Raw genomic sequence first — 142,060 nt, 5'->3', positions numbered from 1 at the left:
GGCGTGTGGAGACAGGCACCAGGGACACACCCTGCAGCCAGCGGTCCTCCAGCACTATTGACTAGAGCAGCAGCACCTCCAGCACGCCTCCTTTGTCCTGATAAGCATTCTTTAGTTCAGCACCAGACTGGGCTGGCCCCTGCTCTTGCTGCCGGCCCCACCAAAGGTTTCCTTGTCTACTTGTTTTGTTGACCAGGTCGACCCTGCTCAAGAGGTGCATGTTACCTGGTTATCCAGTGCCGTCTTCCTGTTGTTCTTCATTATTTATAGTTATTAGATATATATGGGAAAGTTGGTTTAGGTCGTCTTTATAATGTTTTTTTTTTTTTAATAAATTTCCCTTTTCTCCAAACACTCATACTCACACTCACACACATACTGATTCACTCATACTCATACTTATACACATACTCACACTCACACATACACTCATACTCATACTTATACAAATACTGACACTCATACACTCATACTTATATGCACACACTCTGCAGTTCGGCGCTGTCCTCGTGTCACAACCGAGTGTACCAGAGTCTGGCCAACCTCATCCGCTGGTCCGACCAGGTGATGCTGGACGGCATCGACCTGGAGGACAAGGAGAACGTGGTGGCCGTCACCACCGTCATCAAGGCGGTGCTGGACGGAGTCAAGGTGAGTCCCCTCCCATCATCTAACCCGCTGCCCACACCCTACCTGCTCATCAAAGAAATGTACTGGCTCAAAACAACCCTACGTCCTCCGCCAATGAGAAATGTTTCATTTCACGCACCTGTGATTGGCTCGGGAATCCAGTCAACTTTGAAGTCACCTTGATAAAAGTGTCTAGGATCGCTGAATCAAAAAAATGATTTACATATCCTCACATGACCGTTGTATGTGTGCATATGTCGTGTGATCAGGAGCTGGTCAAACTGACCATCGAGAAACAGGAGCAGCCCTCGCCCACCACCCCCAATAAACCCGTCCCCCCCGCGCCCACGGCAGAGAGGTGAGTCCACGCCGGGGCCCTTTACAACGCACTGGTGTGCCCCAGACATCCGCACACATTCAGACAGACGTGTCTGTTCATCCTTCGGTCTGTTTATCCTTCCGTCCGTCCCTCCAGCAGCGCGTCATCCGAGGTGTCCCTGACGGACCAGGAGCCTGAGGTCACCATCCAGTCCCCCGCCCAGGAGACGCCTTCAGAGGCTGCGTCTGACGCCCCCGACGACGACGTGGCCCCGCCCAAACCCCCCCTCCCTGAGGCCAAGATGGCAGAGCTGAGGTGAGAAGCATGTGCAACTGTAGCCAGGAGGAATGTGGGGATTAATACACTCTAATCCTGTTGTTCTTTAGATGTTTTTATAGGTTTGTGTTCAATGAAATTATTGCAACATGGTTAATAATGGTTGGTTTGTTTGTTTTTCGGGTAGGTGTGGGGATAAAAGTGTTGACTCATATGTTACTGAATCATATAAGCTAAGATCAACAGGCTCTTTTCCGTTCAAAGTCCTTTTATATATTTTTCATAATTTCCTTCCATTCAGGAGTAATATTTTGTAACCTTGATTGAATTGTGGCTAGTGGCTACAAAATATAAACAAAACCATGATGACGTTTATGACTATTGTTTGAGTATCAGGTGGATTCAATGATCTGTGTCTGATCCAGTTAAGTAAGAAAAGGTGGTCATGCAGGGTGTAACAGTCAGCGTTCTCTCCCCACCTGAGTGTGCCAGCGCTCACTAACGGCGTGTTTCCACCAGCGGGTGCGCTTCGGCCCAGCACTCCTTGGCCCAGTAGTGAAGGTGCGGTTTGGCCCAGCTCGCGTTTCCACCACTGACAGTACCCATATGGTAGGGCAGGGTCAGCCGGATGGCGATAGCCGCGGCAGCTAACTCATAGCAGCCCGACACAGTGTAGCCTGCTAATAAATCCAAGGAAAAAGAAGAACGTGCACAATGAACAAAGAGCAACAATGTAGGACGTCCAAGAAGGACGGCAAACTTTTGTGATAAATAAACAAGGCTTTCGCTGTCGTCCAGAAATACCTTGCGGGCAATGTGTTTGTTTGTTATTATCCCCCTGTCGCACGGAAGTGACGATGTTGTTGACCAATCAACGGACGGCGTGTGTAGCTCAAATTAGTTGGCCCCATTTCAGACGTCTCAGAGATAAGTTCGGCTAATCACGGCTAAGTCCGAACCCCGCCCACTTTTGGCTGTGGAAACGCGAACCGTGCCACACCTATTCATACCGAACCGCCCTTGCCGATGGAAACGCGCCATTACAGTTCCAGGTTGTCTAATTGATATGCTATATCTTTCTGGTCTGAATTGTGATCAAACAATATGTGCATGCAATCTCGGCATCTTAAAATTCCTGATCTCTATTCCATCTCCCTGTTTGCTCTCTGTGGTCATCTGCTGGCTTTTCATAGCCTACCATACAGAATTCACACATGATGATAAAATCATGCGTGAAGATTATTAGTAGTGTTTTCCTGCGTTCCAGCCTGATCAAGTGGTCTGTGCTCCTCTCTTCCTCCCTCTGCTCTGTCTGTGTCTGGGGTTGTTGTCTGTGTCTGGGGTTGTTGTCTGTGTCTGGGGTTGTTCTGTGTCTGACCACAGAGCTCAGCTGAGTGCTGACGCTGGCCAGAGGAGGTCCACACAGAAGGAGAAGTATGTGGGCCAATGGGATCACACCTTTCCATCATGACCAGTCATACTGCCCTCATCAAAAAGTCCTGCTCCCCCCCCCCCCACCCCAACCCCCCCGGACAAATCCAGCCTTTTGATTTGATGAGCGTGCTTTGACATGCATGTTTGATTGGCCCCCCCAATGTGATGCCTTACCTCATCCAATCAGAAGAGAAGACCAGTCCAGTGCATGAGTGTGTTCTTTGTTTCCCCGACTGATCTTTATGTCATGGCAACCGCTGTTACGCCCAATGAACTTGACTGGAGAAGTTTGATACGCAAGAAACGTTTTTTTTTAATCTTTTTTGTCTGACGCTAACACAGGCCATACACATCCCGTCGTAACCCGTGTCCAAGAGATGTTATGCGTGTGTGTGTGCGTGTCAATGTGCAAGTGTGCACACGTGTGTGGTTTGTTTGGGCCTGAGTTGCGTCCCGCGGGACTGTGAGGATGCTGGTGTTGTAAGGCTTCCAGGCCTGATGTTATGTGACGGCTCTCTCTCCCCAGTCCCCCGCCGGCCCTGCCTCCTAAGAAGCGTCAGTCGGCCCCCTCGCCCACCAGGGTGGCGGTGGTGGCTCCCATGAGCCGCGGCTCCAGCCTTCCCTGTAGTGTACACAGACAGGTAACACATACGCATCCACTCCAGGTCATGTGGTAGGAGGATATTGTATTCCTGAAGAAGAACATTTATTTTGGGTCAGCTGAATGAACATTCATTTCATTTTATTTTTTTATTATTATACAGGAATGTACTAAAGGTAACAAAGTTACAATTTGAAACTGGCCTGATTCAGTATAAAGCTTATTTCCAGCAGGTTCCATTCATGGCAACGTTGTAATGAGAGGCATATGTCCTTGATGTAATCTTGAGAAAGCGTTGCATAATGTCGTTTTGCTGGAATGTGAGTGCAATCCTGGAGCACGGTTGCCTTCTCAGTGTGTTCAAAAGGGTTTTCAGCCACCCAATTCAGCCTTACCCCCATATTCATTAAATTGGTGAAGCATTCCCCATCTGTTTCACCATTCTTTAATTTGAGCCAATCCATGCGTGGCCTGAGAACAGTTACTGAGACTTCTTGCTCATGAGCAAAGCGACCAGCACTGCACCTATCCCTTTCCCTCATTGGAATACAATGTCTTTGATGGCTTATATGGGTTCTTTTTTGGTATATTTTCAATCTATGACCTATGGGAATGATAATGCACAGGCTAAGGTGGTCAACTCTTTTGTGACTGTCCTCAACCTCTCAGTAGGCATCTAAAACGCCCTGTTGGTCATGTTGAAATGTCAACTCGGATGAAAGCATCTACTAAAGGGCCGTGGCTCAATGAGAACGGGTGCTGAAAGGTGTTGCCGTGGACCAGACGTGTGTGCTGGGACAGTGTTGTGACCTTCCTCCTGTTCCCGTACAGCCGCACGACTACGAGCAGGAGTTCCTCCAGAGGCGCTTCTCGGGGGGCAGCCAGTCGTACGGCGGCGAGTCCCCACGCCTCTCGCCCTGCAGCAGCATGGGCAAGCTCAGCAAGTCGGAGGAGCAGCTGTCCTCCCTGGAGCAGGACAGCGGGCAGTGCTCCCGCAACACCAGCTGTGAGACGCTCGGTAGGACACGCCCCCCGGACGATGAGTGGACCGGCTGGTCCCTGAGTACACTCAAAAGTATAATCACAACAACATCGGAAATAGGCCCTGTGCAATACCCTGTCTGTCACTGTTAATGGACAATGTGGCTTTAATGTGCGCTAAAGTTGGACTCTGATAGGACAAGGGGGGAAATGTCTTGTGAATTTCTAATTAAGTAGTTGAGAGTAATAATAACTTTGCTTAATTTTTGGCCTTGATTATTTGCAAACAGTGTTTGGCAATGTTACTGACGATATGAATAATAAAATGAACGTTGGCATTGTGCCATCCCGACGCTTGAGTTGAATCAGTTTGATGATCCCATGAGTTCAGTGTTTTTCAGTGGCTGTTCATTGTCCCCCCTCTCCCTCCCAGACAACACGGAGACCTACGACCCGGACTACGACTTCCTCCACCAGGACCTGTCGGCCGGGGACCCCCTGCCCCAGGTCCCGGCCGGCGGCTGCCTCAGCCCCCTCCCCGAGTCCCACAACGAGTCCTCCTCCTCCTCCCCCGTCCCGGGACAGCACCCCACGCACCCCCGCTTCAGTGCCCCGCCCCCGCAGCACACGCCCGAGTACTGGACCCCGCAGCCCACCAAGAACAACCCCCTGGCCCGCATCAGCGCGCCGCCCGCCCTGCCCCAGAAAAAGCGGCGCAGCGCCCAGGCCTCGCCCTACCCCGACGGGATGGGGGCGCGGCTGCTGTACGAACGCTACCCCTCGCAGTACGACAACCTGTCGGAGGAGGAGCTGAACCCCACGCCGCCCTTCCCGCTCTTCTCGCCCATCTCGCCCATGCCCCAGAGCAACGGAGGGGCCTTCGTGGCGCAGTACCTGGCCAGCGAGCACGGCGACCGGCCCTCCAGCCCCCCGCCGCTGCCCGAGAAGAAGAGCAAACACAGTGAGTCGGAGGAGGAGGACTGAATGAAGAGCACTAGTGTGGGAAGTGTAAAAGGGTGAATGGCACCATTTCAACAGAGTGAGCCATTGCCAACACATTGCTGGTCATTTTGAGCATTTAATGTTCATTAAAGGGCAGCTCACTCTGTGAATAGAAGCAGGAAGTGAACCCCCGGATGTTCTACAATGGGCTCTCTAGGCCCGGGCAGAGGGCACCGTGAGCTCACTTCCTGTCCACGCCCGGATCACATTATTGCCTCTGCTTGCGTACATGTCATCTCATTCACTTGCCAAAAATAGAAGGTGGTTCCCCTGCTATGATCTCATCCCATTAGTTGCATTTGAATACATTTTTTTTTTATCTTTAGTTCTATTTTGCGTAGTGTAGAACCGACATGGGGCGATCCGAGCCAGAGACCTCATTGCAAACGGTGATGTCATGGGAGCCCATGAGCCCAGCTGAAGCTCATTCCTCCTCCACCCTTCCTCCCTCCCTCCAGTCCTCCAGTACATGCAGTTTGTGGAGGACTACTCGGAGCCGCAGCCCTCCGTCTTCTACAAGATGCCGCAGAGCGAGAGCATCTACGAGCAGCGCAACAAGCGCTTCCAGGAGGTGTGCGGCTTCAACGACTCGTTCAGCAGCACCGACTCGGTGCACGAGCCCGTGCTGCCCCCCGCCCTGCCCCCCAAGCAGAGGCAGCTGGTAAGAGCTCACACGCACAGGGACACCCCCAGACCTCGTATGGAGACGCTCTTCAGTACAAAAGATGCATGAGATGTATCCATGAAAGGGCTGGTTTCGGTCAACCTAATGACGGGGTTCATCACGGATGTGACGCGTGACCTGTTCTAGTGTCAATTAAATACCAGTAAGTGTATTTTGTTCCTGGCGCATCGATTCTGTGAGTTAAAGTGGAAGCCTACGGATCAGGTTTTTTTTCTTTCATTCTGGGGGAGAGAGAGAAAGACAGATGGTGTGTTTGAGATGGCCTCGTACACCACCCGCACAAGTTGCTCTTGTGACGTAATTTGCTGGCATGTAGCACCTATGGCGTTCCCGTTTGTCTTTGTGGGCATCAATACACAACGAGTCGGTCATCGCCGCGGTCAGAATCCTGAGATATGACGACCAAAGGGGGCGTGCCTCGGTGAATGACGCAAGAAAGCTGGGAGATTTCCTACTGCAACTCCTTGGTACGCTTAATTTACTCCCAAGTAAGGAAGAACGGAAAATATCGATTTAATGGCTTGCAAAACTGCAATTCCACTAGTATCCCTAGTGCAATTCCACTAGTTAAACAAAATTCTTCACTCCTTCTCTCTTATGGTGTTATTTATCTCCCCCTTGTTTAATCTCTCACATCTGTCCGTCGTGTGTTGATAATCAGCTGTCGTCTAGGGCGATAGGGCTGGCTCTTTTCGGGCCCCCGCATGGTGGTCAGATGGTGTTCAGGCTGATTCAGTGGTCCCAGAGGTGGGAGAGGTGAACACACATACATCCACAGAGGGAGAGATGAACACACACATCCACAGAGGGGGAGAGATGAACACACATCCACAGAGGGAGAGATGAACACACACACACACATCCACAGTGGGAGAGATGAACACACACATCCACAGTGGGATAGATGAACACACACATCCACAGTGGGAGAGATGAACGCACACACATCCACAGTGGGAGAGATGAACACACGCACACACATCCACAGTGGGAGAGATGAACACACGCACACACATCCACAGTGGGAGAGATGAACACACACACATCCACAGTTGGATAGATGGGGGACGTTTGGCTTTTTAACCGGTAACGTGCAGTGACATTGACATTATTGCCATGGACGGACGAGCCAAGAAAACATATTTATAGTGTTGTCCCCAAGTCCTGGAGAGGAGACGGATGAAGCCTGGTCATGAAGCCCCCTCTGCCATCCCGGCTGTGGACGCACAGGGCTACTGTCACTTTTGATCCTCAGCCAGTGTATATATACAGTTTATATATGTATATTTAAAAATCTGTTGCCGCTGTAAGCCTAATCTGGCCTCATGTTTGGAGCCTGATGAGCTGGTGGGCCCAGCAGAATAAGCCTGTTTGCCTCCTCCTTAAATCCATGTACCAGGCTTACACGCTTTGGCAACTTTATACAGGGCTGTCCTCCCTCAAAGTAATTTCAGCTGCTGGTGTGTGTGTGTGTGTGTGTGTGTGTGTGTGTGTGTGTGTGTGTGTGTGTGTGTGTGTGTGTGTGTGTGTGTGTGTGTGTGTGTGTGTGTGTGTGTGTGTGTGTGTGTGTGTGTGTGTGTGTGTGCTCAGTTTGATCTTAAGTTGGCCTCGTTTCTATAATGACTCAGAGTTGTAAGAGGGCTTAGAGGAGAGACCGCCACATCAAATAAATATGACCTGTGGAGATCACTTGATTTGGGGTGATTGTGTCGCTCCAGGAACAGAGTGCTTCTTAACAGAATAACACTTTTATTCACACTGTGAACCACTTCAACAACAACAGTCGTTTAATGGAGTCTTTTACTGCTGCCTCTTTCAGCTTTTCTCCAACACACCTTTCTAACCCTATTTGCTACTGAACTTTTGATCAAATGGACTCAGTTAGCTTCCTTTATGCTGGCATTATCTAGCTATCTTGAGTGTCTTCATGTCTGAACTCCAGACAACGTCCAGAGTATCAGGTCAGGACAGCGGGCCCGGGGAGAGAGGGCCCGGAGAGAGAGAGGGCCCAGAGAGAGAGAGGCCCGGAGAGAGAGAGAGAGGACCCGGAGAGAGAGAGAGAGGACCCGGAGAGAGAGAGAGAGGGCCCGGAGAGAGAGAGAGAGGGCCCGGAGAGAGAGAGAGAGGGCCCGGAGAGAGAGAGAGAGGACCCGGAGAGAGAGAGAGAGGGCCCGGAGAGAGAGAGAGAGGGCCCGGAGAGAGAGAGAGAGGGCCCAGAGAGAGAGAGAGAGAGAGAGAGAGAGAGAGAGAGAGAGAGAGAGAGAGAGAGAGAGAGAGAGAGAGAGAGAGAGAGAGGGAGAGAGAGAGAGAGAGAGAGAGAGAGAGAGAGAGAGAGAGAGAGAGGAGAGAGGCCGAGAGAGAGAGAGAGGAGAGAGCGGCCGAGAGAGAGAGAGCGGGCCGAGAGAGAGAGAGCGGGCCGAGAGAGAGAGAGCGGGCCGAGAGAGAGAGAGCGGCCGAGAGAGAGAGAGAGGGCCGAGAGAGAGGGCCGAGAGAGAGGGCCGAGAGAGAGGGCGAGAGAGAGGGCCGAGAGGGGAGGGAGGGAGGGGGAGAGAGAGAGGGGGAGGGAGGGGAGAGAGAGAGGGAGAGAGAGAGGGGGGCGGGACATGTACCTGCCAAATGGTATTAATCCGGTTCCTCGCCAGTCTCTCGATGGAAACGTCCTCAATGCTCACTGTGGATTTCTCTTCTTCTTTAGATTCACCTCCACCCCCGGTAGATCTGGGAACTCTCCAGACCATGACCTGATCTTTGCACACACGGGTTCAATCAGACATTACACACACACTTTACTTTGTTCTAGGGAGGTTTTCCTTTTTTCCTCTGTCCTTTTAAAAGCAAACATTCAGCTTCTGCTTCCTTAACCTGGTTTTGTCCCTTTCTCTTTTCTCTCTTTTCTGCTGTTTTTTCTTTCTCCTCGCCCTTTTCTGTCTCTTCTCTTCCGCTTTCCCCCATCTTATTAGGCTTCCCACTCTTCCTCTCCTTCCTCCTCTTCCTCCTCCTCCCTCTCCTGCCACCTCCAGCCGTCGCTGGTGGCCATGGAGGAGGCGGGCACTGGGCTGGGCCTCAGCATGTCTGTCTCTAACTCCTACCTGATTGGCCAGGCTGCCTTGACCACACCAACGGTGAGTGCCATCCTCTCTGGCCAATCCCTGGGCCCCTGTGGGTTCTGGTTCCTGGCCTGTTAACCCAAGGGCTGCTTGAGCCTTGTGCGTGCTGTTGTGCTTGCCTAGTAAGATGTGGAGTGCATAGCCCTTACCCTAGGGGGGATCAATGGTGTCCAGTTCATTGTTTTGTGTGGTTCCCTCCTCTGTTCGCGTTGGTTTGACTGTGTGAGGTTTATTTGAACTCCTTTGCCCTTGTGCTATGCTTATTGCTGGAAGAATTGGTGAGCTATGTACGTGTTTGGCCATTTGCTCGCTTCTGAGATGCGTTGTTGGCATATGCGTGTCCATGTGGTGTTTATTTTGTAAGGTAACGGTTTGCTAACCTACACCTATACTCATAGGGAAAGGATGGTGGACGGAGAGTGAGAATGGGTCAGTTGGGTTGGTTAGACAAAGGAAAGCATTATAATAAACACACGTAGTCCATTAAATATCATTTAAAAAGACCCAGAAAGTTTCAGGACATCTTTGAGTCTGGCTGCTTCAAAACTCATTGGCTTTGCAGGGTTTAATGAACTCACAGGGCTTTGGGCCGACACACGGACGGTTGTGTGCTGCTCCTTGGTGGAGTGGTAGCTCTGTCTATAGGCTGGAGGCGCTTAGCCCCGGCTCTGGGAGGTTGACCCCGCTGACCCCAGGCTGTGTGGGATCACGGCTACCAGTGGCGTGCGTCGCTCCCTTAAGGATCATGGTTGGGGGGACGGAATGTGGCAACAGATGGAAGCTGATGGGAAACACACATTCCTGATTCTGCTGCCCTTCCTCCTCCTCCTCCTCCAGTCTTCTTCTCTTCCTTCTGATCTTCTTCACCATCCAATGTGTCTGTGTGTCACTGCCCATACCACATATTGTTGCCCCATCCCTGCCAACTTCCCCACCCCAAGCCTTCTGCCACCCCACCCTAGCATTCCCTGTCCCACGTCTGTCCCCCGACCCGCTGTCGGACAGATCCTCTGTAAGGTTAGCGTTCCCAACACCCCCCATGGCATGCTAGGTGGGGGTTCCAAGAGAACAAATGACTATCTGGAATGGATGAATTATGGTAGGATCTAGTCCGGCACGAGTGTTTGCATGTCTGGTTGAACACGCACATCAAATCGTCTTGTCTATTGTTTTGATGTTATGTGACTGACACTGTCTCTAAACTAGATTAGCGCTAACATCCCCAAACGCCAGTTACAACAGACCAGTGTTTATCAGTGATCTGTGTGATGTATGCACAGCTACGGGCCGCTAAGCTCGAGTCAGAGCTGGTATTTACAACGCGTTGCAGCACGTTTCAGAGGGCCTTTCTCCTGGCAGGCATCTCTATGAACACGCACGCACGCACACGCACAAGCTCATACACGGTACGCACACACGCATAAACACACACACACACACACACACACACGTGTAAACATATACACATGCACAAATGCGCACACATGCATAAACACACACATGTACACACACACAAACACACACACACGTACACATACATACACACATACACACTTTTGAATCAAGACCTGGCCTGTGCATAACCTTGTGTGCGCTGACACTTTTGAACAGGGCAAAAATCTCTACCACCTGGCATATATTGTCTGGCAAAGAGTAAGATTTGGGGTGGTAGGTGCGTCGAGTCCATTTCTACTGAGGGCTATAGCTACTACAGACTGGTTGTGAGTCAGGAGATGTTGAAGGAGGAGATCTACATTGTTTTCTAGGTAATATTTTCGAACTTTTTTTCCAATCTGCTCCTCTCTCCCCTGCTGTCTTTGTTTAACACTTTTGATTCTAATACCTCCAGAACTATAATTTTTTTCCTGCTTTCATTCTCTTAACCAATCACAGAGTTTGGACCGGGTGGCCTTGACCAATGCCACCGTTCTGGATGGCAGCGGGGGCGGGCCCAACGGTTCACTGGCCGGCTCATTGGGCTCTGTGGCTGTCTGTCTTCCTTCCGAGTCCTCTCTCACTGACTCTCTCCACACCTCAGCGGTGAGATCATAGTACAGATAAATCACACCAGGCACGACCAAGGCAGCGAGGAGAACGAGAAACCATGTGTCAGGAAAGAGAAGGAGAAAGAAAAGAAGCAACTACCCCTTTATGAATGTTTAACAATTTGGGTTGCATATGTTTATGCTAGTATTGCAACTTTTAATATTTTAGACCTTTTAACCTCTAGCTATTGCTTAGTTTGAAGCCTTGTCTGATGTTGACTTGAAAACATAGTGACTCATCGGCTTACAGGCATCTTGTTGTCATAATCATCGCCATCACACCACTGCTCCCTGATTACCGCCTCTTGAAGAACCCTAGCCTTACGTCTTTAACTACATGTGTTGTTTGTTTCTCCCCCGCCTTTCAGTTACAACTAGCATTACTTTGTATGCACCCTGTTGGGTAGTTAAATCCTAATAAAGATGGCCCCCTTGCCGTAGCAGTAGGCTACTGCTATCCTTTGCCACACACATTCCCCGCCCGCCCGCTGCCATCCCAGCCTCGCCCGCTGCCCCCCCCCCTCACGCTGGTGGTGTGTGTGTCCCTCCTGTGTCCCCGTAGAGCGAGGGCGGGTGTGACGAGGGCGGGGAGGGGGATTACGTCAGCCTGTACTCCTCCAGCCAGGCCAATGGGGAGCTCCCGCTCTCCCTCAGAGTAAGTAGCTGTGATGAGACCGGCGAGAACGTCATGTCTTATCTTAAGGGTCCGCCTCCACTCAAACCCCCCCCCCTTCATCATCTCAGGCTGTGTGACGTCATATAAAATACTGAGGAAAACAAGATGTAAGTCATGGACGCTCGGGACACCCATGTGTTTACATCTTGAACCCGCTCCCGGAGCATGCCTTGGGGTCCAGGGTGTCGGTGCTTTGGGTGTTTCCTGGTGTGGCTCGCGTTCACAAGTCCACCCGTGTGTCGTTGTTTCTGATTGGCCGGTGGTCTCCATTACCCTCTCCCGACCGGGCTACAAACGGGCTGTTTGAACGTTGTCGTCATATATCCCTCCTCCATGCATTACTCCTCCTCATGGGGTCAGTGGGTTGATCAGTCTTCAAATAACATTTCCCCAAACAGCCGTTGTGCCCGTGTGCGTGTGTGAGTGTGTGTTGGCGTCAAATACCCTCGTGCAAGAAACCTGAATGCTTGATGGATTTGGTGTGCGTGCGTGCGTGCGTGCGTGCGTGCGTGCGTGCGTGCGTGCGTGTGTGTGTGTGTGTGTGTTGCTCTGTTCCTTTGACCTTTTTGACTCTCATCCTGGTGACATACTGAAGGCCGCCAGCCCTTCTATCCCCCGCGTGGGACCATGGGGGTTCAGTGGTTATGCTCCTCATTCAGCCCCTGCATGGCATCCCATCCCATCTTCAAATGTCCCTGATTTGAACCCCTCATTCACGCCAAACCTTCCCCTCCCGCACAGGAGCCAATCCAAGCCGACGATGTGCTGACAGATCCCGCCCCTGAGATGTCCCCCTCCAATAGCAAAGAGGCCATCGAAAAAGAAAGGTAAGGACTCCATAAAGAATGTGATGCCAGACTAAGCACTCTAACGAGCCTTGGTCAGGATGCTAACGTGTGTGTGTGTGTGTGTGTGTGTGTGTGTGTGTGTGTGTGTGTGTGTGTGTGTGTGTGTGTGTGTGTGTGTGTGTGTGTGTGTGTGTGTGTGTGTGTGTAGGCGGCTGAAGTCCACGTCGTCAGCAGGCAGTGATGATGAGGAGGTGGATGAGCTGTCCCTCATCGACCACAAGGAGATCATGAGCAGGATAACACTAAAGCAGGAGGTAGGAGTCATGGATGTTAAGGCCGCAGAGTGACACTGTTCAGGCTGTGGATGTACAGACGCACTACACTGTAGCCATTGCTGCCCTCTGCAGTCGGCCTTTTGAAACTGTATCACAAGCAATTACTATGCCCAACCCCATAACGCCTCTCTTCTCTCCCCCTGCTGGTGCAGTCTGATGGACGTGCTTGTGTGCCAGGCTGATTATGTACAGAAAAAGCTGCTTTTTTTTAGTTTTCTTCCAGAGGACATGTACAGCGAAAAGAGATGCAGATGGGGTAGAAAGTGGTAGTGTGTAAAGAGAGGGATGTGTCGGCATGCTGTAGCTCACAAAGAGCCTCATAAGTGAGGTAGACTCTGCCTCCGTCATCCTCTGAGCTGGTGCAGGACAGGGGAGGGGTGGGGAGGAGGGGAGGGGGCAGTCAGAGTGGGGGGCGGCCGAGGGGAGGGAGGGAGGAGAACAGCAAATGGGGAAAGAGCTGCATGTGCAGCTCCACTGCAGCGCTGCTAACTGTAATCTCCTGTTTAACGATGTACCTTTGCTTGTGTCTCCGGCTCTACGCATATTGTTTATGAATGGTTGGTCCTCTCCTCCGCCGCCGCCGCTGCCTTCCCCTCCAGAGTGACGACGGCCCTGATGTCCGCGCTGGGTCTGGGGACATCCTGCTAGTCCACGCCACGGAGACGGACCGCAAAGGTACACTGGTCAAGTCTGAGTGTGTAGATGTGTGTTACAAGTCCAGTCTGTGTGTGTGGATGTGTGTTAATGGTCCAGTCTGTGTGTGTTACTGGTCCAGTGGATGTGTGTCACTGGTACAGTCCGTGTGTGGATGTGTTACTGGTCTAGTGGATGTGTGTGGATGTGTGTTACTGGTCCAGTCTGTGTGTGTGTAGATGTGTGTTACTGGACAAGTTGATGTGTGTAACTGGTCCAGTGGATGTGTGTGTGGATGTGTGTTACTGGCCCAGTGGATCTGTGTGGATCTGTGTTACTGGTCCAGTCTGTGTGTGGATGTGTTACTGGTCCAGTCTGTGGATTTGTGTTACTGATACAGTTGATATGTGTGTTACTGGTCCTGTTGATGTGTGTAACTGGTCCGGTGGATGTGTGTTGATGTGTGTTACTGGTCCAATCTCTGTGTGTGGATGTGTTACTGGTCCAGTCTGTGAGGATCTGTGTTACTGGTCCAGTGGATGTGTTGATGTGTGTTACTGGTCCAGTGGATGTGTGTTACTGGTCCTGTTGATGTGTGTGGATGTGTGTTACTGGTCCAGTGGATGTGTTTTACTGGTCCTGTTGATGTGTATGGATGTGTGTTACTGGTCCAGTGGATGTGTGTTACTGGTCCAGTGGATGTGAGTGTATGTGTGTTACTGGTCCAGTAGATGTGTGTGTGGATGTGTTTTACTGGTCCAGTAGATATGTGTGTTACTGGTCCAGTAGATGTGTGTGTGGATGTGTTTTACTGGTCCAGTAGATGTGTGTGTGGATGTGTTTTACTGGTCCAGTAGATGTGTGTGTGGATGTGTTTTACTGGTCCAGTAGATATGTGTGTTACTGGTCCAGTAGATGTGTGTGTGTGGATGTGTGTTACTGGTCCAGTAGATGTGTGTGTGGATGTGTGTTTCTGGGCTTCTGGGTCAGGCTTTGATCGGCTTTCCAGGCTGAACTTGAGGAACCCTCCAGGGAGCCCAGCTTGACTCTGTTCTGCTCCCTCTCTGGCGTGTAGATCTGGTGTTGTACTGTGAGGCCTTCCTGACCACATACAGGACCTTCATCAGCCCAGAGGACCTCATCAAGAAGCTACACTACAGATATCCTTCAAGAAATCCACCTTATTACTAATTCATAGACGGAGGGCCTGGGTAGGCATCAGTGGTACAGTAGTATGTGTGTCTCCCTCCGTCCAGTTGTGTTGAATCTATACTGTACTGTTTTTTAAGAGAATCCCATATATGGGCGGTGCAGTGCTCCCGGTCTCTGTGGTTGGTTGGTGCTGTGTGTTTCAAAAGGAGCCTGATTGGAATGAGATTAGGGAGGGGTATCCTGTGTAATGATACATAGAGATTTCTGAGATTCGGCATTCTCTAGTAATTCGGTAATAATTACCTTTTGAAATCTGTCTTGTTGTTTTGTCTTGCCGTTACTTAACCGAAAGACAATGCACCATGGTAACTCTGTCTGAACAGGAGTGTGTTCACACACACGCAACGTGTCTTATCGTGTGCGTCCTTAACCACGAAGCACATATACCAAGTTCTGCCACAGTCCGGACACTTTCAAGAAGAGGGTCAGCAAGAACACCTTCTTCGTCCTGGTGCGGGTGGTGGACGAGCTGTGGTGAGGAGCGGCTACTGCCCTCTTTTGGTTCTGCATTTCGAGTTATTCATACTTTGTCACATTATCAATTGTAATATCCCGTTCAACCTCTGTTTCTTTATCTTTCACAACTACAATGCTGATATTACAATACTTAAATGAACCTCCGACCCAAAGCGAGTTCCATTTAATTGAGAGCCATGTTGTTAAGGAGTAGGTCAGGCTTATTCTCTTCTCATCCACTCATCTCTCCCCCAGCCTGGTGGAGCTGACGGAGGACATCCTGAAGCAGCTAATGGAGCTGGTGTTCCGTCTGGTGTGTAACGGCGAGCTCAGCCTGGCCCGCGTGCTCCGCAAGAACATCCTGGACAAGGTGGAGCAGAAGAAGCAGCTGCGCTACACCAACTCCCTCAAGCCCCTGGCGGCCCGCGGCGTCTCTGCCAGGTACAGACCCGCTTAGGAGCGTTTGTTAGCGGACGAGGTCATGCCACTGTTAGGCTTTGGATGTAGGCGACGCCTAGGAGTGAGCATATGAGGATCCTGTCGGGTCCTCGGCCAGCCAGCCAACATGCAGTTCAGTGTTTTTCCTTTTATCAAACAGTCAGCCCTTGGCATTTGTATTCCGTTGGTTATGGAACATCAAACAATGGCGTCATCTGATGCGCTTCGAGAGGTCAGTGCCGAAGTAAAGAATGTTTGAATTCTGACCATAGCGTCAAATTTGAGAATCTGAGCGGACCGCTAGGCCCAGGTGGCACCAATGCTAGGTAGCATCATTGCTAAGTCGGGCTTCAACACTCCGTAGGAATACATTGTACCCACAGATGCTGAGAGCTGTGTGGACCACGTCAATGTGTCTAGAGGTTTATGTGTGTTCCTATGCATTTCTATTTTAGGAGCGACCGTGTGACACATTAACAAGTGCAAGTCCCTTATCCCTGGTTTTCAACATGCACATCAGTATGAAAAAGATATCACAACTACTGTCACTAACTATCAGGATGTGCAATAGATAACTTTTTAATGTCGCAAAAAGATGAAGGCATAACACCTTTTTCTGTAAGGGTGCAGTTTTGCAGCAGTGTGGTTTGGGAGACAATAGGACAATGTGGATTTGGCTATGAGCTAAAGGGCTTGTACATCACAATGCAATATGGGATTTTTTGTTGATACTAAATAAACCAACATTTACCATAAGCTAATCATTACTTTATTGCAACGTCTTGCATGACAAACGCTGTTGCAGTTTAATAAACATCTCCCCTCATGATTACAAAAAAATGTAAGATGACCAAAACACAATTACTACCAATAACGTTCCTATACTTCCCACATGGAGGTGCTCATTGCTGTGTGGCGTCATAATATACAAGTCCTATAGAAGGGAAAATACAAGGAGGACACAATTATGTGGTTAAACGGTTTACTTTTGTGCATAGTTGGTCATAAATAATCTTAGCATTTTCTAAATACATAATTTTCTAATTCCTGGTCAGATAAACGACTATGATCAATTTAATTATTCTATACTAAACTTTAAGGCCTGCGTCGCTGTCTAGTGAAGCAGCTATCACAAAGCTACCAGATCATAATATAATTGATGTTCCTTGTGATTCCAGGCCAGGAACTCTCCATGACTTCCGCAGTCATGAGATCGCAGATCAACTCACTCTCCTAGATGCAGAACTCTTCTACAAGATCGAGGTATGGAGGCTACTAGAGAATGGGTTGTGAGTTGTTTTTCATACTGAAGGAATTCCCCTGCATTGCGGTGAGATTTACCTCTTGCTGCGCCTGTTGTAACTTGTCTGTTTTGTCCTCCTTCACCACAGATTCCTGAGGTGCTGCTCTGGGCCAAGGAGCAGAATGAGGAGAAGAGTCCCAACCTCACCCAGTTCACCGAGCACTTTAACAACATGAGCTACTGGTGCGACACATTCACATTTATTTAGCTGTTAGGTCATTCGGCAGATGCATTTATCCAAATCGACTTGCAGCAAGTTCTTAGTTTTCTTTGATAGATGTCCTTAAAGGGGACAGTTTATACCACCAGGTGTGAGTGTGATTAGCCTTACCACTTACAAGCCCTTTCGATAAATCTGCCGCAAGCGCAGTGTGCGCTCCTACCACTAGGGGGTGGTTAATTTTTTTCCATGGGCCCCCCCTCTGCCTTGGGCCCCCCAACAACTGTCCACCTCCTACCCGAAGTCCGACGGCCCTGGACATCACTAGGGGGCTTGTCCACCTAGATCTGTACTGGATAGATGAGCAACGTTTACTTCGGTCCACTGGGTAGGCTGGTAGACCGATCTATCCAGCACAGATCTAGGTGGACACGCCCACTAGTGATGTCATATGGGGCAGAAACGGCTTGTAAGGCTAATCACACTCACACCATATGTCCCCTTTAAGGAGCAGGGAGATGGGAACGGGCCTTGCTCAGTTATGTAAGGCGTCTGAGATGTGAAATGAAAAGGGCCCATTTCATGTCATTAAGGAAGCCTACCGGTACACTCCCGGCATTGGGCCCCCCAGAACCGTCTGGCTGGGAATCTAAAGGCAGAAACACCAGACTGCCCTGTTATACTGGAGCCAACCATCACATCTTTTTCAGGACTATTCTTTCACATAGACGAACATCAACGACTCACACGCATCGTTGTACGTAACTGTTATCGTCCCTCTGTGTTGTCAGGGTGCGCTCGTTGATCATTCAGCAGGAGAAAGCCCAGGACCGCGAAAAGCTGCTTCTCAAGTTCATCAAAATAATGAAGGTAGAACTTGACTGTGAAAAGACCCATAAACACACCATGTAGCGACCTTGTTATACTTGGCTAATCATCGCCCCTCACATTTGTCCTGGCTTTTCACAGCACTTACGAAAGTTAAACAACTTCAACTCCTACCTGGCCATCCTCTCAGCACTGGACTCTGCTCCTATCCGCAGACTGGAATGGCAGAAACAGACCTCAGAGGTAATTCACTAATTAGCAGACCAATTAAAGATAAACCAATTGCCTGATTAAAGATTAACTACTTGATGATGCACATGATGTGTGGTGCTGCGGGCCTCTCATGCTCCTCCTTTCTCCTCAGGGATTGGAGGAATACTGCACGTTGATCGACAGCTCCTCCTCGTTCAGGGCCTACAGGGCTGCCCTGGCTGAGGTGGAGCCTCCTTGCATCCCGTACCTGTAGGTCTCCCCGCCTGGCTGCTCCCTGTGTGCTGATGTGTGAATGAGATGTGACGCCAGGGACCTTACCATATGATGATACTGATATGTTGGAGTGCCGATACGATGTGCATTGGGACTCTGTAAATATTACACCTTGGGGGTTTTGATTCTACAGGTCTCTCTGTGTCCACCATTGTTTTTAAAGGGGACATACCCCCAGGTGTGAGTGTGATTAGCCTTACAAGCCGTTTCTAGGTGGACACGCCCACTAGTGATGTCATGGGGAAGATTTTCGAAACGGCTAATCACACTCACACTTGGTGGTATGATAATGTCCCCTTTAAATTAATGTGGCTGAAAAGAATAAAGCGAATTGACTATAGCGCCTTCTGTAGGACGGTTCCATAATTAAGTTTTGACCAGGATAACGTTTTAAATTATTATATATATAATAATCATTCTTGAGTCAATCTGAAGATACGTGTTGCAGAAGCAAAGCATCCCGTTAAGGTCTGACCTCGCATGATCTCTCTCTCTCTGTCCGTTCAAACCTTCTAGGGGACTCATTCTCCAGGACCTGACCTTTGTCCACCTGGGCAACCCTGACCTCATCGACGGCAAGGTGAACTTCTCCAAACGCTGGCAGCAGTTCAACATCCTGGACAGCATGCGGCGCTTCCAGCAAGTGTGAGTACAAGGTTTAAAAGGTGGACGATTACCTCAAATGATTAACCAACAGTCAGTGATATTTAGGAAGGATTCGAAACGTTCAGTGGTGTCCTATACTGATAGTGAAAAATAAAATCAATTCTGTGCATTGTATGTCTGTACTAATTCAATACATCCAACACTGTAATCACTTCAGGCATTATGAGCTGAAGCGGAACGACGACATTGTGTGCTTCTTCAACGACTTCAGCGACCACCTGGCGGAGGAGGCGCTCTGGGAGCTCTCGCTGAAGATCAAGCCCAGGAACATCACCCGGCGCCGGACGGAGCGCGAGGAGAAGACCTAAGACTCTGCCCCCTGCTGGGCCTTTGACCTCCAACTGTGCTTCATGATAACACTAACTCCACTTTACTACACACACACACACGCAGAGAGACAGAGCCAACGGGAGACTCAGAATGGGGACTTAGGAACAAAAGCATCAGACTTAAGATACGAGTCCAGCCAAGGTTTCTACCCCGTGGATCTATTTCTTTGGGAGATTATATTATGGGATACTGTGGGAGCAGTTCTGTGACCCGGACGCTGCGTGCCAAGAGAGGCAGAAGACTGAATGACTCAGAGCGGACAGGGAGACCTTATGGAACTATAGCTCTTCTCCTCTCCCTGTCCTCTGTGTACTAAAGACACGGGACTTGCAATGTATGCCAGATTGAGGTGAATGGTCCATAAATTCCCCCCCACCCTCTCCAAGTGTTCCTTTTTCCATGCCCTTATGTATGTGCCATTTGTTGGTCATCTTTGACACTTCCCGCCAAGAAGCTTAAGTTTGGCTAACCAAGTATATTCTTCCCAGTGTTTGAGGGCAGCCGGCCATGAATTGTGACGCCAGAACGAAGACTACATTACGAAACGGGGAGGAGGGACGAGATCACATAAGGGACTGGAACCTATGATATATACGTTTGTTAAGAAAACATTGTGTGTCAGAATCATGTATGGTTATATGTATTATATACAGTGCTCCTTTTGTTCTTAAAAAGGATGTTTATGCTTGTGAGAAGAGCTTCGCTTCTCCCAAGTGCCGTTTATATGCGCACTTACAAAAAAGCAAGTTAAAAAAACTCATAATTACTAAAGATGCTGTGATCTATGTACATCATACTGAATCATCGTGTGCCATTTTTCGACTAGTCAAAAACCACCAGGCAATCAAGGAAATCATTTAGTGGTCAGGCGTCGATTGAGAGGCTGCGCGTGACTGAAGTCCTCATGACTCGTGTGTTGGTCCTTCCATCGTATGCTGTTGTAGATCCACTTGGATCGCCCCTTTGGGATCAAGGTCCACCAACACATCACATTGTCCTCTATTCAATAAACAAACAGCTCAGTTTCTATACATATTGGATGTGCCTGTGATGTCACCTTCTTGGGAAACACTTACCCTACATACTTGCATATGTTATGTAAGTATACTTTTATGTAGAGTAAGCAGCACAATGATCAGAACATCTACAGTGAAGCATGACTTTTTTTTTCACAGAATTCTGCCAGGAAAAGTTTACAATTTAGCCATAAACTGTTTAACATATTAGGCTTAACACTGACAAATAAGCAGCATAGGCATATATATTCATATCTTATTAAATAAGCTTATATGAAAATAAAATGGATCGCATCAAGCTAATGTATTACTGGTGTCTAAATATAGGCTCATTTATGTTTCAAAAAACAAATCAATATGTACAATCATTAAAAGGCTGTACAACAACAAAATGTATATGAAACATTCACCTGAACACCACCCTAGTCTCAACCTCCATTTAAGAAAATATTTTAAAACCACACCTCCACAGGTAAAAAGGGAAGACAGTATTCATTTTAAGTACTACGTGTGAAGTGTCAATCATAAAACATTCTAAATAACCACTTGGCGACCAGTTAAAAATAATAAAAAGTGGGGATCCAGTCTCTGCCCATGGTAAAAACCTTGACCAGTAGGCTCTGGGATCTCTCTCCCGGCCTCCTGTCAGTGCGGGCGGCTGCTGGGCTCCAGCAGCATCCTCTTCCCCGTCAGGTCGGCCTGCTCCGAGATGGCGCGCTTCAGGCCCCGTGCGTGGCTGTTGGGCGACCCGCGCTGCCACCTGCAGAGGTCTCCGTTGAGGATGTCCTGAATGTGTTGCACGATCAGGTTGATGGCCACTAGCAGGGGAAGGAACAGAACACCATGCAGAACGTGTGTTAAACTTGGAGGACTATTGACATTCCCTGAACGAGAAAAGGAACCCAACGTACCCATGTTATCCACTCCTCTTGGAATGATGACATCTGCGTACTTCTTAGTCTGAAGGGCACAAAAGCAAACATGAAGCATGTTGAATTTGTCGGGTGAAGGGTATAATTGAGGCCAAAACAAGAGGTTGCAGGCGAGTACAGTAACATACGGGCAAACAGAACTCCTCGAAGGCTGGTTTGACAAACGTTGTGTACTGGGAAAGGATCTGCTCCAGTTCTCTGCCTCTGTTCATATCACGGAGAACTACAGACAACAAAAACAGAACAGTGAAACAATGTCTTCACTACTGGTCATTTAGCACAATCTTCTCATCCAGAGTGACTTGCATTACTTTTTTTGGAGAGTACTTTTTTGGATATCAATAAGAGGATAGGGGTCGTCTTTCCCAGGATAGCTGGATACTTGGGAGTTTGAACCAGGAACTTATCAGCTGGGAGTCAAATGCCCTAACCACTACCAAGCCCCCTTTTTTAATATCAATACCTCTGCGAGACAGCCTAACATCGGAGTCCGTGTCCACAAAGAGCTTCATGTGGAACATGTCACGCACTTCCTGTGTGTAGAAGACCAGGATCCCCTCAAACAGCACCACATCTGCCGGGTACACCGTGATCTTGTTCTCCAGTCTGAGAGGAACAAACGGTTTCAATCTACAAATGGCACCACAACCTTAGAGTGCACTCAGAGTATGATTGGATGTGAACTATCAGATCAGGTCTAACCTAGAATGAGTCACAAAGTCGTATGTCGGCACCTCCACCACCCTGCCCTCCACAATGTCCTTGAGGGTTTTGTACATCAGCTGGTTGTCAAATGCATCTTCAACCAAAACAAATACAATGTTTAATACAACGGCACATGTACATTTAGCCAAATGGACTTCACGGAGGTGATAAGAAAATGTACCATGATGTTTTAATTTTGATCGAATAATGGCAGTTCCGTTTTGATAAGGGTGTAAAGAACGGAATTGAGCTACTGATCAATGGCCGAATTATGATTTGATAAGTCGCCTACCTGGATGGTCAAAGTTGTATTGGCCCTTCACTGCCTTTGCTTTCTGGTCTGGGGTCAGGACCGCATAGAAGCTGTCCTGGCTGACAATGGCCACCTTCCTCTGGCGGTGGTCCACCTTGTTCTGACCGAGCAGCTCCATGATCTTGCCGCATACTGTCGACTGTTTAAGGAATGAAACGAAAGAATATATAGATTTATCCTGCTTATGTTGTTTTCATTGCATCTGTATTTATTTTTATACAAAGCAAGCCAATGAAGAGTAGTTAGAGGAAGGAAGGAGGGGGCGTGTTGTTACCATGGTTACAACCAAACAACAGCCCTCGGTGATACTTCAGCAGCCTCTTTGTTTGAGTTTTACAGAGCCACACACCATGGCTTCAGACTAAACGTGGCGAGAAGCATCATTATCGCTCGGACCCCGCCATCAACGACCGGCGGAGCTCCAGCTCTAACACACACACACACACGTCCCGCGGGCGGAACGTCACAGAGTGACGTAATACCAAAGACGTCACGAAAATAACGCACCCTGTAACGGGGACGTTCACACACTGGCTGGCAAACACATATGAATGTAGGCCTGTTGTATGTGTAGACGGTATAACTCAAGTACCACTTTCTTAGACAACAATATATATATCGATATATATAACACCATATCAGACACATCCACCGGGTTCACTTCCCTTTAAGTCCTTTTAAAAGTATGCTGTTAGCAACACATCGCACGCGTTGGCTGAATGCTAATGCACTTATTAGTATAGAACGTTAATGGCATATTACTCCTAGCCAATTACTGTGCATTTCTGTAATAACAGTGATTGCCAACCGAGGGGCGTGTTTTAACGCCTGACAGTAGCAGCTTCATGCTAAGCTAAGCTAGGTCTGACCTACGGTGCAGTAGTCCTACTCAACAACGGCTCTCTGAGTTTAACGTTCACCTTTCCGCTGGCTGTTCCCCCGCTCACTCCGATAAGAAACGGACTGTGGCGTGGCCTTTCCACCTCAAACGGTGTTCCCAGAACCTCCATCTCCAGATAGGGTAAAAGTATGTTTGCAAGGCAGCCCAACAACAAGTCAGCTGGTGGCTTCACAACACTGAGCTGTTCTCGCAATACTTGGGCGCGTCTATCGCGAGATGAGCCTGGTCGCCGCAGAAATCTCCTTGCAGAACTTTTGGTTTCGATTCCCAGGTATCCAAACTTAAACTGAGATCCTACCCGTTGTTTTGTTTTCCGGCTTACCACTCCTATATGATAACCATCTGCAACTAAACCCTGAATGGGTTTAGTTCAACGAAGCAGAATAATAAAAATGCATTTTATAAGTTAATTATAATTATTTAAGCAATAGATCCCGCCAGGCTGTGGTATGTGCTCATTATACCACTGTTAAGGGGCGTTGTCCGGCCCCGACGCGCAGCGGAGGGCCGGCGACCCCCTTCACAGTGGTATAATGTGAGCACATACCACTGACTGAAGTGATCTATTGCTTTTATACAATGGTTACTGTTATGGCGAAACGAAAGTCATAGACACACTACATTTAAAAAGAAACAAAGAAAGTCAAAGTAGCCGTTTTGTTAAAGAATACAAAAAAGTAGTCCCTCCTGGCTGCCGCTATGCATCGACGGTCGCTATGCAACACACTTTAGCGTCCCTCCGAGAGAAGGCTCCGATAGAGCGGTTCGCCGGCAATTTATCCTATGGAGCAGTTCACTCGCCAATTTTAGACTTCAGTGAACTGTGCTATTGCTTTTATACAACTGTTAAAATTATGGCAAAATGACTTCACACACACACTAGTAAAAATACGACCTCCTCCATGGTCAAGCTAAATCTCCGTGTGATAAAGTTTCTTACGATACTTTGTAACGGTTTCCTCTTCAAGGCGCGGAGTGATACTTTCACAAAATGATCGGGCGTCATAGCAGTTATGTATACGCTCTTTATACAACAGTTGGGAACCAATCAGATCGTTGGATTTAGGTCCCCCATTGTATAATTTGTATTATACAATGGGGGACCTAAATCCAGCGATCTGATTGGTCGCTGGGGACCTAAATCGCTGGATTTAGGTCCCCCATTGTATAATTTGTATTATACAATGGGGGACCTAAATCCAGCGATCTGATTGGTTCCCAACTGTTGTATAAAGAGCGTATACATAACTGCTATGACGCCCGATCATTTTGTGAAAGTATCACTCCGCGCCTTGAAGAGGAAACCGTTACAAAGTATCGTAAGAAACTTTATCACACGGAGATTTAGCTTGACCATGGAGGAGGTCGTATTTTTACTAGTGTGTGTGTGTGTGAAGTCATTTTGCCATAATTTTAACAGTTGTATAAAAGCAATAGCACAGTTCACTGAAGTCTAAAATTGGCGAGTGAACTGCTCCATAGGATAAATTGCCGGCGAACCGCTCTATCGGAGCCTTCTCTCGGAGGGACGCTAAAGTGTGTTGCATAGCGACCGTCGATGCATAGCGGCAGCCAGGAGGGACTACTTTTTTGTATTCTTTAACAAAACGGCTACTTTGACTTTCTTTGTTTCTTTTTAAATGTAGTGTGTCTATGACTTTCGTTTCGCCATAACAGTAACCATTGTATAAAAGCAATAGATCACTTCAGTCAGTGGTATGTGCTCACATTATACCACTGTGAAGGGGGTAATGAGGGGGGGGTAATGAGCACATACCACAGCCTGGCGGGATCTATTGCTTAAATGTAACATGGACATATACAACAGCAGGGATACTTGCATCTGGAAATACATTTAAACATTGGTATTTTATTATCTAAATCCACAACAGCAAATATTATTTATGTAAATCTTCTGTGTCCTTGTCTTGATCTTGCTGTGAGATGTCTTGACTCGTCTCATCTACCAGTATCTCTAAAGCAGACTCTCCTTCTACTCGTTTAACCATCTCTCCTTTTGCAGCAAGTATTTCCTCAATGTTTCTGAAAGAAATTAGTAAAAAGCAAATGATTAGATAGTTCTACAGATCTTTCTCATTAATAATGTATAATATAATAATATCTTCTGTTGACTACTTGTTATGTGGTATACACATTAATAAGGGAGGACTGGACACACACACACACACACACACACACACACACACACACACACACACTTTTCTGTTGTGTCTTTGCTAGTCTCCGTAGGTCTGGTAGTGGCATTTGTTGCAACCGAAGCGGCAGCAGTAGATTTTGGGCCAGGCTTATAACTAACTAAAACACTGAAATCGTCTAGTTTGCTTTTCATATTGTAATGTTGAATGTATTTGTAGCATGTAGCCTGGGACTATTTTAAGTGTTTGTGTTGTGTTTTTTTATCGTTGTAACCAGTTGTTCTATTTCATGTAGGCTACGCCGTCTAGGCTTCGCCTTATGCACCAATCAGCGTGGGCACCGCCCACATTTCCCACGGGATCGTGTCTATATAAGGCGGTGTATACCGTCGCTCATCCTCTTCTTTTCTTTCTGCACTTGTGCTTATCAGCGGAAAATCGAGAATACATTAAGATGACTTCGACAAAACGGATCTCCCAAGCCGGTGGCAGCGGCTCGGGCGAGGCCGCGGACAAACGACCCTCTTCAGGGCCACCTGAGAGCGCTCCTGGAGCTAGGTCCTTTTCAGGACCCCTATGCGCCTCCTGTCCCACCTCCCTGGCACCGGGTGACGGGCACTTGGCGTGCTTCCGGTGCCTCGGCGCCAACCACGCCGCGGCTGCTATGGCGGCCCCCGCCTCCTGTGTCGCCTGCCGGAGCTGCCTGAAGAGGGGATCCTCTCCAGGCATCTCTTCTTTTCTCCTGCGGTGGACCTCGCTTGACGCCATCGACCTGTTCAGGGCCGGCCCTGATCTGGACGACGACAACATCGACGCCGACGACGACGCCTCCATGGACGACGTCTTCGGTGACTCGGCGTCCGATGTTTCCCGCTCCCGGGTTACAACCGCCACCGTCGTCCAACGTGGGAAACCGCGCCGGATAGCCGATCTCTTCTGGAGATCATGGGTGAGGCGGCGGCCATCAAGGGGATTCCCATGCCGGCCCCGCCTCTCGTCCCCGTATCTGATGATATGCAGGGCGAGTGCTTTCGCACCCCATCTTCTTCCCGGCGGGCTACCCAGTGCCCCCTGTTCCCGCCTGTGCAGCACCTGTTCACTGCTGCCGGTGTGGACCCTTCGACCCTGAAGGCCCCGGTGAAAATCCTTCACGGATTTCACCAACGTGGAGGGGTGGGCCGATACTCAGGCGAGGGGGATCCCTCGCCTGGAGCCTCCCCTGGCAGCGCTTCTCTGTCCGGGCACCGGATGGCGCCCTAACGAAAAGCCGCTGCCCCCCGACCGCCTCCAGAGACAGATTGTCGGCGGTGCGTTCTACCATCGTGGTTGTACACCACGTTGAGATGGGGCCATCCCATACAGTTAAAGCGTCGTCCCCCACCCTTTATGGGGTTGGTGGAGACCACGCTACGGGACCCGGCTGCGAGCACGGCTCTGGCAGCAGAGGTGGCACGTCCCTTGGTAAAGGGGGCCATCACTGTCGTTCCCCCCCACGAGTCTCACCTAGGGTTTTATTCCCGCTACTTCCTGGTTTCCAAGAAGTCAGGGGAAAAGAGACCTATTCTGGATCTTCGCGTGTTCAACAGATTCGTTGCCACGAGGAAGTTCAGAATGCTCACTGTAGGAGCGTTGTTCCGGTGTGTGAGAGAGGGCGATTGGTTCACATCCCCGGATCTCAAGAATGCTTACTTCTACGTCCCTGTTCGGCAGGCGCACAGGAAGTTTCTCCGCTTTGCCTTTATGGGGATGGCGTACGAGTACCAGTGTCTGCCGTTCGGCTACTCCCGGGCTCCGCGCACCTTCTCAAAGTGTGTGGAGACGGCGTTGGAACCGCTCAGGCGTCAGGGAAAGAGAATTCTCTTCTACCTAGACGACCTGCTTATTCTGAGCAACTCAGAGGATACCGCGAGAAGGGACACCATGTTGGTGATAAACCATCTCTCCTTCCTGGGTTTTGCCATCAACTGGGAGAAGAGCTCCCCGCTCCCCAGCCGGCAGACAGTCTACTCGGGGCTTTGCCTAGACTCAGCCACCATGACTGCGATGTTTTCGCCTCCTCGGCGAGACGCCATCCTGTCGGCGCTCTCCCGTTTTCGCGTTCGCAGAAACGTGACCGCACTGTCCACCATGCGCCTGTTAGGGCTGATGGCAGCTGCCCAGCCCGTGGTCCCCCTGGGTCTGCTTTTTATGCGCAGACTCCAGCGGTGGTTTGCTCGCCAATGGTTGGACCCCAGGCGACACAAGCTCAGGGTGCTCCTCGTTCCCCGTTCGGTGTCGCCAGACCTTGAATATTGGAAAAGACCCTCCGCCCTTCTCAGGGGTGTTCCCCTGGGCAGGGTGGCGTCCTACGTTGTGGTCTTCACGGACGCCTCGTGGACGGGTTGGGGAGGAACGTGCCTCTCACTCGGTCGGAGACGAGTGGTGCACGCCCCCTCCAACACATAAATGTGTTGGAGCTCGACGCTGTGAGGAAAGTGCTGTTGCATTTCTTTCACCTGGTGCGCGGCCGCCACGTTCTGATCAGGACAGACAGCGTGTCGGCGGCGGCGTACATCAACAGACAGGGGGGAGTCCCCTCCCCTGCTCTCCACCGAAAGGCGGTCGAGCTCTGGCTTTAGGCTCATCAGTATCTCCTCAGTCTGAGAGCCCTGCATATCGCGGGCGCCCAGAACTCTGGGGCGGACCTCATGTCTCGAGGCGGTCCCCGCTGAGACGAGTGGTGGTTACATCCCGATATTGTCAGACTGATCTGGCAGAGGTTCGGGACGGCGCAGGTGGACCTCTTCGCGTCCAGGGAGAACACGCACTGCAGGTGGTGGTTCTCCCTCAGCCCTCGGGATCTCTTCCCGTTGGGGGTAGATGCGTTGGCACACACACCTTGGCCGCGGGCTCTCTTGTATGCGTTTCCCCCGCTCCAGCTGATCCTTCCTCTTCTGGAACGGGTCAGACAGGAGAGACTGTCCCTGATATTAGTGGCCCCGGAGAACCGATCAGATCTGTGGTTTCCAGAGCTGGCCGCGCTCTCGCGGTCGGCGCCGTGGCCGGTACCGTTCAGGCCAGATGCGTTTTCACAGGCCCACGGGACGATGTACCACCCGCCCGATGTCTCGGGACGGCTGTTGGTTTGGCTCCTGAGAGGTTGATCCTGCAGGGCAAAGGTTTGCCTGAGACGGTTATCAACACTATTCAGAGTGCTCGTGCGCCTTCTACTTCTTCCCTCTATGCGGCGAAGTGGTGCGCCTTCTCTAATTGGTGTGAGAGGAACCACGCTGTCCCATCTCAATGCTAAGTGGGAAGCGTGCTTTCCTTTCTGCAAAACTTATTGGAGGAAGGTTTGGCCTTCTCCACTATCAAGGTCTATGAGGCAGCCGTTTCGTCTGGCCATGCAGGCTGTGATGGTGGACCGATCTTCAGCCATCCACTGGTCAAGAGATTCTTGCGTGGGGCTAGACAGGTTAGGCCTGTTTCACACGTGCTTACACCACGCTGGGATCTCCCCACCGTGTTGCGGATTGGCCAGGAATCCTTTCGAGCCTCTTTCTCAGGCCCCTTTGGATGCCCTGTCCTTTAAGACGGCGCTCTTGTTGGCATTGGTTTCTGCCAAGCGGGCCGGTGAGCTAACCGCTCTGTCTGTCAGCCCGAGTTGCTTGTTGCTAAACAAGGACAGCCCCTTCGCGTTGCTCAGACCTAATCATGCGTTCCTCCCGAAGAACATTAATAGTTATTTTCGGTCGAGGGATATTGTGCTTAATGCTTTTCACCCCCCGCCTCATTCTAGTGAGGCGGAGGCGGAGTTGCATCTCCTGTGCCCGGTTCGGGCATTGGCTATGTACGTGAATCGCTCGCCGCGTTCCGCTCCACACAACAGTTATTTGTGTGTTATAGCGACGCTAGTAGGGGCCGCGCTCTCTCTAAGCAGCGGTTTTATCGCTGGATATGTGAGGGTGTTTGCTTAGCCTACTCTCGGCAGGGCTTGGCGCCACCTTTGGGCGTTAAAGCTCACTCCACACGGAGCGTGGCAGCTTCAACGGCTCTACTCAAGGGCGATTCGGTGGAAGACATCTGCGCGGCTGCGTCTTGGTCTTCCCCCGGCCCCTTTGTCCGTTTTTACATGTTAGACATGTCCAGGGGTTCACTCGGCAACTCTGTGCTGGAGTCCGGGACCCCTTTTACGGCTTAAGAATATAGACATCTTCTTTAAAGCGGCGTGGTTGGATTTCCTCTCGCCGGCTGGCGAGTTGGACTTGACTACCAGTCTTACTCTCCCACCTTTTTTCAAATGAAAAACAGGCTAGGAGTTTTTCTATTGGCCCGCCAATTGTCAGGTGGTTTTGTTTGCCAGTATGGCACTCCAATAAGAAACGGCCGAGAGAGACCCCTTATTGGAGAGCCGGATTCCGTAGCTCCGCCCCCGGTGGTAGCGGACCTAATGGAAACCGTGTTGCTCTGGTTTTTCTTTTCCTTTTCATGGGTTCCATGAAGCACGGATTAGAGCCGGAGTCTTTACAGACTCACTTTTTTCTCTCTTGATCATTGCCTTGCTTGATCTAGGAGGAATTAGTTTTTTATTAAGCTGTTGTGTTTTACACTTCCTTGGCTTTTTGAGTTTTAATGTGCTCTGGTGACTTAAGTCGTTTTGACTGGGGTCCAGCAGGAGTACATTTATCGGGCTCCGCTCGCAGCTTCACCTTAGCCCATAAGGCGAAGCCTAGACGGCGTAGCCTACATGAAATAGAACGATAGTTATGTTATTATAACTCTAGTTCTATGATTGTAGGCGTAGCCGTCTAGTTTCCCACCTGCTGTACCCTCCAAATGCTGAAAGAAAAGCGTGGAGGATGAGCGACGGTATACACCGCCTTATATAGACAATACCGTGGGAAATGTGGGCGGTGCCCACGCTGATTGGTGCATAGTTTGAAATTTTCACGGGACAAGCCCATAAGGCGAAGCCTAGACGGCTACGCCTACAATCATAGAACTTTGAGTTATAATAACATAACTATCGTTTTAACTGTTAACTTTAAATCTTTGTGGTTGGCCAATCACAGCGCGAGAGGGAGGGGCTTGGCCCGCCATATAACATGCAGAGATGCAGGGGGCAGCTTCGCAACAGAGACAGGGCAGAGTGCGAGCACGCAGCGGGCATTTTATGAATGCTGAATGTAGGAGATAACTTCCCCTGCTAAAAGTAGTTTATTGCAGTTATACCCAACCGGTATTTGCGAAAAATAAACACTGAATTAAAAGTTCTGTCAGAAAACGATTGATGCGTATCCGTGCACATTTTTAAGTGGGTATACGGAAATCCTGGAGCGTTAGTGGGTAGGCCTATACGGCGTATACCTGCGTATCACGTAGACTACGCCGTTCCTAGTCTGGCTGAACGGAAGTGGACAGCATCTATTTCCTAGCGTCGGATTTCACCGCTACTCCTCCCCTTCCGGTTGCTCTTCCGGTTCAAAATAATTTCCCCCCGGCACTATTTTGGTCTGGCTTTGCGAGACTACACCGTTCCTGACTGCAGTCACCGCGTGTCGCGTGATAACGTTGCTTGTTTTTAATACATGTGAATTCAATCTTATATTCCAGTAACGTATTCATTATGCATTCCTAGCTTTTATACTCCAAAATTACTAAAAGGCACTGCTAGTGCTATATCATATATTTTCTTCTTTTTTTTTATATATATATATATATATATATCAACATAATTTTCAACACGTAAGATAAGATAAGATAGTCCTTTATTAATCCCCCTTGGGAGAAATTCACAGGTGACCAGCAGTACAGTGGGAAAAGAGAAGAGCGAAAAAACAGTATATATACAATACATTTACTAATTGAAAATAAAATTATAGTACAAAACTATTTTAATAAGATAAAGTTAAGATAAAACAAACATACTATATACATGTAACTCTCCGTTTGTAGGTGACCTGTGTGTTAAGTAAATAAATAAGTACGATGAAATATGAGGTATAATATAAATATAAGTATAAATATAAATATAAATGTGCCAAATGTGCAGGGACCCTGAAGTAATCGAAAAATTTAGTAAATAAATAACAAATAACAAGGTTAACAATAGGTGCAGTCCTTAGGTGTGCGGTTTAGACCTTAAACAGGTCTGGATAAAGGAGCTGTTGGGACTTTGGGGACGTTGGGAGCGGGGGGTTGAGGTGTTATAAAGTCTGATAGCTGATGGGATGAAAGAGCCCCCCAAGCGCTTTGAGGCACGTGGCTGAGAGAGTCTGTGGCTGAATGTGCTCCTGAGTTGCCTCAGCTCAGCGTAGAGAGGGTGAGAGGGATTGTCCATGATCGCCTGCAGCTTCCCCCTCATCCTCCTCTCTTGTCACAGCCTCCACACAGTCCAGCTTCATCCCCACCACAGAGCTCGCCTTCCTCACCAGCTTATTCATCTTGCTGGCACCACCGCTCCCGATGCCTCCTCCCCAGCACACTACAGCAAAGAAGGTGGCACTGGCTACCACAGACTGGTAGAACATCTGTAGTAGCCTAGTGCACACCTTGAAAGACCTGAGCCTCCTCAGGAAGAACAGCCTACTCTGTCCCTTCCTGTAGAGGGCCTCAGTGTTGTCTGACCAGTCTAATTTATTGTTCAGGAGCACCCCAAGGAACTTGTAGGTGTCCACCATCTCCACCTCCTCCCCGTTTATGGAAACAGGTATTGGGGTGCTCTTTCTGCGCCGGAAGTCCACCACCAGCTCCTTGGTTTTCCCGGTGTTGAGCTGAAGGTGGTTCCCGTCACACCATCCCACAAAGTTCTCAACTAGTTCCCTATACTCTTCCTCCCTATTGTCTGTGATGCATCCAACAATGGAGGAGTCATCAGAGAACTTCTGCAGATGGCATGCTCGGGAGTTGTAGCAGAAATCCGAGGTGTAGAGGGAGAACAAAAACGGTGAAAGTACAGTTCCCTGGGGTGTGCCGGTGTTGCTGGTCACCACGTCTGACAAGCAGTGTCGCAGCCTGACATACTGCGGCCTGTCCGTGAGGTAGTTTGAAATCCATGCCACCATGTCAGGATCCACCTTCATCACTTGGAGCTTCTCCACCAGCCGGACTGGCTGGACGGTGTCGAAAGCACTGGAGAAGTCGAAGAACATGATCCTAACCATGCTCTGCGGCCTCTCCAAGTGTGTGTAAGCTCTGTGAAGCAGGCAGATGATGGCGTCCTCCACGCCGATGTCGGTCTGGTACGCAAACTGCAGTGGGTCCAGGCAGTCACGCACCAAGGGCCTGAGGTGCTCCAGGACCATCCTCTCGAAGATTTTCATGACGTGTGACGTTAGAGCCACAGGTCTGAAGTCTTTTGGAGCGCTGGGTCGTCCCTTCTTCGGGACAGGGACTACGCAGGATGTCTTCCAGAGTGTTGGCACCTTTTTCAACCTCAGGGAGAGGCCGAAAAGATGCGTGAACACTCCTGCCAGCTGCTCTGCACAAATCTTGAGCACCCTCGGGCTGATGTCGTCCGGTCCTCTGGCCTTGTATGTCCTGATCCTGGTGAGCTGCCGTCTCACGTAGCTGGTGTAGATGATGGGGTTTGTTGTTGCTGGGGTCACTGGGATAGTTGGGGGTGTGATGAGGGAATGACTGATCCCTGGGCTTGACATTGGTCCAGCCACCTTAGAATTGTGGAAAGGGAGAGAGAGAGAGGGTGGTGCTGGGAGGGGAGGTGCAAAAGCTGCCATCCCCGGGTCTTGTGGTATAGCAGAGAGATGAGTAGTGCAGGAGGGGGAGGGGGGTGTTGGTCTGGCCCCAGTTGGTGAGTCAAATCTGTTAAAAAACAGGTTTAGCTCGTCGGCCCGTTCCTTTGTCCCTTCCTGTGATCCTCCAGCATTTTTCATGCCAGTGATGGTTCTCAACCCCGCCCACACCTCTCGGGGGTTGTTCTGCTGCAGCTTCCCCTCTATTCTGTTCTTGTAGCAGTCTTTAGCCCTCCTCAGTTCCCTCCTCAGCTCTCTCTGTATTTCCCTCTGTGTGTCCTTATTGTCTCCTGCCATGAAGGCTCTCCTCTTCCGGTTCAACAGGACTTTGATGTCCCTGTTGATCCAGGGTTTGCTGTTGGGGAAGCAGCGAACCTTCTTGGTGGGGACAACACTCTCCTCACAGAACTTTATATAGTCTGTGACGCATTGAGTGAGACCCTCAATATCGTCGCCGTAGTCTTCCTGAAACATCTCCCAGTCTGTTGTCCTGTAGCACTCCATCAGGGCCTCCTCAGCCTCCACAGACCACTGCTGTACAGTCCTGGTGGTGATTGGCTGTCTCCTCACAAGAGGTTTGTATATAGGAGACAGTTGTATCAAGCAGTGGTCTGATTTGCCCAGGGGGGGAGAGCTGTTGCACTATATGCCTCCTTAACATTGGCATACAGTAAGTCCAATGTCTTATCCCCTCTGGTGCTGCAGGTCACATACTGAGTGAAGTCAGTCAGTGTCTTTGAGATGTTAACATGGTTGAAGTCTCCATTCACTATAATGAGAGCGTTGGGATGCCGAGTTTGCAGGTCTGCGACGGTGGAGTGAATGACGTCACAAGCCCGCCCCGCAACAGCTGATGGAGTGTAAACAACAACAATAATGACAGCCGAGAACTCACGGGGCAGATAGTAAGGTCTCAGTCCCACAGCCAACAGCTCAACATCAGGCGAGCACGTGATTTCCTTCGTAGTAACATGTCCAGGGTTGCACCATTTGGAGTTAACAAAGACGGCCAGTCCACCACCCGACTTCTTACCGCTCTGTTTGTCTCTGTCCGCCCGAACTAGCGTGAAGCCGGCTAGTTCCACAGAGCAATCTGGTATCTTCCCGTTCAGCCATGTCTCCGTCAGGCACAACACACTGCATTCCCGGTATTCGCGCTGTCCGGTAATGAGGGCTGATAGTTTGTCCGTCTTGTTGGGCAGTGAGCGTACATTCCCCATGACGACCGAGGGAAGACGGGGCTTGTATCTCCACCTCCTCTCCGACTTCTTGTTCCTCACCATGGCTCCTGCTCTGGTCCCACGCCGCCTTAACTTCAACTCCCTCGGGATCCCCTTCGGGCACACCACTGGTTGATCCCGGTGCTGGAGGAGCTTGTCTCGGGAATAGACGTTGGCCCTGTGTTGTTGTTGTTTGGTGGTCGCGGTGGTCGCGGTGATCGTCACATTGTTGCACATTGTTGTTGTTGCACAACCGTTTAAGAGCCCTATTGATTTATAATTTATCTCAAGAATTAAACCTACGTATTAACAAAGCCTAGAGTTGAAGTTCTAAAAAGTATATCTAGATAATAATTTTTTAAATAAAAAGGAAATAGGAAAAGGGGGTCGGGAGCTGCTGTATCGGGCTGCCACTCGCTGCGGCGCCATGGTAACGATACGTAGAGCTCATTTCCTCTACAGCTTTTACAACAACTCTCCAACTTTCCATTATTTTAAATCCTTGTTGCTGCGGTAAGCGAACGAGTTCAGTAGCCGCCGTAGCATTCATCCACGGCTTGACTTTTGCGGGCGCAATCGTTTCCTGGCAACAGCGGGCTCCACCAACCAAAGACCGAACAGATCGTGTTATACTTTAGGATTATGGGTAGTGTAGTGGTTTCAAGACATCGCAAAAAAACGTGTTTTTCTAAAACCTTGATGTTAACTTCTTTAACTTGTAGCTCCTGCAGGAGCATATACTATCGTTTAACAATATACCGGCGCGTGGTAAGTAAACTTTGGATTACGACATCATTGCTTTTAATCAAAACCTCTATGGTGAAATTAATGGGATTATTACCTCCGGTACCACACTGTTGCCCTCTATTGCGATTAGCTGGGAGCTGGGACATCTGCACTTCAGCATCACACACACCACAGTCTGACTTCACACTGTGACGGATGTAAAGTTTGCGCGCAAGCAAGCTGTTTCACGCACTTATTGAGGGGCGTTCTCGGTGGGCTTGAATATTCCCCCTGGCTTCGACTCCGATTTTTCTAGTATACCAGACGTAAACATGTAGACATATGTCATATTGCAGACTAAAGGAAAAGATGGAAAAGCATGGTTTCACCGCTTTAATGGCCCATATCTGTATTCATTGTAACGATTTGGATTAACGTGTCAACATGCCAGTCGAGCAAAAATGGATCCACTCCAAATGCATCTTTTCCGTTCTAAATGCACACTGACAATAAAGTCATGCATGTTAGTTTATTTAATATGATCTAGTTTAGCTATAGAATGCATTCAAAATGATCATCTTGCCCATCTTCAACTAACCTTTTTCCTTCGAGATCAGAGAACCAGCCGAGGTTATCAGCGATGATGTGGTTCTTCTCGCACCCTGAACACTTCACTATAACCACTCCTTTGTGGTAGGAGTGTTTAGAGATCCGTTTGGTGGATCTTGTGGAACAAACCTGCAATCATTCAAAATGGATCGAGCAAAGCAACATGATTGAATGGGTTAGCAAACAGAGGAGACAAACAGAGTATCCAGTGGACATAACAATAACAGAGACATGTTACCTTGCATGTGTAAACTAGATGATAATGCGTTGACTCAACCTTTCCCACAATGTCGCTGTTAATAAACGACGTGGTGGAAAAAGCAACCTTTCCCTGAACATGGCCATCTCTGGTAGGGGTTACCACTGAACAAGCTGGACTGGTATGGACTGAACACCTCCTTAATCTGACTGGTGTAACCATTGGTCCTCGTGTCATTCCAACATTAAATAAAGTACCTATGGTTAAACGAACATTCCTTAATATCCGACCTGTAGAAGCCATGGTGAAGAAGCTATGAATTAATATCCGACCAGTAGAAGCAGAACCAATGCTCGCTCACAGCTTCGCAGCTCTCTCGGTGTCGCGGTGTTATGACGTCATTATTTTGCTCCCGGGAGCTAATGGGATGGTAGGTCCCGCCCACTGTGACACTGCAGATGCACACTGCAGATGTACACACACGTCTGGTCAATGTGATTATACAGTAAGGACTGACACATTACATAATAGACCTAACCAACAATATCACATGTCAAATATTGTATAAGATATTTTTAAAAATCCAACATTTCAAAGCTACAATTTACCCTACATTCGAAAACATATTGTGTGTGTTTGTCTAGAACTCATTAATTCGATTATATATATTAGGAAATAAATGTAATATGTATTCACTATATATAGTGTATTTAGTTTAATAATTCGTAATTACAATTCTAAAGGAACTTACAAAATAGCCTAACTAAACACATGCTCCGGAGCTTAAGAGGTCAAAAAATACTTTTTGCTTCATACCATAACCAGGGGGCGACGTATGTGATGAGATGAGCTCAAGGCCCCCTGAGGATTCCTCAGGAGCCCTAGGGGTTCACCAGGACCCCTTCAGCAGGACCCCTGGGGGTTCACCAGGAGAAAACTAGTGGAATGGCCCCATGATATTCTTCTTGCCAGAAGTGCTCATGGGAACAGGCCACTGGTCCACGGTGGATTACTGAACCCTTTGTCCAGAGATCCTACCGACTGCGTTGTCATCTGTCACTCAACCCTCAAAACCCTCAAATTACTTTAAACAATCAAAAACACTTAATGTAAAAACACTATATTTCACAACACAGTGTGGTGTGTTGTAAAATATTGGCGTTGTGTAAATAAAAGTGTATAAAGCAATACATAAGTCTAATTGTAAATGACGGCCCATCTGTAGCCTGTGAGGGTTCAGGGCAGTGGTGTCGCCGGGCTGTTAAATAAAAATCAACTTTATTTTTTCTTTTTCTTTTCTTTGCTTGCTTTACACTAGAAATAAACCTGGGGATTCCTGGGGCATCTCATAATAGCCTAGTTCTTCTAGATAGTCCTTCTGGCAAGAGAATAAACGATTTAAAGGTCCCATGACATGAAAACCTCACTTTATGAGGTTTTCTAACATAAATATGAGTTCCCCTAGCCTGCCTATGGTCCCCCAGTGGCTAAAACTTGCGTTTGGTGTAAAACGAGCACTAGCTGTTCTGCTCGCCTTTAAAAAAACGGAGGCTCAAGCGCGCTGATTTGGAATGTCTTTATTAATGTCGTCATAAAGCATCTAAGCTCCTCCCCTTACTCTGCCTGGCCCGCCCAGAGAAGTTGGCCCGCCAATGAGACACGACCGTGCTAGCGCCACATGTGTGCGTGTAAATACACACACTGTAACGCAAGTGTTTCTTGTCGGTTCTTTGACGTCTCTTGTATTTCCACAACGAGACAGTGGGGGTTATCTGAGCCATGGTTGAGAAGGAATTGGGGGAAAGGAACTTTGGCTTTCACTCGCTGAAGTACATGAACTGCGACATGCCGCCGGTTGCCGCGAGGCACCATCGCCCGGCAGCAGGCAGCCGGGAGCAGGCAGCGGGCGGTTCAGCCTACTTCAGATTGATGTGAAAGTGGAAGAACCAGAGACGTCACAGAACCCGACAAAGTCGTTTGTAATTCATAATATTGTCTGGAGGCGCACACAGCTTTTGGCCGTGATAATATGTATTATGTGATATAGATATCTATGTATTATATGATATTATTTAGATATAGAGCTCCAGGACTGTAACGCAAGTGTTGTACACTTCCTTGTTATTTGGATAACTGTTCTGCTTTTGGTGTTATGGCGCATAACACGTCGGACTCTCGTCTCTGGTATTTCTACAATGAGACTCGTAGTGGGGGTTATCTCAGCCAAGGTTGAGAATGGATTGGGGGGAAGGAACTTTGGATTTGACTCCCTCAAGAACATGAACCACGACATGGAGGAGAAAGGGATTGTTGGCGGCGAATGTCTCCCGCTTGAGCCCCGCTGAGGGAACACCGCCGGAGGCGGAGGTGCCTAAGCGCTGCCCGGCAACAATCCCTTTCTCCTCCTTGTCGCGGTTCAGTCTACTTCACATTGATGTGGACGTGGAAGAACCAGGAACGTCAGAGAACCCAACGCGGTCGTTTGAGATTCATAATATCGGCTCACACAGCTTTTGGCCGTGATAATATATATTATATGATATAGATATCTATGTAGGTTATATGATAATATTTAGGTATAGAGCTACAGGACTCCTGTGTGTTCTAGAATATTTACAGAACACGGCTAAAGTCTGTGTGCGCCTCGCCATTGCAATACATCCACTGTAAACAGCGCATGGTACCGTGGCTGCAAGCTGCTCAGGGCCACACCCCCACCCCCCTCCTTGACCCACCTCGCTCCTCCTCATTTGCATTATAGCTACAGACACCAAAACAGCGCATTTAGGGGAAGCTCAATGTGCGACTGGCTCGGAGTGGCTGTAACTCTGCACCACGGCTGAATTTCGGGAACGTCTTTGAATACTGTGTTAGTTGCCCACTAATACCTATATTAAAGAATACATAAAATAACATGTCATGGGTCCTTTAAAAACATAACCAGACTGCAGTTTACCACCTCAAGTGAATTAACCTATCCTATCTCCAGTCATATATATATATATATATATATATATATATATGCTTTTTGGCAATAAATCTTATCTTAAAGAACATGCATTTGTGGAATGAGCAGCAGCGCTGAGTATGTGGGTTGCGCCCATGAAAAATTTGCCGTTGCCAAACAGGTTATTTTGCCGTTGCTATTGACACTTGTTTTGAGCTTCTGGTACCCCCAGGTGCTGCCAATCAGGTGCCTGATTGGCACCTGATTGGGCAACTTCAGGCTGGTGTTACGCAAAAACCAAGTTGCGGCATTATTTGGAGTGAGCCCTGGTACCCTCTCCAAACTGAAGGCCAAGTTCCATATAACGGGGGATGTCAATGACAGGCCGCGAAGTGGGCGTCCCAAGAAGACGACACCCAAAGAAGACCGTTTCATCACCCTGTCAGCACTTAGGTGCCGTAGGCTGTCTTCTACAGATTTGCAGTCAAGGTTTGCAGGACGATATGGCCGTCGGCTCTCTGCCCAGACAATCCGGAACAGACTACACGCAGCCAATCTCCGGTCTCATAGGGCTGCCAGGAGTCCTGCCATGACTGCCCTTCACCGTCAGGCCCGTTTGCACTGGTGTCGGCAACACGTGCACTGGAACCTGAACATGTGGAGGAACGTTATGTTCAGTGATGAGTCCAGATTCTGCCTACGGCAGTTGGATCGTAGGGTCAAAGTGTGGAGAAGACACGGAGAACGCAATGCTGATTGCAACGATTGACTAACATCTTTTGGTGGAGGCAGTGTGATGGTGTGGGGTGGCATCTCCCTCACTGGAAAAACGAGGCTTGTCATCATTGGAGGCAATCTCAATGCAGAGAGATATAGAGATTCTGCAACCAGTGGCAATCCCAAATCTCGACAGTCTGGGACCGAACTCTATCCTCCAAGATGACAACGCTCGCCCCCACAGGGCGGGGTTTATCAGAGACTTCCCCCAGAATGTGGGAGTGGAGAGGATGGAATGGCCTGCTAGCAGTCCTGACCTCAACCCCATTGAAAACTTGTGGGATCAGCTTGGGCGTGCTGTTCGTGCCAGAGTGACCAACACAACCATGTTGGCTGACTTGCAACAAATGCTGGTTGAAGAATGGGATGCCATCCCACAGCAGTGTGTGACCAGGCTGGTGACCAGCATGAGGAGGAGGTGCCAGGCTGTTGTGGCTGTGTATGGTTCTTCGACATGCTACTGAGGCTCCTGTTTGTGAAATAAATAAATTGCTTAATTGCCAATATGTCTTGTTTCTTTAAACTTAAATCATCCAATCCACCAAACACCAAATGACTCAATGGCAGAATAAGCTGCTTGGCATTGGCAAAGAAGATTTTTCGTGGGCGCAACCCTCATACTCAACTCTGCTGCTCATCCCACAAGTGCATATTCCATACAAATGGGGCAACATTTGAGAGGGTACAGGCTTTCCAACGGTATAAGATTTATTGCCAAAAAGCATTGTTATGTTACCACAGAGAAATAATCAACCAAACACAAAGTTTATAAATGTAAGGTCGGTCTTACTTGTATTCATTTTACTCTGAAATAACTTGAATGGAACTTTAGATGTCTGGAGATAAGCAGCACAGCAGTCAGGAAGCTATTTAAAGCTATAATAAACTGCGTATTTTGTAGATTTATGTAAAGCATTATGAAAAATATGCGCAATAAAGCATACCATTTTTGTTGCCGCATTTTCCCTTTTCTTCTGGGCTAAGCCCCGGATATTTCAGAAACGAAACGCCCCTGGTTCAGGGTAAACTGATTATCTCATAGTCGGCCCCAAACATCTGCAAAAGTTCTTCCAGAAATCTGGGGGATTTTGAAGATTTTAGCAAAATCTCCAAGCATCCTCTTCGGTGTTGAAATAACCCTAACCCTTCTTTGAACCAAAGGTACCCCAATTTATGTTGTGAATGTTTTTCTACCAGCGACATATTTATCATACATTTACTCATGCTTAATGACATATTGGAAACCCAAGTGAATGTCAAAGAATAATTCGCCCTTTGTACATTATAGTATGGCGATGTACAAATCTGGTACAATGTGTACCTTTACTTTGAAAATACGAGTGAAAATGCTTCAGCTCACGTTGTCCGCGTCTGCGTACCGCTGGAGTGGGCAATGTTGCCAGATTGGGCGGGAGCTCTAACCCAATCTGGCAACACTGGGAGTGAAGCTCATGCTTCTGGTCGGGAAGGAGAGTGTCAGTGAGCGATGGGTTCAATCCAGACATGTATTCATCATATTGGAAAGAGGTGAAAGACATCCCAGGCTTCAGTACACCAGGTAGGGGTTCGAGTCCCTCTAGGGAACCAGGTAGGGGTTCGAGTCCCCCCGGGGGTCCCGGGGACAAGGCTTCTCTATCCAAGCATGAAGAATGCAGTGGGACAGGAGGGCTGTTGTTGATCCAACCAGGCAGCATAACATGAACCAGTGGGTAGTGGGGACTAAAGCTGTGTTTCCATTCCTCTATGGTAGCTGGGTGTACATGTTGAGATGTTTCGGGTGGAGGGACACTCCGAGGCCATGCCAGGGGTGGATTGTAATTGTACAGATCAGAAAAAGATTTGGGGCGATTTATTGCAGTCTCTATTGTTTGATTGGCTTTGATGATGGGCAGGTATGGTTGCTCATTCTTTAATACCTCCTGTTATGTACCGCCGCTTTGGAATAACATCAAAACTAAGACGTTTAAAAGAACAACGCATTTCATTTTCCATTGTGTCGACAGTGGTGGAACTGGGAGCACTGTTTTTAGGAATAAACCAGTTTGCTCCAGTGAGAACTGAAACTGCAAACGCCTTCCTTTTTTATTCATCGAAGTGTGTCACTGGGTGACATTGTCTCTGGTTGTGGTTATCTGGGGTGAGACCTCTAATTAATTTTCAATGGCAATATCCAATCCATCAAAGGAATAGTTTAATAGCTTTTGTAATACTAGACTTTTGACGTTACATTACGTTGTAATGCATTGTTTCGTTACATGATTTTATAATTTTCTATGCACTCAAGTGTCCTTAAGTAGCCTACCTAGAAAAGTGCAATATAAACAAATTATTGCAAAATTATTATGATTATTACTACATTATGTTTTTTTTCCATCTATGTATGCTGAACGATTTCAATGATTCCTTTTCTTGACTTAATTTCTCTATTCAGTATTAATATCTCATTGGATATTATGTAACGTATGATATATCAAATTGAAGGCCTGTAGGTATTGTCTGTTGTTTCTAAATCATGACCACACTTCTCCTATATCAAGTGACGATAGCAGGTGATTGTATGGTCGACTATCCACACAGTGCTATTATTACAGTCCTGGCATTTGCAACGCTATGTTGGCATATTGAATGTCCACTTGCCCTCATTAAAACGGACACAGTATCCTGTAACTAAAGATAGACATGGGACATTTAAATGAAATTAAAACATAAAAACATCTAAGTGGAATCAAATGTTTAATTTTCCCTATGCTACAGTTGTACAATCCAAGCTGAACAACCTTTGCTCACCTTGCTCTTTGGAAGAGTTGGTGATTAACTCGTTCATTGAATTATATAAAAAATGATAAAGATATAAAACACAATATAGAATAAGCTCATTATTGTTGCAGCTCTGTGTTATATTAGGGCTACCTGGATTAGAACTCTGCCTTGACAAAAGCACCTCTGTTCAGAGAGTGGGTAGGAGGAGGTAGGATTCTACAGGAGGAGGGCTACGACAAGACGGCTTTGAACTGTGCTGGCAGATCGAGTAATTGCTGCTGTTCTTTTTCTTCATATTGGAGACACTCAAAATGTCCTCCCCTCCTCTTGGTGAAAACCCAGCAGGTTGCACCAGTTCACCTCTAGACAAATGATTAGGTACATTTGGAGCTTGTGTTTTAATGGTTTGTGGAAAGGGAAGCGTTTTAAGGAGTAAATTCATTTATTCAGTGTTTACAAACCTGTCATTGTTATCACTTGAGGGATTTTGTGATAGCATAGAGTTGTAAATAGCCCTTCTATTTAGACTCAGGTGGAAGATTGATTCATTTACTGATCTCTGAGTGATCTCAACATTTTCCACGAATAATGACTAAACAATCCACCAAAGATCTATGAACACTATCATTCTAATCCCCTTATGCTTCTCATTGCAGTGTGACGTTGCCAAGTACAAGCCCTGTTGGCTGACATTGGTCCATCATTGACTGCACTCTTCATGTCTTCATTAATTATTAATTTATAATCCTCACAAACACCAATTTCTTGCAATTCATACCTGTAATATGTATGTATGTATGTATGTATGTATGTATGTATGTATGTATGTATGTATGTATGTATGTATGTATGTATGTATGTACAGTATGTATGTATGTATGTATGTATGTATGTATGTATGTATGTATGTATGTATGTATGTATGTATGTATGTATGTATGTATGTATGTATGTATGTATGTATGCATGCATGTACGTTACATTATTTCAATCTTCTAAAATACAATGACCCTAACCCTAACCCTAAACATACATTTAAATTGGTAGTTGTTTCCCAGTGTCTATCTTTTTAACGCATCTGGCAAACTCATCTGGCAAAAAGCTACGAGGAAGTGTCTGAAAGAAGTGAGGCTGTGGTGTCCACAATTGAGTCTGTCTTAGTGTGAGCAAGTTGTACCGCAGGAGCTGAAGAGACAAGCAAGTCGGAAACTGGTTGACTGATGCCTTATGCCGGAGATGATAAAACCTGTTAACACCAGACTATTGCCCCTCAATGACTTGTGCATAAAGAACTATTTGGTTTGATTTTATCAAACCAGATCTCCTCTGAGAGAGACTTGTAGTCCTGGGGCCTGTATCTCTGCATTCTTTCACTGACCGCTTTGGCACACACAGAATGCCAACAGTGTATCCTATGGGAAGCCAACCCAAGGATGGTAATGTAATCTTGAAAAGCAGAACAAATGTTAGGAATGGACATATACAAAATATGTACATTTTATCTCACCTACGGGATTTAACTTTGGAACCGTAACCAAAGTTTAAGTCCATGTTGTTTTGCTCTATTATAAAATGCATTGGATTTCAATGTGTCCTTATCATGGATAGTTTGTGATGAAATATTCAGAAAGTCCACTCAACTTTACGCTTATTGGGTTGATGGCTTGAAAATAAATACATTTCAATCCCGATTTTCCATTATGGGTAATTAATACTATGCACTTTTATGTGACAATTCAACATAAAGCCATGAAAGTTAACTTGGTACATGAATGATGTTTTTCCTTTCCTTCAAAACAAACTAATATCTGGTTCTATTTTTCTTTGAAGGTAAACCATCATGATTCCTATCACAGAGCTGCGGTACTTTGCTGACACCCAGCCTGCATACCGCATCCTGAAGCCATGGTGGGACGTGTTCACCGACTACATCTCCATCGTCATGTTGATGATCGCCGTCTTTGGCGGCACACTACAGGTCACGCAGGACAAGATGATTTGTCTCCCTTGCAAGTGGATTGTGAACAAGACTTGTGAGACCATCCCCCTTCCCAACCTCACCATCCCCTACGCCCCCGAACCTAAAGGCATCAAGTATGACCTTGACCGGCACCAGTATAACTACGTCGACGCGGTCTGCTACGAGAATAAACTCCATTGGTTTGCCAAGTACTTCCCCTATCTGGTGCTGCTGCACACCCTCATCTTTTTGGCCTGCAGCAATTTCTGGTTCAAGTTCCCCCGGACAAGCTCTAAACTGGAGCACTTTGTCTCTATCCTCCTCAAGTGCTTTGACTCTCCGTGGACTACGAGGGCTCTGTCAGAGACCGTAGTGGAGGAGAGCGACCCCAAGCCCCCAGGGAAAATGAATGGCTCCATGGACAAAAAAGCATCTTCTGTGAGCGAGGATGTGGAGGCGAGCATTCCCATGCTGCAAAGGACTAAGAGAATTGAACAAGGAATAGTCGATCGCTCCGAGACGGGGGTTCTAGATAAGAAGGAAGGGGAGCAGGCCAAGGCCCTTTTTGAAAAGGTCAAGAAGTTTAGGATCCATGTGGAGGAAGGCGACATAGTCTACCGTCTCTATATACGTCAGACCATCATCAAAGTCATTAAGTTTGTGTTGATCATTTGTTACACGGCCTACTACGTGCGTTGTATCCAGTTCAGTGTGGTGTGCACGGTGGACATTGAAAGGCTGACAGGCTACAGAATGTACCACTGCGCACACCCCTTGGCCACACTTTTCAAGATCCTAGCCTGTTTCTACATCAGTTTGGTGGGGGTCTACGGTCTCATTTGCATGTACACGCTCTTCTGGATGCTAAGCCGCTCCCTAAAACGCTACTCCTTCGAGTCAATCCGCGAGGAGAGCAGTTACAGCGACATCCCCGATGTAAAGAATGACTTTGCCTTCATGCTGCACATGATAGATCAGTACGACCCTCTTTACTCAAAGCGTTTTGCTGTCTTCCTCTCCGAGGTGAGTGAGAACAAGCTGAGGCAGCTGAACCTGAACAACGAGTGGACACTAGAAAAGCTGAGACAGCGCATCACCAAGAACTCCCAGGAGAAGCTGGAGCTGCATCTGTTCATGCTCAGCGGCATCCCGGACACGGTGTTCGACCTGCTGGAGGTCGAGGTGCTCAAGCTGGAGCTCATCCCCGACATCACCATCCCGCCTATCATCGCCCAGCTCGCCAACCTGAGGGAGATGTGGCTGTACCATACCCCCGCCAAAATAGAGGCCCCCGCTCTGGCCTTCCTGCGGGAAAACCTCAAGTCCCTCCACATTAAATTCACTGACATCAAGGAGATCCCGCTTTGGATTTACAGCCTGAAAAACCTCAGCGAGCTGCACCTCACAGGCAACCTGAGCGCCGACAACAACCGCTTCATCGTCATCGACGGCCTGCGCGAGCTCAAGAGGCTCAAGGTGCTGCGGCTGAAGAGCAACCTCACCAAGCTGCCTCAGGTGGTGACTGACGTGGGCGTCCACCTTCAGAAGCTCTCCGTCAACAACGAGGGCACCAAGCTCATGGTGCTCAACAGCCTGAAGAAGATGGTGAACCTCACGGAGCTGGAGCTGGTGCGCTGTGACCTGGAGCGCATCCCGCACTCCATCTTCAGCCTGCACAACCTGCAGGAGATCGACCTGAAGGACAACAACCTGAAGACCATCGAGGAGATCATCAGCTTCCAGCACCTGCACCGGCTGGTGTGCCTGAAGCTTTGGTACAACCAGATCTCCTACATCCCCATGCAGATTGGCACCCTGACCAATCTGGAGAGGCTCTATCTGAACAGGAACAAGATCGAAAAGATCCCCAGCCAGCTATTCTTCTGCCGCAAGCTGCGCTTCCTGGACCTGAGTCACAACAACCTCACCAGCATCCACGCCGACGTGGACCGCCTGCAGAACCTTCAGTACTTTGCTGTGACGTCAAACCGGGTAGGTGTGGGATGGACAGACAGTCCCCAACTTTACTGAACCTTTTCAGTGCAGTGTTTTACACTTAATCAGCAAGGCACAAGTGGAAAGATCTGAAAAGAGTCAATCTAAATTTGTGTAGGAACTCCTTTGAGGAGAGGCAGAGAGAGTAAAATGCAATTAATAACCCAGAGAGCCACAAGGCAAGTGACGCCAACCGGCTGTCCAATTGGACTTTGTGGAGCTCGTGGATACATTTGATTCGGTTTTTATCAACTTTATCTTATCAACTGCAAATCACTGAAAACTGCGCAGATTATTTAGAATTATTTTTGTCTGCAAAACAAGACTTTAAGCTGCCCCGGAAAATAAGCGGCAGTGGCCGATTTGGATCGTAAAATCTGGATACAAACCAAGCCTGTATTTTCAAAAAATGCGGTTATCACAGTAGTCTTTAAACTAGAGGGAGCTATTCCCCAAGACGATGAAATGTTCATGACGTTAAGCATAGCAAGTCAGTTCACCATTGGGAGTTAGAACCTTTTGTAGTGAGAGGATCCAGCATGCAGGTCGGTTGGTCAGGGCTAGACTTGGACCAAAAACGAGTCAGTTGGGCCTCGACCGGCCCACCCCTATCTTTAGCCACATGCACATGTTTTTTGTGCACTCGCAAAGACCGCCCTGCTGGGGATCCTGTCTGCCGGAACCAGAAAGGCCCTGTAAAGTCCCTCTACACCTGTGGCCTACTTTGCTGCAGGTCCTGCAGCCAATATATCAGTTGTCAGTTTGGCCGCATCTGTCTGAAAGGCAGGCCTCCTTTTGGCCAGCAATTATCTGTGCCTCCCCAACGTTTGGTCTTATGGTGGTCTGCCTTATTTACATCACGTCCAAAGTGACTGTGGGCCAATCAGAAATCTAGCAGGGCTTAAACTCAGGGTGCTACAGCAGGCCACCGCTGCTACGGTGAGGCCAGGCCAAGCTCTGAGCTCTGAGAGTCAGCTCAGAGCAGAGCAGAGCTGTGTCTTCGTACCACCGTTAGACTGCAAAACCTTCTGCCAGTACTCCCTTGGGCCGCGATCCTACATTTATATACTAGGTTGTATCAAACAAAAACAAATCCTACGACCTATACACTAGGTTATATTATACAAAGAAACATCCTACGATTATACTCCAGTTTATGTTATACAAAGAAACATCCTATGCTTATACACTAGGTTATATTATACAAAGAAACATCCTACGATTATACTCTAGGTTATATTATACAGAGAAACCTCCTACGATTATTAACTAGGTTATATTGTACAAAAGAACAAAACAACATGATATTATCCACCGTCCAGCCTGTCAGGGGTTTACATGCCCATGTTAGTTTTGCAAGTTAAGCTGAACTGCAGAGAGGACACAGTGTAGTGCTCATGGTGCCCCTCTTAAGAGGTTCAATATGAAGAGTAGGGGAAGCATCCCGTTTTTATTGATTCAGTTTTGTGTTTGAAGAATAACACAGAGCTGCTCTCCGAGAGGGAAGGGCCCACTTTTGGGGTGGGTTTTGCGTCCGATTTTTTACAGTGTCAAGAAGAAACTTAAGGTTGGTTTGTCACTGGAAAAGGCTGTGTTTCTAGAAGTAGGGAACGTGGTTTTGTGGCTGAGCAAGCTGTCATGAAGATGATAGGCTTCAAGTTGAGTTGAATGCCATTTGTTCGAGTGTTCTGCAGCTTCGTGGGTGAGAGTTCTCTTCACTGAACCACGTCGTTTGGCTTTTGTAGTGTTTAACCATGAGCGGTTCAGCGGAGCATAGGTTAGAAAGAGGTGCAGGTGAAGGGGGTCACTGATCTGCCTTGGCTGTGATAGTAAGGGGGGGTGAAATGATGGCAGCTGTCAGTAATCTTATCAGACAGTGTTAACGGGCCTGGGATACCACCACCGGGTAATTAAGCTGAGGTAAAGGGGGAGACCTCCAGGTCTGAACCTCAAACTCTGCGGGTCAAGGTCCAGCTTGTTTCAACCATGGCTGGTAGGTTACTGGGCGAGCTGGTTCCCCTGTGTCTGGCGTATCATCAGAGAACTCATCCACCAAGAGTGAGCACACGGCCGGGGGGCGGGGAACTAGGAAGAACTAACTTCAATGTTTTGTTTGTTCAAAAGTTTTCGAATTGGAGATAAGGGACATTCCTACACATCTTTAGGATTCTAGAGATATTTGTGAGCTGAGCTTACATAGTTTGCGGGGTTAGCTTCGTTAGGTTGGTTATTAATAGGTTTGGTTTTAACCATATTTCTCATTACTCCCAGGAAAAATATCTTATTTTTATAATTGATCATCATTTTAATGATCAATTATAGTATTATATAATCTGATATTCATGAATCCTTTTTTGAGTTCTTCTGATTCTTCCCTAACCCTTACCCTAACCCTAAAATAAGGGGGCGGGGGGTTAATCAGCCCTCAGTTATGAGGAAGAGGAAGCTGAGAATAATGACAAGGATTTCTTATGCAAATGCATATTTGCGGTTGCCTTGGCCTGCAGTTTTTACACCTGGAGATGGCACGGTGCCACAATACTAATAGGTGTAGGTGTACTATAAACCACCAAGTGGCAGTCGCTAATGTGACCAGTGTTAACACAAGGAGGCGCGTCTGTCAATATTATGTGCTCCATTACCCAGGCTTATTAACCTGGTCTATAGAGGTGTTACCACTCTTCAAATCAACGCCTTCAGAACTCGATTTTGGCACGGTTCAGACCGCGTTTTGATTTGAAAAAAATATTCTTTGAGGGGTCCTAGGCCCAGGGCCCTAAACCTTGCTCTAGACTAACCCTCCCACCAACGGTTTAAGGACATTTATCTACGATAAGGCTCATTACACCTGCAGTGTTGCCAGATTGAGACTGATTTCCCAACCAATCTGGCAACACTGTATTCCTGACAGGTAGATACAAAATGGAATAGGCTAGCCTTGTGTGTGGGCCAGAGATTGGGGACTCGAGTAACATGACCTGACTCGAGTCAAATTTAAGTCACCAAATTCAGGACTTCAGACTTGCTTGGATAACAGTGATAAAATACTTGACTTGACTTTGACTTGCTATTCATGACTTGAGACTTGTAGCTTAATCGTCGTCCTGCAATACTGTTGGACATGTTACATTTCATAAGCTTACATAAGGTCTACTGTTAAATGGAACAGGATAGGCCCAGAGAGCTCAGTTCATTCATATTTCCGGTTTGATACGCCCTAAGAATGAGACTAGTCATGGGTAAATCAAATTAATGAGATAGATATTTTGGTATGGCAAAATTAATCTTTAGATTTTAGTTGTAAGATTTAGTCGACTAATCTGAAAAAATAATCGGCCCTAGCTTTGACATTGGTTTAATATCAGTTCTGTCTAGATTTTAAACTTTGACGTTTCATTTGTTTTCGTAAGACTGCGGCCGCCTATGTCTTATTATTTAATTTCGGAACTCAGATAAGTCTTAAATAAGGGATAATGTATAGAATGCTGGTCATTATCGGGAAAATAATTGTTATGACTTGACTTGTAACTTGTTTGACCCAAGCTATGACTTGGCTTGACTTGCTTGACTCTTACAAAAATTACTCGGGACCTGAAGGTAAAGACATGAGACTTGCTTGAGACCTGCACATGTGTGACTTACTCCCACCTCTGTTGTGGGCCTCATTTCCTTACTGATTTGGCACAGATGTTTGGGCTGGTGAGCCTTCCTCCACAGTAAAACTATTGTCAATGTAACCCATAACCCTCTCTGCATGTCATCTGCCCCCCAGATCGAGGTGTTGCCCCCGGAGCTGTTCCAGTGCAAGAAGCTGCGGACGCTCAACCTGGGCAGCAACTGCCTGCAGGCGCTGCCGTCACGCTTCGGGGAGCTCACGGGCCTCACCCAGCTGGAGCTAAGGGGCAACCGGCTGGAGGTCCTGCCCGTGGAGCTCGGCGAGTGCCGGCTGCTGAAGAAGAGCTGCCTGGTGGTGGAGGAGGACCTGTTCAACACGCTGCCCCCCGAGGTCAAGGAGCAGCTGTGGAGGGCCGACCAAGCTTGAGTCTTGCTGCTTTTTGTGCCTTTAAGGAAAAGGACATTGGACAGAGACAAGACATTGAGTTGAAGAAGGGCGGGAACGACATGCAGCACAGGACCAGCGATGGGAATCGAACCCGGGTCGCTATTTGCCTATGGTTTGCACACTAGCAGTTGAGCCACCAAGACGCCCTGATTTTTTTCTATTTAAAAGCCAGCGGAAGAAAGTATGGATGTTGGACCCACCCTTCCTGTTGAGATAAGGACTGAGGGGGAGCTGTATGGATGATTGATGAGGGGTTGAGATAAGTAGGGTTGGGGATAAGGTGTATACTGTACAGCCCTTCTGACTATGTGACTGTGGGTCAAGCCCTGATCAGTCAAAAGCATGTGTCCAACCTGTACCATAATGATAATTCAATCATTTATCTTGATCTTAAATGCAAAAGTCATACACATTCACGTGTATATATATATATATATATATATATATAGAATAATTATTCCTTGATACAAATCATTAACACACACCCTACACAGGAGGGACACTATTATTATATTAATATATTATTTACCCCCAAAATCCCCCGAAAATGTGGATTTGTTTCGTATTTTGTGTGTGCAGATTCAATAATAGGTCTTGCCAGAAAGATTTGACAGCATTGAATCCTCTGCTGTATCATGTCCTCCACAATGCCGATCAACAGGGTATCCCAGCTGCCTGAATAACACTCGGCATGGGACAAGGCCTGTGGTTTAAAGGATTATTCTTGATTTTTTCTTGGTTTTGCCAAGCAACAGGACAGGGACTTGGTGAACTTGTTTAAGCGAAAAACAGAAGAAGTCTATGACACCCTTAGGACACTTTGAACAGAGTGAGTAGGAGAAGAATAACACTGTTGTTTCATGGGAGTATAAGAGTTACAGAGACACACCAGTCTTGAGCTGGCTATCTCCTAGCCACTAACATGTCTATATATACAATTAAATTCATCTTTATTGCAAATAGAAATGGTCATGCACAGAAAGTATTACAAAGCGGATATATTTGCTATTTATTCACTTCACTTGGTTTAATTGCAGGTGCAAATCCTGAAAGTTCCTGACCAGAGTTTAATCCTAATTTATTTGGGCACTGAATGATGTGTATAATTGAACCACTAGGTAAAGTTCCCTAAAGTTGAGTGGGGAGCCTCTTTGGATTTGCTTCCAACTTAGTTTTCATCCCCAGTAGAGAGAAATGTTGTGTTTGTGCCTTGTCTGCCTGAAACTTTGTGTGCTTTTTATTTTGATGTGTTTATATTTTATTTGTCTTCCATTTACCTCGGATAAATCTGCAATTGGCTTTGCCAGAATGCTTAAAATAAGGGATTATTACCACGTCCAAAGATGGTATTTGTGGTTGTTCTAAAGGGAAACAAGTGGTTTTGTCTGCTTGAATAGCTTCGGAAGATGTGTGTACTACAGCCAGGTTCTACTTTTTGTTATTTACTACTAATGCCTTACTTTTTATATCTCTTCATGACTTGGTATTTTCAGGTGTGCGGGTACAGGTTGACTTTGGGTAATATGATCTTCATGTTGCTGTTCAATGCATACAGATTGTATGAAATGTGGCATTGTTCATTACATCTGGATTAAGTTGTTTTTTTAGGAGTCTGGCAGTTGTAATAACATGAGACAAATGCACTTTTTGTTGAAATTGTTGTTTTTTACGACAAAATTTGAGTCAAGTTCCTTTTGCTTTACAAATCAATGTCCTTTTTCTGTCCTGGTTGTGTTAGTATTATTGTGTTTTGGGAGAGGCTGGATATGCTCCACTCCTGTAAGAAGCTGGAGCCATCGTCACTATTCTCGGAACAGAGCCACTGCAATGGAAACATTGGGTATTGGTTTAGACGAATATGTAGGTATTTGTAGGTACCAAACGCACACTGAAACACAAAGTGATGAGACAAGCCCTCCAAACGTATATGATCTGAAATCGAGTATGCAGGGATTTTTCTGCCAGACCGTTATGTTTATGCAGCCACAACCCCCTATATTTAGGATGTTTAGTCACCAGGCAAACATGAAAGATGTTGGAATCCGGCAAACCACATGCCCACAGTTGATGTGGACTTATGAGTGTCAAATATAGGCCTATGTTAATCATTTGTTCTGGACAAACTTTGGCCTTATCTCGCTGGTCGAGTTTTCTGTGGTTTGAATGCTTTGCCTCGTAGACAGCTCATGCCTCGTAGACAGTTCAAATTAAATTGAACTGACTTACTTGAGAGTGCCGTAGAAGTGAACTACAGGGAATCACGCATTCATTAACCCATTCCTCCATTCATTTCATTCACTCATTTAGTTTAAGGCAGAAGATTGTGGAAAGATGTGGCCAAACCATCTTTTTTTTTTTTTCAACTGAGTCATTGTGCACTGATCACACATCTGTCATTTCTATACGTCGTACCTTTTCTTGGTGCTCCTGTTTAAATGTCTCATAACCCTGCTTTACATTTCCCCCTGAAACTAAGAACTTCTATCCATGGGAATGTTTGGAGCTAGTCAGTTCAACATGACATCCCTTTTTTTTTGTATATTCATACGCAAGTCTTAACCACACATCTTGCTGCATGTCAGCATTTCTGAATGAGGTCAGACAGCTTTTTCAAGCATTGACTAACAAAATGACCCCTAAATTAGTTGAAGTTAACTCTGTACTATGTAACCCAATGCCAGCAGTAGACAGTGTTAAAAAATAAACACTACTCACATCTATGTAAAGTATAATATAATTTGTCAGCAACAGGTGATTAAGAGTCATCATTCAAGTCCTATTAAATATAGACTTGATGAAACGTTACAATTTGGATTAAATGCTGTTGCTTCACACATCAAAACGTGCAGACCTATAATTTATTGTTTGAATAATTGAATGTGTTTGTTAAAAACCTTTCGAAGACATTGCTGGGTTCAGTTGTAGTATCATGCAATATGGAATTTCCCTCATGACCCTGACAATTAACGTACCAAATGAGACGTTCTAACAGGATGGAATCATGTTATTGTCCTTAACAAAAGGACTTAATATATATATTATGGGCAATTATATGATAAATATGGCCAGAAAGTTTTCTATCGCCCTGACTATTATAATAAAGTTGTCTCTTAACACTAAATTGGGGGTTGTCTTGTATCTATATCACAAAGAAACACTACGGCCTTATATTCAACTTAAAGGAAATAAAGGGAAACCCCTGTTACTGTCTCCCTTGGCTTCACAAAAACATGAAAAATCGAAATCACCATGTTGTGCCTATAATGCCTAAGAGCATTTTTGCGTGAACACGCCTGCCATAAAGGTTAACAAACTAGTTATCCTTGGGTCTTTCTGATTAGACATTTTGTAAAGTGCTTGTATTGCGATTTACTATTTGTATTTGTCCACAAACTCCTTTCTGATACGATGCACATTGATTTTCTGAATCAATGGAGTTCAATGATTGAAGTGCTATATACATTGTGATTTGACATCTCAATGACTGCTGCCATGCTGGGAACATAGGACCATAAGTAATGATAGTTTTAATGTTGGTATTAATGTTTTTGTCATTGTTTGGTAATTAATCGTGAAAATTTTTTTCATTATGGGAATACATTGTTGTGTTTTAAAACTGTCACAGCGCTATTCATTGGAAATGTGGCAAATTAAAGTTTACTTCTAGGTTACAGTATATTTACACTGATTACATTTTCTGTACTGCTTCAAGGCTGCATCCATGTGTACTACTTACTACAGTGTGTACTACGCACTACAGTGTGTACTGTATTCTGCTGTACTATTGGTAAAACAGCCCAAAGTATTAAACATTTTGGAAATACTAGTGTCGAGGAATTCAAGCTGTCCAAACAGTATAATGTTTATGTATATGTTTATGGGGTAGCGATAGTTGCTGATTGTTACACATTTACTTGTGTGATGTAAGAGTATGTGTTTGACTTCAGTTGTTGAGTTGCTTTTTTGCCTTTTAACCTGTTAATATGAGGGCAATAAACCAGTACGGAGAGGCTAAACTATGAGTTGATTATTTCAGGAAATTTCTCTCTCTGTACCAAAAACCTCAAAAACACACCCCAGTGGATTTTCATGTCATTCATTAAAGTCAGTAATCAATCAGTTTGATAGCTTTCTTTTGGCCTTCTGCCATGGCTCCAATGAGATTTTCTTAGCGTTAGCAAATACTGTATGACTGGTGAGAATCAGAGCAAGGACAGAGGATTTCTCTTTTAATACAGCTTGAGTGTTTCAGATGGGATGCTGTACAATATCAGGGCTGAAACACACAGGCATGTTATTATGCATTAAAAAGTCATAATAATACTTGTACTTGGATTCACCAGTTACTGGGGGGCCTGCCCCATCCATAGGCCTCCAAGACAAATTGTACTCAAGGACCAATTGGCCAAATCGTCAAGGTCAGTGAGGTGTCAGTGTTAGACCCTTAGTCATTGTTAGACCCTTGGCCAGCCTGAGTTCTGGTTTCAAGGAAAGTTAGCCATTTCTGGTTCTGTGTGACTCACAAGGACTTTATACCCACATTCTGTTCACGAGGCGTTCGATAGATTGCAGGGTTGCGTGGCTCCCTGGACCATCGTAGCAGGTAATACCCTGTAATGCCATTCGGCCTGGGCAATGCACCCGCCACTTTTGACCGGATTATGGAAAGGGTACTGATGGGAGTCCCTAAGACGGCCTGTGCTATTGTATCTCCACAAAGGGCTTTACCATGCAAACGATTTTGATACGGGACTGCCCAACCTCCAGACCTTTTCCCAGAGCCTGCAAGCTAGTCAAATTGAGGTATAACCAGATAAAGTGTACTACTACATGATGGCAGGTTTGTAGGGAACATTGTGGGTAAGGATTGGGTAGCTACCGATCCTGAGAGGATTCTGGGTCTGCAGGATTGGAAGGTACCCGGTCTCAAACCGGCGTAGGCAGTTTTTTTGTTCTAGCATCCTTTGTTCCTCACCTCTCTGGTTTAGCGGGCCCGTAGCACAGGTTGGCGGAGAAGGGGATGCCGTTTGATTAGGAAAACCAGTGCGGAGAGGCTTTTCACAGGTTGTGGCAGGCTATCCTGATGGTACCAGTCATAGCCATCCCAGTCCCAGATCAGGAGTTTGTTTTAGACACAGATGCGAGTAACATGGTTAGGCGCGGGGTCATCCCTATGTTCCCCGGGTCCTATGTTCCCCGTTTTTCCCAAAAAGGGTCCTATGTTCCCCTGTAGCCATACATACATAGCCTATGCTCCCCGGTATGTATACCGGGGAGCATAGGACCCTTTTTGGGAAAAGCGGGCAACATAGGAACCTTTTCTGGGAAAAAGGTCCTATGTTCCCCGCAATCTATCAATCTTTGCTGTTACACATGCTATCTACTTCAGGCCTTACCTGTATGGCATGCAGATACAGTTAAAACAGGCAGTGCATCTCTGAAACGGTTTAGTCATTGAAGAAAATAGAGGGCCAAGTGGCTCGCTGGCTCCAGGTCTTACAGGGGTACGACTTTGACATAGGACCCAGACCGGGGACACAGCCTGGTAACGTCACAGTGCCTTTGCAAGGCCAAAAGCTTGTTGCTATGGTGAAAAGCTGGATGGCCATGAGCCGGGGATGGGGGTCCCAGAGACTGTTCATATACTGAGAGTGGGAATGGGTACATTTGTTGGGTGACCCGGCGTCTTGATGGTGGAGTTGGCCTCGGTGGAGGCAGGAGGAGGATCCGGAGCTGGCTCCAGCAATAGAAGCACTCCGGCTTGGGGAGAGACCCCCCCAAGTCACATGAACTCCTCCCACACCTGCTCTGGGCGTAGGACGCGCTGCGGCTGAAGGATGGCGTCTTGTTTAGGGAGTGGCCAGCGGGGCTGGACAAGAAGAAGTTGATCCACATTATCAAAGAAACTGATGTTATTGCGAAGCCAGGAGAGACTTTTATGATGGTTTATCACAGACCATCATGTTTGTGGTATTATTGCACTTTGGTTCATAATAATAATAACGTGATAGCAACCTATGTCTTGGGAGAAGGTTTAGCCGGATGCACGGGAAGTGTTGATCACGTTATACTCGGGATGCTGCTATTCATTCAATAAAGTGGTAGCCAGTTAACAGTGAACTCGCGTGTATTATTATTCAGTAAACACGACAATGTTCTCTAAACCTGATAGTGAATACGTTTCTAATTTAGTTAGTTTCTGAAGAATTTAGCACCCACCAATAGGCTTAGTGATGTAGGCCTACAAGTCAAGTCACTATAGGAGTTACTAATTAAATACAGGTTTACTAGCCTAGAGACCATCCAAGTTTTCCTTAGCTCCTATGACAATCCTAGGGCATACTAAAGTCCTCGATAACTTACATATTATGTTTACACGTGCTGCACGCGGATTGCACAAAAGGGTTCAAAATCCGACTAACGGGTCTAGGTCAGAGAGGCTGAGCAGCTCCTCTGTCATCACATGTCGTTGACTCGTTGAGGACCCGGATCACGGCCCGGGCATCCGAGTGCTTTTTTCAAAGTGAGATGGATTTTATGGCGGATCATTACGCGCAGAAGGTGAGCATTATAATACTGTTATATAGGTGCATTGGGAATGACAGGCGTACCGATTTATTACATATATACTTGACTTAGTGTAGATGCAACGAGTCTATGCACACGTCTTACGTAAAGCGGGTAAAAGTTAGCAGCAGGTTGGATATTCGCTGGATATTCAGTTTTGCAATCGGATTCATCCCGCAATCGGCTTAATCAACACAATTGCACTATATTACGGGTGTAGCATGTTGAGGACAGTATAGGACAGCGTATTGACAAAAAATCACACCGAAAAAAGTTGTTGCTATCGATATCTGTGCAAGAACAGCGCTGTAATCTACGGTCCGGCTGCAATCTGTTTTAGGGACCGTCCACAAATTACACCCCACAGACTGGTGACATAGACGTTGCCATGGAATTGTTTCAGGAAATAAATCACCATTAATCAATAAAAACACATATTCTCATTCTGATTGCTGTAGTACTTGCCAATGGTGGGCTTTTATTTGCTACAGGTCATTATTTGTTGATATTTTACATAATAGTGAAACAGGATGCAATTAATAGTTCAAAATATTAACCAAAAATCAATAAAACTAAATTTTCTCATTCTGATTGCTGTAGTACTTGCCAATGGTGGGCTTTTACCTACTACGGGTCATTATTTGTTGACCTGAAAAACTGCATCATGATGCGTCCCAAATACAGATGTATTTTAATCTTTCTATTGAAATTCCCATGACTAATTGTTTTGAATCATTACATTTGGTGAATATTTCAAACTATTAATTGCATCCTAATTTGCTATAATGCAAAATGTCAACAAATAATGACCCATTTGTAGGTAAAAGCCACCATTAGCAAGTACTACAGCAATCAGAAGGAGAAAATGTAGTTTTATTGACTTTTAGTGAATATTTTAACTATTAATTTCATCCTGTTTCACTATTATGCAAAATGTCAACAAATAATGACCCGTAGAAGGTAAAAGCCCACCATTGGCAAGTACTACAGCAATCAGAATGAAAAATTGTAGTTTTATTGATTTTTGGTGAATATTTTAGCTATTAATTTCATCTTGTTTCATTATTATTCAAAATATCAACCAATAATGACCCGTAGTAGGTAGAAGCCCACCATTGGCAAGTACTACAGCAATCACAATGAGAAAATATAGTTTTATTGATTTTTAGTGAATATTTTAGCTATTAATTTCATCCTGTTTCACTATTATGCAAAATGTCAACAAATAATGACCCGTAGTAGGTAAAAGCCCACCATTGGCAAGTACTACAGCAATCAGAATGAGAAAATGTACTTTAATTGATTTTTGGTGAATATTTTAGCTATTCATTTCATCCTGTTTCACTATTATGCAAAAATATAAGCAAGCACAGCACACCAAGGCCTAGCTCCCAAGATTACAACAAAGCATAGGCCTATACAGTCAGTGTGACACCATCTAGGAACTGGTTCTCTATGAACAAAGTAGGCTACCATTCCATGATCCTCCAAACTGCGACCATTCAGTAATATTTGCATATATTGTCACTGTGTTCTAGTACCAAGAGGATGGCTATGTTGTCCTGGACGGGCTCCTGACAGCAGAGGAGTGTGATCAGCTCAGATGCAGGATGGCAGAGATAGTGGATGGGATGGATGTCCCGGAACATTGCCGTATCACCTTCTCTACCGATAACGACCAGCTGAAAGACCAGGTATAGCCTACAGAACCCGATGGGAAGGCAACACTTACTGTACGTTCGCCATTCAAGTGTCCCTTTATCATGAGTTTGGCTGCCTTAAACCATATCCTGAACCACTTTGCTCATATGCTTGTGTTGTGCGGTGAAAGAGGCAGGTAAATACCCTTTCAGTTCGCTTTCCTTGTTTTTTCATGTACCCCTATATATATATTGACTGTCGGCTGTAGCCAGCGTAGCCAGTGTTGCCATCTATCAACCCTGTCTTCTGAGACTTATGGGCCCCTGACCCAGTGTTCCTGTCCTAGGGGAATGCTGATTATTTCCTCACCAGCGGGGACAAGATACGTTTCTTCTTTGAGAAAGGCGTTTTTGATGACAACGGTAGGCCTATACAAGTAATGACAATATGAATTTGTACATTTTATATATATATATATATATATATATATATTCAAATGAAATAGGCTTGCCCAATTTATATTTATGCTCAATTTACAGGTGAATTTACAGTTCCACGAGAACGTTCTTTGAACAAAGTCGGTCATGGTAAGGAGGATACCAGATGTATGCGCATCTCTTTGAGAGTACCAATGTTTTTGCTTCAGATGAACATTATTCATTCTGATCCCCTACAGCCCTCCATGCTCATGAGCCTTCGTACAAAAAGATGACACACTCGCCCCAGGTCCAGGTTAGGGGAACTACTACTTTAACTCAATTATCACAAATCTGTGAAGAAAATACCCTTGTTCGTATCAACAGTGTGTATTAAATGTGTCTATCCTCCACAGGGAATTGCTAAGAAGCTCGGTCTTCAAAGCCCTGTGATTCTACAAAGCATGTACATTTTTAAGGTAGGAAACACTCATAATTGTCATCTTTACTAGAGCATTTGCATCATGGATTCTGCGTAGTGTACTTATTACCTATTGTTGAATGAATTATTGAATTACACCATTTTCTGCCTCATCTCCCATCAAGCAACCAGGGATTGGTGGAGAGGGTAAGCATTGTTCATGTCAAACTTATTGAAATTAAGAAGTGAAGTCAAGGACAAACGTTGATGTAGTTCTTCCCTTCAACAGTGCACTATAAGGTTTAAGGGTCATACAAGAATCCAATAGATAAAGACCCTATAGACTAAAGACAAGGACCAATAGAAAGCTAACAAAAGAAAACAAATAATTGATATGGAGCAACAGACTGTAATTTCATCCATATCATTGGTCATTGTCTTCACAATTTTGGCGTTGATGGGGCTCAGTGGATTAGACGTTATGTTAAACTTTTTCTACTAGTATCTAACTTCAACCATCTATCCCAATAGAGCAAGTTACCAGTGTATATTTTACATTCTGAACTATTGAAATATATAGTATTAATATATGCATTATAAGTAGAACAGGGTTTCATTTGTCAGGAATAATTATATCTCACACACATCCTAATTAACACCATGAAGTGGACCAGAACACCATAACAGAGGTTTACAAAACTTGTATACAATTTAGATACAACTTTGAATGAGTGCCTAGTGACTGTGTGGTTGTGTGTGTGACTCCCCAGTGACTCCTCATCAAGACGCTACGTTCCTGCACACCACCCCGCTGGGCAGGGTGATGGGCCTTTGGGTCGCCCTGGAGGACGCCACCGAGGACAATGGCTGCCTCTGGTTCATCCCTGGGACGCACAACAGTACGTTCTCCTTCTACTCTTTTATCTCGTATTAACATCACACATATTGTAGCAAAAGAAATCTTCACACACATGCATATACACTGGGTCACCTAGCCTGAGAAGAAGGACAAATATGGAGGGAGACACTACAGGCCAGGGATGGGGTGTCCGTCTATCTGGCCATTCGTCCTGTTTTGGGAATTCGGGAACCACATCAATCATAATTGTCTAAACTGGGTAGAATAAAAGGTCATCCGAACTTATAACAATAATTGTCATATTTGGGCAATAACGGTACAATAAACTAACAATTATCCATAAAACAAACAATGATCCGAGGCCTCAGATGAGAGTTCCGCTTGCGTCTCTCCAAGAGCTCCGCAAGGACCCCTGCATGGGAAATCAACCTGCATGGGAAATCACCCTGTGCCCCTCCAAGAGGTGCACAAGCTGAAGTCTGATGCATTGACTAAAATGAGGAGTTCTTATACCCTTTCTGTCAGGATTCTGAGGGCAGCTGTGCCCCCTAATAAAACTAAAGCATTTGTTAACCAGATGGTAATGTATCGATTGTTCCTCAATGATGGTGATAAAAAGGGGTTGTGGCCTTGCCCCATCAGTTGAATCCCTGGCCTGTCCCTTCATCCCCCGTGGGGGTCAGGAAAACAGCCTCTAAACACATCCCCCGAAGGGGTTCACTGAAAACAGGCACATTCCAACAAATATAGAGACACAGAATGTGAAAATAGATTTTTCCCGTCATAGTCCACAGTTCCAGTCCGTGGTTGTTGTGCGTAAGCAGTTGTCAAACTAGTACCAAGTCTACTTATTTTCTTTGTCTACTTCTGTTCTTCCTTTCTTACCACACTGTTGGCGATTCAGTTTGCCGACCGTGCAACCAATTCCTCTCTACCGGCAGTTTATTTGGTTCTGGTATATAAGCCTCCAGGCTTCATTAGCCAGATTATCCCCAGGTGTGCTACCTCTAGGTTTGGTAGGGTTGGCCTGGGAGGAATCTGTCCTCCCACAATCCTCCTCTCCTAGGTCCTTATGAGAGTGGCCTATGTTCCACAACCAGGACAACAGATCCCGCACCCACACTCACTCACACACACACGCATACATACATGCATACAAACACACATACATACATACATCTTACATACATAATATACACGTATACACATATGACTGCACCAACACCCATCCTTCAAATACTGTGATCAAATTTGCAGATGACACCACTGTGGTAGGACAAATCACCCATGAAAATGAAAGTGCCTATAGAGACGAAGTTGACAGACTGACAGAATGGTGTCAAAAAAACAACCTGACCCTGAATGTCAGAAAGACAAAAGAAATCATAGTCGACTTCAGGCGGCAAAAGGCGAACCCTCAACCCCTCATCATCAATGGTGAGGAAGTAGAGAGGACCTCCTGCTTTAAGTTCCTGGGGATTATGCTCTCAGAGGACCTGAAATGGGTGATGAACACAACTGCCACAGTAAGGAAAGCACAACAGCGGCTCTACTTCTTGAGAATATTGAGGAAAAACAACCTGTCTCCCGAGCTGCTTAAGACTTTTTACCACTGCTGCATTGAAAGTGTGATCACTTACTGTATCACTGCATGGTACGTCAACTGCACAGAAAAGGACAGGAAATCCCTCAGTCGGGTCATAAGGTCTGCTGAGAGAATAGTTGGACTTCCACTGCCTCCCCTGGATGACATCTTTAGGACGCGCTGCCTCCGCCGAGCATGTGGCATTTTAAAGGATGAGACTCACCCCGCAAACCATCTCTTCACCCTGCTACCCTCTGGCAGGCGCTACCGGGCCACTACAGCCCGCACCTCCAGACTGCAGAACAGTTTCATCCCCAGGGCCATCACAGAACTTAATAATCACACTACACTCCTACCCTCCACCCAGCACAACTGCACTTTTGTTAGTGGTTGCACAAACAAATGTCGTTGTGTATCCAATGCACAATGACAAATAAAGTCTATTCTATTCTATAAGACCTGAACAATCTAATCCTTATTTTTCTTTCTATTCACTGAGGTGGTATTTCTCGTCGTATGGTGCGGACCCAAGAAGGCTACCCGTTGACAAATTTTGTTGGCCAAGAACAGGCCTACGATGACGATAAATTCGTTCCCGCCCCAGTGAAGAAAGGTACTCTTTAGACCGCTTTCTTGTTCGTTCTAAGGATGCAGTATTTTGTAGGCGGGTTAGCCGGGGACATAAAGTGCAGCTTCTGGACAGGCTGTCTCTGTAGCGGTGGGAGTTAAATACTAATCTGTGCACAAATAGCTTCTTTAGATAAGAAACTTGAAACATTAAACCTTATTAAAGATCTTTCAAATGCCTAAATTTAGGTTTTGAGATTGATTATGGTTATGACGTGAATCCCCTCTGAGGCTGTCCGTTCCTCCTCATCATGAGTGGAGCAGTGGTGTTTTCTCAGTGGGTTTTAACAGCCCTGGTTGGTTCAGGTGGGGTGGTCCTGATCCACGGGCAGGTGGTGCACCGCAGTGCGCCCAACACCTCCGACAACTCCCGCCATGTTTACACGTTCCACCTGATGGAGACCGAGGAGACTCGCTGGAGCCCTGAGAACTGGTGAGATACCATCCAAGAGGGAGACATTTAAACCAGGTCTCACAAGGCATGGAGGTCTTTAAAGAGCCTCGTGGACCATCCTGATCTCGCAAGTTCACATTCTGACTGTGCCTAATGTTGCTCTGTCCCTTTAAGGCTCCAGCCCACAGAAGAGCTCCCTTTCCCCGCACTCTACACCACATGAAGGATCAGAATATGGTTTTCTTCTCCTTGTGTCATCACGCTTCCCAGTGGTCTGAGAAAGCGCCAACTTGCCCGAACATTATGTTGTCACGTTATTACATGGTCAGGTTTAAGTCCAATCAGTCAGTCTACTGGGAAATATATCCTTTATGTCTATCCTTATTCAACTGTTACTAACAACTACACATTGCATTCTACGCGTCGGCGTTGTGATACACTTACATCTTCAGAAGAGAGGAAAAAAAGTCTTACCGGTGTACTTTCTAAGCTAAGATTCACCAATTATATGTTCGATTGTAATGGACACTGAAGACCTTTTGTACCATATACTACTAATAATTGTTACAATTAATATTGTACTTTTTTTTGTGATTATTATATATATATATATTTTGGTTTATTGAATCCAAACAAACCGCCTGTTTTGGAAGGAACACCTGATATGTACAACACACTATTTTCTCAGCTTGGATATTTCATCTATTTTCTTAACTTGTCCACCCGAATGTCCACCCCTTTTTTGCTATTGGAGTGCAAAACAATCAATCTTGTTGAAATAAAACGGCGCAATCTTGATTTAGGTGGGCAGCAAATTTTTTTCCTGAAATATATTTGGATGTTTCATGCATTCTGACATGAGTCTTTGCGTCCATTAATAAGATGGATGTTATCCAACTATTTAGAATCAGATGAAATTTCAAAAAGAAAAAAATATTTCAGCATTATCTTTAATGATGCAATGTACATGCAATACTAGCTTTAAGAAAACGAAATGTAAAGATGAAAGAATTAAATCTACCATACTGATAATGTTTTACCGTAGAGTTGAGAAAATACAAACAATTTAGAGGTAAAAAATTAAATAAAACAAATCACATCTTGCTGGTAAGAACCATCATGTCAGCCTTACAGAATATTGCAAAATAAACCTGGGAGAAGAGGCCATATGACAAAACAGATCAAAAATAAATAAATCAGGAAAAATTATTGGTGAAACAGGCCATTGTTTGTGCATATGTGGGACCCGTCAGCTCAGAACAGCATTGAGTTTAAGGAATTGTCTCCACATGAAAATTTAACATTAGGCTCATAGAAAATGCTCAACAAAATTTACAGTAGGCTTGTTCTGTATTTAAGTTTCATACAGAATTTCACATCTTGGTGTCATGCAAGAGCAGAATTTGTCACCATGTGCCAACAACTCACATTCTTACAGTTGCTGGACGGCTTCTTGACAAACTTGCCATGCTTTTCAATTACCGCCTCAACAGCACTTTATATGGTGCAGAAAGCAGTGTCCATAAGGCTAACCTCCACCATCTCTACGTTCATCACCAGAGGCAAAACTATCATATCTTCTAGAACGGTTCATCGTAGAAAGACATTTCTAGAAGCTTGATTTTAAATAATGTTCTTCAAAGGCTATACAAAAGCATGTATCCATTTGCAAAAAATTACATTACAAGAGAAAACAAAGACGGTCAAAATGTTTGACTTAGAGACCGTCCCATCCATCTGCCCATGGTTGCATACGTGAATACTATGTTATTTTGTTCAAACCTCGCTTACAAGTCAACATTTGTTTGTGTTGGTGTCTCTTATAATAATAGGAACCAAAGTGACCAAAGATATGAATATCACAGACCCAATAATGAACAAAGAGAATGATCATGTTCAACATCCTTTCTTGAAACGAACATCTCCATCCGTGGCAAGTGATTTGAAATGGATTTTGATCTAGGCAAAAATGGACATGCTGATGAAACATCTGCAGCTTTACCAAATGAAAAGGCAGAGGTGTGGTTCTTAGTCTTACTAATTAAGCAGGATTACCATGTTATCATTACCATTTGTCCGCACAGGTAATCCCAATACTTTTGCGATTGATCTGCCCTACCCTCCCTATCCCAGTTAAAGGGAACCATTATTGTTTGATCAATACCAATTTCCAATTGTTTACTCCCCTTCGATATATTGAAAAGTAACACATCCTATTATAGAGGTCAGAAATCAAAGATGTCAAAAATCCCATTAGTCATTATTCAGCCATATTATTATTAGTATCATTTAGCCCCCGACGGTCCCTGTTCAGAGCAGCAGCAGGATGAAGAGGTAGAGGGGCAGGAAGAGGTTGTCTATTTGGGTGGTGTACGCCTCCAACATGGCCACCAGTGTGATTGAGCCCACGATCCACGAGTAGGTGGAGTTCAGATTGATGCTCCCATCAAAGATGAGGAACACGGCCACTGCGATGATCTGGGCGAACACGGACGTGGCGGTGCCCTCCATGGTCTTCTTGGTGCCAGGCCATCGGAACTCTCCCATGGTGCTGCCAAAAACGGACGCCACCGTGTCTCCAACTCCTACGGCCAGCACCCCAGCATATGGCACCAGTCCTCCAGCGCCCGGTAATATCCCTTTAGGGGCACATGGGCCAGGGTACAGCCATATGGGTAAGGACATGCCCAGGAGCAGGTAGACGTGTGTGAGGATCAGAGGCCCAGAGTCCCGCTCGTCCAGGAACAAGGTGAGAAGCTGCCTCAGGAGCTGCCCCATGGGTCGGATGCGGAAGTACCGCACGTACTCCATCACCAAGAACAAGGCCAGGCACCCCACTGAGGCCACGTGGAGGAGCTGCCGGTCGTACAGCAGCCCTGGCACATAGGTGGCCACAATGATGAGGTGGAAGTACTTCCTGACGATGGTGGAGGCCTGGTGCTTCTTGGAACCTGACTGGCGCTTGTAGTTCTGGTGCAGCACCACACAGGTGGCTATGCTGGCCAGCAGCAGCCAGTAGCCCAGGAGGCACATCCTCTTCTCGTTTAAAGTCACAAAGTCCACCAGCCACATGATGGGGTGGCGGCCGATGAACAGCGCCAGCCACGGCATGAGGATCCCCAGCGCCAAGACGGCGGTCATCATGTGGAAAAACAGCGATGACACCCATGTTTCGGACTCCATGAAGCAGAAGAGCAGGGCGAAGAAGACCCCCAGCAGCAGTGAGCCCACCACCACCACCGGAAGGAAGTAGTTGATGGGGTCGCCCTTGGCCTCGGACAGGCTCAGGGAGCGCTTGATCAGCTGGTTCACGATGAAGCTGATGCCGCCCACGATGAGCAGCGCCTCCCCAGGGGTGAAGCAGCGCGGCAGCAGGTACAGCACGATCAGGCAGAGGTACACGAAGATCAGCAGCACCTCCAGGACCTCGATCACCTCCGACACCGTCAGGGTCTGCTTGGTGGAGTACATGATGGCGGCCCCTGCCATACCTGCTATCACACACGTGTTGGTGGGCACCGGCCTCGTAACGCCCAGAGCGATGAGGGACAGGAACAGAGCCAGCATCATGCCGGTCACCGTGACCACCATGGAGAACCGCTCAAAGTAGACATACCCGGAGGCGGAGCATTTCTCCTTCAGCACCAGGCCAAGAAGGGGCATCACCATGGAGGCCGGGACAATGCCGCTGTTTGCCGTCAGTCGAAACTGGAACACGGCGCCGCCAGAGCGGAGCAGGCGGTCCCATTTGTGTTGAACGTAGAACGCCTGGATGACCAGCGCTATGCAGCACCAGGAGTGCTGGTTCCAGACCGACATGTGGACACACAGTACCATGGCCATGACCACAGAGGACTCCACCAACACCGGGTTGACCTCCATGTTGGCAGAGTGGATACGCACACAGGAACTGAAAGAGAGAGGGAGAAAGGGAAAGAGACTAGACGGACGTTCTCGAAAACGGAATGGTCATTAGCAGATGGCTCCTCTAGCGTGCATCCTTCATGTGTTGGTCTCTTCATTTACTGCAGATCACCTGTTAAAGACAAGTGTTACTCTCGTGGAAAAACGGCTTAAATCAAACGGCATTTACAAGATTTAGAATAATGCTTACTTCAGCATTCTCCTCTTTACTGACAAACTGACAACGTGCGAGTTATATGATCTGCGGGTCCATGAGTCATCTTACCGAAGGATCAGTGAACTTTACACCTCTTATCTCCTTCTCTGACATCAAATCAAACGATAAGATCAAACTCTCTTTTCAAACGAACATTAAAAATGATACATTTAGTATAAAAGAGAGCGACGTTTTCTTTCTTCTTTTCTGTGTGATAGCTGCAACCTTTGTTCTTGCAAATAATAAAATGTGGGTAAGCTGTGTGCATTGTGCGACATTAAATATTGACAACGAGATCCACTGTCGTACACCCTGCAAGGCGAAAACGCACTGGTACTTAGTAACGTTAAAGCTCGATATTTTGCAAATCGATTTAGCCAAGCTAGCTTTTTTTCTGCTGAAGTGGGGGATACTGCCCTGTCTAGGATGGTGCGACCCACGCCAGCATCAAGCTTACGTCCACATCAAACGAGGAACCTTTACAAAATACAACCATTTTCGATGCGTTGCACGGGTTTGAATTCCATATGCATTAATATATAAAATACTTACAGCATGTGTGGACTGGTACAAACGGCGATCTGACAGAAAGCGGTAGCAGCTTCTTGTTTGATCGCCAATGTGGTGTCAGCTGGCGGTCCTCACACAGTGTTGCCAGATTTCCCACCCAATCTGGACACTCTGGTTGCAGGCAGCGCTCTGAAGCCAGGGATGGGAAATCTGGCCCAATCTGGCAACACTGTCCTCACAACCAGCAGGAGGGGGGTGTGTTTAACAGCCAGGTCACGTGGGGGACGCGTCACAAGAGGAGGGACCACAATGGTTTAAAATACCTTATCTTAATTAAATGTACCTATGTATTTGCATATAACACTTTTACATTAACCGTTTCAGAATACATTAAACCTTAGCTGGAAAACTACAATGCATAACATTTTTTGAAAATCTTCTGAAAACTGTATTTTTCCGAAAAGGACAATCCGTTATTCCTGCTTATTGAATTATATTTTTGTATTTCACCCCATTCATTCATTGTGAATTCATTATTTATTTATCGTTGTTTTATATTTTTGTGTACATCACCTAACATAATAAATTAAATCGTCAATGGAATATAATTGATAGAAGGGATATACAAGGTAGAGACTTTCATGTCTACATATGTCTAAAGTTTATGTTGAGTTTTAGATCAAAACGTGTGAATATATATTCTAACACCTATAAATAGCCATAATGAGTATCATTATTTTATAGTACCCAGATAGTGAGCATAAGAGGAAAAGGAAACAGACAAAGACACAGAGCAGAGGCACGCGGCGGAAACAGGAGGCCGACGCTCAGCCAATCACACGGTGAGAACAGGAAACCGGAATCCGACGCTCAGCCAATCACACGGCGGGACCCAAGATGGCGGAGGCGGCCTTGTGTGTCAGGTAACAGTCCATATACTTAAAGTTTACCCTGGCCTTCTGTCAAATAACTTAACAAAGGGAAACTCAACTGTAAAGAATGCCTGATGTTCACAACCTCAAACTCGGGGTCTCCTTTTTATTAAAGTAACCGAGCGCTCCGTAGAGACCTCCCGGTCACCAGCAACACGCTGACGTTATGGTACCTTAGCTTAGCCCCAGCTCGCTGTTTGAATGGTTTCAGCGCGACTCAAAGCGTCACAACCACTGCATGGCATCGCTCACAACTCGGCTAAGAAACACTGCTAACTGTCTCTATATAAGTATTGAAAACTTTACTAAAAACTTTACATTTGAATGTATTCAGATGGAATAAAGTGGCCGATATTTCCGACCCACCGAGAGTAGCCGTGGTTGAGCTGTCCACAAACTGAACAAGATCCCTGAAACTTTAATCTAATTTTCCTTGAACACATGTTATAGAATATAATATAGTACGGCCTGCACTATAACGTCTAATTTTAAAATATGGAATTCATTAAGAACTTTATCCCAGTAGAATAGAGTCCGACGTGGTGCAGACAGGATATGTACAGTCATCTACTTCGGTATAGCAAGAGGACTTGTTTCTAAATGCTTGAAGTAACCGAGCCTCACCATTGTTGATCATCACTGAAGGACCCAATTATTAAGTGATTGCTTGCATCTCAGACTCCATGAACTACGTTTCAGGGAGATATGAAAACAAAATACATTTCAGTAAATAAGATTCAGCCCATAGGTATGTGTAGAACAACCGAATATACAATCTCTCCCAGGACACCGTATTTTTGATAACCACATAATTACAGGAAATGGTCTTCCCTCATTATCCAACCCTATGTTTTCTCACAGGAGTAGTCGGGAGCTATGGACAATTCTTCTGGGTCGGTCAGCATTGAGAGAACCGGTATGTGCTTTATCGATTTTTCTTACTATTATTTTTAACCGACAATCCAGGCCGTCTTGAATTGGTTCAATTGTCGCAATTTATTCATGTGTTAGTCTGTTTGGTGACCCACCAACCACACCTATGGATTAAAACACACGATGAAACAACTTGATTTTCCTTGATTTTTAATTAGAAACATTGACATTGACATTGATCAAATAAATAAATAAATAAATATGTATATACACACACACACACATAGTTTATAATATATTTATTTGCATTGCTGATCGCAGAGGTTTAGTTATACTGGTTGCGCCTGCATTGGAAACAACAATGTTTGGAGTCTTTTACGAAACTTCAAAATGCCACATTGGTCATCCTTGTTAAATGTGAACTGACATCTTTCTTTCTGTTCATGCTGCTGTCTCTCTCTGACCTACATCCTCAATAATATAGGCGCAGATAGAGGCAGAGCTTGACAGGCACTGGGAAAAGCTACATCAAGGGCTTACCTACTACAAACCAGCCAGGTATAAGTCTTAAAGAATGTGTTGTCCACAAACAGTTAGAAAAGATACCAATGTTTAAATGTTGTATTTTCCATCCCTTTTCGATACAGTTCATCAGCTGTGGCCAGGCTGAAGGCAAACAAGGAGGCTGCCAAGCCACTGAAGGACTTCTCACTTAGGATAAGCAAATTGCTGGTGAGTTTGGGATGCTTGTCCTATTTAACTTTCTGTATTGTCTAGGTATTTTATCATTACACTTTTATAGAGTTATACTTTACTTTCATAAATTTTTCACTAATGTGTGTGTATATATATTCTTAAATGGGTTCAATATGAATATATGCATAGTTTATTACACAGGTGCATCTCAATAAATAAGAATATTAAACATTTTCAATCAATCATTTAAAAAAGTGAAATTTGTATGTTATACATATTTATTACACCCAACGTGAAATATGTCAAGCCTTTATTCATTTTCAGAAAATGTGAATATTGTTTAAAAGTTCCATGTTGTAGACCCAAGGTAGCAGCCTCAAAAGTTCATCTCTAAAGAAGCTGGCTGTTCACAGAGCTGTATCCAAGCATGTTCATAGATGGAGTGCAAGTAAAAAGTGTGGCAGAAAAAGGTGCAGAAGCAACACAGATAACCGTTAATGTGTGGGAGCTTCACAACGAATGGACTGAGGCAGGAGTCAGTGCATCAAATGACGCCATGCACAGACGTATCAAGGACATTCCACGTCAAGCCACTCCTGACCCAGAAACGACGTCAGGGGCCGTCTACCAGGACATGTTGGAGTGCTTCATGCTTCCTTCTGCTGATAAGCTTTCTGGAGATGCCGGTTTCATTTTCCAGCAGGACTTGGCCCAACCACACTGCCAAAAGTACCAATTCCTGGTTTAATGACCATGGGATTATGGTGCTTGATTGTCCAGCAATCGTGCCTGAGCTGAACCCCCTGAAGAGGACGATGAGAGAGACATGAGACCCAACAATGCAGACGAGCTGTAGGCCGTTATCGAAACAACCTAGGCTTCCATAACACCTCAGCATGGCCACAGGCCGATCGGCTCCGTGCCACTCCGCATTGATGCTGTAATTCATGCAAAAGGAGCCCAACCAAATACTGACTGCATGTACAAGAACATACTTGTATCATTTTTTTATTTACTGGTCTTATGTAATTTTACAGTTTTCTGAGCTACTGATATTTGGGTTTTCATGAGCTGGAAGCCATAATCATCAATATTAAAACCAATAAAGGCTTGTAATATTACACTTTCGATGTAATGAATCTACATCATATCTTTGTCCTTTTTAAACTTAATTCTTTAAATGTTAAACAATAATTTATTGAGATGAACCGGTGTATATTTATTTTCAGGGTCTTGATGAGGAAAAGAGTTTGCAGATTTTACAGTGCTACCTACAAGAGGACTACAGAGGAACGCGTAATTCATTAAAGGTACACATAATCCCTTGGATTTCCTTCTATGGGTGAATTTTGTTTTAATCAGGTTGGATGATATTTTTTTATAATTATAATAACTTATAAGCTTTTTCCTTCACAGTCTGTTCTCCAGGATGAGAGACAAAGCCAGGCATTACTGCTCAAGGTCAGTGTACATGGTTAACGCCATTCACACATTCTTTATGCTCGATCATCAAATTGATTGTGATATGCATGTACAATTATGTTTACCTGAACTTTATTATTGAAATGTTCTGGCTTTCATTTCACAACTTGATGTCATAAAAATTTAATTTATGGCATTGCATAAAATCTAGTTAAGAATCGTCTTCTTGGTAGTCTTATTTTAATCCTTGTAGTCTGATGCTATTTTTCCATTTCTTATGAAATTGTAAACAGGTGTTATAATAACATGATATAGACTAATCATCTTGTCATAAATGGCAACAAATATATATTTTTCTTAGTCTATGAATTTTTAAGTGGAAATTTATGTCCATAAATAAAGTCTGAAAATAAATAAATAAAATAATGTCAAACAATTTTTTCGTCTCAACAACGTTTTTCGTATCGCGATATTTCGTGGTACAAAGTATCGTCACACCCCTAGACTAGACCCATGTTGTACATTGGTTTTAGTTTTGTACTTATTAGTTGTGTACTTGATCGTATTACTTACTTAATTTTTTTCACATGTCAATGGCGTCACATGCCCTCTTCCCAAACCTTGTGAGAAAACACGCTAATCCAGTGGAGGCCTAATTTGTTGATATATTCCATTAGTGTTCCATCTTACTACGATGCTTTGGTCCTTTATCAAGTGGCTCAGGACATGTGAGGAGGATGCTATCCATAGTATCGCCCATACATTGACGTTTTTTATTAAATGGGTAAAAATTTGATTGTAGGTCTTTGAGTAACTCATTGATTCTCACCTCACACTGACAAAAGAAAGTCCCCTTTTCTCCATGCAAACTCTGAATCATTGCAGGAAATATCCACCAGGCGAAGGTTCCTTAGAGAGGAGTGCTGCTGCCCCACCGCCTCCTCAGCAGGTTTACACCGCTAAACCCGCGGGAATCTTAGGGACGCGCTATTATGTATACAGTAACATTATGAAGCTACAGCAATGTTCAATATGCCCATAAAGTCTTATGATTATCTGGGGCAATGGTGGGGAACTCCCGCGGTATCCCCCGTTCCTTCAAACGTCCTTTGTTAGTGTTCATTGAGCGCACGTGTCTGCAGAAATTACCACCTTTAACCATGAATATGTTTCTTGTGTCCACAGATTGCAGACTTTTACTTTGAGGAGCGTGTGTGTCTCCTGCGATGCGTCCTACTCCTATTGACATACTTTCAGGATGAGAGACATCCCTACAAAGTAAGATATTTCATGAATACACGAGGCAGCTTAGCATAACTTCAGCCGTAACACCATTTACCATCTTAAGTTTGGTATGAATTTAATGATTATTTTTTTTTCATTCTCTGTCTTTTGAAGGCAGAGTATGCTAGCTGTGTGAATAAACTGGAGAAGGACCTAGTGGCCAACTACAAGTCACAGTTTGAGAACTTGTTCAAAGCAGAGGCTCCAACATGGGAGACCCATGGCAATCTAATGGTGAGAACTGTGCACAAAAAACCAAGTCGAGATGGACCCTACTTGCATTGATTACATGATTCATAATAAATGCACTTTTTTTAGTATTAACTTGTTTGACAAAGTGGACACAGTAGAGCTGAACTGGCATTGCCCATATGCTAGCGAGGAAAACTACTAAAAAGTAATTAAATGAATAAATTGCATGTAATGAACTATGTACAAATAAATACAACCCACTATCCAAATGTTTGTTTCAGACGGAGAGGCAGATCTCGCGGTGGTTCCGCCAGTGTCTTCGAGAACAGTCTCTGCTGCTGGAGATCCTGTTCCTGTACTACGCCTACTTTGAGATGAGTCCGACCGACCTGCTGAGCTTCACCAAGCTGTTCAAGGAGCAAGGCTTTGGCCTCAGGCAGACCAACAGACACCTGGTGGACAAGAGCATGGACCCCCTGGTCGACCGCATCGGGTAAGACTGCTCTTTGTTTTTTATGTTTTTCAAAGCTATAACAGTTGTACATTCATTTGAACACTATATTTTCATCATCATCTATCTGAAGTAGCCAATGTTTTTGTGTTTGCTGCCCGCAGGTACTTCAGCTCTCTTATCCTGGTAGAAGGGATGGACATTGACTTCCTTCACAAGTGTGCACTGGAGGACTGCACGGATCAGCACCAATTTTACAGCACACCTGAGGTCACCAAGGTGGGCGCTACGTCTGTCGTTTTTGACCATAGTTCTGTCGTTAATCCTCCACCCATAGCAGACTCGATCCATCCTAGGAATAGTTGGGTTTCCATGCTCAAAAAGTCATTGTTCTGGTCTGACTCAAATTCTGTCAAACAAATGTAGGTTTAAAAATCAAATCAATGCATGTGCTTTATAATAACCAAATTAAACAGGTTATAGATGTTACTTTAGGCAAGATTGGAGAGTTGGAAAGAGCTCAGAAGAGGGCAAGGTTTTGAAATTAAACATCCTAAGTAAACTAGAATTTGTCACACACCAATACCTGATGGATGTCTTCTCTATTTTTAACGTTTACACTTGCATGGTAGCTCTTGGATTATGCTATAGATCTGGGCCACAATACATTCTAATAGGTCGACCTTGATTGCATTATTAACTGTTATCTAGTGATGCAACAACCTGCAGATTTCTGCAAGGGGATGTGTCTCAAAAACTAGTGTGCACAAGGCACGGTGTCATTGGGTTCATTCACTGAGAAAATAACGTCATAAACAAAAAATATTTCTGATATGAATGTTGTCATTCTGTGGGCAGAACCTTTCAAAATCACATATTATTCGCGTTAAAATTAGATTGCGTTAACGCGCTATTAACGTGCTCATTTTGACAGCCCTTATAAAAATACAAAGTACCTATAAAAAGAAAAAATAGACGCTAAAGTAAAGACAAACAGGGCAGACAAAACAGACGGTATAAACAATATCAATTATAAAGTGGCCCAGTACCAGTACATCGCAGTATATTAAAGTGAATAAATGCAAAGGTAAACAGAAGAGAGTGGCCCCTGTTTAGCAGTGTTGGGCTGCTAAACAGGCTGCTAAACGGTGTGTTGCAATTCTCCAGGAGATGGACCAGCTGCTGCTGACGCTGGGAGACATCCCCCACCACGGGCCGGTGCTACTGTCCTGGGTGCTGCTGAGGCACACGCTGAAGCCCAACGAGTCTAGCCCCGTCGTCAGGAAGATCGGCAACACCGCCCTGCAGCTGGGGGTCTTCAAGTACCTGTCCACCATGCTGCAGGGCCTGGGGGTCTCGGGCAACAACGTAAGGCAGTGCTTATTGAGTGGCGTCTTTACAGTGGTTCTCATTTGTAGCATTGGAACATAATGTATTGGCAAGGTGTGTATTTAGTTAAGTATGGATTGATTATTTTCAGATGCCACATGCATACTATTTCCTGTGTATCAGTTAACGGTTGCATTTAAATATGCTTTGTACCTGCCCTATGTAATACTGAACTAGAAAGATTTCACAAGTCAATCCATCCAGGGAATCTTTCTCCTAGTTCCTGCTAGGGATGGGAATCGAGAACCGGTTCTTGTTCAGAACCGGTTCCGAGTCAACCGATTCCTTGGAATCGTTAGCAAGCCTGCTTAACGATTCCGCTTATCGGTTCCGGTCGCGGCAAATGCGTCGTGACGTCACACACACGCTGCTTTGATTTGGTTCAGAACGCAGCAAACATGTCGCCGCTGAGGAAGAATCGCATTGTGCGTTCAAACCAAACGCGACGGGGCGAGATCCCATACAAGATCCCATACAAAGTGAACGTAGAGACGCGTATAAGGGCGAGTTTGTCGCGGGAGAAAACCGGCGACAAGTTTTTGTCGTGATGACAGCCAATCAGCGTTCAACAGCGTGATAACTGAGTGACATGTGTAACGTAACAGCCAATCAGCGTTCAGCCGTCAAACTCAGTGCAGTGCAGTCCGGGTGAACCGCGGAATGGAGGAGAAAGTGATTGTTGCAGTTTGCGACTCCCGGATCTCTATATATAATAGTATATAATATATTATATACTATATTATAATTGTATATATAATATCACGGCCAACAGCTCTGTCGCCTCCGGATGGCCGTAGCGTGGGGAGCTCTCATAGGGATTGGGCTTTTCGGGGTTTGTTTACCGGCATTGCTATGGTTTCCGGTCTTGTGTGTTCCAACGGTTTATTAGGTAGGCCCATCTAATAAATCTCTGTCTAATCAATGCTTCATTTTGTTTATGTCAGTTTAATTTTGTTACAAGTTGAATGCAAATGAGCACTGTTAGAATTCCAAAAGGCACAAGCTCTTACTTGGCTGTTTTCAGTCTGTGTTTTTAGTTGTATGGCACATAATGATGGCATTTGGGCTTAAAAAGCGATATATTTTTTCGTCTAGACCAATTGATTTGAAAATGTACAATTTCCTAATACTAGAAGCACTTCTGATCAGATATTAAAGAGATGTAATGCAAACAAACACATTTATACTTATTTTCTCACCCAATGAGAATCGATAAGAGAATCGATAAGGAATCGGATCGATAAGCGGAATCGGAATCGTGAAATTCTTATCAATTCCCATCCCTAGTTCCTGCCCACCGTTAGAAAATCGAATAATACTGTATTGACTTATAAAGTAGGCTGAACTGTATGTAGCTATAACTACAACTCAAGCCACCAGATTGCTAATAAATAAATAGATGAATAGTGCAGGTTTATCAATCTTTAAATGTTTCTTTATTTTCCTATCGCCCTACAGTGTACAGCCAGCACTGCCAAGATGTGTATCTATGGCCTCCTCTCCTTCGTCATCACCTCCTTTGAAGAGGAGACCCTGGGCAGCCCACAGGTACGATCTGCAGGAGTAGGGACTGAACAACTATCCATGAGTGTTTATGATGATTGTTTTGCTGGGCAGGACTCCAACCCATCCATAGCTATCCAAGGAAATGGGCCAACAAACCGACTGTCCACATTTGTTCATTAAAGGGGACATATTATACCACCAGGTGTTAGTGTGATGAGCCGTCAGAGGTACTTCAACTCTTTCACTTAGGGTTCAAACCCAGCGTAGGCAATCGATCGGTTTCCTGTTGAGACTCATGGCCTCAGAAGATCTAGTGTGTGTGTGTGTGTGTCCGCCCGCCCGCCCGCCCGCCTGCCCGCCTGCCCCAGGAGGACCATCCTACTCGACTCTGAGTCATCGATCGCTGATGAAGTGTGTGTTGATTCTCCTTGCTGACCAAAGCCTTAATTTGCTCCTGCAGCATCTGATCGACGCTGCATGCGAGGTGCTCTCTGCTCCGAGTCTTGCCGAGCTCTTCTGGGAAATGGTGAGTCCCACAGTGAATCTATAAAGAAATGACCACCACATGTCAATGGTATTATTCACTGCGTGGTCTTCTGGTTTGTCCATGCAGAGACCCAACATGGGCCTGGGCATGATCCTGGACAGCGCTGTGGGGATGTTTCCTCACAAGACCGGCCCGCTGCTACAGCTCCTCACCGCTCTTCTGTCAAACAAGTCCACCGTAAAGAAGGTGCTCAAACTCCACACACACTGCCACTTGTAGCACACACAGCTGTTTAGGACATGGGTTTCGTTCTAAACAAATGTACAATGTTGAACAATATATTTTTTTCCTTTTATGTGGGGGCAGGTTTACACTTTTCTGGACAAGATGTCTTTCTACACGGAGGTGTACAAGCAGAAGCCCAACGAAATCATCTCCAAGGACGACGAGACACTCTGGAGGAGACAGATCCCCAAACTCCTCTACCCTCTTGGTAAGAAAAGGCCTTTACATCCATGGGCGGTGCAGTCTAGCTCCACGGTGGCCCTGTCTAGATCAGTGACTGTAGGTCAATGGTCATCCTCTGGGTTTGGGCCCTGAGGCTGCGGTACCGTTTCTCTAAACAGCATAACTATTACAGAATGCCAAACATAGTGGCCTCCGTTCCAGTACGCACTGGAATGACTCCAGGCTGGTGGAGGAGGTGGTTCACTCTCACTGATCCCTGGTCTGTCGCTGCCCCCAGGCTCCGGGCAGACCAACCTGCGGATGCCCCAGGGCGTTCTGGGCCAGGTGGTGATGGCGGGGGAGCAGGGCTACGTGGTGCGCTGGGACTACTCCTACAGCGCCTGGACCCTGTTCACCTGCGAGGTGGAGATGCTGCTGCACGTGGTGTCCACCGCAGGTACTGCTCGCATTCACACTTAATGGAAGATTTAATACCGTCTTTGAAGACTGAAAGGAGTCGTTCTGTTTTTTTACATACATTATACATGGACGTGTGAATTCTATCACTTTTGTGGCATTTTATAGGTCCCATGGCATGAAAATCATGGAGGAGGAAGGGATTGTTGCCCGCGATTGTGTATAATATGATATTATTTAGATATAGAGCTCCAGGTCTCCTGCCGGAGCACCCGGAGTGTTCTAGAACATTTACAGAACACGGCCAAAGGCTGTGTGCGCCTCGCCATTGCGATACATCCACTGTAACCAGAGCGCAGGGTACCTTGGCCACAAGCTGCTCAGGGCCATACCCCCACCCTCCTCCTTGACCCGCCTCTCTCCTCCTCATTTGCATTGAAGCAACAGACACCGAAACGGCGTTTTTGGGGAAAGCTCAATGTGCGACTGGCTCGTAGTGGATGTAATTCTGCACCACAGCTGAATTTCGGGAACGTCTTTAAATAATGTGTTAGGGGCCCACTAATATCTATATTAAAGCCTCCATAAAGTAAGATGCCATGGGACCTTTATGTAGTGATGAGCAACATGTATTGATGAGCAACATGCATAGACTGTTGATGATCCTCTCTTGACCAAGTAATGTATTGCTTTGTTTATAAAATCGTAGGGATCCTGGGGTCAAAAGTACCCCCACTGATGGGTCACAGGTCTGCCTGTATCTTCAACCTTAACTTGTTTATCTTTGCTTGTTGAAAATAGATATACAAGGATTGCCTTTGAGAAAATGAGGGCCATGGTTTTCTTTGTGTCCATGCTAGATGTTATCGCCCACTGTGAGCGGGTGAAGCCCATCCTGGATCTGGTCCATAAGATCATCAGCACGGACTGGACCGTGTCGGACTGTCTACTACCTCTGACCTCTCGCATTTACATGTTGCTGCAGAGGTGAGCCTGCTAGTCCATGTCTCATGACCCTGCATGCAGCAGGAGTACCTCCTTGGTGCTCTCCGGGAAATGGTTGGCTGCTGAAAGGATTTTACCTTTGTTGTTTTTCCATATATGGCTTTCAGGTTAACATCGGTTATTAACCCTCCGGTGGCCGTGATCGCTTCCTGTGTCAACTGCCTTATCGTGTTGGCTGCCAGGAACCCTGGGAAGGTGGGTGCTATGTGACACATGACAGCCGGTGCGGGGCTCTGAACTCAGCGTTGTACTGGATAGCACTAGTGCTTCCAACACAGTGAGGAACACGAACAATGTATTGTTTTTATTACCACAATAGTAAGAGAGGTGTGATTTAAAAAAAAACAAACAGTATATTAAATAAATTGACCATATAATAAAACTTGTATAACAGAATATTTTACTTAAATGTATGGAAATAATATTTAAATCACAAGTTCAGTGATTACAATGTAATTCTGCACATTATTTAAAGTATGATTGGTTAGTGAGACATGTGAAAGCTAGGGCTGGCCCGAATTATTCGAATATTCGAATACTCGTTCGGAAAATTAGTATTCGAAGCTTAAATCAGTATTCGGAGCTTCGTTTTTTTTTTTTTTTCACGTGATGTTACCAACGGCAAAGCGTCAGCGACACCAAGCAGAGAAGCGAGAGAGGTGGAGGAAGAATAGATATCTTGTTTCCCTTTACTTTATAACACGACATTAGCGGGATCTCTGGAGGAAAAGTAATACTTAAACCTTAGCTTAGTTGTTTGTTTACGTTCGCTGTACAGCGCCGCGCCAATCAACTGTGACTGGCTTGCTGCAGAGCGTGAGCGTCTTGGGAATACCCAGTCAATATAATGGATATAATATGGACACATAAGACGATCAATATTCTGTATTTGTTATGGATTTATTGTACAAATTCCCTGAAAAGATGCACGTTCCAGGATGAATTGAAAAGCTCCCGTAAGGGCTGAGATGGCAGAGAACAGCTGATTTGGAACGGAGCAACAGCTATTCGCTTTCACGGGGAAAAACTAAGGAACTTCAACCTACTTAGGCCTACTAATTAACGTTCAAAAGCTATTAAATCTTCAACAAAATATGCATGTACTGTCAAAATCGGTTCCAGGGAGTATATAGGGATTATTAATGTTGTTTTTGATGGTGTTTTTTTCTGGAACGAGTATTCGAATATTCGCTCGGAAAAACCAACGAGTATTCGAAGCTTGTAAAATGGCATTCGGGCCAGCCCTAGTGAAAGCAGCTCTGTGCTCCTGTCCTCCAGGTGTGGTCCAGTCTGCACCACACAGGCTTCCTGCCCTTCGCCTCCAGCCCGCTCACCAGCATGGCCCAGTCTATCAGGTACTGCTCGTGATGTCTGCTACTTGGCTCCTCTTGAAATGCTTGCTGCAGTATAACGGCTGTCATTTAACTGTAATAACAATAACTCCCTAAGTAATGTTTTCAGGTATTTAGTTATTTACGTTGGGTGATGTTTCTACTTCCACTGTTCTCTACTGTGGGCGGTGGTGTACATGTTTGTATGTGTGAAGTCTGTACTAAAATATACCCATATTTCCCCCCTCCCCAGTGCTGAGGGCATGAAGGCGGGTAACTATGGCAACCTGCTGGTGCAGATCGAGCAGCCCAGGGGAGAATACGCCGTCACCATCGCCTTCCTCCGTCTCATCACCACCCTGGTGAAGGTACTGCTGCTGCTTTTAAAATGACCCAGCAGTCCGTATACTGATACCTGGACACTTAATTCCAAATAAAATCAGGAATGATTATTTTTCATACTTTTTTAAATTTATTTTACCAGCAGTTAGTAAATAGTATCACAAGTGGAGGGTCCACCCAGGTGTATGATGGATGGATGGATGGATAGAGCTGCTTCTTTCTTTCACCTCTCTAGTGGACTGTACCAACTACTAGGTCTGTCTATCCACCACCATACGGGTGGACACTCCCACTTGTGACGTCAGAAGTGCATAGGTTAACATTACAACAAGGCACGCTTTTTTAAGAAATATCAAATCTCACTGCAATAACTTGTTAATGAAATTTTTATATATATATTTACATTTGGAATGAATAAATAATTTTTGTCTGCCCTCTGATTCAGGGTCAGCTGGGCAGCACCCAGAACAAGGGTCTCATCCCCTGCGTCCTGCTGGTGCTGAAGGAGATGCTTCCCACCTACCACAAGTGGCGCTACAACACATACGGCGTCCGGGAGAGGATAGGTGAGGGGCGACTGTTAAACCAACACCACTAAGTGGCTGATGTAGAGTTAAGGTGTAATACAGCCTAAAACACTTTGCCATTATTACAAAACATTGCTAAACCACGTACCCTGTTCCCTGTTCTCAGATTAATGTCCAGTTCCACTTTTCTTTTTTCACTGAATCCCTGCAGTCAGAGCACATTGTTGTAGCGATAAAAAACCTTCCGATAGTATGAATGTCTTAACATGTGTGCTACTGATCCAGGTGCACAAGCTAAAGAAGGAACAGCATAACTGTTTAACTACATGATATATTCTCTCAGTAGTCCTACTAAACCGGCTATTTTGGGATATTTTCTTATTGAATTAAATTATTGTACAACACGCATGGCCCATTAAGAAAAAGTCAGCGAGCCCCTTTTGGGTCCCGACCCTTCAGTTATGATCCAACGGTCTAAAGAAACTGAGTTTTTCGATGGCAAAGGGAAATAATACAAGTAACAGTATAATATGACCTGGGGTGCAAATCAGCAATAGAAGTCTTATTACACTGTTGACTGCTTTGATGTTGACATTCTGATGTATTGCGTTTGGTCCAGGGTGTCTTATCCTGGAGCTGGTCCATGCCATTCTGAATCTGAGTCCTGAAGGGGAGGACGCTGGCAGGTACATTGAGACCTGCTCAGGGACCTGCTTTGTTTCTAACTGATGCTCCATGTAGCGTTGACATTAGTTTGTGGTTCATTGGGGACATTTTACTGTTGGAAAATGTGTGTCTACAGCGATCTCTGAATTGATGTTCACACCTTTCCCTTCCTGCAGCACTCCCACTCTGCAGTCCCTGTGCATCTACAGCCTGGCCAACACGGAGGCGGGCCAGGCCGTGGTCAACATCATGGGCGTGGGGGTGGACACCATAGACATGGTCCTGGCTGCCCAGCCCAGCAGGTGAGGCCCGCCGACGGCTCCTAACCGGAGCATCCCGTCTCCATCCCTAAATGAAATTATACATGCCTTTTTATGTATCATATACGCATTTATCTTAATATATCACCAGTTTTATTGTCATTGAACAATCTTTTGCTCATGTTCTAAGTCTACATCCTATCTAGTGGAATGAATGAATGAATCCCGTCTCCATCCCTAAATGAAATTATGCATGCCTTTTTATATATCATATACGCATTTATCTTAATATATCACCAGTTTTATTGTCATTGAACAATCTTTTGCTCATGTTCTAAGTCTACATCCTATCTAGTGGAATGAATGAATTAATCCATTTGGGCTCCAGGATATAGTGAGGCTTGGTGTCGTGGTATTATCATATACCAGGGTATTGAGACATCCCCAAGGTGTGTCTCAATACCCTTGCATGACCATATACCAGGGTATTGAGACATCTCCAAGATGTGTTTCAATATCTAGGCATGACCATATACCAGGGTATTGAGACATCTCCAAGATGTGTCTCAATATCCTGGCATGACCATGTACTAGGGTATTGAGACATCTCCAAGGTGTGTCTCAATATCTTGGTATGACCAAATACCAGGGTATTGAGACATCCCCAAGGTGTGAGTCAATTCCCAAGTACAGCAATCCCCATTTAACTGGACTTTTCCCACATTTAATATTATTTTATGCTGTGTATTTGGTTTCGAAGCAGAATATTTAATTAAATGGTCTAAAATAAGGTATTTGCCATTGCATTGTTGTTGAGACTAAAATGATAGTTTGTCAACTAATTGTTAGTTGAAGTAACCGGCCCGGGTATGGGGAGTTTTACAAAATGACCCGGCATCAAAACTGAAAGGGACATTTATAGCAGCATAGCACTGTTGTGGTGCTTTATCAAAGTAATCAAACATCTCTATAGCAGTTTATGTAGTTTGAAAGTACATCTTGTTTTAAGACCGTTGGGCAGCTGCACTCCTATAGAGCCATCGTTTGGTCAATAGTTTGCCACACAAAGCACCACTATAGATATCACATTCCAAAGGCTGTTCAGAAGTGAATCCTGCTCTACAAAATTAAGAAAATAGGTGAACTGCATGGCCATGTGGCCATTACCATTTTATTAAACATGGCAGAAGATCTAAGTTAAGTCTTTAGGCGTGTGTTGTCCTTCCGCTGTGCCCGCTGCTGGACTCGGTGCTCCTTGGACAGTCTGTTGGGTGACCCGCTCTATGGCACTAATGTGACCTAGGAAGAACCCAAAGCCTGATGCCCATAGGCCTACTTTAGGCTGTAGGCATCCTTGGGCAAGATGATCAAACATGTTTCAATCCCTCAATGATCCAAACCTATGCTTATTAATTAAACCACCAAGTACCTGTGAGTAAGATGGGAACCCTTTCTCTTCAATGAACCACTATTTAAGTTAAAGCTTGTGTTTCTGGTCTCCAGCGGCGGTACCGAGGGCCCGGAGCAGATCCTGATCCAGACGGTGAAGCTGGCCTTCTCCGTCACCAACAACGTCATCCGCCTGAAGCCCCCCTCCGACGTGGCGTCCCCTCTGGAGCAGGCCCTCACCCAGCATGGTGGCCACGGCAACAACCTCATCGCCGTGCTGGCCAAGTACATCTACCACAAGCACGACCCCGCCCTGCCGCGCCTCGCCATCCAGCTGCTCAAGAGGCTCGCCACAGTAAGAGCCTCTCTTTAAGCAGTCTTAAGGTGGTCCTATTGGGGCAGGGAAGTGATGAGGGGGGTGGACTCCCAAGGGGCTTGGTTGGAGCGCCAATGCCCGCAGTCTGTGTAGAAATCCTTGAGGACCATGACTGCTAATTAATATCATTATTAATAAATGGACTCTGTTCGCTACTTTAGATGAAAGCGTCCACATAAAATTATTTAGGATGAGGTTTCCAACTTTCCGAGGTGCGGCTGGTGTCTTGTTAACCTGTCGGCATCCTTAACAAGCCTATACCTCATCAATCCTTATCTCAATGATGACATTTTTTCAACATAAGGTCTGCTAAACTGCACATTTGTGTGTTTTCATCTGTTCACAATCTACCGTAAAGGGCCTTTTTCATTTTACCATTTACATGGGAGTGGTCCAAATATGTGTGTCCGATCTTTTTCCCGCAAAACCATCTTTTTCCCGCAAAACCATGACACAAAACCATGGACTCCAAAATCCAGGGACAAACACAGGTCTGAATAAAGTACAGGGCTACTCGTATATGCTCAAACCCCCACTCTCCAGTGAGATGCTGGCTGGTTATTCCTATAGCTGATCACTGAAACAGTTGACATGTTAACGGTTTGGTGTAGCCTGTCTCAGTGACTGCGTCTAGTCCACCCTGGTCTTGTGCACCATGCTTTCTGACCCACGTGATCCGCTCCTGTAAGGCCGTTGTTATGGGGTTGACCACCCAGCCCTAATGTGTGTGTGTGTGTGTGTGTAATATCATTCGACTCCCTCCTAGGTGGCGCCCATGTCGGTGTACGCCTGCCTAGGCAGCGACGCGGCCGCCATCCGCGATGCCTTCCTGACGCGTCTGCAGAGCCGCACCGAGGACATGAGGATCAAGGTCATGATCCTGGAGTTCCTCACCGTTGCCGTGGAAACGCAGCCAGGCCTCATCGAGCTCTTCCTTAACCTGGAGGTGAAGGATGGTAGTGAGGGGTCAAAGGTGAGAATGCAAAGAAAAAAAAGACTAACAGAAAGAATATGAGCGAATATAGCGATGCAGTCGTCATGGTTTACATGTTCTTCGGAAGCAATGGTTGGCTTTCAAAGCCTGTAATGCATCTTTTTTAAGTAACAAATGGTTAATGTGCTTGTTAAATTGACACGGTTTAAAACCAGTTAACATCTGCCCATAATATCAATGTCCCGGTGAACTAATGCACGTCCCACCAAAACATACACAGGTACATTTATACTGGAGCTCTGGATGAACTCCTGATCCGGAGTTACCCTTTAGCACATGCAACACACAAGATGAGATAGGCCGTGTCACTAGGGCTACTGCCATTCAGCAAATACTTTGACACTAATCTTTTGTTATACTTAATATTGCATATAATATTTTGAATCTAGGTATGTTTTTATTTTCAGTATCACTACATAATTGCTATGTTCTGTAGGGCTGTCAAAACGAACTTCGCTATTCGAATATAATTCGAATTTTTAGAAAAGGAGAACATTCGAGTGCGGAAACTAACGTTCAAACTTTATTATTTATTTATTTTTAGCAAATTTTATTGACAAGTCAAGAATTACATTTAACTTTTGCCTAGCAACGACGCAAATTATGCTGTAAGTCGTTAAAGTACCACTCGACTGCGAGCAACATGAGCGCACACCTCCATTCAGTGCATTACTCGGAGTACGCAGAACAGTTAGCGGCTGAGGAAGAGCCACGGTCAAAACAGCCAAGAATAACATCGTTTTTGCCTCCCTCCTCATCTCGTTGTCTGCCAGCTGGGCGGCAAGAGACAATAACGAAAAAGCTGACTGAGTTTATCTGCAAAGATATGAGGCCAGTTAACATCTCGCAGGGGGACGGGTTTAAGGAGTTAATCCGCGAGATTGAGCCACGGTACACGATTCCCTCTCGTGGGACAATTACCAACAGAATTGTAAAGCTGTATGATACCACTAAAGAAAACATCCGTGAAATTATTAGTGGACAATCGATCGCCCTAACCACAGATAGATGGACATCAGTGGCCACGGACTCAAATGTGACGGTCACGGCACATTTCATAAACAAGGACTGGGAAATGAAGGATATCGTTCTCCAAACGACAGAATTAAAAAAAAGCCACACTACCGAGAATGTTGCCGAGGTCATAGATAACATCCTCCGAGAGTACAACGTCAGTCATGAGTCAGTTCTTGCCATCACTACAGACAACGCTGGTAACTACATTAACGCCGTGGAGGGTGTTAGATTTCAGCTTATTTCTAAACTGTTCGGACAGACTCTGCGTTGTGTATTTTCAGTCGTAGTAGTAATTCTTGAAGTCGAAATCAAAGCAGCTTGACAGGTTGGATTAGAGGGTTGAATAGATGGTTTATTCCAGGATGTAATACAGCGAGATACAGACTTGGGTTGAATAATCTATAGTGGACCCGGTGGTCGATGACTTGTTCCTTGGCTGTCGAACCCTCTTCTCGTCGAACCAAAGGGTTGGGACGAGTATAATACAAAAAGGGGATAGATGAATAACACGTGAACAGATGCACTCTCAGCCTTGATAAGGTATCTGGCCCTGGCCATGTCCCGGAGGACCAGGTTCAACCTACCCTGAGACATAACAATGGCAGAATGTTGGGAATAACACCTTGTATCAGTATGAGAGGCCCTGGCCTGTTCCTAGACTAGAAATGTGAACGAAAAGAGAGACACTAAAATACACCAACATTCTACATTCCTCACTCTTGATCATACTAAACGTAGTTTAAAGATCACCAACAAAAAGAGAATTCAGTGTATTTTCTGGTCACCCATTAATAATTAACTAAATCAATGAAAGAAAGCATAAAAGGCAAAAGACAAGTAAATTCAAATCATACGCAAGTAAACCAGGTGTAGGCCACTATAATAAAGAAAATAACAAACTCATTAGGTTACACATGATTAAACTAAAACAGATAAAATTTTTAAAGAATCAAGAAGGTCAACTGTCCAGGCCCCTCCCTCTGCTTGGCAGTGAAGCTCCACCATTCTTCAATAGCTTCCACTGTTCCCAGCAGAAGAAAGTGGTTCCGTTCCTCTAAACAAAATTAATGGCCTCAGTGGAAGGCCTAGCCTTAGAAACGTTGCGAAGTTTGGGGCACCAGACCTTGCGATGGGGTGGGCTCTCTAACACAGCCACCCTAAGGGGGGCTAACAAGATCGGGGCAGTCCCCGGGGGGGTCGGTCGGGGGCGGTCATTCGGTGAAACACACAGAGAGCTATCTTGACGACCACATAGAGCATAATAACGGGAAGGACAAACGGCTGTAAGATTTGGACTATCTGAGAAAACATGGACCCACCCAACCCACTTAGCCATCCTCCCAAAGACCAACCCGCCGTTTCCGACTTCAGCCTGGCCACATTATCATAGATGTCATGAACATAATTAGACACATTCGTAGACGCATCGGGGACGTATGTGCAACATCTCTGGTGTAAATGGCGCTTGATAAAGAAACAGTACCCTCCAAGATGCACAGCAAGGAAGTCCAATAGATACTGATGTTGGAAAATCATTGTTCTAAGCCCGTACAATTCATGATTAAGATCAGTCAGGCCATGGCTGGAATCGTTCGCTATAGCGTCAATAATATGTACTAAATCTCTAATCTCATCCAGAGCAATTGTGACGCCATAGTTTGGAATGATAGCAGCAAAGATTCTCTGAGTTGGAGTAGCAACTGCACGCTTAGATCTAATTGTAGCATTACTCTTCAAATGTTCCTCTGACACAATCTCCAAAGCAGGCACTATATAGGCGACATAACATGAACCACTCCAATTAGGAGGCAGATATGAATAAGCGTCCTGTCCACACACAAACATGTCCCATTTACGGCAGGTAAGGCATCAGTGGCAATCGTTTGGCCAGGTGAATCACCAGGAACGCGGGTTAACATGACATCATGTTTATAAGCTGCGACATACTCGGGGATGGTGAACGGGACAGCGAGGTAAGGATATACCTGAGATGAAGCTGGCATAAGCCCACAAACCCAACATGACTGCTCCCCTTTAGCCTTAGCTAACCCATGGGCAGTTTGTAAAAATGTGTTATCTTTGTGGATTACATCATGGCTGTCAAATGAACAATTTCCCCCTGTAAATAGATGGCACAACAACATCCCAAACAATACTGGTAACATCATGACTCAGTTGGTTTTGAGTAGCAGTTGCAACAGAGTTCTTTTCAAGTTGATGGATGGCCACCGCAGGTGTGATGGATGAGGATGAAAGTTCGTAGTAGGGCGTCAGGACGAACACTCCTAGGCAAAGAAAAAGTGCAGTATCAGTCATGGGGGAGGCATTGTCACAGCCTCCAACAGTAATAATAATCAACTATGGTTTGTAATTGTCATAATGATTCGATAAACAATGAAAAATGATCATACAAAAATTAATCGCTTGATTCGAAAATGGTTATATCAGTAATCAGTCATCATAGTTCTCAATAAACCTTGTGTGAATGATTGAACCTTTGTTCAAAAATAAAACAAAACAAACAAAGTTCTAAAGCTGAGCAGTTGTGTCAAGAAGGAACCAACATGAATTCTCAATTAGACAGGTGACAAAAGTCCTAAAAAACCTGCAAGTCACCAATCTCCCCTGCATGGCGCACACTATTAACCTGGCTGTGAGGAGGGGGCTGGGAGTGCGAGCTATTGAAACACCGCTCAGCAGACTTAAGGCCACAGCACTGCATTTTAACTGCATCAGCTTCTTCATTAAACATCATTGCTTGAATATTTCTGGCGTTATATCTTACCTATTTATATAAGTTTTGTATTGATTTGGTAAAACTTGTTGCAAATGTTACATAACAGATTTGGTTGACGCGCCCTCGAGTGGACGCGGGACGTAGGCCTAATAATAAGATGGTATCGGTGTATATAATGATATAATAATAAAAAAAAAACATTAAAATATTCGAATATTATTCAACATAAGAAGCATTATAAATTCGAATATGATTTGAGGGGAGGATTGACAGCCAATTGTTCTGCAGCAGTCTGGCTGCCCTTTACCGAAAGCTTAAAGAGTATGGGAGTACTTTCAACTAACGGATACCAAAGTCAGGTTTTCCTCTGTGGAAAATGTCAATTGATTATCACAACAGCAGCACTACCGCCTTAGCAAACCCCTGAAAAGAAAGCTTACAGGTGCTATTCTGGAGGTTGGGCCTTATTCTCCATCTCCTCTTTATCTCTTAATGATTCTTTATTTTGTCAAAGCTAGGAGAATCATCATGGTTAGTGTCAGCTCTAAGTCACCCCATATGCAGAGCAACAGCCGGTGGATCTGGACTCCTAGGAATGGGGAATGCCGCCCCAAAGTTCACCTTGAGGCTCAAGGTGTCCTCCACGCTAGTCTGAGTCTTCCTCATGTTGCTGTGGGCTCCAGGTGTTCTAGTCTGAGTCTTCCTCATGTTGCTGTGGCTCCAGGTGCTCTAGTCTGAGTCTTCCTCATGTTGCTGTGGGCTCCAGGTGTTGTAGTCTGAGTCTTCCTCATGTTGCTGTGGGCTCCAGGTGTTCTAGTCTGAGTCTTCCTCATGTTGCTGTGGCTCCAGGTGCTCTAGTCTGAGTCTTCCTCATGTTGCTGTGGGCTCTAGGTGTTGTAGTCTGAGTCTTCCTCATGTTGCTGTGGGCTCCAGGTGTTCTAGTCTGAGTCTTCCTCATGTTGCTGTGGGCTCCAGGTGTTGTAGTCTGAGTCTTCCTCATGTTGCTGTGGCTCCAGGTGATGTAGTCTGATAGTCTTCCTCATGTTGCTGTGGGCTCCAGGTGTTGTAGTCTGAGTCTTCCTCATGTTGCTCCAGGTGTTCTAGTCTGAGTCTTCCTCCCTGTGGTCCCCAGGAGTTCCTGCTGGGGGAGTGGAGCTGCCTGCAGGTGGTCTTGGACCTCATCGACTCCAAGCAGCAGGGGAAGTACTGGTGCCCGCCCCTGCTGCAGCGCGCTGCGCTGGCCTTTCTGCTGGCTCTCTGGCAGGACCGCCGCGACAGCGCCATCTCCGTCCTAAGGACAAAGTATGACTTCCTCTGTCAACCATGACATCTTCTTATAGATTTATGAATACCATTTTAGAATTTTGGGGATTCTAGTTTTCATTTTTCAGTTTGTTTATTTTAGTTTTATTAATTTTTTGGTCCTGCCCTTGTTGTTCAGAAAGACCAATATCCACTCTGGGATAAGTAAAGTACATTATACTTTTTTCACAGAGATAAGTTTTGGGAAAACCTGACGACTCCTCTTTTTGGGACCCTCCCCTCTCCCTCAGAAATGACCGAGGTAAGGCTGTGGCTGGTCAGATGTACACTGAGTAATGATTCAGACGGTTTGTCAGTACAATGAACTCCTCTTCCCCTACAGTACTGTGTTCTGGAGACGTGTGCGTTCGTCATGAAGATCATCGGCCTTGAAATCTATTACGTTGTCAGGTAAGTTCATATATTTGTGTTCATCGCTTGGCTGCTGATGTATGCTTGTTCTATATTCTAATACAGGCTGCATTATATATGTGTGAACATTATAGTACCTTTTTAAATATTCAGTAGTAAGTAAAAGAAGATAGTGTGCAAATGGCGGTAGGATCTGGATTAATACCAAGTGGCTTCACGTGTCCAGCGGCTCCTTGGAGCCGTCTCTGAAGGACGCGCTGCAGAGGTTCTCCAGCGGGCGGCGCTATGAGTACTGGTCCCAGTACGTCAAGGCCCTGGTGGCGCACATCTCGGAGACGGAGGAGGAGGGCGTGCGCTCGTTCCCCGAGACCCAAATGCTCATCTCCGCCTGGCGCATGCTGCTCATCCTGTCCACCTCGCACGTAGGTCCAGGGGGGGGGGGGGGGGGGGGGGGGTGGGTGTGTGTGTGTGTGTGTGTGTGTGTGTGTGTGTGTGTGTGTGTGTGTGTGTGTGTGTGTGTGTGTGTGTGTGTGTGTGTGTGTGTGTCAGATTTCTAAATGCATACGTGTGTGATCCTCAGTCTGACGTGATGCAGCTGACGGAGGAGTCGGTGAAGCTGAAGCTCTTCATGGACGTCCTGGACGGAACCAAAGCTGCTGTGAGTGGGCGGAGCCAACAGGGGTCCTCTTTATTCATTGGTTTACCTCCTCTGGTCCTAACGGCTGCTCCTCCTCCTCTAGCTGCTGGTGCCCCGGTCTCTGCCCTGTCTGCGGCTGGGCTCCATGATGGCCACGCTGCTCCTCATTCTCCTCAAGCAGTGGAGAAGGTGAGCAGAAAGAAACATCAATCCAACCGGCCAAACATCAACCCTATAGTAACCGCCCAGCCCCACCCCATGGCACAGTCCCCTGTGTAGGCTGCTGGGGTAGGAAGGCCCTTTAGTGTTGGACTACCATGCATTATCCTCTCAATTGACTTTCCATGTGTGTTAGGATGGTGGATGTGGGCAACGTTGTGTTGCTGATTAGTCCCTTTTATGATCCAATTTAAACGTTGCTGCTGTCCCTGTAGTGTGGTGGCCACGGCCCCGGACATCCTCACCCCCCTGGCCCTGGTGCTGGAGAGCGTTCTGCAGGCCGACCAGCAGCTGATGGAGAGGACGAAGGCCAAGGTCTTCTCAGCACTCATATCTGTGCTGCAGATCCAGGGACTCAACGGTGAGCGGCCTGCCAGCGCTTTGAAACGTGGCCTCCCATTCACCCGATCATGCACACATGCATACACAGACAGCGGTGGCAACCATGCAAGGCGACAGTCAGATCGTCAGGAACCGTCAGGGTGACGCGTCTCGCTCAGGGACACCTAGACGCACGGCTAGCAGGAGCCGGGGGTTCCTGTTAGCAACCTTCTGGTGACCTGCCAACCCGCTCTACCTCCTTAACCACATGCTGCCATGCTACTGGATCCTCCCAGGGCTCCAGAGTGCGCCTAATTTGGGCGCACATGCGCCTAGAATTCGGGGTAGTGCGACCAAATATTTTATTTGGGCGCACGGGTGCGACTGAAAATGTATCTGGTATAATTATTATTATTATATTTTTTTACAGAGCAGTCTATTCATAATATTGTAATGAAGTATTGATTAGACAGCGATTTATTAGATACCTAAAATAAACCGTTGGAACACGCAAGCCCAATCCAGGGGCCTGTACTACGAAGCTCGATTAGAGGGTTAGCGATGTATGTTGAGCTGAAAGCCTGGGTTAGCTGTACCATGAAAGTCGATCTCTTTAAGCGTCGCTGTTTTCAGCGAGTCTACCCGGAGATCGGCTACTTATATCGGCGTGCGCAGCTTCCTAGCCCCTCCTCCGATAATGGCGTCACCATTTGTGGGTGTTCCCATGGACCTCGGCGCACTTATGGGGTTTGGGGTTTGGATGTAGGCCGATCGAATAACCACTGAAAAGGCTGTACATATAAACGCAGCTCGAGATGAGAGCAGTAATAATGTTTCATTAGGATAAGTAGATTTGTGGCTCCTCCGTCCACAGGCAGAGAGATCCCCCAGCTGCCCCAGCTGCTGCTCTGTGTGTGTGACACGGTGAAGGACGAGGCCCTGGCCCTGATGGACAGCACCCACCACCTGGCACCCCAGGGAGACGCCCCGGAGGACCGGGACAGCATGGAGACGGACTCGCCCCGCTGCCTACAGAAGGACCAGAGAGACGGGGTGGGCTCCCTCTTCATATCATACAGATGTTATGGTTACATCATAGTACAAATAGGATGGGCTGAAGATGAATGGTCCAACGTTACAGTGGAAAGTTTGTTAATATCGAGGATGTTAACGCTAAATACAAACGTAATAGAAATGAGCATCCCTGTATGCAGTGCTGTTGACCAGTGAGTGGTGGTAAATGTCATGGTTGTTCAGCCTTTGATTTGTCTTGCCTCTCACTTAGACGACTCATTTAGAACCGGTGCGTGTTGATTGAGTCTCTGGTTTCATTAGTTTGATCCGATTCTTATTAAAGGCCACTGACGTGGCCTTTAATAAGAATCAGATCATACTAATGATTCATGCTGTCAATGCTCACGGCCAAACTGAACCTTCCCGCTGCCGCGTTCCCAGGTGTGTGTGCTGGCCCTCCACCTGGCCAAGGAGCTGTGTCGCGTGGACGAGGACGGCGAGCACTGGGTGTCGGTGATGAGGCAGGTGCCTGTCCTCCCCTCGGTCCTCAGCGCCCTGGAGCTCAGCCTGCGCCTGAGGCAGAACCTGTTCTTCAGTGAGGCCTGCCTGCACCTGCTGCTCACGCTGGCCCGCACGCCGCAGGCAAGCCCCCCCTCTCCTCCATGCCCACGTCCCACTCCTGAGTCCTTTAAAGGGGTGATATCATGCTTTTTCGCCTTTTCCCTTTGCTTTGCCGGGAACGCCCCTCAATAAGCGAGCCAAACAGCTTGTTTAGCGCCTTACTTCCGTAACAGTGTGACGTCACTGTGCGGAAGGCGCACCTCGCAATGTTCACAATCTTCAGGGCTGTGAATTTGCCGACGCACGCGCAAATCAACAGTGTGGGTGTGCTGACACAACCGGGCTCAGGAGGGGGGCCTTAAATTGACATACAAAACAGAACATTTTGGAAAGACGCTGAAATTGGTTTTGCAGAAATGAAAAGTGTGAGAATAATAAGGGGTATATGTTACATATCGGCATGTAACCCTATTAGTAGTACCCCAAAATGCAATTATTAAAGCTAATGATATGACCCATCTGAAGAGTGATGTGTGGGAGCAAAACATGACCGTGTGCATGTGCGTGTGTGTGTGTGTGTGTCTCTCCAGGGGGCGGCGGCGGTAGCGGGCGCCGGGCTCATCCAGAGCATCTGTCTCCCTCTGCTCAGCGTCTATGAAGTGTCCTCAAACGGGGGCTCCCAGGTAAGGCTCTCACGCCCCCGACCCCACTAGGATCAATGTGTTGTACAGCACTACTATCGGCCATGGACTATAGACAGAAGTGCTGGAATGGTTCTCCTCTAGCCACTAAACATCCCCCATTCCTCCCTTTGTGACAGCGTAGGAGGGCTACAGCGGTCCTGAGGGATCATATACAAATAAATCGATCTCTAGTTTTATATATCGCTCTGTATATAGACGTATAATCTTTGAAGACGTGAACTTGCGCTTGTTTGATTTTTACTTTTGCTAACTAATAACTGCTTTTGTCTGTCTTGCATCTTGCAACACAAAATAAAAATCCAAACAGCAACCACTTCCTCCTCTTGGTAATGGAATATACACGACTTGAATCATGCCTATGATTATTACGTATATGTTCATTCACTGGAGGCCACTGCAACTATCTAACCTGGCGTTAACGTGGATGTAGCCCTATTCTATGAGCTACGTAGCTCTGTGTCTTTGTTTTCCATCCTCAGCCCCAGACATCCCCTCTCCTCTTTGTGTAGAGTTTCTCCCGCAAGGCGCAGGACTCCCCCTGCTGGCCGGGAGTGTACCGCCTCTGCATGTCGCTGATGGAGAGCCTGCTCAAGACGCTGCGCTACAACTTCATCAACGAGGCCCTGGACTTCGTGGGCGTTCACCAGGATCGCATCCTACAGGTGCCTCTCCACGCTCTGACCCTATAGAACAAGTTTTGGACGGGTTTAGCCAGGATGTGGTGTTGAGCTTGTGAGATAAAAAATAAAGAAAGATTTGGGTTTGGTTGTGAATCGCTCTGATTGGGAATGTTGGCTCAATGGGAATGACTGCCTGTCACTCTGGCACATCATCCATCAGGTGACCTCGCATCGATACGGTGGCCCTGACGATCAAACTACCTGCCTATCAAAAATGCTTTGCAAATTCCAAAAAACACAACATTGACAGAAAACACAAACGCATAAGTCACACGATGCAAGAGCATCAAATTATTGTATGATGCCGATAGTCTGGCCCAAGTGAAGAGGACTTTTCAAAGAGGACTTATTTGTCCCTAGAGGTCTCGGCCAGCGATCAGAGGGAGACGTTCAGTCGAATCTTGGATTAAACAATCGGCCCCCAGTGTCTGACCGCTGTCGGCACAGTAAATGTTTAATTTGAGCCGCCCTAACGTGTGTGTGTGTGTGTGTGTGTGTGTGTGTGTGTGTGTGTGTGTGTGTGTGTGTGTGTGTGTGTGTGTGTGTGTGTGTGTGTGTGTGTGTGTGTGTGTGTGTGTGTGTGTGTGTGTGTGTGTGTCCCAGTGTCTGAACGCGGTGCGCACGGTGCAGAGCCTGGTGTGTCTGGACGAGGCGGACCACACCGTGGGCTTCCTGCTGCAGCTCTCCAGCTTCTGCAAAGAGTGGCAGTTCCACCTGCCCAAGCTGCTCCGCGACGTCCAGGTAGGAGGCCAGCCATGGCCCGCCTGGGGCGACCAAACCTCTGACCCCAGACCTCACTAAATCTTAAATGATCTCAATCTCCCAGTGGGATAATTAACATGTCTATTTATTGTTCACTACAGTATTCCTCTTTTTAGTCTTCAATCATACTCCCTGACCTCTGACCCCTGACCTGAGGAGCTGCTGATGCTCTCCGTTTGGCTCTCCCCTCCTCCTACAGGTCAACCTGTGCTACCTGTGCCAGACGTGCACCTATCTCCTCCACAGCAAGAAGATGCTCCACCACTACCTCCAGGTAGCTACGAGAATCGAAATTCTTTAACATTTTTATGCTTTATTCCTGAAGAGTTAGACAGGAAATATCGCCCCAAATATCCCACCGGAAGATAAATAACCAGTCGAAAAGACCGGTTACTGAAAAATCTGTTTGGACCAGGAATAAAGACGAAAATAGAGCACTTTAATGATTCATTCAAAATGACTGTGAAAAGGTAGATGTATATCGTGATGGATCATACTGTTAGGCAGCTTTTACTGTACTTTTGTAATACTAGGACATATTTCAAATAGTACGGAAGTATTTTAAGAACATTTATTGAGCAAAACTGCTGATGATGAAAAATCTTTTCTCAAGTTACTTTCATCTCTGAAAAACACGAGTGTTTAATAGTATGGATTCAACCATATCTCCATGATGGAAGTGTCTGGCCAGGGCACAGTGTACGCCTTACACTCGTATTCCTCCCCTTAGTCTTCACGAGTTTGGACTAATGGGAATGCCTCCATCCCTCAGAAGTTAGCGTTGGCTGCTTCTCGCTTGCCATGATTGCTCTTCACGCTACCAGCCTCTGGAATGAGAGCTTGTGAAGGGACTATTGCGCACGCAAGCGTGCCTGCGTGTTTGCACAATAGCCGACTGCCTGAGAAGGCTGTGTTGCTGTCAAATCTGTCCCTGGGAGAAGTAACATTGCGCCGAATTGACAGTAACACGTTAATATTTTTTACACGAAAAATGTACATTACTAACGCGATTCTTATTTTGTAACGCGTAACACTGTCTACTGGTCACACGGTAACGTCAAAATCCACACCGTAGCGCAAATTCCCACGGGTGTACTCTCCATCCCCTTGATACCGTACACCCGTCGCGGGCCATATCTGGTACTGGCAGGCCCCCTGTGATCCCTGTTCTCCACCGGCTGGTCCATCGCCAGACGACGGGGTTCACTGGGTCACCCCCCACCTCCTCCACCCCTCAGGCTAAGAACGGCGAGGCGCTTCCCCCCGGCCCCCTGGCCCGGCCGCAGCGCGTGGCGGCGGCGCTGCTGACCCAGCACACGGCCAAGGAGGCGGCGGACGGGGGGGAGCGGGAGGAGGCGGAGCAGAAGGGCCTGCTCACGGTGCAGTGCAGCCTGCTCAAGATCCTCAGCAAGGCCCTGGCCGCGCTGCAGCGCTTCACCCCCGACTGCTGCCAGATACTGCTGGACCAGGTGAGACCTGCCACATACTGCACCACCGGGTTAGACACAGGCCACACTGCTGCCACATACTGCACCTCCGGGTTAGACACAGGCCACACTGCTGCCACATACTGCACCTCCGGGTTAGACACAGTCCTTACTGCTGCCACATACTGCACCTCCGGGTTAGACACAGGCCACACTGCTGCTACATACTGCACCTCCGGGTTAGACACAGTCCTTACTGCTGCCACATACTGCACCACCGGGTTAGACACAGTCCTCCTTACTGCTGCCACATACTGCACCTCCGGGTTAGACACAGTCCTTACTGCTGCCACATACTGCACCACCGGGTTAGACACAGTCCTTACTGCTGCCACATACTGCACCACCGGGTTAGACACAGGCCACACTGCTGCCACATACTGCACCTCCGGGTTAGACTGCTGCCAGATACTGCACCACCAGGATAGACATGCCCCCCTGCTGCCACATACTGCCCCACCAGTTTAGACACACTCCTTACTGCTGCCACATACTGCACCACCAGTGCTGGCGTCTTGTCTGTCCCGTTGGCTTTCGTAAAGCCCTAAATGTTTCTTGTCAACATCTTATAATTAAGTGACTTAATCAAGCAGCCTGGTAAAGTAAGTCTTTCCTCATTATGTGACCCTATAGTGCACAATTAATTAAAGCAATGCATGACCCTGACGATGCATGGAGACCCCTGTCTTTAAATACTTTTTGACACAGATTGTAAAAAGGAACGGTATTTGAGCGTTGTGCACTGCTTGTTAATGTTGAGGACCCAAAGTGTACTGAGTGTGGGCCCTCTCCTCAGTGTATGGACCTGGCCGAGTACCGCACGCTGTTCGTCCTCAGCTTCAGCGCGCCCGCCTTCGACCCCGACGTGCCCCCCTCCTTCGGGACCCTGCTGGGCACCATCAACGTGGCCCTCAGCATGCTGGGAGAGGTAGGGTGAACCCCCTGGCTGAGTGATTCATGTCCTCCTAAACCACCCCCCATGAGCAATATGAGCTTGTCCTCCTGTGCAGATCGAGAAGAAGAAGGAGCCAGCCTCCCTGAACATCGCCTCCCTGGCCTCCCCAGATGAGATCCAGGCATTAAAGTAAGTCCTCTCCCACTACCAACACTAGGCAACACTAACCACTCCAGCAGTCACTTCACTTTGTTTCACATTAACTGAAACTCTCACGGGGCTGACCGTTTGGTTATCATGAAGGTCCCTGCTGATGTTCACCATGGAGAACGGCTTCTACGTGTTGACCTCCCAAGCCACGCGATGTCTGAAGGACCCCTCCATCGTCCCCAGGGACAAGCAGAGGCTCAAACAGGAGCTGAGCTCTGAACTGGTGAGGCCTGCACATAGTATAGTGAACACATGTAGAACTGTCAACTAGAGCAAGCGAAAAAACATGCGGTACACAGTCAAACTGGAACTAGAGAAGGATGCCTCTGTTGGCTTTGGAATCCTCTGGCAAAGCTACTTACTCCGTTTGACAAAGCTTTAGATAAACCAAGAATGTTGCTTTGGTCTCTCCACAACATTTTTTTTTAGTGTATTGCTGCTACATAGGCCTTGCCAATAGAGGTCTGGCCTATGTTTCTGCAACGCCAATTAACTGGTAAGGTCCAAGACATGTATGCTGTCCTTTGCACTGCCTATGGGCAGTGCTTTAGGAGTTACTGTTGGACTGCTGCAAGCTTTTGTTCGCAATGGAGAGATCTGATGGTGCACAGCCAGCAAGATTCAGATTCCATGTGAACTTGGTAATTTGGAAGAGTTTAAAAACTGTTCAACACTGTAACAGATGTTTAATTCCTATGTATGTCCTGGCAGGAGAAGAGTCTGTACAGTCAGAAGTACTATTCTTAGACTCGCACAAATCACTCTTCTGTTCCCACCGCTGTAACAGAACAGGGCGTAACACCCTCTTCCTTGCTAGAGGGTTAGAGTGCAGGATTACGACCCCTAACCATAGTGATTCCTGTGAACAGTCCTGTTTGACGTCTAACTCCCTCCCTGTTTCAGAGCACGCTCCTGTCTGCTTTGTACCGACACTTCCGCCGTGGGTCTCCCTCGTCGCCGGCCTCAAGCCAGTCCAAGACCCCGGGCCCCAAGGGCAGCCATGAGGGCCAGGAGCCCATCATCCAGCTGGTCCAGGCCTTTGTTAGACTGGTACAGCGGTAGACCCCTCCTCCCTTCATACTACCGGCGGATTGGTGTTTTTACATCTAGAAGTGCCAATATATATAAAAATACAACATTCGATTTTTGTCAAACAAAAATGGAAAAGCGTCTTTTTTGGTTTTCATGATTAGTCTAATTTTGCCAAAGTGTCTGTTACGATAAGTTCCTGAGTTGAATTTGACGTCACCATGACCAAAGCCTAGTGTGTGTATAATATAGTAGACTGAATTGAAGACATGCTTGTTGTATAGGTTAGTCTCATGGATGTGCAGTGTTTGGGCTTATTAAAGTCCACCAGAGACCCAGTCATGTTGTTCCCTCTTGGCCTAGTTTTATAGGTCAAATCGCCAACTTTTGCTAACATTTCCTTGAATGTTATTTTGAAATCTGATGCGTTTAAGATCCAGCTTACTTATTGTTGCCCTATAGTATCAGACTTTCATGTATTGCGAGGAGGGGTGTTTTTCAAATTTAAATCAGTTTCAAGTCTGAAATAAATCCTTTGTATCGGTTTCAAAGCAACAGTCAAGATTTGAAAATAAAGGGACTTTTGTAAAACATAAATTCTGTCTTGTTTGAATGAAGGATCAGAAGCTTTAGGGAAACATGTTTACTCACACAATTAGTTTCAATCATCAAATGCACACAATACTAATATATATGTACCAGCCTGTCAAGAATACAAATCTTCCCATTGTAAAATCATTCATAAAAAATAGCTTTGATAAATATTTACAGAAGCCTTTACATTTAACTTTAAAAAAACATGTGCAATCACAGAAAAGTGGAGCAAGTTACAGGTAGTTTAACAGCAGGACAGGATCCATATCCAAAACAAGGCGGTGCAGCCAGTAGGAGGAACTGGCAGAGAGGAAGCCCCTCTACTGGCCGTTGATGGGAACCTCCTGTGGGATCAAGGAAAGGAGGTTTACTATAGGAAGCAAAGGCCGCCCAGCATGCAGCCTCAGGGGCTAAAGCTTCAAACTCAACATTCTTTTGACAATCCAAACTACTCGTCATGCATTAAAAACACATCACATCTCTGCTGCCATTCTGGAAGGGCCAATACAATCCAGGGGAAAGAGTTGCATGCAGGCTCTTATCAGACCACCCTGCTCCTCACTCACCTCCTCTGGGCCTCCAGAGAGGCCCTTCAGGCCAAAGAGGGCACAGTTATTTGTCTTAAGGAATGTGTTTGCAAATGAATGAAAGAGGGGAGAAACAGTAATTCACTCAATGAGAATGGTTAATTAATTAAACATGACTCAATTTGTAATATTTAAGGGCTTTAAACTTTGCTCACCTCCAGATTCCCTCTGGCCTTCTTCAATACTCCATGTGTTACTGACACTGAAAGCAACAGGATGGTATTAGTGACAGGCCTTAAGCACAAGAGGTCACCCGGCGATTCCCAACGCACGTTCCCATCATGCAACTGGCTCAAAACCGACAGCACAGAGGGGAGCTGCCTTGTTTTTCTCTTATAATTGATATGATTATTAATTATACTGAATACTCTGTATTTTGCCTGCAACTCTGTTTATTAGGGATAGGTCTAAATAAATGAAGCATTGATATGACCGCAAATACAACTTCACGCGCCATCTATCATGGGTTGTAACCCTACTTGTTGCGTCCTGCCTCCTACCCTTGCCGAGCAGATCCTCAGTATCACCAGGATGTGTGTAAAAGGGCAACTCCTGACCACCTGATTCACATGAGGTCATGTGTTAAGGAGAAAGACACCGGGTTCCATTTCAGAAATTCCTTACCCAACAAGTACAACAAAAACACTAGACTTCAAATATCAAGCCTATTCTGCTTGCATAATAGGTGTTAACATACAATAAAGGGCTGAGTTAATGAGTGTGTTTGAGATGCGGTGGTTCCTAGACCTACACTGGTCGATGATGACCTTCTCCATGCCCTCCTTCAGTTGGTTGGTGGTGCGCAGACGCTTCACCGCCCCGCTCAGCAGGCGCTCCTGCTGGCTCAGCCTGCTCCTCAGCCGGGACACCTCGCTCCGCAGCAGCTCCTCCTGCACCGCCGGAAAGGGAGGCTCCCGTTACACTCGGGCTCATCTCCCACACGTTAGTGGGCGGCTTTTAGAACGGAGGCATTTGTAGAATAATCTCCTAGACACCTATGGCGGCTAAGGGCTGTGCGCCCTTAGCTGCTGCAATGCAGTTGTCCAAAGAAGTAGGCAGCATTAAACGGAAGTCACTTCCTAAAGTGAGGCGCGAGCGCCGTGAGAGGACACTCACCTGCTGGTTGGAGCCGTGCTCCCCGGCTGTGTGGCCCCCAGTGGGCAGAGAGACCCTCCAGACCAGGTGCAGCAACCTGCTGGCCTCCTCTAGGACCTGCTGCATGGTGCCCACGCTGCTGGAAAGACTCTGCACAGACGCACATCCTTTAGCTCTCAAACACACTTTAAGAAGCTCCTGCATTCACACCCCAGAACATGCACCATGCTGCCCCCCCCCCCCCCCCCCCAAGAGGGGGGCGGGGGCAGCATGGTGCATGTTTTGCATGTTGGTGGCATGTTTTGAGCTCCTACCCGGAGGTGGGGGCGCCCCTCCTGCAGCTGGGCGTCCATGTGCTGTGTGAGGCGCCGGCCCTCAGAGATCTGCTTGCGTAGGGCGTGGTGGTCCTGGATCAGCCCCAGGACGTGGGGCCCGTGGCGGCTGGCCCACAGCCGGTGGCCCGGCACCAGGCGGGACGGGGGGCCCGGGGCCCCGCTCTCGGAGCTGCTGCTGCAGCTGCTCAGCTGCTGGGAGCTGTTCTCCTCCCGCCTCCTCGTCTCTGCACACAGGCAGACCCCCCCCCACCGTCAGCTCAAGACCCCCTGGACGCTGAACGCGTTGACGACCACGTGGCGTGGTCCGGACTGAGCCGTGAGGAGACGTACTCATGTCGCAGTACTCCTCCGTTGGGGGACCAAGACGTCTAAAAGGGGGCCAACAAGTTCGAGCTACACACGCCGTTCGTTGATTGGGTTTATTAGCAGGCTGCACTGTGTCGGGCTGCTATGAGGTCACGATGCTTACGTAGCTGCCGCGGCTATCGCTGTCCAGCTTAAACCCTGCCCTACCATAAGGGTACTGTCGGCGGTGGAAACACGAGCCGTAACTGAGCTGGGCCAAACCACACCTTCACTACTGGGCCAAGGCGTGCTGGGCCGAGGCGCACCCGCCGGTGGAAACGCGCCAAGAGAGCTGCTGCAGTTCACCCTGTCTTCCGCTTGGTCGTGAACGAGTTAGCAATAAAGAGACCAAACACCGTCAGCATCCGAGGTTCATGGACTGACTTGATGTCGGTGAGTTGACTCACAAATAATCTCCATTTGTTAATTATATTACACTCCAATTTAAATCAAATGAGATTATCAAATTGAATTATCATTCATACCAAATGTACCTAATAAACAAAAACTCGTTTTTTTGACTCATTCAGTGTGGGTTGGATGTGAAACGATTATGGAATTGTAAACAGGCACTTACAATCGTTAATGAGTATACTTTTTAAAAATCTAATTAAAATAAGATTACGTTAACGCGTTATTAACGGCTAATTTTAAACAGCCCTAGTATACATACATACATACATGAATGTGCGGTTCCTCACCTCGGAGAACAGGGCTGTGAGAGGCGCGGTGAGCAGGGTCCCGGTTCTCCTGTCCAGGGGATCGCCCTCCCTCATCTAGAGCAGGAAGTAAACACCAGAGCGTCAGCAGGACTCGACACAGTCGCCCTCGACACAGTCGCCCTCGACACAGTCGCCCTCGACACAGTCGCCCTCGACACAGTCGCCCTCGACACCGTCGCCCTCGACACCGTCGCCCTCGACACCGTCGCCCTCACTGATCTGCTCGCTGAGCTGAGGGCCTCTGGTCTAAGGTGGGCTGGGTGTCCCGCCCCCTGACCACTAGGAGACCACCAGCACAGCTCAGGAGGTAGAAGGGTTTGACTGGTCACCGGACGGTTGCTGGTTCGATCCCCGGCTCCTCCTATCTGAGTGTCGAGGTGACCCTGAGCGAGACACCTCCCCCTGACTGCTCCTGAGGAGCTGGCTGTGGCCCTGCATGGTTGACTCCGCCGTCGGTGTGTGAATGTGGGATTGAATGGTAAGTCTCTTTGGATGAAGGCATGGGCAGAATGCCCTGAATGTAGTGAGTGACCTGAGGGGGGCAGCAGGTAGGTGATGTAGTGAGTGACCTGAGGGGGGCAGCAGGTAGGTGATGTAGTGAGTGACCTGAGGGGGGCAGCAGGTAGGTGATGTAGTGAGTGACCTGAGGGGGGCAGCAGGTAGGTGATGTAGTGAGTGACCTGAGGGGGGCAGCAGGTAGGTGATGTAGTACCTGAGGCGGGCAGCAGGTAGTTGATGTTGATGGTGTCGGCGTGGCGGCCCATGAGCAGCTGCTCCTCCAGCCTCTGCCGCAGCGCCGTGTTGGTCTGGATGCTCGTCTCCAGCTGCAGCCGCAGGCGGCGGACCTCCGCCAGCAGCTCCGACAGGTCCAGGGGCCCGGGGGGCCGCGGGGAGCCCTCGCCCTCTGCGGGGGGACCGTGGAGGTTTAAAGGGGGACACTGACATGGACTGAGGACGCCATGGTGGAATGGATCACTGAGATATTGCAATGGATACCTGCAGAGCTTTAGCCCCGTAGAACGCAGTTATGTATATAACTCACTGCCAGGGTCATTTCCCTAGACTGTTGTCATTCAAGGGCCCACTAAAATAAAAACTTCATGACAGAAATACTAATACAACCAGTGTTGCCAGATTGGGTGAAAAATATGGCCCAATCTGGCAACACTGAATGAAACACAGACAGTTTAAGATGTTGCACGGTGCATTACTACTAACACGGAACATGTTTGGTATCCATTTGGTTGTTTATAGTATCAGGACCTTGTGGGCCGATCCCATGAGAGTGAAGCAGCAGTACCTGTTGCACTGGGGGCGTCCGTCTTGATGCGCTCACAGACCTGCAGCTCCACGCGCAGCGATTGCAGCAGATGCTGGGAGTCCGACAGCTGCTGCCTCTGGAGGTTCACGTCGCTCTGCAGCCTGCGGCGGCACAGGTTACCACATCACCTCAGTATACTCACAGGTTACCACATCACCTCAGTATACTCACAGGTTACCACATCACCTCAGTACACTCACAGGTTACCACATCACCTCAGTATACTCACAGGTTACCACATCACCTCAGTATACTCACAGGTTACCACATCACCTCAGTATACTCACAGGTTACCACATCACCTCAGTATACTCACAGGTTACCACATCACCTCAGTATACTCACAGGTTACCACATCACCTCAGTACACTCACAGGTTACCACATCACCTCAGTACTCACAGGTTACCACATCACCTCAGTATACTCACAGGTTACCACATCACCTCAGTACTCACAGGTTACCACATCACCTCAGTATACTCACAGGTTACCACAACACCTCAGTACACTCACAGGTTACCACATCACCTCAGTACACTCACAGGTTACCACAACACCTCAGTATACTCACAGGTTACCACAACACCTCAGTATACTCACAGGTTACCACATCACCTCAGTATACTCACAGGTTACCACAACACCTCAGTATACTCACAGGTTACCACAACACCTCAGTACACTCACAGGTTACCACATCACCTCAGTATACTCACAGGTTACCACACGCAGAGGTTACCACAGGTTACACCACCTCAGCATACTCACAGGTTACCACATCACCTCAGTATACTCCGAGGTTACCACACCACCTCAGTATACTCACAGCTTACCACACCACCTCAGTTTACTCTACAACAGCACGTGGGTAAGTGAGGAGGGTACGCTTTATGTCTAACTACTCGTTTCCCAGGTCCCATGTACACGTGTCAACCTCTTCATCAGAGGACTATATCTCCACAACACAGAACATGTCCTCCTCATGCCAATAGAGCAGCCCTTTTTCACAGGGCCCATCAACCACTTCATTCTGCAGCCTCATCTCATGAGGTGAAGACAACATGTGAAGGAAGATTGTGAAGGACTTCAAAGCTGTGAGAGAATTCTCCCCCAGCTCCGTGATGAGGCACGGTGGAGGTTGTGCCCTGGTGAAGCCACGGAGATGGACTTCTAAAACCGCCTCTGGGATACACCTTAGTGGTGTTCCATGCAGGAAGACGTGGACAGAAAGGTCAAACATAATACCTCATTACAAAGGTTTGAATTTAAATAAAAAATGAACACTGGCTACCAGTCTAAGTGAGACGACGTATCTAAATACACCGGCAGTGGAAATTTTGCAAGGTGTTCAGCGGGTCAATCGCCGGTGCAGAATTCCCAGAATATCGATCACTGTTCGTGTTACACACGAGCCAATGCAGGACAGGATTCAAATGTTTCCAAAAGGAGCTTGTTTGATGTTTTATGCGATGAAACACAACTTTGATGACCAAACAACAAAAGGTAAGGCATCATTAGTGTTTGGAACTAGAAAAAGGGACGTTTGTTCAGCATAAATAGAACATAAATAGGAGATGCCTTCAAGTTTAGCAGGTGCGTTCTCAGAAAGAAGAACGAGATCGAGGTGGGAGCAGATACTCCAGTCACCTTCTCTCCAAGCTTATGATCAAGTATTACAACAACCCCTCGGCTAAGGTGTTCAACAAGGAAAGCTCAAGCCCAGCATGTAGAGATGCCCAGAAAACAACCTTGATATGGGGGATGAACCAGCCTCGGGTGTATCATGTGTCCTCCTCTCTCAGCTAGTGTGACTAAGGGCCAGGGGCCACCCGTGTGAGGGCCTCTAGTCCTCATGACCTCTAGGTCCCCCCACCGTGGGCCCTCATCCATTGCTCCCTGGATGAGTGCTGAGGTGATCCTGGCTCATGTTTCTGAGTGGTTTTAATAGTTCAGCGTTATGGGACAGTAATAAGTCTTTTACAATGGTCATTAGCTGCTTCGGTTTCACGTTGCACACACAGAAGGAGCTAATGACCACATATCCATGGCTCTGAGAGTGCCAGTGTATCAATAGCATTTGTGTGGTACTGTCCACACATTCATCTAGGTACCGGGAACATTTGGTCTGGATGTACTTTGTTTCCTATGTGTACGTCCCTAAATGCTACACTAGCTGAATTGTTCCCTAGTCCATTGTGTGGAGTATGTGAACAATTCTCCACACTTTAAGTCTAAAGTGAACAATGTGTACTATGTCTAAATGGATGTTTAAAAGCTATGTCCAGGAGGCAGGACAACGACAAATCATTTTCTGTCTCACGAGAAACCATAAAAGAATAATGGAAGTTGATCACTCAGGTTAAGAAGGGTTCCACTTCCACAGGAACTATTTTGTCATGCAGACTATTGCTGTGCAATGGCAACGTCACATCATACAGATTGTTATTGTTTGAAGCTCACATAGCTGTTCTTCAAAATTCATCTCAACTGTGTCCTATTACTTTTTAGTTTCCTGTTCCCACGCCGCAGAACGTCAGACCACCTTTGGTTTACTGCCTGAAGGATTCTGTTGGTATGTGGTCACTCACGACCCAGAGAGACGTGGCCACAGGACGCACTGACCAACACAGGACACGTGTGGCCGCTACCATCATGGGTGAACTATAATACAGCCCTACCCCTCAGGGGGACAGTACCTGTGGTCTGAAGGGTAATACAGCCCCTACCCCCTCAGGGGGACAGTACCTGTGGTCTGAAGGTTAATACAGCCCCTACCCCCTCAGGGGGACAGTACCTGTGGTCTGAAGGTTAATACAGCCCCTACCCCCTCAGGGAGACAGTACCTGTGGAGCTCGTCCCTGCTGCGCTGCAGGGCGTCGCTCAGCGTCTGGTTCTCCTGGGCGCTGGGCGTCAGCCGGGCCCTCTCCTGCCTCAGGGCCTCCAGCTCCGCCCGGCTCTGCTCCAGCCGGGCCGTGCGGCGGGCCAGGGCCTCCCGCAGCGCCTCGTTCTCCTTCTGCTTGTCTGCCGGGGGGAAGAGGGGGTACGGAGTGGTTGCGTGTGAAAGGAAACCCAGCAGTTATCTGTGGAGATCTGCATACTATTCTACGTCAAAAGGCCCATGTTAAAATAGGAAACCTTTGACGTTAGAACGCATTATCTGTGATACGGCTGCAATGCAGACTTAAGTTATAACGACTTATATCAAGGCCTTATTTGTAGATACATTACAGATAGTTTTGTATATGGATGCTTATATCTTAACATAAAGGTAAAGGCCTCTCATTGTAAAGGTCCTTGTGGTTCAACACAACTCAACACCAGGTGCTGCTGTAGTGTGTGCAGTGCGTAGTGTAGTGTTACCTCTGGAGCCCTGGGCCAGCTGCTCCTTCAGGCTGCGGTTCTGCTCCCAGAGGAAGCGCACCTCGCTGGCCATCTGGCCCTGCTCCTCGCTGCCTTGGATGAAGATGTTGGTCGCTGCTCAACACAGATCAGCACCACAGGCCAGCGTCACAAGTAGGGTTTAGAACAGGGGGCAATGAACTCTGTTTCAGTACTCTGTTTTTATAATGCTTCTTCATTATAAGAGAAGAATATTAATAGAAACTAGGACTGCCAGTCAGATAGGTATTGAAAGCGCGACCCAAGATACCGTGCTGGTCAAGCCATTCACAGGGTACCTCATTTCGCCTAGACGTGACTATGCCTCCAACAGGGTCAAAACACACACACAGACACACACACTTGTAGTATCCAGTCCCTGACCACTTCTCAAGTGTTATTGTGATTGATTGAATATTGAAATATTCTGAATAAGTCTGCCATTATTTACACAACCAAAATCCCTTCAGGGCATTTTAATCAGATAAGTCCATAGATCATGTGTATCAAATTGTTTGTTTGTCATGTAAGACTTGGGATCTGAAGAAGAGATGCCGCAAATGATAGCACAGAGGGGACCAGCACTTCTGGCTAAAAACTGAAACCTTATTACCATTCCACCGCTGAGATAGTCGCTCTAATGATGCCTTCACCCCACAATAGGAACACCTAATAAGAATCCCTACAATAACAGTAAGTATCCACAGATACGCTGAATACATTAAAAACAAAGCGACCATCTTGTCTGATCTAGGTCTTGGTGATATTTGCGCTGCCATTGGCCACCTGTTTGTTCCACTATACATGTTAATGAGTGACCCTGAGGGATCAAACAGCAGCAGGATTCAGTATCACAAAGAGAGTACCTGGGTCCCGCTCCACCTCAGCCAGCCTCCTCTCCAGCTGCTCTCGGAGGCGCTCGTTGGTCTGGATGCTCTCCTCCAGCCGCCGCCGCAGGGCCCGGATCTCCTGCAGGTGTTCAGCCAGCAGGTCTGAGAACAGAGGCACACACACACACCAGTCAGGACACAGCCACACACACGAGTCAGAACACAGTCACACACGAGTCAGAACACAGTCACACACGAGTCAGAACACAGTCACACACGAGTCAGAACACAGCCACACACGAGTCAGAACACAGCCACACACGAGTCAGAACACAGCCACACATGAGTCAGAACACAGCCACACACGAGTCAGTACACAGCCACACATGAGTCAGTACACAGCCACACACATGAGTCAGAACTAGGGCTTCACAATATATCAAATTTTTATCGCGATGACGATATTGGCGTCCCACGATGACAGTGTTCTCGCGATATTTTCGCGATATATACTTTAAATAATGCATCCGCAAAATAATGAATACCAAAAAAGAAACGAGCCCCACCCATGCAGTATACGCTCTACCTCCACTGCAAAGCAAACCAAGCGCTCCCTGTACACCTGTCTGCGACTGTGAGTCCATCCTGCACACAGCGGCGAAGCCTGAAAAGGGGGGGGGGGCGTGGCCTGGCGGCAATTTGCCGCTGAGCACAGTGTGTGGCTCCTACCACTAGGGGGTGGCAGAAATTCGAAAGATCTTTTTTTCAATGAATAATCGTGGTAAATAATCGTGATATCAATATTGATCAAAATAATCGTGATAATCATTTGGGCAATAATCGTGCAGCCCTAGTCAGAACACAGACACACACATGAGTCACTACACAGCCACACACACGAGTCAGAACACAGAGACATACATTAGCATGCAGGTCAGTGTAACAGACTGAAATACACATTTTAAATGATTGTCTCGAATGTTATTCCCTGAATGGCCCTCTGAATGGCCCTCTGAATGGCCTTTGAATTCTGAATGGCCTTTGAATTTATTAAGTTTGCATTATAATTAAACGTCGCCTTGAATTGCCTAAATGGTGTAATCTATTGCAGGAATGACTAAGATTGTGTCTGACATCCTTTAAATAAAACATTGAAGGTCCGATCCAAGCGAACAGGACAGTAGTAGAGAAGAGGACCTGTGGTCATGGCCCCAGCCTGTGGCCCTCCGTCCTGACGCGCGGCTGCCCGTGCCTCAGCCCGTGCCTCAGCCTCTCTTCCATCCGAGTCGGCCTGAGGTGGTGACCCGGGCCCGTCCGGGGGGTCCCGGGGCTCTGGGTGGCGGGGGCCCGGCTGGGCCTGGACGGAGCGCTGGAGCTCCAGCTCGCTGCGCAGCGTGGCGTTGAGCTCCTGGCTGCCCCTCAGCTGCTCCTGCAGCCGGCCGTTCTCCCTCCACAGCCGGGCTCCCTGTGTCCTGCTGCTACGGTGACGGTCCCCGGGGCTCTGGTCCCCGGGGCTCCGGTCCACGCCTCCCCCGGCTTTGGCGCCGCCCCCGTCTATGTGGCCTTGACACACACAGGTAACACAGCTGAATGCCAATATTCACTAGCAGGCTTCTAAATAACAGTCTCCATTTCTATTGGGACTTCAAAGGGCCTTTCAGCAACTGCTTCCGTAGTTTTGGCGATGGAACTCTTAAAAATAAAGTGGTTGGCCTTAGTGTCAAACACTCAAATGCATTACGGGAAAGAGGCCCTAAACATATTCAAACATAAGTGTGATAACCTTAAGCAGCTCCTCATTCTTCCCTTCAGGTGGATAGGTGGCCCTTAATAATGCAGCTCCAACAGGCCTGGAACAGGACACCCTGCGCCCTCTACCTCTCTGCTAGACGCCTGGGTGCCGCCGAACAGAGGGGGCGGGGCCTACAGGGACACCACTAGCTGCTACTAGATCGGCTCTGATTCAAGAAGTCTCCGTGCCTTCTTGACCTCATGATAATGGCCCGGGAAATAGTGTGGGGGGGGAACATGCATTTTTCATAAGGAAACATACAGAGCTAATTGCAGGGACTGAATATAACGATAGATGTGGAGGTGGCCTTGTCATGTCAATCTCCAGGGGTACTAAATACTAGGATTGAATTTAGAAAATGAAAGAGACAGAGTGATTTTAGAGAACACTTTTATCTAAAGTAAATGTGAATATGCATATATATTTCTAGGATCAGCAAGGCAGGCTGGGGACATTAGGTGTGGAACCTAGAGCTCTTTGGGCTGGGAGTCAAACATCATAACCACTAGAGGGAACCACTAAATCATCCACAACCCCATAATAAGATGGAGGTCTGCATCGATGCAGTGACAGAACATAATTGATAGTTTGGAAATCGAATAAGGCCTACATGATGGAAAAACATTTTGGTTTGTTAAGGCTATTGTTTAGGGCAGGTTACTATGTAATTGGCCTATACTGTAGAAACATTAACCAAACGATGGCTCTATAGAGAGGAGGGCTGCTACCGACCCTACTGGGATAGTATACAACACACAGGACTCCAACCAAGATCAAGTCTTTAGTTCACCACTAAACACAGACTCCCACCAAGATCAAGTCTTTAGTTCACCACTAAACACAGACTCCCACCAAGATCAAGTCTTTAGTTCAGCACTAAACACAGACTCCCACCAAGATCAAGTCTTTAGTTCAGCACTAAACACAGACTCCCACCAAGATCAAGTCTTTAGTTCACCACTAAACACAGACTCCCACCAAGATCAAGTCTTTAGTTCACCACTAAACACAGACTCCCACCAAGATCAAGTCTTTAGTTCACCACTAAACACAGACTCCCACCAAGATCAAGTCTTTAGTTCAGCGCCTCAGCTTTCATATTTGTTGACTATCTTTCTTATCTTAAAAGAAGACGACTTTCAAGTGCTATTGAGATGTGCGATCATTTGAATACACCGCCGCAGTATCGCTATGTTGCTTCACATTTCACTTTCAATGTATAATGTATAATACAGACATGTGGCCACTCATACCGTGAGGCGCCAGGGCTCCGCTGTGGGTTGAGGGGCTGCGGGCGGTGGGACTCTGTGCGGTGGGGCTACCGCGTCCCGACCCCGACACCACGTAGGACGGGCTCCGCTCCGAGGAGCTGGAGCAGCAGGAGGAGGCCCCGCTGGGACCTCTCAGCTGGCTCTGGAGGCTCTGCACCTGCTGGTTCTTCTCCTGCAGCTCCCTGGACAACCTGGGCCCATCAACCACACACTTTATGGATGTGGTGCTTTGGGGGCAAAGCTCTGAGCTACAAATGTTACGGCAGAAGGGAAACGGCTCAACAAGAACAAGACAGGGAAAAAAAGTTTCAAATAAATGATACATGCGATTAAGGCAGATATACATTTGTCAGATAGATTTCAAACAACAAAAGGTCACTTCTTCTACTTGATTAGAAGAGGGTCCCACTAAAGGGTAGTTTGGTTTGAGATCTCAGGTCCTCTGCTCCAGAGTAAAGGACCAGATGCAGAGTCTTCAATCCAAATAGTTTCTTTTAAAGATACAGAAAAAGATCACTGCAAACAGCATGCTGTCCCACTTGGACCTGAGCCTGTGACTCACAGGTCCAGCTGCTCTCTGGTGGACTGGGCCAGATTGAAGTTCTGCTGGACCAGAGAGTGGATGTGCTGCTGCAGCAGCTCTCTCTCGCCCTCTAGCTGCCACCGTAGGTACTCTATCTCCTGCTGAATGCTAGCAGGACCGTCCTGAGGAGAGCTACTGTACTGCAGCTCCTGCTGCCGCCACTCAGGGCTGCCCAGTAAGAATACCATGATAGATATGAGATGTATTAAAAGATGGAGCTGATATATCAACTAAAACTACCACTCCATGGGATGTCCGCGAACAGTGCCTTACATTGCAAAAACAATATTATGCCGCATATCAATTGTAAAACGAAATCAGCAAAGACAACAAACGCTGGTCAAGGTGTTTCTTATTGTTATTACAAACAAATTGCGGTTAGTCACACACATTCATGTCATAACCTCCATAAATAACATTGCATGAATAAACATGTGCTATAGCTGCGGTATATAAATGCTTTGGATAAAAGCTTAAAGCCCTAAAGGTAAATGTATAACATTGAGAATGATGATTGACAAAGAATTATTTTCAAAAGACTCCAAGGCATCGCTGGAGACAACAAAGACCATAGCCATGTCAGTCCCACCTGACATGATTCTCATGGGGGAGAATGACCCACATGAGGGCATCGGAAGTAGGTCAGAGCAAAACACTGTCCAAAACACAATATACCCTGGGGTAGTAACGCAATGGGCTACTGCTTGGGCGGGGGTGCCTAGGTTTTAAAATGGGGCAAATGACAGACACTAAAACAGCTCAAACTGCCCCGACCAAGTCTACCCACAGAACGATAGGAACTAGTTAGGATAGTCAGCATCACCCTTAAGATGATTAACCCATGACTGGGAATATTTTTTGTGAAATTCAGAGGCAATGGTAAAAAGCTACAAACATTGAAGTAAAAATTAAAAACAAATAAATCATAATCATAATTGATTGGAACTCTAAGACTTTACAGTGAAGGGGGGACCTCACTAACCACAACCAATGTGTAGCACCCACAGGGGTGAGTGAATAACGTTGTAAATAGAGGTTATATACCGTTGGGCCAGGTCCAGAGCATCCTTATTGTCCTGTTGGCCGTCTCCTGTTAAACACATAAGAATGTACAATAACTAACTAGAATACTAGAATAAAACATAGAAAATGTTAAATCAGAGTCTAACTAAAATAACATGATAGCATTGGGAAACATGCTTTAGATTGAATGTTGAAATGTCAAACTCTGCCGCTGTGTTAAGGAAATTAAGGATTTGGATTTGTTCAGTCCCCAGGTTAGTGGTGGACATTGCATATGTCCAGATGTAAATCCACCATGATCTTTTGTTCAGGTGTTCCAAGATTGGGCTGTTGGCCATCAATTGACATCCATTATATCCCAAACAAGTGGTTAGCAGCTCCCAGAGCTGTATCTTTATTTAGACCAGCTCCGGTGAGCCCATATGAAGTGCCCTGGCTTGGAAACTTTCTCCAACAGAGCCCAGAAGGAAGTTTAAATTCTGTGTTTACACGCCACTTCGCATCCTCACAAACTGAGGGCCAGAGACTTTGATGGTATTGGCATGTGAACGCAGTCGCAGGGTGAGAATGTAAGCAGAATGAAACATAGCCCTTTGTCCCCAATGAGCCTGTCCATTGGTTCAACAATCATGGCTGATTTACATCTCTACATGGATAATGTCAAGAAGTAACAACCGGCAAAATCATTTAAGCAATACTATACATTTATCAATATAAAGAACACACCTCTGTCCAGCCACCCCTCCAGTCTCTCCAGAATGCCCATACTCTTGTCCAGCTGCCCTCGGAGGATGTCTCCCCGGAACAGATCCACGTCGCTGGCCTGCAGCAGCTCCTGGAAGGCCCGGCTCAGCTCCTCCAGCTGCCTGCGGTGGGACAGCCCCAGGCCACGGCGCTCCTTGATCTGCTGCCTGAGCGCGGACAGCTCCCTGGCCTGAGACTGCACCAGGGAGTCCAGCCTGACGGGGTCGGTATGGGAGAAGGCACGGTGATGTTCACATTGAGAGGGTTTGTTAGAGGGCAATGGTAGGACAAACTGTTGAAACACAAATCTTGTGTACAAGACATGCGTCGTATCATTACAGTACATTACAATATGGTCATCAATATCAATGTACCACTTTATAAATGTATTATTTGTATGTTCTTTGTAATTCATTCTAACTTTTTTCATACAGCATTTTATAAATGTACTAACTATATAATAAATATCCGTGTCATCATCCCTTTATTATAAATGTACTGTAATATGAATGTAACCAGCATGGTGGTAGCAGTTTACCTTGCGGGTGAGGCTGAGCGACTGCGCTGCTGCACCTGCTGCAGCTGTTCACTTATGTTCCTGTTCAGACTCCTCTCCCTCTCCAGCTCCTGCTTCAGCACACCGATCTCCTCCCTCATCCTCTGAACCTCTCCGTCCCGGCCTTCCTTCAGCTCCGCTGCAGAGTGACTCCTCTCCTGGCTGCGTCCATACACCACGCCGGGCCAAGCATGTTGATCCCTGGAGGCGTCCACCGGCGTGGACACCAGGTTGCTGGGGAAGATGTGGCGACCCAGTAGGCTCTGCATCTGCTGAGCGACCCGGGTCTGGTTCTCCAGCTGAAGCCTCAGCTCCATGACCTGTGCCTTGAGCTCAACAGGATCCTCAGACACGCCGTAGTCCTCGAAGGCCTGCAGGCTCTTTAGACTCACCTGGAAGAGAAACAACACAATATTTAAGCATAAACCTCAACACATTTCAACATTAAAGCCAACAGATTTCCAGTTAACAGAGTGGAGAGCTCACCTTGTTGGAGCTCAGAGCAGGGGAGCTGGGGTAGGAGGTGGATGTGGAGTCCAGGTACTCAGCGGAGGAGAAGGAGCCTTGCACCTCCTTCAGCAGGGACGGCAGGCTGCAGGCGCTGTCCCCGGGCTGCAAGCAACCCTTCAGATCTGAGTCAACATTAAGATCAGGGTCAAAGTGGTCAGGTACAGAGAGGTCCAAACAACTACAAGTGGGTTGGAATACAGTCCCTCTGACAGGAAGTAGAGGTGAAGAAAGTAGCTGGTGACTGTAGTGAGATATAGAGTAGTGAAGAAGAGGAAATATAGGTGAAGAGTTATGCATTGTTTAAAGCAGGGGCCTTCATAAATTCAGTTAAAACATGCAAAAACAGTGTGAAACGTTGACAGTTTGTGCAAAGCCATCCACAATGAAGGGGAGGTTGAAACCCAGAGGTTGACAAACTAGTGTTATGAGATCTCCGCTCATAACCAGTCGCGGTACCGCCTCAGTTCAGTGATCATGCACAAAGGCTGTTTAACCACCACCAGTGGGATTAGTATTAACTCCACCACTAGCTACCTGTGCTACTGCTCTCTTCCCTATCGTTCTCACTCTTGCCACTGGTTTCGTAACCCAGGTCCTGCAAATCCACCTGCACGCACTTGTCGTCCTGCTCCAGAGGTGGCGCTGGAGGCAACAATGTGGAGTTAGGAAGGGGATCAGGGGTGTGGATATATGAATGGTTGTAATGTTGAGAATGTTCTCTTTATGTATTCCCAGTTACAATCTTCACTAGTTTTCAAGTCATTAAATAATATATTAATTAATTAGTTACTCATTAATCAAATGAATGAGTTATTACATAAGGGAATTGATTCAGATAATATTATTTGGCAGTTAAATTAATAAATCAAATGAATATCTATCCCCCTCATATGAATAACCACCACAGTACTCAGAGTACAATGCATTGCTCAAGTTGTATGTTTCTTACTTTTCTGAGCAGGGTCACAGGGCAGGTTGTGGATGGTAACCGGCTTCAAGGAGGAGGCCAGTTTCTCCTCAAGGATCTTGCACGTCCTCTTCTTGTCCTTCAGAGCCTTCTGAAGACCCTCAAGCTGGGCCTGAACATTGCCTGGAATTCCTTCTGAACTCAGGCCATCCACTGTTGGTGCTTGGGTCTGATTCTCCCCTCGGAGCCTCCTCTCTTCCTGCAGGCTGGCCTGAAGGTTAGAGATCCTCTGGGAGTGCTCGCAGAATGCCTGGTACAGGAGGTGGATATTGCGATGGAGCTCCTGGGAAGAAGGTTGTGACTTCCTGCCAGCAGAAGCAGCAGAGCCGTGCCTATAGGAGGGTTTCTTGGCCGCCTCCACCTGGCCTTGGTCCTCCAGATCCCCCAGCTCCTGCAGAGAGATCTGAAGCCTTTGCAGGTGGTGTTGAAGGTCAGGACTGATCTGGGCTGATGTTCCAGAAGACAAGCTCTGAGTGTTGGTGCAGTGTGCTGCCAGAGAGGCGATGGCTGACTCTGCTGCAGCCAGACAGTCTGACAGACACTTGGTGATCTCTCCGTTCGTTAAACTGCCTTCAGAGCAGCCCGATGTGCCTTCTACATCTCTGGACCTGCCTTTGTTCACAGACTCTCCTGCAATTTGCCTAATCAAGTAGTCCTTGTGCTGAGTGCCAGTGTGGTTGAGAACAGGAAGTACACCGCTGGCCTCAGAAGGAGTTCCTACTTCACACTCGGTATCCAGTCGGTTCAGTTCCCAGCTCCCTTGTTGAAGCCGGTCCATACTTTGCTCCTGACCGCGGTCAGAACCCCAGGGCACATCGACAGTGCCTCTTGGGTTGTGAGCCGCTAGAGATGCGTTCATCTGCTGCAGGGCGCTCACCAACCTGGAACACAGCTCCAGAGAGGCTGCGGCTGTGGGAGAGGTCAAAGATGCTTGTATTGTGGCAATGTCCCTGCCGGTCATGTTGAGGAACTCCACCAGGTGGGCGTTGAGCCTTTCCTTCTCTTGCAGGGTCTTGTTGAGCTCCACGATTTCCTTCTGCAGGGCGCTGCCATCTGAGCCCGCCGAGACGGCACAAGAGCGCTCGAGCTGGCCCAGGCCGAGGCCGCTGTGGCTGTCCAGGTTGCAAGCGGTGAGATAAGCGATGGTGGATTCAGCAGCCTGCAGGGCCTCGGCGTACTGGCGGTTCAGGCAGTCCTTCTCATGCAGCTGGGTGTGGATCTCCTCCCACTCGGCCAGCTTGTCTTCCAGCCCATCAATGAGGCTCTCCTTCTCCTGGCACTCCTGGTGGAGCAGCTCCAGCTGGGCCAGCAAGGCGCAGGAGTCAGCCCGGGCATCATCCAGGAGGGCCTCTCCGTCCTCTGGGTTATCATCGGAGACTGTTTGGCTGCAGCTGCTACGATGGATGTACTCGTCGAAGTTGGACCCGGGAGTGGTGCTGCGCTCTAGGGACAGGGGGTACTCCAAGCCCTCGGACAGGAGCTGGTCCGACTCAGAGATGTGATTCAGGTGTATATCTCGCAGAGGCTCAACGGTGTCGGTGTGTTGGTGCAAAGTGTGGGGTTGGTTGGCCACCCAGAAGGTGCTGCCTGGTTCTGATATCAGTCTCACTGGCACAGGGAGGCGAGATCTGACACCAGCCTGAAATAGGAAAGGAAAAACTTAGGATTGTATGTTACCACATTGTGTATTCAGGTTTATGGCAGGTTTCCTTACAGGTCCTACCTTATGTGAGAGGCGCTGCCTGGCAGGCGTGTGGTTTAACAGCTGGGTGCTCGGTGGACCCTCCAGGGTGCCGTTTCTCCTCTCCCAATCAGACACCTCCACAGCTTTCCTCTCCAGCTGCTCCTTCAACGAGCCGATGACTTTGAGGTGACCCGTGGCCTCGTCTCTCAGTCTCAGTACGGTCTGATGGAGGCCTGCTGGTCCATCGCACACGTCCTCTGATCTGGCCTTCCATTCAGACTCCTTCAACACCTCCTCGCGGAGGAGACAGCGCAGTTCTTTGTTCTCTGATCCAAGTCGCAGGAGCTCATCCCTGGGGCCCAAGGGAGACTAATTGTTAGGTCAGGTACTGCGGATAACAAAACAGTACAATATAGCACCCAAAAATGGTTGAAATGCATTGCAATGGTGAAGAGTGAAGTAACATGCCTGCGCCATCACATTTTAAACCAATTAGGGCCAAGGAAAATACCATCTCAATGTCATTGCTGCGACTATACTCAATTTTGAAATATTCATCTAAAATACAATTTTGACCAGTGGGTAAATCCGATTCGGATAGTAGAACCACCTGAGTTGTGAGGTGGTTCCCTGGAGCACCATCTCTTCCATTCTGTGTTCCTGCTGCTCCAAAGGCTCGTCGCCGGACCTGATCTGATGCTCTCCCGTGCTGAACGAGCTTCTGTCGTCATGGTCACAATGGCTTTGGGACCCCGTCTAAAAGTGAAATATGTGTGCAAAACCAAAACCCCCTTACATGAAGGAAAAGAGACGTCTTAGAATGAATGTCGACTCCTCCAGAGGGGCCATCCCTTCCCCCATACCTGCGGCGGCAGGACCTCCATTGGGCTCCGTTGACCTGGACCGGGGCGCAGGGTCCCGTCGCCGCCCCGTCGTTGGCCGGCCCGGCCCGCCGCTAGCAGCTAGAGTCATGGGATGGGAGGTGGGTCGTGACACAGATGACTTTGTAAAAAAAGAAAACCCAACAAAGGAGAACGGAATGCACAAAGAAAACACAGTGGCCAGCCAGCGGCAGAATGGGGATGTCTACATGGGGTATGGGAGAGAGAGTTCAATGGGACGGAGTGATCGGAAGATACAGGACAGGACAGGAGTTAGGAGACATGTCGTGGGAGAGGAAGGAGGACATTTCTGGGCTGATTTTCTACAGACAAAACAATGCACTGGTTAGAGAGAGAGAGAGGCCCAATCCCATTTCTACCCCTTTCCCCTTCCCCCTCCCCCTTGTTTTGAAGGGGTAAGGGGAAGGGGTAAGGGGTAGAAAGGGGATTGGGCCAGAGAGAGAGATGATGTATACATATACATATATATACTTTCATTCTTTCATCACAGAAGGATAGACTTGTTAGGTACAGGGTAGTCTCACAAATCTGACTTTAGATAAACATCTATTATTCTGATGGCAGACGAGTCTAAATCTGAAGGGGACTTTCTTCTGCTTCAAATGTCTTTCTCCAATTAGGTTGCTGGGGACAAGGGCTGGTAGATGTGTGTTACATGGAAGGGTCTGCTGCCCCCAGACCACCCACCGGAGCCACAACGGGACATGGCTGACCATTCATTTCGGACCCAGAAGCGGACAGACTTAAAACCATGTCTGGTCATCCCATGTCGTTGTCCCTCCTGGTCCAACAGCCAACACAAACTCAACACGCACTGGGAAACCTTTTGTGTAGATGGAGGAATGACGAGCTAAGTCTACGTCTTGACACCAGTACCCTTGGACAAAGTGTCAAATAATTATTTTAAATCAAACCTGTGTGGTAGAATGAAAATATATAGAATCAGTTAAATCATCTTCTGAAACCTCCTTCTTGCCGCTCACAGATGAGTTTACGTTCGGAAGAATATATAGACAGGAGAGAGGGTTAAGGTATGGCTACACCAAACGTGTTACGTGCCGCTTGATCATTGTGTGTCACAAAAATGGTTCAACGCGCGTAACGCCCAAAGCCCGCCCAAAACGTATTCCCCCCCGCTATTTTTCTTTTGCTCCACAAACATGGCTGAGATCACCACCATCGCTGCACTTGATTTGTTGTGGGAGTCTGAGAAACGGTGGAAACACACTGAGACGATGACTTGTTCTTTCTGCTTCTGTGCGTCCTCCGTCTCTCTGCCAATGACGTCGGGTCAAGCTCAATGCTGATTGGCTATCGCGGCTAAGCGTCACGCGTAGGAGCGTAAAAAGTTAAATTTTCTGAACTCCGCGTGTAGGTGCGTTGGGTGCGTTAGGTGCGTAAAAACGCGGCTAACGAGCTGCCTTAGCACGTGTAACGCATCTACGCACCTAAACCAATGGTTCCCTATGCAAAAATGCTAATTTTCTACGCCTCTTACACGCGTAACGTGTTTGGTGTGGCCGCAGCTTTAGGCCCATAGCGCTGTGGAACTTCTGGATCTGAGATGGGGGATTCTCACCTGAGTCCTTGGGCTAGTGTTGCCGTGGCTGAGGTTCTCCTTGTCTTCTTTCCTCTCCAGCAGCAAGGCCTTCTGCTGCAGGTCTATGTTAACACTCTGCAGGCCACTCACACACTCCTGCAGGACCACCACCTAGGGCACAAAGAGCACACACTCTCATTACACATGAAGAACGCCTTCCTTTTGTCTGATAATATATAGGATGGGAAGTCGGGCAATGTATTAAAGACAAAATGTGTAACATCTCTGTTTTACAGAACTAATGTACAATGTATCCCTCAGTTCAATATCATTTTCCTGTTAAAGAGCAGGGTTGTTTTATGGTAACATGTAAGATACAAATCTATGGGTGATATGTATGTATGGTTAAGGTAAATATACAGCATACAACATTTTTGGGAGAGGTTTTTGTCTCGGCGGGCTCTTTTTATTTTTGTTTGTTTTGATGTCCCTCAGACATATGTACCACCTTTGTTTATGTTCTGAAGAAAAAAACTCAATTAAAAAGCAAATGACATTTTTTTTTTGGAACATCTCATCCAGCTCATAACTTAGAATAACTGGGTCATATCTGTAGTCTCTAGGCCATAGTGACCAATCGTGATTTCAATAATAAAATCTACGCCTCTCTAAACAAGTCAACCATTTGCACGTACTCCATGTGTAGATTATGTATATTTTCAAAAACCCTTCTGTTACCCTAAAGTGGTTGTGCCTAAAGTACTGGTACTTAGCCACTTCATAATTTACACTTTATAATTTATATTGTTTATACCGTCTGTTTTGTTTGCCTTGTTTGTTCTGTTTTTCTTTACTTTAGCTCTATTTTTGTTTCCATTAGTACATTGTCCTTTTATTGTATTGTGTTTCATCCTTTGTTTTCAAAACAAACTTCTCCTCCGGGGGATTAATCACGTTATATAATAAAGTTATATCAATCTATCTATCTATCTGCACCAAAACACTCTTAACTTAACCAAAAGGCCATTAATTGAAAGCAGCCTCAGATATTCCCAACTCCCCTCACTGAATCATGCAGTAGTATTTCTACTGCAGTCCTACTGACCAACCTTCTGTCTGAGCTCCGATGCAGAGAGCTGAGACAGACTCTCCTCCAGTCTGTCTCCAACACAGATGCTCATGTAGGAGGTCTGGTCCCCGAGGAAGGTCAAGCTGTCCCCTACAAGACATGAGTGTTAACAACCAACCACATCATCATGCCATCTATGGTAATCAGTTGAATCCTTTGGAATATGAACATTAGGATCAGTAATTAAATACAAATAATACAAATCAAAGAAAAAAAAATAGTGTGTAGAATTAAGTGGCATCTAACAGAACGGACTTGGCAGAAATGGAATACAACACAAGTATGTTTTAATTTGTGTATAACTCCATTAAAATAAGAATTGTAATATTTTCATCCCCTTAGTTTGAGCCCTTTGTATCTACATGGGGAGTGGGTCCTCTTCAAAGGAGGCTGCCATGGTTCCACAGTAGCCCAGAAGGGACAAGGGGCTCTGGAGGGTTGTAGTAAGGACACACACACACGCGGCTTTATACGAGAAGTGTCCTCGAAGCCTAACCCTCTCAGACCTCGACATCAAATGCTGCTCAGACGGCGTCCACCCGCTCCGGACCGTTATATACACAAGTGTCCTAGAAGCTTAACCCTCAGACGCAGACAGCCACACAGACAGTCACGTAGGGCAGCGAAGGGCATGCTGCGGACGAGGGGGACTATGATAAGGGGGGGTGCATCAGACATCCATGAATTGGAAACATAAGCTTTCGAGGGAGTTTCCCAGTTTCTAACTAAAAGAAAGCTATCACTATGCACATAAAGTTGGTATCTAAAATGAAACATACACGAGATCATGTTATCAAAAACATAATATTGGCACCTACTGCATCGAGATGAATAATCAATACATATTACAGATAGGATAGTTATAGGTCTATGAGTGTAGTTTACCACTATGGATAATCAATACATATAACAGATATGGATGCAGTAAAACACTGTGTTGACAAACGTAGCTGACTGTTAGCTTCGCCATGTCCTACTACATGTACGTGTCCACGTTGACTATGACAAAGTTACCCCGGTGTGACTGGTTGAACCTCACTGCTATTGGCCAACTCAATTTACACACTGGACCTTAAATCTATCTATTTATAACAAAATAATCCATACAGAAAAAAATTATATGTAAAATAAAAAGATTACCTTGAATATAACGCAAATAAAACAAAAGAAAAATGATTACACACAATGGCTTTCAAAATGAGTATAATAAATCAGCCTTGAGGGAAATGAAGCCATGTGATTAGAATACCGGTGTCATTGGCTCCGCCCACCCCGGCGGCCCGGTTCTGGATGGCTCCGAGGCGGGCCTGCAGGGAGGCGTTCCAGCGCTGGGCGTCCTCCAGCTGGTGCCTCATGCTCTGCAGCTCCTGGGGATCAACACCTGCACAGACACACACACTATGCTGAGACCTGCACACACACAGAGGGGCCACAAGCTGGACACACAATCACATACAGAGAATGCTGAACCTGCACACACACGTACACACACACACACACACACACACACACACACACACACACACACACACACACACACGTGTATGCAACCACAAGATATACTTTTGGTAAAGAAAATGAAATATATATCATTCCTACATATAATACAATTATTATTATATAATTATATAATCTTACAATTGATATAATAATATGGTGTATTTTATGACCACATTAAATAAAATACTTCAGGCATAAGGAATATGACCACAAGCCGTGATAGTTATTACTCAGTAAAGTGGGTTGATGGGGATGATGTGAATCCGTTCAAGTGATGGATGAATATAACCTTAACAAAACAAATGATGATGCTTTTTTTGGAAGAACAAAGAGACCTCATTGCCCTCTCAATTAAAGCTGTACCACACAGCCTGACCCCTCAGCCACACATTCATGTGAGCGTGAGACACTTAAGTACAGATGACCTACATGAACACTGGGTTTAGTAAGGGGGGGGGGGGGGGGGGGTTGTGTTCACTTCCCATATTCCCATGGACAGGAAGCCAGGTGCAGGCTTAAGGCTGAACTGATTTGCTCTGGCTCAGTGCACCCAGTGGCACATCTAATCAGCCTCAAGGGGATACCGTCACTGGCTGACTGGCATGTCGTCTTGTGTATGCAAATACACCATAACGAGCATAGAGACCTCTAATGCATTGATGCGTGTGATGTGAGGCTCATGTGGCTGCGTCCTCCACATATTTTCTAGATGTAGCATGTTTTGGGACAATATTTCTATTGCGTATTTTACTTAGATATTGCACAAGTAGAACCATTTTTAGGCCATAAAAAAACCTCAATATATTTAATAGTCAATTTAAAGTATATTATACAATGGAGAATAGATGATGCTTGGATGCAAGGAACACATTTGAATGATACAATAATGATGTGTTTAAATGTAATTTATGTGTCAGATGGGGTGGTTAACAGACACACACATGTTAGTAATGTGACATAATGAAAAACAGGTTTGAAACAAGCAGGACAGCATGTCACATAGAGAGACAGAGAGACGGACGGGTGTATTTTTTATTAACTTTTTCACCGGATGACAGATGAGGGGAGAAATGCCAGACAAAAAGACAATGAGAGTGAAAGTGAAGTGCATCCCAGCCACCAGGCAGACAGCATCGACACAGTACATGCAGATGAAGAGCTGATGACGTGAACACAAAGAGAACAAACAAAGGAGAAGGAGCAGATGTGCATGCTCTAGTATACAGCAAGGATGAGAGAAAAAAAAGGAAAGAGAGCATGTGAATAGGAAACAAGACTGATGCAGACATGTTGGAGGGGGACTTTGAGGTACTTTCCTAGTAAGGTGAGTAGCTGTTGCATACCATTAGAAGCTATCTACAACCAGTAGATAGCTTGAAATCACTCATTCTGTTCCACTTAACAAACTGCCGCGTGTGTCGCGGTCTAGGTCAGAGAGTGGATGAAGCGCACCTTCTCTCAGCTGAGCCTGGAGCAGCTCTCCCTCCAGCTGGTCCCTCAGCCCCTCGTTGGTCCGGATGCCCTCCTCCAGCTGCTGCCTGAGGAGCTGCACAGCGGTCAGCTCCAGCTGCAGCGCATGCAGACGCTGGGAGCTGCAACACACACACACACACACACACACACACACACACACACACACACACACACACACACACACACACACACACACACACACACACACACACACACACACACACACACACACACACACACACACACACACACACACACACACACAATATATATATTTAAAAAAAATCATTGATGGAAACTGCTGTGTTGGGCAACAATTGTTGTCTAAAAAGTAGCTTTTTGGTGCAGAAAATATGTTGATGAAATACCATTATGGTCATTGTAAATGTATAATTTATTTCTAGGTTCGACAACTTGAAAACCCAATCTTATGTATTGATCAGAATATACAAATTCCGAATGTCATGGCTTTGATGTGTTCAGGGATGAGGACAGCCAGGACCCCTCACCTGTCCTGCTCCTTGACGGTTCGGATGAGGCTGGAGAAGAGCTGCTGCTCCGTCTTCAGGGCCCGGGTCAGGGCCGCGTGCTCATCGTGTACAGAGGACAAGCTGGGCAAATCCTGGGAGGGAGACCCCCAACCAGACAGGGTCACATGTTAATGCCTCTCCTCCATGTTAAATAATGGTCCACTAGCAGAGATCAGGGATGCATCTAATGAGGCTTCCACGGAGGATCTGTGGAGGCCCTATAGCAGTGTCTGATTCAAATTGAGAAGGGATTTTCAAGTGCATAAAAAAAAAAGGCAGTTAAGCCAAAATGTAAATATGGTACTGAGCAAACATCCATCCATCAAAAGCTGGCTTCAGAAGGTGCCAGGACCTGGAAACTTGCCATGTATATAGAGGTCATCTCTATGTGCAAAATCCCTTGTCATCTAGTCGCTTTAATGTATGCGTTCTTCCATTACCTTTTGCTGGCTGTCTCCTCCAATGATGGTCCTCTCCCTCTGAGGCAGGCTAGACGTCGACCTCTCCGCACCGGTGTCCGTAGCAGAGCCATGTTCCTGGCCGTTGCCTGTCTGTCTGTCCCCACGCTGACCCAGACGCTGGTGGAGCTCCTGCCCGGAGAGTGAGAAACAAGCACTCACAAAGACGGCTAAAGCAAGGGAGGAGATCACCCATGTAGAGAGAGGGAACGGCTCCTAATCCAAAGCTGGTATGCGTCTGAAGGGAGTTTGACTCCTTAACGGGGGTTGACTTACGGCGATGATCTGATCCTTGGTCTCCAGAGTGCTGGTGAGGGACTCTGCGTTCGCTTGGTGGCCCTGAACGAGGGCCTCCAGCTCAGCCAACGTCGACTGGAGCTCTGCCAGGGAAATCTAGAAGAAATGTATGTTTGGAATCATGTAATCTCTGAAAGACAGTATGATCTTTGTGGAGTTTAAAAAGGGGCTGTAGGTAAGATTCAAGAATTGTAAAACGAGAGCAGAAACAGAGCTACCGTTGTGAAACCAAACAACCAAAACTAATTTCTTCCACCTATGCTCTCTCTCTCCCCATATTTCTCCACTTGAGAAATTTTGCATTTCCTTCTCCTGTGTTTGACAGGCAAGATGAATTGCCTCAATTGAACCAATCACCGAAGAGAAGCCCTGATTGGTCAAAACGGTCTTATAGATACATTGGCTCACGCAGAGGCAGGTGCAGTCCACTCTATTCTCACATAAAATGTTCATTCACTAATAGTTGAAAGATGGCTATACCCTAACTAACAAATTACCCTAAACTAGTAGCTCCTAAACTCATCATGAAGCACCTTTTATGGTCATCATGATTCACTGACCTTCAGTCCATTCTCCCTCTTCAAGGCCTTGTTCAGTGCCTCCGTTTGCTGTGCCAGCTCCTTCTTCAGGATGACCATGGTCCTCCTGGTGACCGTGATGTTCTCTATATGTCCTTCACCATTCATCTTGGTTAGCTCGGCTGCAGGACCACAACAAAATGTGGATTTAGAGCAGACGAAAAGGATGTGTGACGTAAATAGAAATACTCCTCCGGAGAGTCTTTGTGAGACTTTGACGTCTTACCTTCCCTTTCGATCAGCCTTTCCTTCAGGATTTGTACAGTGTGTTTGAGTTCCAACACATGATCCGACTCCTCCTTGATCCTTGGCTCAGCCAGGAACCAATCTGTGTTCTGACCGCGCTCCATCAGCTCCTGCAAAATTACAATGACACCATCTTTTAACATTTGGAATAACTACAAAAAGTGCTACAGAGTGAACACCAAGTGAACAGAGTGTTTCCATGGTCAACATGAGAGCTAAAAACAACATGTATTAACGATTCTACGACTGACTACGGTCATAGTAAAAGCCCAATATATATTCATATCCAGTAGTACACTTGACTTCCAACAGTTGCCGCAGAGAGGAGCTCACTTTGATCAGGCTGTCCTTCTCTACCAACAGCAGCTTGAGCTCAGCAGCCTCCAGGTGGCCGTCCTGGGTGGCGGTGGAGCGGTGCTTCTCAGCGGCGCGGAGCTGCTGCTGCCCGTCCACCAGCTGTCTCTTCAGCTCCTGGATCTCCCGTGTGTACTCAGACAGCATGCGGTTGTAGTGCTCAGAGGACTCCTGGGTGACAGATGGAGTAGAGGGGTGGGGGAGTCAGACAAGAGACACAAAAAAAAGACCTTTCATTACCTCAATCATTTGGCTACTACCCTCTCTGTCCAGTAATTGTTTTTTAATTGGTTGTGCAGTAATATTCTTTCAGTAGCTACTAAAAGTTTAATAGAACGCTTTGATGATTCTCAGCCTCACTTTGGATTAGAGGGTCTGCTAAATGACTGAATGAAATACCAATGAAAGACCAGAAGAGGGACCACAATGAAGAACAATGGAATGAGTTGGTGATGCTGCCCACCTTCAACAGTTTGTCCTTGCTGCCGATGGTGGCCAACAAGCCTTCCACTGCGGACTCATTGTCCGTCACCAGGTTCTCCCTGGCCTTAGTGGCCTCTGCCAACATGGCCTCCGTCACCTTTAACCTCTGGCCCATTTTCTCTGCAAGGTCGTGGGCCTGACTTTGGGACTGGCTGAGCATTGCTTGGGCCATTTCCTGAAGGCAGAAGAAGAAAGGTTTGGAAACTACTCTGCAAAGCAAGACTTACTTGTGTACTCAAGGAGGTTGGGTATGTAGAGGTAACCGATGCCAGTCTAACCTCCATGTCGTTGGTCTTGCCCTGCAGCGAGAGCTGCAGCTGGCTGATGATGGAGTCTTTCTCCCTCAGAGCTCTGTTCAGGTTGTCCTCCAGGTCCTGCTTGGCTCTCTGCAGGTTGTTCAGTGTGTTGGCCAGGTGCTGCAGCTCCACATCCTTCTCCTTGATCACACTGTCAAAACTCTGCAGAGCAGGGAGGCCACAACATTAATATCTAGATGCACTTGAAAGAAAAGATCTTTTGGGGACAAATATTTTTTCCATGCCTATTTTCTTATAAAAAGGTACTCACATTAATGGTTTCATTGTTGTGAGTCAGCAAGTTGTTGAGTCTCTCGAGATCTCGCTCCTTTTCTCTTAAAGCCAACTGCAGTTGGTGTATTTCATTGTCTTTCTCTTCAATGGCTGCAAACTTCTCGTCCAATGCCTTCTGCAAGTTTACAAATAAAAGAGAAGCAAAATTAAAATAGAGTGAACACAACTAATTACAACTTCTACATCTGAAACACACCCATACCTCAAGAGCCTTCTCCTTCTCTTTGAGTCGGTCTCGAAGCTTGGAAAGCATGACGTCACTTCCTCCGGGGCTTCTGCTCTGCTCAAAATCTCTCACCATGTTCAAATACTCCTGAAAAACACATAATTAAATATCAATCTATCCACCCACCAATCATCACTCATCATTTCAATCTCGCTGTGCACCAATTATATCAGCGTTTATACTAAAGGTTCCAGCTTAGTGAGGGGTTTTGTCACCTGCAGCTGCTGCTCCTTGTCTGCCAGAGTGGAGGTGAGGCGCTGAATGGAGACCTCATGGACCTGCAGCTTTCTGGTGGTCTCATCCAGAAGAGCCTGGTAGTGTTGCTCCAGAGCGCTCTCTCTGTCCCCGATCTCCCCACTCAGCTTCTTCAGCTGGTTCTGCAAGTCCTGCAGGAATATAGTTAAAGTTGGTTGATTTGTAGTTTCAAGTATAAACATCTGAGAAATACTTATACGATCAAATGCTTTGTATCTGCCTTACATTCAGAGCTTTATCTCCTTTCTTCTTCTGCTGTTGGAAGTCCTCCAGCTCAAACTCCAGTTGCTCCTTGGCCTGTTGCATGTCTGCCAGCTCCTGCTCCCTTCTGGCCAGGGCACGCTGCAGTTTTTGGGCTTCCAGCACCTTGGTGTGGTGCTCTCCTTGAAGGTGAGCAAGCTCAGCCTGCTTCTCCATTAGCAGACTCTGGTGCTCCTCTGCACCCTTCGGAGGAAAGTCAAGACAAGTCAAGCTTTCTATTGCGCATTAACTCCCAAATATAATATATATACACACACACAAAGAAGTATTTAATATCAATGAAAAATGGAGATTAAAGATACGTAACTCCAGGGACCGCATCATAGTAACATCAGGCTGAAGATGCCGGTGACTTACCTGGTATTTTTGAAGTTGTGCTTTGTGTGCAGTCTCTCGTGCCTTTGCCAAAGCCTCATCCCGGTCCTCAATCTCATGACACAACTCCAAGATCTGTGCAACACAAGGTAAAACGTTTCAGCACGATATTATTCCGTGTTATTCCTTGTTGCATGGTTGATGATGCTAAAGCTGATTATCTAAACTAAAGTATTGGACATTGACTAATCTACCTCCTTTTCTTTTTCTTTGAGGACTTGAGAGAGACCCTGGATGGTTTTATCTCGTTTCAGAGAGTTTTTCCTCTCAGAGCAAAGATCATTCTCCTTCTCATCCAACTTTCCAGAAAGTGCCTGTTAAGTAAAAATTAAAAACAGTTATACATGAGAAAATGTTATCCAGTACAATAAAAAAAAATATATATATATATCTTGACTCCTAAGTACCTTGCTTTGATTCTGGGCCTCTGCCAGTGTTTTGGTCAAGTGCTCATTGCTGCTTTTGATCTGAGTAAGCTCATTATTCAGCAGCTTATTGGTGGACTCCAACTGGCTGACATCATGCTCTCTCTTTGCAAATCCCTAAATCAAAACAAAAAATGACATTAGATAAGCATCGGACAATAAGAACAGAGACATGACATCCCTAACAGCTATAACAACCCACTAATGGCAAATGGTGGCTTTCCAACTCCAGTGAGCCAAGGACTACCTTTTCAGTCACGGGAGTGTATTCATCATTAAATTCCTCTGTAAGGTCATGCAGAGACTTCCACTGTGCCTCCCTGCTTCTTCGTTTGGTCCTGAGGAGGTTTGGAGGTGTATGACCGCTATGTGTCTTCTGCAGCAAAGGGATGCGGCTGTCTGGCGGGGCAAGGATTGGCCGTCTGGAGATGCAATGCAACAACTGGACGAGGTCAGAGATCAGGGACGGCTGAACCGTGGGGCTACGGTGCCGGGTTCTAGCCTGGTCCTTTGCTTTGGACCCGTTGGTAAGTTTTTTTTTGGGTATGGGCTCTCTGAGGTGTCGCTTCGGCTGAGGGTCTGTAAAGGTTTTGGAGGCAAAGTCTTGATTGAGGGACTGCAGGGACGTTGAGCGACTTTTGAATCCAGGGCTAGGAAGGGAGCCCTTACGGTTGACCAGGTCCAGATACATGCTCTGGGAACGGTGGCGTGCAGCTTGGAGACCACCGGCAGAACATTCCACCATCGATCCGGATCCGGGCCTGAGCGGGGGCCTTCTGAGGCCCGAGCGGGCTGGCGTAGCCGCTTTGCCTCCGAGTCTATCCAGACTCACGCACCTTCTCATCCGATTTTTCACCTGACCCACATCTGCATCTCTGTGGGGCCGAGACTCGGACGCGAGCTGACCCACCACCTCATCATCTTCAATGGGACTGCCACATCCAGAGGATCTAACGGGAGTCTTGGACCTGGGACCTTCCCCATCACCTTTAGCATGGGATGAATTGTTCTTACTGTAGATGTGGTTAAGGCACTGGATTACATTTTCCTTTTCTGCCTGGAGCTTCTGCACCTGAGCACCATGTTCTTCCTGGAGCCGGTTGATGGCGATGTCGCAGTGAATAACCTTCTCCAGCTGGAACACGCACTTCCCACACAGGAACTCTCCACGACCATCTCCTCGAGTCACTCCCAAGCCCAGCACATGGGACAGAATGACCTGGAGCTGCCTCTGTCCTGTGGCGCTAAAGATCCAACGGCATTGGCTTCCCACCAAGCGAACTCCACACACACGACATGGGTCCTTCATGGTGCCTCAGCTCTTGAAAAGGCAGCCTGAAGTTGATCCAGAACCCCCACACCCCACTTGACCACCAGCAGTCGGATGTTGCTCATTGTCAGCCTGCCAGCTGAGGAATGTCTAAAGTTATGCTCCCTGCGTTACCGAGGGAGCGGACAGAGAATGACGGTCCCTGGTAAATGCGAAGTGCTGTAAGCTCTAAGCCCTCCATAATCCCTGCTCCCGCCTCCATGACTCTGCCATGGGCATTCAATCAGATAAAATCCCCTATGACTACTGCAGGGATGGTATGGCTGATGCCATTCTCTATAATCCCCATAGACCCATCTTCCTATGCAAAGATCTGAGCAGGACAGCAGGTATTTTGCTTCAGTGTTATGCAGGCACCACTGAATAGGCCTGCTGCAACATAGTGTCAACAGAATCCATTGAACTGTGCAGAGCGCAATCTATTTTGCATGCTATTCTCAAAAAGTTATAGCTCAATCTGATCAGGTATGTTATACAACCGTTACCTTTAGATCCTTTTCCCGGGACGCCATAGAAAAGTTATAGATTTTTTATGCCTTACAAGTCCTTTTGCAGAGAGACCTCTTATGTAACCATATTCATAGTTTATATAACTTTTTTTTTTTTGCATTGAAACTATCAGTCTGACAGTTTGCAGAACTGAAAGCATTCTGTTTTGATACACAGAGGCCATGAATAGTACTTCAGTTTAGTAATCCTGTCTTAACACCTTGACCTCAGCCCAGATGCCGGACTTAGAAGAGAAACTTTTGACGGTGGCCAGATAACAGCTCTTGGCTCATCTGCAAATGAAACCTTCTAGAAAGTTTCTTGGCCAAACCAGGAAATGCAGCAAAAAAAGTCCTGAATCTGCATTATGGAGAGCTGTTTGAAGTGTACTGAAGTTTAGAAATTTGCTGCAGGACTGTGTGGCCGACGCTCAGGGCCTAAACATGGGGCTTTGGTTTGGTTGTTTTCCTTTTACATACTACAGCTAAAGGACTTGGCTGGTTTAACAACAAACCAAGGTTAGTTGTTGAAATCCCTTCCTCTCGCGGTGTCAACACATACCAAAAATGGGCAGATTACCATCAATTGACACCCATTATATCCCTGACAAACAGCTTTTTCTTTCCTTTGTCCAACCCAGGGAAGCGCATTCAAACTGCCCTTGCAATGCATTTCCCCAATAGTGTACACAAAGGAAAATATCCAAGTTTGGATTGTGTGTTCACACTCTGCATGCTGGCAGACTGAGAGTTGAGGCGTGCAGGAAGAACTCAGAGTGGCTGCACTGTAGGCCTCGTGTGAATTCTGAATTGGAACGCCACATTTCACAATTCTGAAAATAAGTGCCAATCACCGGGTTGTATGAATGGACGTGGAACCAGACACATATTCCATTTTTCCCCACTGAGCGAGTCCATTAAAACCGGTGGCTCAAAGCAATAAATAATCAGTCCAATTCATGTCCCTGACCATGTACAGTGGAGCGTCAACACAGAATGCTGCCACTGCTTTCAGATCGGCTTAAAAAAAAAAAAAAAAACACACCCTCCTTCTGAATTAACAATGCCTATAATGCAGCCACTATCTTCACACAGAATTAAAGCTGCGCCCTGACAGGGTTAGATGCATAGGGCAAACGACAAAAAACCGACCAATATGAAAATAAACCATAAAAGCTGAGCTCCTAGAAAGTCCTCCTTACAATAAATAAACATTCCAAATATAAAGAGGAGAGTCTGCATTTTTGGGGATATTGAATCATTACGTTAGCCTTTGTGAATGCCCAGCCTACAGCATGCATCGCTAAAGAATTGGCCTGTTAAATACAGATTGAAACTTCAGATCAGGGCAGTTTATATGCGCTTCTCTGGGTTGGACAAAACAAAGATACAGCTATTGGAGCAGCTAAAACAGCTTGACTGAGATATAATGGATATAAATCGATGGCCAACTGTCAAATTTGGTAATGAGTCGACATCGCGATAGGTAAGTTTAACTAAGGTCCTCTCGGATTTACATCTGGATCTAGATAATGTCAACAATTAACGTAGGGACTGAACAAACCAGCCACATCTTTTAAAGAACAACTTAACACCAAACATTTGTTTTTTACTCGTTTATATGTTTCATATGAACGTTAAGATAGTCATCTATGCCATTGTATCTTTTTACTGATACAAGACCCTGATTTAGGTCCTACGCTATGTCTCTCCAAAACACTATGTGAAGTCGTCCCAATGGACTCCCAACCCCGGTGCTGCTCTTTAGGGGGACCACGCGGACACCACCAGTACGGTGTACTGCGTTACGGTGTGTGGCGCATTTCACATACAGGAAAACATCATTATAGGGCAGATACACAACAACGGTACCAAAAAACTATCAACGTAGTACCTCCAACTCTATACAAATGTTTTTTTTTTAAATCCCATACTGTTTGGATTCCAGCTGAAACAGAGGGTTCACTCGCTCTTTAAGAGTAAATGGACGTTTTGTGTCATCCATTAACCAAGCAACCAAATAAATAATCACTTGAACCTGCTATGGTGTCCTACAATCGTTTTTTCACTTGAATCAGTATGAGGTCTGAATACTGATCCATACTCTGCTTAAACCCCTAAGCCTCAAGTTCACCTTCAGGTCCCATGCGGATATACAAGCATATCTATATATATATATGTATATATCAATACATAGTGTGCTTTGTGCTGCCTGTTCGGTCAGACTGTGCCAGTGGGGGGTGATGATACCCCTGATACATAGCTGAAGGACTCGGCTAGATGGCGTGGCTCATGATTTGTGGCGGAGCAAAAAGAGAGCTCTCTAAACAATGCTCATGTTAAGGAGCCTCAGTATGTACTTCTGAGAGCCTCCAGACAGGACTGACCTTGTAATCCCTCTGTGCCTTGTCCCTTTCTCCTCCCAACTGCTCCCTCAGCTCCTGGAGGGAACATGCACATTGCCAAATGGTAAATGGGATTGAAGAAGATTTGCTTTGGTTTTGTGTACCAGTTCCTCATTTGGATGCCCTTAATCTGAACTTGGTTTTCAATCAGAATATATCAGGAGAATATCTTAAATTGCCCCAATAATGATTTATTTTCACACATATTGTTCAAAAAAAGCTTTATGAAAAAGAAATTAAAGAATTTAATAAAAATCCCAAAAATATCAGTATAGTGTGGATGGTGATTTTAAAAGATTTACCTGGAGTTGTTGATCTTTGTCGCAGATAAGGATGGTCAGTTGTTTGATGTGGTCGTGTGCTGGTGTTTCTGCTCCCTGGTCCGCATTAGTCTTCTGATTTATCAAACCTTCCTTGTCCCTTAAAGAAATCCGGAGGTTCTCTATGATGCTGGAATCAGAAGTTAACAAATCAATAACATTTATTAAGATGAAGGGCTGACACAAATTCATAATTTCAAACGTAAAGTATTTTTTTGGAATTTATATTTGAATATTTGTTCGGAAAAACAAAGAAAAAAAGAAAAGGAAAATCATCTTTCCCTTTCTTTCCTTTTTCAGCCGACAAAGAACAATGCTGCAGAATACCATTTTTATCAAAGGACCATTTGCCCTTTCCATTTCTAAAGCAGTTTCGTGTGCTTAAACAAATGTGTTATTTTAATAAGGCAAAAATCAAAGGACAATATCACATAGGATTATTGCTGGGACGCAGGTGGCTTTGTGATCCACTCATCGGCCTGACTCGGTTACGGTACAGCCTCAATATATCTTTAAGTTTGAGAATACACACTGCTTCCATAGTATGAGAGTAGGTCTACTTCCAACTATCACAACACATAGCCACTATTGTGGATGACTGATCGCCATAAAAGCAAAAAAGCATTTTTTTTAAATGACCAACCCATTATTGGTAGAAGGAGCTTTCTGGTGTCTTTAGGACTTGTTCAAACATTGAAATAGCTATTAAATACATTCAATATTAAAACTGCTTAAAACCATTGACACCGGCTTGTCGCACCCACTTATTTATTTGGAAGAGAGTGATGTGAGTAGTAATAGGAGTATGTATTAAATATAAATATTATTACAACCAGTTAGTTTGACTTCTGGCTCTCACCAAATTTTCACACTGGACGACAGGTGTCAAAGTTCAACCGAGGAATTTGAATATTGTTCTCAAATCAGAATATACAAAAGTAACAAAGGATAATTCAGTCATCCCATGTTTGACCGTTCTCATAACACCACCGCTACATCAAATTAATCAAATGATCATCTCACATTATTGCAAATGAGATGAGCTTATCGTATCAGCTGCATGAACATCAAGCTAGGGTGAGCTGACATGGAAGTCATCCTCCCAGTAACAATGGTCAAATTCACAGCTCCTGTGTTCCTACCCATCTTTCTCCCGCAAGGCTTGCTGTAGGTCATTGTTAGGCTCATGGACCGGGGTGAAGGCCTCAGACAGACCCAGGGCCACTAGCTGCTTCTCCAGGTCAATATTCCTCAGCTTCTCCTTCTCAGCGATGGCAGCCATCTTCTCCACTTCCTCCTCTGCTGCATGCAGATCCTGCCGTAACATCACGAATAAGGTGTGAGGAATCGAGGATACACTTTAAAACTGATAATAAGCAACTATCCCGAGTGGTTTTCTAGGTTAGGATTAATTAGTTTGTTCCATGTGGGTAAGGTTGGAATTGTAAGCGACAAACATACTGCTCACTCGCTTCACCTGTTTATTCCTCTATTTCTATGTCTATTTTATGAGCTCTACACGACACATATGGGGGTGCATGTTACAGTTGATAATCAAATATACACAACTGTTTGCTTTGATTCATACTTTTTATTTTGTCATTCTAATAATTCTTAAAAATCCTACTTGATGTATTTTTAGGGTTAATGATTGCAATTGGGGGTACTGCTAAAATAGGGTTGCATGCCTGTATGTTAGAAATACCCCTGATTATTCTCACACTGTTCATTTCTGCAAAAGAAAAAATTCAGCACCTTTAAAAAACGTACTGTTTCGTATCATGTGACTTTAAGCCCCCCCTCCCTCCCGAGAAACCCAGTCTACTGTGATTGGACAGAACACCCACTCTGTTGCAAAAACGCTTTGCGAGTGTGTCGGCAAAATCACAGCTCCGAGAAGTTCTAAACATTGCGGGTAGCCGGGAGGCGCGACTTCTGCACTTCAGCAGCGCCTACTGCACAGTCTGACGTCAAACTGTTACGAAAGTAAAGTTTGAGCGCAAACAAACTATTTCACAGACGAATAGTCCCCGTGGATCAGACTTAGATTTTTCTAGCCTAGCAGACGTAAAACATGTATACAAATGTCAGATAACATTCTAAAGCGAAGGGAAAAGTCGAAAAAGCTAATTAGCACTTTAAAATATACTAGCTTTAGCCCTACATACATGATGAATGTATAAACATTCACCTGCTCCAGCTCAGCTATCTTCTTGTTGAGCGCTTGTTGCAGAGCGTCCATGTCTCTCCGAGCCCGTTCCCCAACACGCTGGCAGTCCCCCGTGTCTCGAACGGCCAGACTCTCCAGAGCTTTCCTGATAACACACACAGGCCCGATAACATGAGCCACTTTGACTTGTAATGACTAAGGTTTGTCTCAACAAAAGGGAAGCCCATGATTGAACTCCAGGTTGCATTTAAGTTGATACAGACCAAAGGTTTGGACATCCAGTATTGAGTAATCCCGACGTAGCGGTTTGTTTCAATTGGCTGACAATGATGACGGTGGGTAAAATAGTCTAGTCTAATCCCCTGTCAAACCGGATGCATGAACAAATGACAAAAAGGATGCATGTCTCAAAGAGAGTGCGGGGTGGTTTCAGGCGATCAAACACGCCTTGATAACAACACAGGTAAGACAACATTGGTGGTTGTAAGTTGGAAAAGTGTGTGACTGACGATATTTTTTCAGATAGTTAATTGAGTTTAGGTCGCAGAATGATAGAACCAAGACATTTTACTCTTTGGAGTCTCAGCTTTAATATGACTTGATGATCATTTGTAAAGATAGCATGACATGAAAAGGATTGTTTCTAAAAACATTAGTACCGGTATTAACTTGTATGAAGAACCAAACCATAGACTTATTCTCAAGAACTATAACTCAGACTTCTACAAGTTCAACACGGTCAGGATCAGTAGAATTAGACGAACACGTAGATGTCCGTGTCCCTTCAAGTATGTAAGTTAATCGCTACTTTAAAAACTGTATAAAAGATGAGACTAAATTATAGAGAAAGATTGAAAGCTCTACAGTTTTCATGATTTGCTATGTTTTGCAATGTTTATATTTATATGTTTGCTATAAATGCAATTTATGTTATCCTCTGATTGTGATCACTTTGTGTTAGGTCTTGATATACCAAGTGAACAAACATTTTAATGCAAATATAAATTGTGCCTACTGTGCTTTTGGGATTCCTTTAAGCTGTTTGTCATTTGTTATACTTCTAGGACTGCGATTACAAGATGTAATACTCACGATGCAGACACCAGCAGCTCCTGTTTTTCTGACATATCTCTCTTCATGGACTCCAACTCCACCTTCAGCTCAATGTTCTGGAGAAAAACAGCACTTGGTTGGAAATAAGGAAACTAAGCTGTTATAATTTTGCAATTATACTAAATAACTGGAAAATGAAATAAAATAAGCAGAAACAATCCAGATACAGATCATAATTTTCTTTGGTTCTTAAAGTGACCACCTCTAAATTAAAATGTATTATTAGAATGGCAAGGGTTAATATAATAATAATAATAATACATTTCATTTAGGTTGATGGTTTATAATGTGATGTATAACCCTGAATGTTTATTTGCTTTGATGGAATTCTCTCCCCTTAATAATCAAATTATTTTCTTTGAAACCAAGTACATAATCTTTTAAAAACATAGATATTATCCAATAAAGTCCTCATTGCAAACTTTTGCCCCCAAACACACCGTTTTGAATACGTCTTCTGTTGAGTCATCACACTTTTGCTGCATGCGCTCCTCCATGAAATATATTCGCAGCTTAAGGTTAAAGTTCTCCTTCTTTAGAGCTGCAATTTGCTGTGGGTAAACACAAAAGAAGAAAGGGCATTGGTTAAGAAAAGAACAAACCAGCTTGACTGTTCCGTTCCTGGAGAAAGAAGCATGACAAGAAGGCCGGTTATGTAACCTAAGGACAAAGCACTAACAGATGGCAAAACACTATAAAGCCTCTACAAACTAATCATGTTTAATATAGGATTTAAATAGCAGCGTGTGTGCATGTGCCTTTTTTCATAATGTGAGCAAGAGGTAGTGCCCGGTAGACTGTACGACATAGAGCTGCAGGCCCTTAACAGCACACATTTGGCAATTGAGGTCAGGGAGGAAGAAGCTGGTCATAAGGGAGGAAGTGGATGATGAATCTGCGAGCATTCTACAATCATGCAGTGAACAACGCAACACTACTAAGCATTCTGCGGAATGACGGCACACCTAAGCCCTGCCGAAAAAGGAAACCTCTGGTTTACTTTAACCCCATACTTGGTTATGTTATGTGGTTGGGACCAAGCAGAGGACAGTGAATGATCTTCTTATTGTAATCTACCGTATTGTGGAAGAGCATTGAACTAGAAGAATAAAAATAGGATTCTTTTGTTCTTTAAACTGAATTAACATTGAATAATATAATTTCAATATACATGTGTAACATTAGATATGCTTAGAGGACCAAATCCTATTTGGACAACACAGCTTTTGTCCATCAAGGCTATTAAGAAGCATCACTAGTTGTCCACTGCCATTCATGTTTACATTTGTGGCCAAAACGTTCCAGGTTACTTAAAAACGGTCATGCATTGGGATACTTAAGTTGTTATAACTTTGAACTAGCAAGACTTAAAAATTATTGAGGGACTTCTACTCCGCTCTTATAATCCTTATCTGCATTCCATTAACCAAAACATCTCTTGCTGGGTCCGAATTAACAGCGTTGGTTGTTAAAGCAAACCCACATTTTCAACATGTATGCTTTCACAAGGCATACCACACACCATGCATCGGAACCAGGCAACAATACAGTGGAGTGGGCCTTTAAGGGCAATGGATACCCTGAGTAATGTGAGACATAACACAGCAAACACGCTGTATACAAAGTCAACGTAGTGTCCCAATGTCATCAATAACTAAACACCACATCAATGGCTATACATTTACTTCCGATGAACATATAAGAAAGACTTACATTCTCGTAGTCCTTCATGGTGAGTAATTTTATGGGGGTCATCTTATCTGGGAAGGATAGAGCTGTAGGGATAAAAAAACAACGTCTCCCTAATGAATCAAATACATGGCATGAAGGTACCCCCCCTCATGCTTGAAGTCATCATTCGGGGGCTTATGGTTCAGAAATTGTCTGTTCGAGTGCTATAGCTATGAGAGAGACCAAACTATTTTTAACCTGTAGTTCTCATATGACGCCCTGACTGCATGAACAGTATGTTTTACAACCTTAACCTCTGGAGCAGTGTTCACACTTGACGAGTTCTGCCCACGGCCCTGCTGTAGCCTTTTGTAAGGTATTGGTAGTTTGATAGAAAATAAGATGCTTTTTAGGTCATGGCGCTTAGGGGACATCCCTAGTATAAAAAACATTATTCTAAGAGTGCCACATGCCAAACATGGTTCATCTAAAAAAATAAAGATTTATCTTGGCTATTTCTCTTAGGTGTACTAGGCTAGGGTAACTGTGGAATACTTACAAGATGTAGAAGCGATACACTGTCTATGTAAATAGACATTGTTTACAACATACATCTAACGTTATTATGTCTTTGGATAATAATATGGTCTTCACTTTGAAACACAAATCCTGACCCCATCCCCCCAAAAAAAGCTAATTAGTGCTTTCTGACATCCAACTTATCAATCGCTTGACTCTTGACAAACTATCCCACAGTGGTGATAATGAGCCCACAGGGGGAGTAGGACGACATCCCAGACAGAGAGTAGAAGAGGGAATAAGAAGAACAATTAGAAGAGAACTTCCTGATACCTGTCATGCTGTCAGGGGAACAGTCTCCATCGTCCATGGAGTCTGGCAGTCTGCAGCTAAAGATAAAAATAAGTGTGTTACGGGAACACAGTCAGCAATATCCATCGCTCTGCTTTAAAAGAAAACACTGCATCATTCTTTTTTTAAAGAGAATATCCAAAGAGACCATAGTTCAGAGACAACACGCAGTGCACTGTGCCAGTGTAGTTACCTAGTTAAAGACTAAAACATTCCATGTTTATGTAATACTCGTATTGGTCAGCTTCTGTAAAAACCCTAAGGAGAATCCAAAAATAGCTGCATAATTTCTGCTTCGTTAACATACTCCCAAGGATTGTAATTATTTTCCCAGTCTTTTCTATTAATCTGTATGAGTAAGACTGTGCGTGTGTGTATGTGTGCCAGGGGCTGCCTTGCTCGAATTTTGAGACAGAGGAGAGAAAAAAAAACTGAGTAGCCAGTGATGCAGAGAGCTGTCACTAGTAGACAAACAGACAACTGTGGTTCAGCTAAGCCTAGCCATCTCACTGATGGGAAACGTTGGGCAACCACCCCACACACACACACACACACACACACACACACACACACACACACACACACACACACACACACACACACACACACACACACACACACACACACACACACACACGAGGACATTAAATGCTTATTTTGACCAACAAATCATTTTATAAATATCATATTATTCACGTTTTAAAGATAACTTCCTTTCCTCGTAGGGAACTGAGGATGTAAACAGTCACTTCCTCTTTTGTTCCACTGTTAAAATAAATAACGTCAAAAGGTGTGGTTGGATATGGTTTGAATGTGTAGTTAAGTCTTTTAGAATCATTGAATAAGTCATTAACAAGAAAGGTGTCACTTACATATTGGATTACTATAGTGCGTTTACCATCTGGGTGACTGGCTAATTGCTACCATTAACATCAGCACACAAGGACGGGCATACTAACTATGTGTGGCTGCTATATTCTCATTATAGCAAATACGATAGTAAAGCTAACCATTCGGTCGTTGTTACCTACCCCAGATCACATCCCTCTTTCGGAAAGCATACACGGAAATAACATACCGTTAACTCTAGTACTATCCTCATGTACCATGCACTCAGACATTAGATCTATAGTCCTATTATTTCCGATTTGATCCACATCTCCAATCCTCATCCTTGATAACAATAAATAAATGGTCGGTATTAATAACTAAATGGAAGATATTTGGTGAAGTAAGACGACGTGTTGTTTACATCGTGGAGCATCACATCCGATGGATTGCGCCACAGTACGCACTGCTCACCCACCACCGACTATATGAGCATTAAAACCAACTTTGAAGTTTGAACTTATTCACAACCTTCCAACACCATACTTTAACTTCATCTATGGAAAAACTGGACAATGTGGTAGGGAAAAGGAGAAGGATAAACATTGATTTTAGGAGCACTCTTCAAGTCGTACATTTACAAACAACGACACACCATAACGTGACAGCAGACCAAAATATCTCGTTCAGAATAAACACTGAAATACATGTTTATTATGAGCTATTGGAGTTGAAGTTTGGCTCGTTGTGAAGCTGTTCCAGTCAACAGACTCCCAGTAATAGACCAGTGGACCGCTAAGGCTCCCGTTAGCCAGTAGCAGTGTTCAGGGCTAGCATGCTAGCTCCAGTGGAGCTACTTTACCTTCCGTTGATGTCGACGGGGAGCGTCTGGTCGCTCTCTAACATCATGTCCATGATACCAGCTTAATGTTATCCCTGCTTAAAGTCCGAGCAATTTTCCATTTTTTTTTTAAAAAGCACGAGTGTAGATTTTGGGGGAAAAATGCAACCCACGATTCAAAATAGTCCTCAGTACCGCCAAACGTCACCGCCACGGAGTGTCGACGTCACCACCATAGAGGGGTGTACGTCACCGGGAACTGGTTTGACACCACTTGAGGGCGCGATTCCGACAACCTGATTGGTTAAAACAAATATACGGGGAGGTTTTGGCTGAGCTAAGCCAAAATATAACGACTCCCAGTCCCTGCCAGACCTCCGATACACCTGTAGACGAGACTATGAACACAGGGCCATGTAAGGAGCGGGAATGTAATGCATATGAAACCCAAACACAAGAATGGTGTAAGAGACATATTTAGTAAATGTCTAGATTGCATATTTTGAGATATTGTTTTGTTTGTACTATATATGATTACTATGGGTGGGAATACAGTTAGAAGCTTACGTAGTAACAACGTTTATTTACCCTTATTTAAATGCATGCCCTCGTTTGTATTGTTCCCTTTTTATAAGTAAAAGGTCAAACTAAATCAGGACATGTCATTTTTTGAGTCAAGCTCATGCTACCTTAGGCTTACCAAGCATGAGGGTCAAACGTCACCTGTAGCTCATGTCACATAATGGAGCCTATATAATAATCTCTACTTGTAAATGCGGTTCATTGAGGCTGACATTCCTCCAGCGCAGATGCTATTAAAATAAAATAAAATATGGATTACTATCGATTAAGTGATGTTGGGTTGCTTTTAGTAATAACTTGATAGACCTATCTGACTTTTATTCATTTCAATAGCCTACATCAAAGGTAGCAGTAGCTAGCGTACTGGCTAACCTACTGGCAGCAGGATGCATGTATGGACCTTTACAGTTTTTTTCAATTGCTTGAACACTATAGACACATGCTTAGACCAAAGCAACACAACTTGAAGTTTTTGTTTCTATACCTTAAACACATGTAACCATTCCTTAAACAAAAGCGCTGCTTTGCACTTTAGTTGCAATTGTGCAACACACTTGCTCCTTTCTGCAACACACTTGCTCCTGCACACTACACAGTATTTCATACATAAGACACTTAATTCAAAAATGACGTCTCATTGTACCATTGCTAAAACACATCTATTCAAAATCCTAAACACATTGATTAATTGAGAATACTTACTTACACACCTGAAAACACTTTCTTCCAAAACTGAACACCAACAGTTTCATCCATAATAAGGACATTCCAACTCGAAAACAGGTATGTCTTCAACTCTCTACTTTCTACTCTACTCAGACTGTATCAGATAGAGAAGTATTCAATAACATAGAGCGAGTGAGCATTTCCAATATCAGACGCATCATGGTAAAGCACCAAATATGAAGCAATTGTACAGGGTCCCATTTGAGAGAAACAGTGTCAGGGTCAAAGGACTTCGACGTGAACATGTACAGGTAAGTGTTACAGTCCTTTACATTTACAATA

General features: G+C 46.2%; 7 protein-coding genes across 23 annotated transcripts in view; 4 read left to right on the top strand and 3 right to left on the bottom strand.

Moving 5' to 3' along the window:
• The window catches only part of rapgef1b (Rap guanine nucleotide exchange factor (GEF) 1b), a 43,882-nt gene extending 23,453 nt beyond the window's left edge, over positions 1–20,429 (top strand). Inside the window, exons 4-27 of the mRNA XM_060038290.1 lie at positions 495–651; positions 900–988; positions 1,106–1,264; positions 2,609–2,659; positions 3,186–3,300; positions 4,092–4,278; positions 4,675–5,202; positions 5,702–5,904; positions 8,889–9,050; positions 10,929–11,075; positions 11,643–11,735; positions 12,498–12,583; positions 12,753–12,858; positions 13,479–13,554; positions 14,588–14,672; positions 15,106–15,198; positions 15,436–15,621; positions 16,797–16,881; positions 17,010–17,104; positions 17,873–17,951; positions 18,051–18,152; positions 18,274–18,371; positions 18,912–19,040; positions 19,219–20,429. Coding sequence (XP_059894273.1) covers positions 495–651; positions 900–988; positions 1,106–1,264; positions 2,609–2,659; positions 3,186–3,300; positions 4,092–4,278; positions 4,675–5,202; positions 5,702–5,904; positions 8,889–9,050; positions 10,929–11,075; positions 11,643–11,735; positions 12,498–12,583; positions 12,753–12,858; positions 13,479–13,554; positions 14,588–14,672; positions 15,106–15,198; positions 15,436–15,621; positions 16,797–16,881; positions 17,010–17,104; positions 17,873–17,951; positions 18,051–18,152; positions 18,274–18,371; positions 18,912–19,040; positions 19,219–19,369 — 3,262 coding nt within the window. The 3' untranslated portion in view covers positions 19,370–20,429. The remainder of the gene's footprint in view (positions 1–494; positions 652–899; positions 989–1,105; positions 1,265–2,608; positions 2,660–3,185; positions 3,301–4,091; positions 4,279–4,674; positions 5,203–5,701; positions 5,905–8,888; positions 9,051–10,928; positions 11,076–11,642; positions 11,736–12,497; positions 12,584–12,752; positions 12,859–13,478; positions 13,555–14,587; positions 14,673–15,105; positions 15,199–15,435; positions 15,622–16,796; positions 16,882–17,009; positions 17,105–17,872; positions 17,952–18,050; positions 18,153–18,273; positions 18,372–18,911; positions 19,041–19,218) is intronic.
• Positions 20,221–23,468, bottom strand: uck1 (uridine-cytidine kinase 1). The gene is made up of 7 exons (XM_060038289.1): positions 23,278–23,468; positions 22,337–22,496; positions 22,042–22,138; positions 21,803–21,945; positions 21,468–21,562; positions 21,319–21,367; positions 20,221–21,225 (listed from the first exon to the last, which is right to left on the bottom strand). The coding sequence occupies exons 1-7, from the start codon at positions 23,365–23,367 to the stop codon at positions 21,053–21,055; spliced, it is 807 nt and encodes a 268-aa protein (XP_059894272.1). The 5' UTR covers positions 23,368–23,468; the 3' UTR covers positions 20,221–21,052.
• A 17,563-nt stretch (positions 23,469–41,031) lies between these two features.
• Positions 41,032–54,416, top strand: lrrc8aa (leucine rich repeat containing 8 VRAC subunit Aa). Of its 3 annotated transcripts, XR_009523196.1 has the most exons (4): positions 41,032–41,180; positions 44,213–46,334; positions 50,110–53,318; positions 53,393–53,521. XR_009523196.1 is itself a non-coding variant. In XM_060038689.1 (3 exons), exons 2-3 carry the CDS (start codon positions 44,223–44,225, stop codon positions 50,377–50,379), a joined length of 2,382 nt encoding a protein of 793 aa, XP_059894672.1. In that variant the 5' UTR covers positions 41,032–41,180; positions 44,213–44,222; the 3' UTR covers positions 50,380–54,416. The 3 variants fall into 3 exon arrangements, 2 of the variants coding, with proteins under 2 accessions (XP_059894672.1, XP_059894674.1); XM_060038689.1 differs by having other exon boundaries at positions 50,110–54,416; XM_060038691.1 differs by having other exon boundaries at positions 41,041–41,210; positions 50,110–54,416.
• Positions 54,417–56,800: 2,384 nt separating this feature from the next.
• phyhd1 (phytanoyl-CoA dioxygenase domain containing 1) lies at positions 56,801–63,708 on the top strand. Its single transcript, XM_060038694.1, has 11 exons — positions 56,801–56,961; positions 58,506–58,661; positions 58,955–59,030; positions 59,148–59,195; positions 59,285–59,340; positions 59,441–59,503; positions 59,631–59,652; positions 60,216–60,344; positions 62,389–62,502; positions 62,823–62,949; positions 63,085–63,708. Exons 1-11 carry the CDS (start codon positions 56,929–56,931, stop codon positions 63,131–63,133), a joined length of 873 nt encoding a protein of 290 aa, XP_059894677.1. The 5' UTR covers positions 56,801–56,928; the 3' UTR covers positions 63,134–63,708.
• Positions 63,709–64,800: 1,092 nt separating this feature from the next.
• On the bottom strand, positions 64,801–67,739 carry dolk (dolichol kinase). Of its 2 annotated transcripts, none has more exons than XM_060038692.1 (2): positions 67,583–67,739; positions 64,801–66,820 (listed from the first exon to the last, which is right to left on the bottom strand). In XM_060038692.1, the coding sequence occupies exons 1-2, from the start codon at positions 67,585–67,587 to the stop codon at positions 65,221–65,223; spliced, it is 1,605 nt and encodes a 534-aa protein (XP_059894675.1). In that variant the 5' UTR covers positions 67,588–67,739; the 3' UTR covers positions 64,801–65,220. The 2 variants fall into 2 exon arrangements, with proteins under 2 accessions (XP_059894675.1, XP_059894676.1); XM_060038693.1 differs by having other exon boundaries at positions 64,801–66,946; positions 67,583–67,719.
• A 594-nt stretch (positions 67,740–68,333) lies between these two features.
• nup188 (nucleoporin 188) lies at positions 68,334–99,070 on the top strand. Its single transcript, XM_060038588.1, has 43 exons — positions 68,334–68,463; positions 69,334–69,388; positions 69,830–69,903; positions 69,993–70,077; positions 71,271–71,351; positions 71,458–71,502; positions 72,649–72,741; positions 72,862–72,981; positions 73,221–73,432; positions 73,555–73,669; positions 74,558–74,758; positions 76,238–76,327; positions 76,746–76,811; positions 76,899–77,018; positions 77,139–77,265; positions 77,518–77,676; positions 78,497–78,623; positions 78,749–78,836; positions 79,920–79,996; positions 80,226–80,340; positions 80,760–80,880; positions 81,461–81,527; positions 81,684–81,809; positions 83,271–83,511; positions 84,299–84,505; positions 89,413–89,582; positions 89,775–89,844; positions 89,926–89,993; positions 90,181–90,376; positions 90,535–90,612; positions 90,695–90,780; positions 91,026–91,171; positions 92,006–92,184; positions 92,587–92,787; positions 93,297–93,389; positions 93,920–94,072; positions 94,694–94,831; positions 95,052–95,126; positions 96,091–96,321; positions 97,136–97,267; positions 97,350–97,423; positions 97,538–97,667; positions 98,348–99,070. Exons 1-43 carry the CDS (start codon positions 68,438–68,440, stop codon positions 98,504–98,506), a joined length of 5,217 nt encoding a protein of 1,738 aa, XP_059894571.1. The 5' UTR covers positions 68,334–68,437; the 3' UTR covers positions 98,507–99,070.
• Positions 99,071–99,101: 31 nt separating this feature from the next.
• Positions 99,102–140,713, bottom strand: cdk5rap2 (CDK5 regulatory subunit associated protein 2). 14 transcript variants are annotated; one of them, XM_060038584.1, is made up of 51 exons: positions 140,492–140,713; positions 138,784–138,839; positions 137,974–138,035; positions 136,701–136,811; positions 136,240–136,316; positions 135,169–135,292; positions 134,120–134,292; positions 132,960–133,107; positions 132,640–132,693; positions 128,417–128,551; positions 128,204–128,323; positions 127,992–128,084; positions 127,599–127,817; positions 127,334–127,504; positions 127,095–127,205; positions 126,870–127,007; positions 126,581–126,760; positions 126,283–126,477; positions 125,799–125,990; positions 125,446–125,575; positions 125,202–125,341; positions 124,621–124,737; positions 124,327–124,476; positions 123,866–123,978; positions 123,336–123,475; positions 121,633–121,764; positions 120,364–120,473; positions 119,294–119,425; positions 117,676–117,774; positions 117,423–117,568; positions 116,852–117,164; positions 115,111–116,767; positions 114,696–114,803; positions 114,138–114,283; positions 113,634–114,043; positions 113,078–113,310; positions 112,373–112,418; positions 110,728–110,936; positions 108,880–109,245; positions 107,719–107,844; positions 106,835–106,948; positions 106,318–106,495; positions 103,452–103,573; positions 102,864–103,055; positions 102,131–102,205; positions 101,064–101,308; positions 100,771–100,899; positions 100,406–100,544; positions 100,155–100,214; positions 99,810–99,856; positions 99,102–99,687 (listed from the first exon to the last, which is right to left on the bottom strand). In XM_060038584.1, the coding sequence occupies exons 1-51, from the start codon at positions 140,542–140,544 to the stop codon at positions 99,541–99,543; spliced, it is 8,883 nt and encodes a 2,960-aa protein (XP_059894567.1). In that variant the 5' UTR covers positions 140,545–140,713; the 3' UTR covers positions 99,102–99,540. The 14 variants fall into 14 exon arrangements, 12 of the variants coding, with proteins under 12 accessions (XP_059894567.1, XP_059894566.1, XP_059894569.1 ...); XM_060038583.1 differs by lacking the exon at positions 140,492–140,713 and adding an exon at positions 139,833–140,438; XM_060038586.1 differs by lacking the exon at positions 140,492–140,713 and adding an exon at positions 139,880–140,437.
• Positions 140,714–142,060: the final 1,347 nt, after the last annotated feature.

Source organism: Gadus macrocephalus, chromosome 19 (assembly GCF_031168955.1).
Source record: "Gadus macrocephalus chromosome 19, ASM3116895v1".
NCBI classification, from domain to species: Eukaryota; Metazoa; Chordata; class Actinopteri; order Gadiformes; family Gadidae; genus Gadus; species Gadus macrocephalus.
This window is presented reverse-complemented; position numbering and strand designations above follow the sequence as displayed.

What these genes read in the sequence shown, in the direction of transcription:
- uck1 (XM_060038289.1), bottom strand. Translation starts at nt 23,367, where the DNA reads ATGGAGGTTCTGGGAACACCGTTTGAGGTGGAAAGGCCACGCCACAGT. An exon ending in ATACAACTTTGACCATCCAG is followed by an intron (nt 22,139 to 22,336) that starts GTAGGCGACTTA and finishes TTTTGGTTGAAG; the next exon opens with ATGCATTTGACAACCAGCTG. An exon ending in AAGAGGAGTGGATAACATGG is followed by an intron (nt 21,226 to 21,318) that starts GTACGTTGGGTT and finishes TTCCCCTGCTAG; the next exon opens with TGGCCATCAACCTGATCGTG.
- lrrc8aa (XM_060038689.1), top strand. Translation starts at nt 44,223, where the DNA reads ATGATTCCTATCACAGAGCTGCGGTACTTTGCTGACACCCAGCCTGCA. An exon ending in TTGCTGTGACGTCAAACCGG is followed by an intron (nt 46,335 to 50,109) that starts GTAGGTGTGGGA and finishes TCTGCCCCCCAG; the next exon opens with ATCGAGGTGTTGCCCCCGGA.
- phyhd1 (XM_060038694.1), top strand. Translation starts at nt 56,929, where the DNA reads ATGGATTTTATGGCGGATCATTACGCGCAGAAG. An exon ending in AGGCGTTTTTGATGACAACG is followed by an intron (nt 59,031 to 59,147) that starts GTAGGCCTATAC and finishes CTCAATTTACAG; the next exon opens with GTGAATTTACAGTTCCACGA. An exon ending in CACACTCGCCCCAGGTCCAG is followed by an intron (nt 59,341 to 59,440) that starts GTTAGGGGAACT and finishes TATCCTCCACAG; the next exon opens with GGAATTGCTAAGAAGCTCGG.
- nup188 (XM_060038588.1), top strand. Translation starts at nt 68,438, where the DNA reads ATGGCGGAGGCGGCCTTGTGTGTCAG. An exon ending in GCCAGGCATTACTGCTCAAG is followed by an intron (nt 71,503 to 72,648) that starts GTCAGTGTACAT and finishes TTGTGTCCACAG; the next exon opens with ATTGCAGACTTTTACTTTGA. An exon ending in CTGCCAGGAACCCTGGGAAG is followed by an intron (nt 78,837 to 79,919) that starts GTGGGTGCTATG and finishes CCTGTCCTCCAG; the next exon opens with GTGTGGTCCAGTCTGCACCA.
- cdk5rap2 (XM_060038575.1), bottom strand. Translation starts at nt 129,743, where the DNA reads ATGAAGGACCCATGTCGTGTGTGTGGAGTTCGCTTGGTGGGAAGCCAA. An exon ending in GGGCGGAGCCAATGACACCG is followed by an intron (nt 120,474 to 121,632) that starts GTATTCTAATCA and finishes CATGTCTTGTAG; the next exon opens with GGGACAGCTTGACCTTCCTC. An exon ending in GGAAGAGAGCAGTAGCACAG is followed by an intron (nt 114,284 to 114,695) that starts GTAGCTAGTGGT and finishes ATGTTGACTCAG; the next exon opens with ATCTGAAGGGTTGCTTGCAG.